Source organism: Schistocerca cancellata, chromosome 5 (assembly GCF_023864275.1).
Source record: "Schistocerca cancellata isolate TAMUIC-IGC-003103 chromosome 5, iqSchCanc2.1, whole genome shotgun sequence".
Taxonomy (NCBI): domain Eukaryota; kingdom Metazoa; phylum Arthropoda; class Insecta; order Orthoptera; family Acrididae; genus Schistocerca; species Schistocerca cancellata.
The window spans coordinates 256,271,630-256,385,577 of NC_064630.1; the positions used below are offsets into that span (position 1 = coordinate 256,271,630).

At 42.6% G+C, this 113,948-nt stretch overlaps 1 protein-coding gene across 1 annotated transcript; it reads left to right on the plus strand.

The window, feature by feature from the left end:
• The first annotated feature begins 40,851 nt into the window (after nt 1-40,851).
• Nucleotides 40,852-100,248, plus strand: LOC126187845 (phytanoyl-CoA dioxygenase domain-containing protein 1 homolog). Its single transcript, XM_049929156.1, has 5 exons — nt 40,852-40,987; nt 87,100-87,243; nt 88,766-89,030; nt 94,576-94,821; nt 99,583-100,248. The coding sequence occupies exons 1-5, from the start codon at nt 40,964-40,966 to the stop codon at nt 99,774-99,776; spliced, it is 873 nt and encodes a 290-aa protein (XP_049785113.1). The 5' UTR covers nt 40,852-40,963; the 3' UTR covers nt 99,777-100,248.
• The last annotated feature ends 13,700 nt before the right edge of the window (nt 100,249-113,948 follow it).

Consider the following 113,948-nt stretch of genomic DNA (forward strand, 5'->3'; position numbering starts at 1 on the left):
TACGTCTCGCGGTTGTTACAAATGGCTCTGAGCACTATGGGACTTAACATCTGAGGTCATCAGTCCCCTAGAACTTAGAACTACTTAAACCTAACTAACCTAAGGACATCACACACATCCATGCCCGAGGCAGCATGCGAACCTGAGACCGTAGCGGTCGCGCGGTTCCAAACTGAAGCGCCTAGAACCGCTCTGCCACGCCGGCCGGCGGTTGTTACACGCAGTGTTGTTTATTTGTTAGCACTGGCTACTTTTAGCAAACGCCGCTGCTCTCGGTTATTAAGTGAAGGTCGTCAGCCACTGCGCTGTCAGTGATGAGAGGTAATGATTGAAATTTGTTATTTGCGGTATACACTTGACACCGTGGATCTTGGAGTATTGAATTCCCTAGATATTTTTGAACCGGAATGTCCAACCACGATTCCGCGTTCAATGTCTGTTAATTCCCGTTGTGCGGCTGTATCAACTCGGAAACCTTTTCTCATGAATCACATGAGTACAAATGACAGCTCCGCCAATGCACTGCCTTTTTAACCTTGTGTAAGCGATACTACCGCCATCTTTGTACCTTACGCTATCCCATGACTTCTTGTCATCTCGGTGTATGTGTTCTACCAGAATATGCAAATATGTTCTGGGCAGGGTTAGGGTTGTAAAAGAAGGGAACTAGCTTTTCTACTTATCTGGAAACTTCAAAGATATCTAGATCAAAACATTCTTGATACATTGGCGTTTTTAATCCATACCAAAAATTTTGTTCCACGCATAAAATGTCTTAGCTGTTATATTTATGCTCTTCGCTCATATGATATTATATATTTTTACTATGGCTGGCAAATTTCTGGATTTTCGGCACAGGAACAACGAATTTAGCATATAAATGCACATGCAGTTGTGCCACCACCTTGCAGCTACAAGAGCTCTATGTGCTGGAGAAGCACAGGGTTAATTCGTAAAAAAGCGCGATGTATAGAGATGTTTAAATGTCTTTAAAGCTGCCAGATAGGTCGAAAAGATAGTTCCCTTCCTCTGCCCAGGACACATTCGCCCTTTTTATGCTGTGGTAGGAACATTTTTCATTCTGGTTCCCAACTTTTACACTACTACAATTTTGACATTACATCGCCATAGCTTGGCAACCGATGTAGCTTTTTGTTGACTCAGACGATGGCTGATCCTCTATGGAATTGTTTATTGTCTTTCCAACCGTGCTGCTTATATCGTGGCAACGGATAATACTTTCACAAAATAAAAAATGACATTAATTAAGTGTATTTTCTTACCTTCTTACAATATCTTAACCATAGAAGAGACGCCCAAAAAAACTCACGAAAAAGTGATGCTTGCATGTAAAATCCGAATCAAGCAAGATTTTTCGAAAGCGGGTCTTCAATTTCATCGTAAGAATGCAGTTTTTATTTATTTTATTCGCTTTAAACCGTTTCCGCTCATTCAGTTCACGTATGAACGAAATTTACTTGCTACACTTAGCTGTACTTTAAACCATCGTATCACGACAACGGATAAGGATTAATGGACGAAAAAAATTCGCACAAAGTTCGAAAGGATTCGTATAAGTTTAAAGTATAGAAGTGACGCACTTCAAACACCTCTCAGAAAAAGTGGTTTTTGCACATAACATTATAACGAAGCAATATTTTTTTGAAACGGTTAAAACTTATCTTAGACCAAGATTCGATACACCGATGAAAAAAAAAAAAAATGAACCATCAGTCTCGCTCCAGCCGTAGTTATTTAAGAGTCACTGTTCTTGCACGTAAAATCCGAGCGGTGTACATACAAATGGCGCCATCAGCTGAGTTTTAATTTCAGCCCTATTTAAAAGGAAATAATCGATCCGCACAATTTGCCTGGGCGCCAGCTCCGGTTCGTTGTCCAGACATTCTTAATGCACTGTAATACAGATTTTCGAATAGCTATACAAATGACCGCTGCTCCGGGCTAAACTTTTTACCTCATGTACGTATCTCAAACAGGAAACGGGCGTCAAGAATCCCCAACAGCGATTCTGCGCGTGGTCTTCCACAAACGCTTCCGCGCTGTAACGATGTAACCCAGTCTCGTATACACACAGAGTTTTAGCCCTCTTCTCTCCTTCTCGTAACATGGAAGCTATTCCTTGATGTTTTGACGCATGTCCTATCACACCCTCCCTTTATCCGGGTGTTTTCCATATGTTCCAGCCACGCCGATTCTGTGGAAAACCTCCTCATTTCTTATCATCATTTTCATAATCTTTCTGTGAAAAGTCTCACACGTGTCGACTCTTTTCCTTGCGGTTTTTCCACAGTCCACGATTCACATCCATAAATACTGTTCTCTAGAGCTACGTACAGTCCCAGAAAATTCTTCCTCAATTAAGGCCTATGATACAAGTAGAATTCTTTTGACCGGCCAGGGTAGCCGAGAGCGCTAACGCGCTGCTCCCTGGACTCGGGTAGGCGCACCGGCCCCGGATTGAAGCCGCCCGGCGGATTAACGACGACGGCCGGTGTGCCGGCCAGCCTGGATGTGGTTTTTAGGCAGTTTTCTACATCCTACTAGGTGAATACCGGGCTGGTCCCCACGCCCCGCCTCAGTTACACGACTTGCAGTCGTTTGTAACATATTCACACTAGTTCTCGATTTACACTAGACGCAGACAGATGGGGTACACTCATTCCGTCCTGGGGGGTATGGGGTGGCGGCAAGAAGGGCATCCGGCCACCCCTAAAAATTAACCATGCCAACTCCGTACTTAACCCTGTGTAACGTCCCTTAGCAAAGGACATATTTTGTAGTAGAGAGAAGGTGTTGTGCATCGTGTTCTGTTGTTGTATGGAATTATGTATTTTTTTTATTATTATTTATTTTAGATAATATCTGTGTCGGCGAGTACTGAAACCGCACAGATGATAAATATCATACAGAGATGAAAATTATCCCTAGTATAAATAATACAGAACGAACAGTAATTTCTTTGTCTTCTTCTTGGAGTTACGTGAGAAGGATAGCCTGTGACGTGATATTGTATCCTAGCGTAGCATTCTTTTGTCAAGTTTGTAAGAGGGACGCCATTAGGCAAGATTGTTAAAAAGGTGTGTACTACTCAAATTGTTTAAATGTTTGAATAGAGTTATTTAGTGAAACCTTGCATTATGATTCATGTCAAGCTTGCCTGGTATTTTATCCCATCCCTTTAAGACATTTTCAGTTGTTTAAATATTATTCGTGGTGCAGAGCGGCGCTACGAACGAGCCAGCCGCTGCCGCGGTTCATTTAAATTGCAGTACATGAAACCTATCATACCGCAAGGAAGCGGTCAGGTAACAGTGAAGTGAAAAATTATTTCTTTCAGCTTTCGAAGTTGCAGAGCAGAGCAGCAGATTTAATGATGTGTTTTACAGGCTGACGCGGGCTGCTGATAATATAGTACTAATAGTGAAAAGAGATAATTTATTTTCATCACATGAAAGAAATCTAGCTGTGCGTAGTTCTGGTCTGGCAACCTTATAGTAAAAACCTTATTTTTCTCCGATAATAGTCTCATGTTCTTGTGCTAGTCGTGGTAATTATTGGTGTTTTACGCTTAACAAAAATCCTTGCAAAATGTTAAACAATCTTTGCGAACTGTAACATCATTATTTCATAACAAAGTAATTTTCATTTTCAATAACTATAAAGTAGGGAAGATATGTTGATTTTTTATAGTGAGTTACAGTAACCAAAAATGTTCCTTCAATAGAAAGCCAGATACAGAACAATAAGAACCCAATATATTCTGTTTTGTTGAAAATTAATGATTATAAAGAAATTCTTGGCACAGCATTACTAAAAGGTATTTCGCGGCTCTTTTCGTAGTAACATATCTCATTTCGTATATGCGTTGTCACGCAAATAATAATAATCACAATAATAATAAAACAAAAACAAAATAAATAGAAAAGAGTAATTTACGAGTTACACTAGACGCAGACAGATGGGGTACACTCATTCCGTCCTGGGGGGTATGGGATGGCGGCAAGAAGGGCATCAGGCCACCCTAAAAATTAACCATGCCAGTTCCGTACTTAACCCTGCCGACCCTGCGCACAATGCGGGATAAAGGCAGTAGCAAAAGAAAGAAAGAATACAAGCAGAATTCTTTTAGAGATGAAAGCCCTCTTTGTCTGTGCGACTCTGCTTCGCATTATCCTTCATGCTTCGTCCGTCAAGCGTATTTTTTTCCCCAAGCTACCACAATTTCTTCATTTACTCTACAAAATGATCCCCAGTTTTGATGTCGGAATTGCCGCAAATCTCATTTGTGCTGCTCGCCTATACTTTCACATTTATTTGGTCTACTCTGAATCCAACATCCTGCTCACAGTACACGATTCATTCCATTCAATAGAACGTGCAGCTCTCACTCACTTTCACAGATGGTAACAATGTCATCAGAGAATCTTATCACTGATACCCTTTCACAGTAAATTTTAACTCCACTTTTGAAACTTTCTGTCAGCTTCTACGTCTCCTTAACGATATACGGGTTAAACATAGTAGGAGAACGACCGCTTCTCTATCTTCGCACTGTTTCATCCTATCATTTGAATCTTGGACTTCCATTGTGATTCTTTCCTCTCGGTTTTTGTCATATTGTATATGACGCGTCTTTCCTCCATTGCACACATATTTTTTCGAGGATTTAAAAAACTTACACAACTTTACTCTGTATAACACTTTTTCTACGGAGACAGATCCAGTGAAAGTATCTTGGCTTTTCTTAAATATTGTTTCCACTTAAAAGCCTAACACCACAACTGCCTCTCTGGTGCCTTCATCTTCCCTAAAGCCAAACTGATCGTCAGCTAACAGATCCTCAATTTTCTATTCAGTTCTTATATTTATTATTCGGAAGAGAAACTTGGATGCAAGAGCTGTCAAGCTGATTGTGCGACAGGTGTCACGTTTATCTATCTGCGGGATTATGTGGATGATATTTTTTCGATAACAGGTCTCCAGTCTCGTTCTACTGCAGCAATGTTTCGAACACTCGTTGCCGGGTTCACTTCTACGTGACGAGGCACGTCCCCCTCAAACTCGTGAGTCCATGGAAGACCACAGTCAAGCCTTCTAGTTACCAACGTACCTGTTTCTCCCAGCCGTTGTAGTCGAACCAAAATGGTATTTGATGTCACAATTACAACAGGAACTGACGACGGAGCCCTCTCCTCAGTCAGCGTCCGTACCTTGAAGCGAGAGATTTGAAACTAATCCGAACTTCCTACTTACTTTATAACAAAAGAGTACATTCCCGAACTTGCGTTCCTTATTAAAATTTTATCTACTAAATCCCCCCTACAAACGTTAGATGCCTTTAAAAAAAGAATACTGTGTATTACTGCATTTTTCTTATGTGTAATCTAAATTTCGGCTCCCACTCCATTGTCGAGTACAATGTTCTTAGACCATTAGCATCATTTTGCTGTGTATTGTCAAATCGCTACAAGCCTGTAACAGGAATTATGGAGCGCCCTGTATGCAGAAACTCTCCTTCCGACTACAATACCGTTTTCAGTTTCTTCACGTTGGCCATAACGAAATAGAATTCCAGAAGAGAATTTCACTCTGCAGCGGAGTGTGCGCTGATATGAAACTTCCTGGCAGATTAAAGCTGTGTGCCGGACTGAGACTCGAACTCGGGACCTTTGCCTTTCGCAGGCAAGTGCTCTACCAACTGAGCTACCCAAGCACGACTCATGCCCCGTCCTCACAGCTTTACTTCTGGCAGTACCTCGTCTCCTACCGTCCAAACTTTACAGAAGCTCTCCTGCGAACCTTGCAGAACTAGCAAAAAATAATGGTTCAAATGGCTCTGTGCACTATGGGACTTACCTGCTGAGGTCATCAGTCCCCTAGAACTTAGAACTACTTAAACCTAACTAACCTAAGGACATCACACACATCCATGCCCGAGGCAGGATTCGAACCTGCGACCGTAGCGGTCGCGCGGTGCCAGGCTGTAGCGCCTGGAAGTAACATAACAAATCACAAATCATACGTAACTAAATGACAGCTTTGCATAGCGTCGGAACTTAATCACGCAAAATTATATAAAGAAATCCCCCAAATCTCAATTTCTCCATACCAACTGAGAGATACAAATAATGTATTCAAGACCTCATAGATCAATCCCGACTTGTAATGTTACACGGCCCTGTAATGTTATACACTCACAGTAAAAAATTTGTATCACGTGCATGTAATCTCTACATGTCTGTATTACCTTTTGACGCTACACTCAAAAAAGTAAATAAAACTGTAACAAATACATGATTGTAGACAAGAAGTTGTCAAGCTGTAGGCATACAGTTATACCACCAGCACAGCATCACGGTGGCAATATTTTTATTGCACGAAGGGTTAGCGGAGCTATAGTGATTAACATTTACAATTTGGTTTCCGTCATACAACATTATTCTGTGCGAGGAGGGGGGGGGGGGGGGTTCTGAATCGTGAAGCTTAAGAGGGCAAATCTTACTAGCGGTGCGTCGTGTACCGGTCAATACGTTTCCGAGGAAACCGCTCATTTAGCTTTTTAACGTTACGAAGTTCACTGAAACTGTTTTACCTTTTAGAATAGGGTGGGGGGTGGGGGGGCAGGCAGGCACCGTCACGTTTACGCTTCTCGCAATGCGCTGAGCAGATTACACAAGGCCTGGAATTCGCCTATGGCTACGAAGTCTTATCCTCGTGGCTCTTTTCCAAAGTTTCAAACGCTTGTGTTCACGATACAGCTGAATATAGCCGCCAGCTCCGATTAGTAACACGACGGCTGTCCACACGAGCTATAAAACACGCTAAAGGTGGCGGTGGCATTTTTGAAAATGCATTGTAAATGGAAAAAACTTAAGACTTGCCGATGAACTCCAACGATCATTTAACATTTTTCTATCACCTAGTCCGTTTCCGTTACCATCTGCGGCAAAAAAACTGTATTTGGTAAATAACTGAGACTATAGCATATGTATGTACACTACTGGCCATTAAAATTGCTACACCACGAAGATGAAGTGCTACAGACGCGAAATTTAACCGAAAGGAAGAAGATGCTGTAATGTGCAAATGATTAGCTTTTCAGAGCATTCACACAAGGTTGGTGCCGGTGGCGACACCTACAACGTGCTGACATGAGGAAAGTTTACAAACGATTTCTCATACACAAACAGCAGTTGACCGGCGTTGCCTGGTGAAACGTTGTTGTGATACCTCGTGTAAGGAGGAGAAATGCGTACCATCACGTTTCCGACTTTGATAAAGGTCGGATTGTAGCCTATTGCGATTGCGGTTTATCGTATCGCGACATTGTGCTCGCGTTGGTCGAGATCCAATGATTGTTAGCAGAATATGGAACCGGTGGTTTCAGGGGGTAATACGGAACGCCGTACTGGATCCCAACGACCTCGTATCACTAGCAGTCGAGATGACAGGCATCTTATCCGCATGGCTGTAACGGATCGTGCAGCCACGTCTCGATCCCTGAGTCAACAAATGTGGACGTTTGCAAGACAACAACCGTCTTCACGAACAGTTCGACGTCAGCATGGACTATCAGCTCGGAGACCACGGCTGCGGTTACCCTTGACGCTGCATCACAGACAGGAGCGCCTGAGATTGTGTACTCAACGACGAACCTGGGTGCACGAATGACAAAACGTCACTTTTTCGGATGAATCCAGGTTCTGTTTACAGCATCATGATGGTCGCATCCGTCTTTGGCGACATCGCGGTGAACGCACATTGGAAGCGTGTATTCGTCATCGCCATACTGACGTATCACCCCGCGTGATGGTATGGGGTTCCATTGGTTACACGTCTCGGTCACCTCTTGTTCGCATTGACGGCACTTTGAACAGTGGACGTTACATTTCATATGTGTTACGGCCCGTGGCTCTACCCTTGATTCGATCCCTGCGAAACCCTACATTTCAGCAGGATAATGCACGACCGCATGTTGCAGGTCCTGTACGGGCCTTTCTGGATATAGAAAATGTTCGGCTGCTGCCCTGACCAGAGCATTCTCCTGATCTCTCACCAACTGAAAATATCTCGTCAATCGTGGCCGAGCATCTGTCTCGTCACAATAAGCCAGTCACTACTCTTGATGAACTGTGGTATCGTGTTGAAGCTGCATGGGCAGCTGTACCTGTACACGCCATCCAAGCTCTGTTTGTCTCAATGCCCAGGCGTATCAAGGCCAGAGGTGGTTGTTCTGGGTACTGATTTCTCAGGATCTATGCACCCAAATTGCGTGAAAATGTAATCACATGTCAGTTCTAGTATAATGTATTTGTCCCATGAATACCCGTTTATCATCTGCATTTCTTCTTGGTGTAGCAGTTTTAATGGCCAGTAGTGTATAATGCTTTCTCTTGATAATGAGTCGTGTTATTACTTCTTTAAATATCTCCTTTCCTTCTTAAATATTCCATATAAGGAAACCAACCATAATTTGTGATGATTTTCGTTACGGTCGCAGGTTCGAATCCTGCCTCGGACATGGATGCGTGTGATGTCCTTAGGTTAATTAGGTTTAAGTAGTTCTAAGTTCTAGGGACTGATGACCTCAGATGTTGAGTCCCATAGTTCCCAGAGCCATTTTTCTGTGATGATTTTACGGACTTTTTCCCAATTTGCTTGTATGTAAACAGACTTATTGAAAGCCGACGTTTACATTTTTTTTCCGTAGAATGAATGTTTGACATCTGAATAGGGTTGTTCGTCAGTTAGGTTTGGAAATCAGTTTTTGTTGTATTCGTAAATTAAGATGAACGACCCATCTCATGATCTGTCTGACACACAATATATTGGATCCAGAACCTTTATTTGTCGGACGGCAGCTGGTGGCTGCCACGCCTGGAGCACGTTGACTCCACGGAACCTGTTTGCTGTCTTTTTTTAGCTTACCTTGAGAAGGCCGCGACAGCTCACGCGTGCATGCATCCACGCACGCACACACACACACACACACACACACACACACACACACACACATACACAGGGCGTCCTCCAGATCCTACTGACGTAAATGCAGTACTAGTTCAGCAGATGCCATTACAGTCAAGAGCTGTCGCCTCTCCAAAGCAGAGTTACACGTGGCGTCACGTTGGTATCTCACCTTAAGTTCAAACGAATTACTCGGTTTTTAGTTACGCTACTCACATCCTTGAGTTTTTGTAAGTATACAGACACTTGTCAGCTCGCTGATTTCATAGTCCGTGTCATACGCTCGACGTATCACCGTGCAAACATGCTGCTCATAGCCGAGTTTGTAAATTAAATCGTTAGGTAGTGTGCATATGAGGAAAAATATCTGGCAGTCAACTTTTAGCCGGCCGGAGTGGCCGAGTGGTTCTAGGCGCTTCAGTCTGGAGCCGAGCGACCGCTACGGTCGCAGGTTCGAATCCTGCCTCTGGCATGGATGTGTGTGATGTCCTTAGGTTAGTTAGGTTTAATTAGTTCTAAGTTCTAGGCGACTGATGACCTCAGAATTTAAGTCACATAGTGCTCAGAGCCATTTGAACCATTTTTTTGAATTGTCAGATGGGGCGTTACTCCCCTAGTAAGCATGTTTCTTGCGTCCTGCGCATATAGATGGCCGGCGGATGACGAGGAGAATTATCAGCAGGAATAAGTTCTCTAGCCTAGATGACTACGCCAGTAACCAAATCCTTCTATAGACACAGCGACTGTTTGTCGCCGTTCAGTATATTTATTGAAACTCCTGTTAAATCTAACATCATCAGAGCCCTACAGCTAACTAGATTGTGCAACATAATTAAAGGGTCACTTTTTTAAAAGCTCGTGATTGTCTCCCATTGTGAGGTAGAGGTTTTAAATTTGACTCTCACGTGCCTGAAACCTTTCTCTGGAATGGTGTAAAACAATGGCGTGGCGACGCTTCAAACAGCAAGGAGTCCAGTCGATACATAATAACAATAAAAAAGTCCAGAGCTCAGAAGTTCATGTGAGTTGTAGGGTGGGCTAATTATGTCACATTGGCGCCAAATTTCGCCCAGCATTGAAATCGCTCGGTTTTCTTTTGAATGGCCGAGGAAAACATTTCACGCCGCCGCCCAGAATCGACACTAAAAGGCCACAGAAGGTGGCATAACGAGCGTCACTGAGACCACCCCTTCCTATGGGGCGTTTTCGCCAATCATTCTGCAATCGAAAACGACAGTTCGCTGTGCGATGAGCAATGACGATGTTACTGACAACGTTGAACACTCCTGACGCTCCCGCCCAGGAGATTCAACCCTTCTAAGAAGATCGTGGAGCTTCAACCCCATTGAACGTGATCTGACGTCTTTGCAGTTCAGTGCGACCGCAGTTTTTGCTCTGGTATTTGCGTGGAACAGCTAGGGACCATTGAAAATCATTCTACCAAACTTCGAACGTGATCTGACGCAGTAAAAAGTGGTTATGCTATTTCAGCCCTCGTGTTCCGCACCCTCCAGTGGCGTGATCGTGCGGCTCTGCGGCATTGACACATGCGTGAATAAAACGGCAAAGTGTCCCTCTGAGACGCCCCAGTTCGCAACACCCTCGGTGCCATCCGCGTACCTTTGCTAAGCTCTTTACAGAGGAAGGTTGTGGGCACCTTTAAGCCACAATACAAACCTCTGTGCCGCCATGGGAAACAATTACGGCGTTCCAGGAAAGTAACACTTTTAATATTGTTCTTCACCGTAACTTCTTCCCAGCAATTCCAGCCTGTAGATTCCGACTACACCCATCAGTTACTGCTTCTCACTGAGTCTAACGTCTCAGCTACTAACTACTCACTGACGCTCGGTGCTAGAACTTTGCCTCGCTTTTCTCATCAACCCCCCCCCCCCCCCCACCCGCTTTTCCTGACATGACGTAATGTCGAAGAAATTCACATCCCCTTATTGTCTGCGCTGGGGCGTTGTTCTTCACGTAGTCCTTAGTGTGAGTGGAAGAGGTAGGGCTCCTTTCGGTATATGGTCTCTCACTATGTACTATGCTCTTCATTGGCTTCTCATGACGTAGCATATTTTCTACCACGAGCCTTCTATCCCGCAGATCCAGCTCTCTGCCTCACTTTCTACCCCTTTATTGTCTACGGAACCTGCTTCATTGATTCTGTCATATCAAAACGATCACCACCCGATGGTTGTCGCGAAATTTCAATCGCCAGCTTTCTCCTCTGAACGTGAAAATATTTTGTTGTCGCCACCCTACATAGGAAGAAGAGATCATCATAATAAAGTAAGAGAAATCAGAGCTCGTACAGAACGATTTAAGTGTTCATTTTTCCAACGCGCTGTTAGAGAGTGGAACGATAGAGTAATAGTCTGAAAGTGTTTCGAAGAACCCTCTGCAGACACGTAAGTGGAAATTGCAGAATTGTCATGTAGATGTAGATCACTTACGTCTTTTCTTCCTAAGGACCTTGCCGCATTGATTCTGCCACCTTATTTATTCCTTCTTTCGTCTAAGGACCTTCCGTCATTAATTCTGGCACATCACATTTCTTTGTCGTGTAAGGAACTTCCCTCATTAATTCCATCACATTACTTATGTTACAGGTCCCCTTTGCTTTAGCTACTTTCAATATTGTTACCTGGACTTCACCTTTAATTGTAGACATGACACACTGACCTAAGTGACGGCAGAGAAGTGATGTGCTATGCCCGTCGGCTATGTAGGATCAGGGTGTGGTAGGTCGAGTCGACGTGGAGACGTGACAGAATGGAAGCAAGAAGTTAATGTGTTTGAACGAGCTCGTAACCATACTGCGAATTAAGTTACCCGATTTGCTGGAATATGGACGCGAGATGTGCAGCGTGTCTACAAGCAGTGATCGTAAGGTGGTTGTAAATAATCCTTACTGGCAGGGATGGGAAACGAGATCACGCCTTGTCAACGAAAATTAGTTTCAGACTCGACAAGAATAGCTGCTGTTAGTGAAGTTTTCGAACGAAAATTGTGAAGGGAAGTGCTAGCAATGGACAATTGGTTTCGGAAATCTCTTAGAAGGCCGTTACTCACTGCGGCGCATGAAGCTTCACGCCCTCTATAGGTTAAACAACATAGAAACTGGACAGTAGCTGAGTGTAAGTGTGTAACGTTCTCACAGAAGTCGCGATTTTGCCTCTTCTCAAATGATTCTCGATCATCGACTGCTCCAATGGCCCACTGAGGCATTTCAGTTCTCAGTATGTGGACGGTGCAGTTGAAGCCAGATATGGCTGTGTTATGTTTTGGGGTTTTTTTTGGGCCATGACTTAGACACACTCATCCAGGTTACCGTGACCAAGTGTAGCCCTTCGTTTTTCATCTGCAGTACATGTAGAATATGCTGTAGACACTCGCGTCTTTCAAGACAACAATACTCGTGTTTACGAGGCTGCACACATACGTTCCTGGTTTGACGGTCACTCGTGCACCCTGTCGTACCTAAATCCCTTCTTAACGCAACGGAATATGTCTGCGATCATTTCGAATAGTGGGTAAAACGTAGCTATCAACATTCCTGTGATTTAATAGCCCTGCGAGAACCGGACAGCAATGACTGGAGTAAGGCATACCTGAAGAAACTCTTGCACTCCCTTCCCTGCCGAACTGAGACTGGTGTCAAGGCTAGACGTGATGTTGCTAGCGTCATGCCTCCTGAGGGGTTCTAAACTTTTGTCCGGTGTTTGTCAACGTCGGTGTCTGGGATAGGGTGACCTACTGTTCCATATTTCCCGGGATTTTCCGTATTATAGACAATTTTTATAATCCTCCTGGCTCCCTTATTGACCCTGTGTTTCTCCCGTATATTTCGTCGGTGATCGCATCTGTAAATATTAATCCCGCGAAGTACTAACGATAGTTTTGACTGACGGATATCGAAAAGTTTTTGTATAATAATCAATACTATTGTCTACATAATTTTTTTTCATGCTGCCTCAAAGCAGTGTGCCTCAAAGCAGAGCGTGGAGCGGAGAAAGAATCACGTAGTCTACCCATCTAGAACGTGAGAATGAAAATGTTTACTTGTTTCTGGGTCCGTACTGGGAACCCACTCATGCTTCATACCGATCACAGTTACGGTACAAACGAGGCGCGGAAGTGACAAGAACTCACGAAGAAGGATTATAGCGTCAATTGAAAACAGAGGACAGCTAAATGTTCCGATTTGTGTGGTCTTCTTTCCTTATTCATACCTACCGTACTGTGCTCTACTATACTGTACTACGCTATACTACATTGATCAGCCAGAACATTATAACCACTTACCTAATGTTCTTGAGCACTCATAACAGCGGCGTCGCGCCGTGGCGTGGAAACAATAAGGCCTTGGTAGGTAGCTGAAGGGTGTTGGCACCACATCTACACACGCAGGTCACCTAGTTCCTGTTGTGACTTAGCAAGACAGCCAAGCCACTATGATTGGTGGCCGAAAGGCACGCGTTAAGCTCACGCAGGCTGGCGTGAGGTCTGGAACATTTAAGGAAGTTAGGCTTTAGCAAAAAGGGTCTTAGCTGTTGGAATACTTAACTTTAATCCATAATTGGTGAACATCGGTCTGACGGTACATCCATCACAAGATAAATAGCTAATGATAAAGGCGCCTTGCTAGGTCGTAGCAAATGACGTAGCTGAAGGCTATGCTAACTATCGTCTCGGCAAATGACAAAGTAATTTGTCAGGGAACCATCTCTAGCAAAGGCGGCTGTACAACTGGGGCGAGTGCTAGGAAGTCTCTCTAGACCTGCCGTGTGGCGGCGCTCGGTCTGCAATCACTGACAGTGGCGACACGCGGGTCCGTCGTATACTAGCGGACCGCGGCCGATTTAAAGGCTACCACCTAGCAAGTGTGGTGTCTGGCGGTGACATCACAGTTCCCGTAAATTCTGGGGAGGGGTGCTATGAGTTCTAATGCCACGTTCAACCACATCCCAGAATGCTCGATCGCCTTAAGATTTGGCGAGTTGGGGGGGGGGGGGGGGGCAGTACACCAATTGGAATTCACCACTGTGTTCCTCGAACCACTAAATCACACTCCTGGCCTTGTGACATGGCGCATTATCTTGCTGAAAAATGGCACTGCCGCCGGGGAACGTGATTGTCATGAAGGGGTGTATGTGGTCTGCAACCAGTGTACGATAGTTCTTGGCCGTCAAGGTGCCTTGCACGGGCTCCACTGGACCCGTGGATGCCCACAGAATATTCCCCAGAGCAGAACGATGGAGCCGCCGCCGGCTTGTCTCTGTCCCGCGATACAGGTGTCAAAGAATTGTTCACCGCGAAGACGACGGATTCGCGCCCTCCCATCGGCATGATGAAGAAGGTATCGGGATTCATCAGATCATGCAACGCTCTGCCACTGCGCCAACGTAAAGTGCCGATGCTCACCCCCCATTTCAGTCGTAGTTGCCGATGTCGTGGTGTTAACATTGGCAGATGCAAGGGTCGTCGGCTTGTAATGAGCGGTGGCCGCCCAACCCTACGACGTCTGGACATGGTTTCACCTTGGATTCGCAAAGTATTGAAGACACTCACCACAGCACCCCTCGAAAAGCCGACAAGTTTCCGAAATGCCCGTGACGAGCTCCCACGCCATCATCATCTGCTCTCGGTCAGACTCAGATAGACCGCGCGCCTTCCCCATTCTGCACACAGGTAGCACGTTCACTGATACTACATGCACCGCACGTGTGTCTGACTAGCAGTCATTCCTCGCCAGGTGACACGGCTATTGCCTGACGGGTTTATATCGATAGTAGGTCAGTGGTCATAATGTTCTGGCCGATCAGTATATCTTGAGTCTATTACACGCTTTTACACTTTAAGAGCTTTCCTTTGGTTTGTGGAGTTCACCAAAATATGACACTATACGATATAAAACAATGACCTCTGCAGTTTATAATAGTCTTGGAAAAAAGGAAATATTTGTTCCTTTGTTCGCTATTCGGAAATTTAGAGAACCAATATTCGATAAACACAATCGAGTGTAGTTAATGAATACTATTTCTCACGTAAAGACATAAGTGAGAATACAGAGGCTTACAGATATTTTTCGTATGATTTATTCTCGACGGGAACTGACAAACAAGTTACAAATAATGATCGAAACATCCGCCTCTTTCGTAATAAACTTATTTCTTCTATCATCATTTACTCTTCCTTCTCATGTACACTATAGCATGTACGCAAACATATACGTTTGTGTTACTTTACTTCAGAGCCCTAACCGGTTTCAGGTATTCATGCCCATCTTCAGACTGTTGACTTTTCCAGCCGCGCGGGATTAGCCGAGCGGTCTTAGGCGCTGCAGTCATAGACTGTGCGGCTGGTTCCGGCGGAGGTTCGAGTCCTCCCTCGGGCATGGGTGTGTGTGTTTGTCCGTAGGATAATTTAGGTTAAGTAGTGTGTAAGCTTAGGGACTGATGACCTTAGCAGTTAAGTCCCATAAGATTTCACATTCATTTGAGTTTTCCAGTTACCAAAGTGTTGTCAATAGCAGCACGTCGCAGCTAAGGCACTACACAAGCATATCTGAATATTTAGTGCCATTTTTATGTTGTTTCGACGGCTAAAAAAACGATATTATATCCAGATATCTAAATAAATGATACGTCGTTAACAACTGTATACGTTAGTAACTGTTCGTAAGACAGTTAGCCTATAAGTATTGTTTCACGAGCATCGCCACTTACCTTTGCCAAAAGACTACGCTATAATACCCATTGTTAGTCGTATGAGCAGGGTAATACGACATTAGCTATTAAAAAAGCCTTTTATTGTTTATCATACGTGTGTGTAAATATATTTTAAATTAATATAAATGAATATCAAGAGCTCAGATGGAAACCCAGTTCTAAGCAAAGAAGGGAAAGCAGAAAGGTGGAAGGAGGATATAGAGGGTCTATATAAGGGCGATGTACTTGAGGACAATATTATGGAAATGGAAGAGGATGTAGATGAAGATGAAATGGGAGATATGATACTGCGTGAAGAGTTTGACAGAGCACTGAAAGACCTGAGTCGAAACAAGTCCCCGGGAGTAGATAACATTCCATTAGAACTACTGACAGCCTTGGGAGAGCCAGTCCTGACAAAACTCTACCATCTGGTGAGCAAGATGTATGAGACAGGCGAAATACCCTCAGACTTCAAGAAGAATATAATAATTCCAATCCCAAAGAAAGCAGCTGTTGACAGATGTGAAAATTACCGAACTATTAGTTTAATAAGTCACAGCTGCAAAATACTAACGCGAATTCTTTACAAACGAATGGAAAAACTAGTTGAAGCCGACCTCGGGAAAGATCAGTTTGGATTCCGTAGAAATATTGGAACACGTGAGGCAATACTGACCCTACGACTTATCTTAGAAACTAGATTAAGGAAAGGCAAATCTACGTTTCTAGCATTTGTAGACTTGGAGAAAACTTCTGACAATGTTGATTGGAATACTCTCTTTCAAATTCTGAAGATGGCAGGGGTAAAATACAGGGAGCGAAAGGCTATTTACAATTGGCATAGAAACCAAATGGCAGTTATAACAGTCGAGGGGCATGAAAGGGAAGCAGTGGTTGGGAAGGGAGTGAGACAGGGGTATAGCCTCTCCCAGGTGTTATTCAATCTGTATATTGAGCAAGCAGTGAAGGAAACAAAAGAAAAATTCGGAGTAGGTATTAAAATCCATGGAGAAGAAATAAAAACTTTGAGGTTCGCCGATGACATTGTAATTCTGTCAGAGACAGCAAAGGACTTGGAAGAGCAGTTGAACGGAATGGATAGTGTCTCGAAAGGAGGATGTAAGATGAACATCAACAAAAGCAAAACGAGGATAATGGAATGTAGTCGAATTAAGTCGGGTGATGCTGAGAGTATTAGGTTAGGAAATGAGACACTTAAAGTAGTAAAAGAGTTTTGCTGTTTGGGGAGCAAAGTAACTGATGTTGGTCGAAGTACAGAGGATATAAAATGTAGACTGGCAATGGCAAGGAAAGCGTTTCTGAAGAAGAGAAATTTGTTAAGATCGAGTATAGATTTAATTGTCAGGAAGTCGTTTCTGTAAGTATTTGTATGGAGTGTAGCCATGTATGGAAGTGAAACATGGACGATAAATAGTTTGGACAAGAAGAGAATAGAAGCTTTCGAAATGTGGTGCTACAGAAGAATTCTAAAGATTAGATGGATAGATCACATAACTAATGAGGTGGTTTTGAATAGGATTGGGGAGAAGATAAGCTTGTGGCACAACTTGACTAGAAGAAGGGATCGATTGGTAGGACATGTTCTGAGGCATCAAGGGATCACCAATTTAGTATTGGAGGGCAGCGTGGAGGGTAAAAATCGTAGAGGGAGATCAAGCGATGAATACACCAAGCAGATTCAGAAGGATGTAGGTTGCAGTAGGTACTGGGTGATGAAGAAGCTTGCACAGGATAGAGTAGCATGGAGAGCTGCATCAAACCAGTCTCAGGACTGAAGACCACAACAACAACAACAAATGGATGATATATTGATGAACTACTGGAAATGTTCCAATATGCATTTTTTTTTTTTTTTTTACAAGCAGTGGCAGCTGTCTTGCTGTTAAGTATTGTACATACGTGTTTAACAGCGCAATTAGATGTTTGAACTAATTTAATACGGTAGTTTATTAGTTTTCTTTCATTTGTAATCTTTATGTAATTTGTTATAAATGTATGTAAAATCACAATATGTTAATGGTGGATACAGTACTACCTTGGCGCCCTATTGTAGCCGACTTCACTTACTACTACACGTAGTAGCAAGAATCAGTGCAAACGAGGTCCTGAAGCTCTAAGTTTGAATATACGACGCTTGCTATCGTTTGCATTATTTTTTCATGAAATTCAGCGTGAAATCTACTAAATAAAGACGAGCGTGCCCGTACAGTGCAGTTTCATTCCCTGGTCCCTCGCAAATAATGGGTAACAGGTGGAAGTTGAGCTGTAGCGGCACTCCTGGTCTTCTTCAGTATATGCCAAATGGCGTACTGCTATAGTATGAATATGTAGACAGCAGTACACTAGTTTCCTGAGATTTATGTAGATGTTGCGGAAATTTTATTGGAGACGAGTTATGTTGAGTATGGATGGCATGTGTTTGCATTCACCAGAAGATGCTTAAATATTTTGACATATGCTCAACTACTAAATATTTTACGGTCATATAACCATAAGATTTCCTAATGTAACCATTACACTTTTAATGTTATAAACTTTGTACTCACACTTTCTATCCTACACTGAAGAGCCAAAGAAACTGGTACACTTGCCTAATATCGTTTAGGGGTCACGCGAGCGCGCAGAAGTGCCGCAATACGACGTGCAATGGACTCGACTAATGTCTGAAGTAGTGCGGGAGGGAACTGACACCATGAATACAGCAGCACTGTCCATAAATCCGTAAGAGTACGGGGGGGGGGGGGGGAAATCTCTTCCTAACAGCACGTTGCAACGCATCCCAGGTATGCTCAATAGTGTTCTTTTTTGGGGAGTTTGATGGACATCGAAAGTGTTTAAACTCAGAAGACTGTTCCTGGAACCACTCTATAGCAATTCTGGAGGTGTGGGGTATCGCGTTCTCCTGCTGGAATTGCCCAAGTCCGTCGGAATGCACAATGGACATGAATGGATGCAGACGACCAGACAGGATGTTGACGCATGTCCACCTGGGAGAGTCGTATCTAAAGGTATCAGGGGACCCATTTCACTTCAACTGCACGTGCCCCTTACCATTACAGAGCCTTCACCATCTTGAACAGTCCGCTACTGACATGCAGGATCCATAGATTTATTAGGTTGTCTCAATACCCGTACACGTCCATCCGCTCGATACAATTTGAAACAAGACTCGTCCGACCAGGCAATATGTTTCCAGTCATCAACAGTAAAATGTCGGTGCTGAAGGGCCCAGGTGAGGCGTAAAGCTTTGTGTGGTACCGTCATCAAAGGTACACGAGTGCGCCTTCGGCTCCGAAAGCCCATATCGATGATGTTTCGTTGAATGGTTCGCACGCTGACACTTGTTAATGGCTCAGTACTGAAATCTGCAGCAATTTGTGGAAGGGTTGCACTTCTGTCACGTTGAACGATTCTCTTCAATTGTCTTTTTTCCGGCCCCAGCAATGTCGAATATTTGACGTTTTACCGGATTCCTGACATACACGGTACAATCGTGAAATGGTCGTATGGGAGTGTCCCCACTTCATCGCCACCTCGGAGATGGTATGTCCTATCACTCGTGCGCCGACTATAGCACCACGTTCAGACTCACTTAAATCTTGATAAATGCCATTGTAGCATCAGTAAGAGATCTAACAACTGCGCGAGACACTTGTTGTCTTTATAGGCGTTGCCTAATGCAGCGCCGTATTCTGCCTGTTTAAATATCTCTGCATTTGAATACGTATGCCTATACCAGTTTCTTTGGCGCTTCAATATATTTGATAACATATTAAATTGTTCTTATGTACTGGATGGTTATAATTAAAGACCAGCTACTTAGGGGGTCCAGTGTGGGGTGTAATTATCGTTTGGCAACGTAACTTGTAAGGAACAGATCTACGTTGCAAAAAATTACTTCTAGTTTTGGCCACCAGGTGCAAATCTGGTATTGCACAGCATCTCGTCGATGTATCCGGTCCTCATTTTGAAAACAAATTTTAAGCAGAGGTTAATAATAAAATCAACATTATGCCTTTCTCACTTGTTTGACCTAGCTATACATTCACAGTATCAGATTTGCAACTGGTGACCAAAACTGGAACTAATTGTTTTCAGTATGAATCGGTTCCTCATTAACCCATTAGCATATCTACCAAGTTTCTCTGCCGTACGGTAATTACAGGCTACACTGAACCTCTGTGAGTGGCTGCACTTTAATTATAGCCGCCTGGTATATTACAGTGGCCTCTTGGAAATGGCATAACGCCGAAATTGACCAATAGTGGAACAGCAAATAATTCAATGGTTTTGGCAAATATGATGTCATGTAAACAATTCTTTACTAGCGTGAAACGTAACGTAAAGAAATTAATAATAAAGAGTGGTTTCTAATGCAGATCACGGTTGATTCATTCTCTCATCTTCCTTAAAGCGAGACGGTCTTACGCCTCAAATATCGAAGTAGACAGAACTTTAATCTATAACCCATCCTTACCATGCCGGAGGTGCACTGAGAGCAGACTTTTGGATGAAATCAAAGATGGTGGCGCAGAATACCGCTATTAGGAAACGTACGCGTCACTCTGTCGCTCGAACTGAAGCGTTGAGAATTTATTGCATCCTAGATTCGAACCAGATACTTCAGCAACGAGCGCCGTTGAACTAGTCAGTGTTAATTATTTCGCTTAAGGACGCGAGCGTGTCACGAAAGTCAAAGATCTTCCTGAAACTTGGAGTAATTTATTAGCGTGATGTAGTACACCGACTGCAGCAAGCAATAATGACTCGAAGACAACATCAGGATCAGCAGAACATCTTACACGGCGAAATCAGGGTTGAATGGTAACCAATGCGAAATGAGTTTCCCATTGATGAGCCGTGTCTGACACATGCCGGATCTACAATGGCTGCGACGTCACGTCTGACTGTCCACATACACACACAAGCGTTCTTCGCTTTCCGAAATTAGTTTCGTGTGTGGGTGTGCATGTCTGGCAGCTGGGCATGGAGTTGCGCCCCGGCTATTTTGGCACCAAGTATGTTTCCCCGTGAGTCACAGAAAGCCTCACTGAGTGCATGCGTCAGTGTCAGAGCTTTTAATATCGCAGCGGTATGCGTCCAAAGTGCTATGCTACCCATAGACGAAGGTTACCAAGAATTTTTCGTTCTGATAACGCAGTTGGTTAGTTGCGATATTACCAACAAGGGAACATCACCAACTTTACCTCATATTTTAAGAAGACAGCACACTCGAAAGAAATCAGCCACAGCAATAGATAATGCTCGAAAATTTGGGCCATAATTCTAGTAGAACGCAGTTATGACCTCCTGAAAGTACAGCTTTAAAACTTTCGCGAGCACCGGTTGTTTGTCACTTGCTCTGCCCCACCACAGTCACTAATTCCCGAGCCCGAAGTATTGTGCAGCGGAATGAGTGAGAGGTTTGTCAAATATTGTTTCGGTATTGTTAACATGCTTTTCTCATAGCGTCAAAGTGCGCGGTTTCTAATCTGTAGCTGGTGCTAGAGATCTCTTTGCTCTGAATATGTTTGTGTTACGACTCACAAATGCAACGCAAATGAAAGAAACGAATTACTTTGCCATTAAAGAAGCAGCGCAGAGCAATTTAATAATTAACAAAGCTGTTGCGCGTAATTTCATGTGGATTTTAAAGCTGGCACAGGAGGTTTGCTGTCCTTCAATGTGACAGGAATAATGAAATTGTAAATCGAAAATCATTAACTTCATTTCACAATAATTCTTCAGTTCCTTGGTTTATTAATTTTGATTTTGAGGCGTATATATAGCTGTAGAATATCAATACGAAAATATTGTTAACATAATATTCAATGTATCTGTGCGTGAGGTTGACGTATATATTATGTACTCATATCGGATGGTTGTAATTAAAGTTTAGCTACTCACAGAGGTCCACTGTGGGCTGTAATTATCGTATAGCAGTGAAACTTGGTAGATATTACAGTGCGTCAATGCGAAATCTATTTACGATGGACAAAAATTAGTACCAATTTTGGCCAGTAGTGCAAATTTGGAGCTGCGAATGCGAAAAAGACATCTAGAAATGTTTCCATGAGTAATGGATTAGGAATGGGGCGTAGGCAGAACACGTCAAACAAGTGAAGAAGACATAGCCTACTGTTGATTTTATTGTTAACCACAATGTACACAATTTGTTCAGTTTGAGCACCAGAAGTGTTGACGAGATGATGTACAGCGCTAGATTTGCACCTGGTGGCCAAAATTACAAGTAAGTTTTTTCCAGTGTAAATCGATTTCACATTAACGCAATAGCATATCTATCAAGTTTCACTGCTATGCAATAATTACAGCTCACCTGGATCTCTGGCAGTAGCTGCACTTTAATTATAACCACCTCGTATTACTTACTATTTTCCGCGTAGGACAGCAAGTGTTCTCGAACAAGATTTCAAAACACATTGGGCAGATGTGTCCATTCCCCCCTCCTGTTCCCTCGCCTTCAACAACCGTCAATAGGAGGGCTCTGGTTAGCCGGCCGCTATGGCCGAGCCGTTCTAGGCGCTTCAGTCCGGAACTGCTCTGCTGCTACGGTCACAGGTTCGAATCCTGCCTCGGGCATGGATGTGTGTGGTGCCCTTAGGTTTAAGTAGTTCTAACTCTAGGGGACTGATGGCGTCAGATGTTAAGTCCCATAGTACTTAGAGCCATTTGGCTCTGGTTGTCAAAGCTGTACAGTACCTGGAGCTCGGGCATTCGCGGTTCCACTGGGGCGGTTCAAAAATGGCTCTCTGCACTATGGGAATTAACATCTTAGGTCATCAGTCGCCTAGAACTTAGAACTAATTAAACCTAACTAACCTAAGGACATCACACACATCCATGCCCGAGGTAGTATTCGAAACTGAGACCGTAGCAGTCCCGCGGTTCCGGACTGCAGCGCCTAGAACCGCACGGTCACCGCGGCCGGCACTGGGGCGGTGCAAGTGACAAACAACCGCCACGCGCGAAGTTTAAAAGCTCTGCATTCTAAAGGCCATATTTCCTCAGTATCAGAATTATGGCACAAATCTTCCCACGGGATCGATTGCTTGGAATGACATTTTGTAAATGCATTTTTCTCCTTAAAAAATGAGGTCAAATTCGTGATCTTCCGCTATAAGTTAAAGGTTCAAGGTTCGGGCCCTGGTGGATTCTATGACATTTCTTGACGCTCAACATCAGTTCAAAGTCTTGCAGTGTTTTACGTAGCAGATGGTAGTCATAAACGTTGCACTGTCACTTCGAGAAAATCAAACTGCGAGGAGGATATTTTGGGATGCCGTTGGTCCTTCTCTAAATACTCAACCAACGATGCAAGGCAGCTTTCCCGACGACTTGGTTGTAGATATCTGCAGTTTGGCTGTGCCACATCGAAAATCAGTTCAAGAGCATTCTGTGAATGCCTGACACGTAATAGTTTCTGAGGGAGGACGAAGAAGAAGTCACTGGATGCCATGTCAGGAGAATAAGGGAGCGGGGGGAGGAGGGGGGAGGGGAAAGCGGAAGTCAGTAAAATTTTATTGCGCAAAGAAGTAGCATGTCCGTCCTGTGCAAAATGAACTGGAGCATTGTCGTGGAGCAAGAGCACCCTTTAGCCCGCCGCTGTGGACGAGCGGTTCTAGGTGCTTCATTCCGGAACCACGCGGCTGCTACGGTCGTAGGTTCGAATCCTGCTCGGGCATGGATGTGTGTGATGTCCTTAGGTTAGTTAGGTTTAAGTAGTTCTAAGTCTAGGGGACTGATGACCTCAAATGTTATGTCCCATAGGGCTTAGAGCCATTTGAAACATTTTTGAAGAGCACCCTTTTGGACAGCTTCACGAGACGGTTTTTCTCGACAGCCTCCGTAAGTTCGGCAGGAGATTTCGGCAAAACGCTGCTGTGACAGCCTACCCCTTAACAAGCATACTCTATTGGCACCGTGTCATGGCAGTCTCAAAAAAAAAAAATTCAGCATTACCTTGCTCGATGATAAGCTCACTGGCCAAAAATTTAATCACTGCTAGAGAAATCATGCCGGCCGGAGTGTCCGAGCGGTTCTAGGCACTACAGTCTGGAACCGCACGACCGCTACGGTCGCAGGTTCGAATCCTGCCTCGGGCATGGATGTGTGTGATGTCCTTAGGTTAGTTAGGTTTAAGCAGTTCTAAGTTCTAGGGGACTGATGACATCAGAAGTTAAGTCACATAGTGCTCAGAGCCATTTGAACCATTTTTCAGAGAAATCATGACCAGCATAATATAATACCGTGTAATTCCATCAGTGGATTTAATAACCGCCTGGATCCGGTTAGGAAGTGAGTCCACACAGTTGTGCAGGTATGTCACATCCACGTTAAACTACTCGCTGAGGATCTTATCGCGCAATTCCTCCAAATTGCGGGGATGCTGATGTTGTTGTTTTACCCACTTTTCCTGTTTTGTACTACTTCGTACACAACGGTAGTGAGAGGTGGGCTATAGAAGCAGCTGTCGTCGTAGGGAAGGTGGACAGGACTAGACATGATTATCGAACAAGTGAATACAGTGAACAGAAGTTTTACTTGTAGCTTTCTCCAAGTGTTGTGAAGAAACTTTACAAAAGAACAAATAGCAATAACGTCAATTTATTTCAAGAAGCAAACTGATAAATAAAATGTCGTGTGAGTAGGGCCTCCTGTCGGGTATTTCAATTTGACGCCACTTCGGCGAATTGCGCGTCGATGGGGAGGAAATGATGATGATTAGGACAACTCAAAACCCAGCCCCTGAGCGGAGAAAATCTCCGACCCAGCCGGGAAGCAAACCCGGGCGCTTAGGAGTGACATTTTGTCCTGCTGACCACTTTTTTTGTACATTTTTTTGTTCGTTGTTGATCGTTGTGTTTGGTCATTGTGGACATCACATGAGATCCGTTAAAGTTCGTTTGTTGATCCTTCCACTCAGTTTTTTATTACAGAGGCCAAACAGCTCTCTGACCAAACACGCTGAGCTACTGTGCCGGCTGCCACTCAGCTACCGGAGGCAGACAAGAAACTGATGAGCGTCGTGCATTGTGAGGCTCCCAAACGAGCGAATGATCGAAGGCTGACTAAGACGGTAGACTGACGAAGATTGCCACTGAGACTGGGCCGTGTAGCTGCCGCCAGCCATCGCATATCGCGGCGGCAGTGGGCGCTCGTAAACGGAGCCGCTCACAGGCATGGTGGCTCAGTGGGCGCGTATCATTGGATCTGCGGGGTCTCCGTGCGACCGCTATCGGCGTCTCTCGGAAATGTGCGTTTCCATTGCCAGCTGTGAGACGCTGGTGAGAGTGGTAGCGATCATGATACCACAATTCCAAAACATCCCACAGATTTTCTATGGGAGCTGAAATTAGGTGTTTTTGCAGGCCAATCAATATGAAATACGTTGGAGGAATGTTAAGAAAACAAGTCACATATTCTTCCAGTCCGATGAATGTTGCTGTTGTCGTCTTGGGAAATAGGGGTATCAGTGGCTCTTGCGAGGGGACTGACTGCAAATGTTCATTGCGTGCAGTTCCCGTTGCCGTGTTCTCTCGCTGAGAACCTTCATTCACAGCATGCAACGATTCTTATTGGGTGTGGAAGCGATTTTGATTTAGAAGCCGTGAAACACCTCTCCGGCTCTTCTTGGTCAGGATCTTTGTCATACCACAATTCTGAAATCGTATTCCGTGGCCATGTGTGTTACACCACTGCCTCTAGACGTGTCGGACGGTCTGCCGCGAAACACCAACAAATCCCGCAACTTTAAACATTGTATGGCGATGAGCACGGCCGGACACAATTACCCCTTGTTGCCACTCTGTCACGTTCTTACATTTACCCACGTTTACATATAACGTCCGCTTGAGACATAAATGTCTCTGTGATCGCTACTGCCGTATGCTCACGTAGAGGCAGTGCATGCGTGGTTGAGAACGTGACTCAATCGTTGCGCCATCTGTAAAGGCTTAACGATTCATCTGCGGGTGCCCACTGGGGTGACTAAATTTTTTGTCCGGCGAGCGTAGCTGCATCTTCGCGTTTTTCGGTGGTGGTGGTAGATCCACATCTTTCTGCTGCTTGCTTTGCTCCAACACTTCCGCTGCCCCCCTGGTTCGGCATGCCTTTTGAACAGGTGCTAGCAGTCGCAAAACCCAGCGGGCGGGGCTTTTGTCGTGCTAAAAATGTCATGCAGGAGATTGAAAACTGATCCTACTGCGATTTTCTCTTTTTCCAAAAAAATGGTTCAAATGGCTCTGAGCACTATGGGACATAACTTCAGAGGTCATCAGTCCCCTAGAACTTAGAACTACGTAAATCTAACTAACCTAAGGACATCACACACATCCATGCCCGAGGCAGGATTCGAACCTGCGACCGTAGCGGTCGCGCGGTTCCAGACTGAAGCGCCTAGAACCGCTCGGCCACCAGCGGCCGGCCTCTTTTTCCACTCTTACCGCGGTTGTGATATTCCAGTCTATGGGCACCAGCGCCATCTCCGTTCTTGCGATTCCTAGCTCTTCACAGAGAGATTCTCAACCACTTCGTCCTTCATCATTCACACTTGTTTTGCCACACGGGAAGCCTCTGCATCAACTAATCACTGTGAAAGATGTTGATGCGTTGCTGCTGTACATCCCTCCCCCCTTCCCCGCAATCAATTCAGCGTGGACTGTTAGAGCGTTGCTTCCCTTCAAACGCATAAAACGAATTACCACACGATACTGGAAGAGCAGTTGAACGGAATGGACAGTGTCTTGAAAGGAGGATATAAGATGAACATCAACAAAAGCAAAACGAGGATAATGGAATGAAGTCGAATTAAGTCGGGTGATGCTGAGGGAATTAGATTAGGAAATGAGACACTTAAAGTAGTAAAGGAGTTTTGCTATTTGGGGAGCAAAATAACTGATGATGGTCGAAGTACAGAGGATATAAAATGTAGACTGGCAATGGCAAGGAAAGCGTTTCTGAAGAAGAGAAATTTGTTAACATCGAGTATAGATTTAAGTGTCAGGAAGTCATTTTTGAAAGTATTTGTATGGAGTGTAGCCATGTATGGAAGTGAAACATGGACGGTAAATAGTTTGGACAAGAAGAGATTAGATGGATAGATCACATAAGTAATGAGGAAGTATTGAATAGGATTGGGGAGAAGAGAAGTTTGTGGCACAACTTGACCAGAAGAAGGGATCGGTTGGTAGGACATGTTCTGAGGCATCAAGGGATCACCAATTTAGTATTGGAGGGCAGCGTGGAGGGTAAAAATCGTAGGGGGAGACCAAGAGATGAATACACTAAGCAGATTCAGAAGGATGTAGGTTGCAGTAGGTACTGGGAGATGAAGAAGCTTGCACAGGATAGAGTAGCATGGAGAGCTGCATCAAACCAGTCTCAGGACTGAAGACCACAACAACAACAAACTCCTCTTTATCAAAGGACTGCGCCACATCGTTTTTACTTCTCTGGCGACGAGCTGAGGTACTGTCACGCGCGGATTTCACTGTACACCATGACTGTAGACTTGTACCCGCAAATAAATATGTAGCTTCATTTTTTGAGGTGACAATTATAACTCGTACAATCTGTGGTGGCAGAACTGGGGGCGGACTGGAGCACAACGGGATTGTGCTGTTTTCTAGACTGAAGAATGGTGCGACCTACTGTAGTGACATTTAAGTACACGGTCCAGTCACATTAATGTAAACCTCTGCCTGTGTTTGACGTCAACGTGCAGTAACCACTCACAGACCGCAGGTGGCAGCACGAGCAGCGGAGGGTCTATAAAGCGTGTCGGGAGGACGCGGGAAACAGTGCAAACGTTATCGTATTGCGGAAACGGAGCGATTTATCTGACGTTCAAAAGGGAATGACGATTGGCTTTCGGGCCAGGGGTTGAAGCATTTCCGAAACGGCCAAGTTTGTAAATTGTACCGCCGTGGTTAAAGTATACAGTGCACGGCTAAGTGACGCTATCCAAAACCGGCATCGAGGCAACTGTTGCGCACCACAGGCCATAGTTGACAGGGATGAAAGACGGCTCTGGAGATGTATAAGGGCGAATAAACGTGCCACTGCTGAGCAACTGACCGCCCAGTTGAACCTAGTGGCTGCAGACAGTGTCTCTTCAATGAGAATACAGCGAGTGTTGCTGCGTATAGTGCTACTACGATGAAAAATAATATTACGACGATGTCAAACCTTATTTTCGTGATATAGAGAAGAATTGACAATATTAAAAATGTAATTATAATTTTATTATTTTAATTTTTGTGATCAGTGAATCAAAGACTTTCTAGTGCACGAAATAAACTAGCATTGTTTGTACTACGAAACTATATATGATTGTTAAGTGAGAACTGATTCTATGTAAGACATTTTGTCTGGGCGGATTTTGTTCTCGTACTGGTCGGTAGAGAAAGAAAAGTTTCTTAATCGATGTATGTAATGTGAATGTATAAAGGCTATAAAAAGGAGAGAGAGAGATAATCCTTGCGGACAATCACCATATTGTACAAGAAAAGGTAAATACAAGTTATTCAAAACAAATATCTCTAAAGTGTATCGTCTTGTGATTTCTAAAGATTGAAAATTGCGGTGTTTAATCTAAAACTGTCATGAATAACAGCGAAGAACATTTATGTCGTCATATATTTTCTTCGTTTGACCACGGTTGTGATTCGCATGTTACTTTTTGTTACGCGACGTGTTAGGAATATTTTCATTATACGCGCAAAAGTGCACACAGCTTTAATCGAACCTGCATCTTTTGGAAACGATAACTCTTAATCAGTACAATTACGCGAATACCGTCTAAATCGCAACCGTGATCACAGAAGTGTTTCCTGGACCTGATTTTTATAAATGTGTAGACTTGAAAGCGAACAGCATTGCACCATCGCTGGCTCGGAACAATTGAAAGAAAACAAAACATGGACTGAACAACTTCAAATTTTAACGCCGTCAGCGTTACGAAATCTGAACGACGTAAGTTAATTAATTAAATATTAACAGGAAGAGAATTATTAAATTTTAAAGATTAAATCATAGCAAGAATTTAAAGCATTTTAGCATAATTACGTTTCTTTGCATTAGTACTTGAGTATCAGATACCATCATATCTATCTAAAAGACAGTGCGTAAATAAAATTGCCACCTTTTATAATTATTATTATAGCAAATCATGCGTACGGGTGTTCGCAGCAGGCGCCTGTTTCATGCACCAATGCTGACTGCCGTTCATCGGTGACGAAAGCGTGAATTTGCACGCCAATACCGCAGCTGCACATCCACTGAGTGGGAACAGGTGTCCTTTTCAGATGAATCACTTTTTATGCTGCACCCGCGTGAAACGTCTGGAAGCAAACATAATGCAACAATAGTCGGAAGAGTCCACTCTGGAAGGGGGAACGTTATGGTCTCTGGAATGTTGTCGTGGCGTTCCTTGGGTGACCTCGTCGTTCTGGAAGGCACAAAGAATCAAAACAATTATGCATCTGTCCTTGAGGACCATATTGTAAGGTTCTTTTTATATTTTTGGCTCAGTCACCTTTTTATAATACATCTATAACCGTTTGCGGCCTTCAAAGGTCATCTTCAGATGCTGTGGCCGGCATTTGATGAAACAGTGTTGACAATGCATCAGTCGCTGCCCATAGCATATGATCGCAGCCTCTGAAGGCCGAAATTTGTCATGGTTGTATCATAAAAAAGTGATTAAGTGAAAATTAATAAAAAATATCATATTAGAAAGACTGATAGATACAAGTTGGATATTAAATCAATGTAGATTTCACTATCAACAGTTCTATCTTTTTAAATCGGTCTTTCCACAGTATCAGAGAAGTTTAACGTACACAAATCAACGTGGGGAAGATAGCTCCTAAATCGAAGAATAATCACTACTACAGAGTTTGCAAATCATATGCGGAATACAAAGAAGTATTCCCTGCAGACTAAAAAGTCTAGCTGATAGCATACCTGAAGTCGACGATGAAACATCTCATTGTCACATCGTTAACCTATCACTTAGCAGAAACAAATGGCTTACCACACAGATTTGACAAAGAAACTTATCTAGCTAGGCAGGACTGAATCATAGGAATTATTACGAGGCATCCTATGTTGTATGCTCGCAAACCAAAAAATATATGTGGTGCAAAAGCTATTGGAGTCAGTAAACCAAAGTTAACAGTAACTTGGTAGCAGGCATTAAAAATAATTGTACATCTTTCAAAAATGGTTCAAATGGCTCTGAGCACTATGGGACTCAACATCTCAGGTCATAAGTCCCCTAGAACTTAGAACTACTTAAACCTAACTAACCTAAGGACATCACACACACCCATGCCCGAGGCAGGATTCAAACCTGCGACGGTTGCAGTCCCGCGGTTACGGACTGCAGCGCCAGAACCGCTAGACCACCGCGGCCGGCTGTACATCTTTCAAAATGACATTAAAATATCTTCTTATTGTCGACTATTTTTTTTTAAGATTCCATATTCATTATTCTAAATTGTTCGTTAAACAACTTTTTGTCTTAGTTTAAGGTGATATTCCTAATAATTTCAACGTTTTTGCAATATTTCACAAACAAACTACATTATCCCATTCTGCCCCATTGAAAAGGGGCCATCGCTGGGGGTATATTATTACTTGAAACAGATTCTGGCAGAAGTTGCCTTCATTGAAAGTTATCTGTCTGTGGGGAAATTGTATATTCTTAGTTATAGGTGTGTTTAGGGATATTTTACTTTCTTTGACGATAAGGAGGAATTTTGCAATTAGTTTACACTTATTTTCTGTCATAGGTTCTCAGAAACCTCCTTCATCTGTATTACAGCCCTCTATGGGTGTGGATATTGAACACGCTGGTCCATGACCAGTAGAAACCGACAAGACTGCCTTCAATTATGGCAGCGTCTAACGATATTTAGGCCCTGATTGGTAATAATGCGCAACGGATTCTTTTGGAGGGATCAATGAAGGAGTTTTCCGTCATAGAACGCAGCATACCTATTGGCAGTCTGTGCCATTAATATTTATAATTGTTTAAGGGGTATCGGGTTTGTTCAAGCATAGCATACTGAAGTTATTCTGAATAAATTTGCTTTATTTAATTCATAGATGTTTCTCCTAATTTAATATAATGTTAGGTGGAGGTGAAGCCTCTTATTATTTTACACAACTGCACGCAACACGCACGTTGTTTCTGGGAAAGGTGGTATTCTTAGCAGACGGGAATGCATCTCATCAGCCACTAGTAATGTTCCCGCTACTTTAATACTGAAACACATAGGACAGGATAGACAAGAGCTCAAAATTGCACCTAGTGCACAGATTCAATACTAGCATGCAATGGAGTGAGGACAGAGATCGGCTTGGCATTAGACGATAAAGCTTTCTTTTTCGTACTCCTGTTCTGTACTGTATAGCAACTTCAGTTAGAATTTAGCCAGTATCAATGGATACTGCATGTGCACGTGGTGGCTATGACCACAAGATTTTAATCAAACGGTTGAAACTGTGTAAATGCCTGTACCGTGGGGCGGTAGCAGTTTATTTAAATAATCTATTGCTTCCACTCGAGTTTCTCTATAGGCGAGCGTATCTGCCCTGTTACTAGTTCGTCACACGTGGAGCACGTGGCACCTATTTGTAATACACAGAAAACACGCATTAAAAATCAATAAACCCTTCTAAAATTCCTAACACACACAAATAAATTGAAAGTCACACAGTTTGTTACCTAACTCTATCATATAGATGGACAATTTCACTATCCAAGCCTAACGTTGCCTACCACGTGACGTGAACACAAAGATATACATATATCACTCTCAATACACAAAAATCATACAACAGAAAATAATCAAAATAACCATGAGCGGAATCATTGGTTTGCCTATTCAACGCTGGGTTGAAAAAGAGTGGGTTAGTCACAAACATCTAGTATTCCAATACCTTTTTCCATTACCAATCGAGACGGACATGCTGAAGGCACGTCCACTCGCTTACCCTTTCTTCGCAGAACAGCCCCTTACCATGGCGGAGCTCCTGAGAGCCTCTGGTATTCGGTGGAGGGGGTAGCCTGACCAACCTCTCCCCGCTAAACCCTATGTTCTCACATTCTCCTTGACAAAGTTTTGCCTGTGGTCGATCTCTGCCACTCAAGCCCAAGGAAACGAAGTTAACACTACTACAGTCTACCAAGAGTTGTCTGCTTCCAAACTAATGGCTGACATCGCTTCAGGAAAGATGGGAATAGGTTGTAAAGGATATTTCAGGTGCGTGAACATATTAACATTAAGTAAATATTCTACAACATAATAAATCAACGTTCCATCTTACATCATGGGAGTTTCGTGGCACCCGCGGTGGGGCCGCATTACGAGAGAGAGAAAAACGGCAAGTGGCCGCACCCGTGAATATCTATCGATGGTGCTGTCCATTTAAGAAGGTACGATTGCAAAACAACGTATTTAATCAGTACCGTTTCACCATTGTTGTAGCAGAACGGGAAATATGCATGCGTTTCTTTGAAAATATGTAAAAAATACTTAACTTATAGTTTTAAGTGATTTTCATGTAAGATATAGTACTTTAATACAGGGTTATTACAAATGATTGAAGCGATTTCACAGCTCTACAATAACTTTATTATTTGAGATATTTTCACAATGCTTTGCACACACATACAAAAACTCAAAAAGTTTTTTTAGGCATTCACAAATGTTCGATATGTGCCCCTTTAGTGATTCGGCAGACATCTAGCCGATAATCAAGTTCCTCCCACACTCGGCGCAGCATGTCCCCATCAATGAGTTCGAAAGCATCGTTGATGCGAGCTCGCAGTTCTGGCACGTTTCTTGGTAGAGGAGGTTTAAACACTGAATCTTTCACATAACCCCACAGAAAGAAATCGCATGGGGTTAAGTCGGGAGAGCGTGGAGGCCATGACATGAATTGCTGATCATGATCTCCACCACGACCGATCCATCGGTTTTCCAATCTCCTGTTTAAGAAATGCCGAACATCATGATGGAAGTGCGGTGGAGCACCATCCTGTTGAAAGATGAAGTCGGCGCTGTCGATCTCCAGTTGTGGCATGAGCCAGTTTTCCAGCGTGTCCAGATACATGCGTCCTGTAACGTTTTGCACAAAACACGTTAACTTTTGGTGAATTGCGAATTTGCTGCACGAATGCGTGAGGATTCTCTACCGCCCAGATTCGCACATTGTGTCTGTTCACTTCACCATTAAGAAAAAATGTTGCTTCATCACTGAAAACAAGTTTCGCACTGAACGCATCCTCTTCCATGAGCTGTTGCAACCGCACCGAAAATTCAAAGCGTTCGACTTTATCATCGGGTGTCAGGGCTTGTAGCAATTGTAAACGGTAAGGCTTCTGCTTTAGCCTTTTCCGTAAGATTTTCCAAACCGTCGGCTGTGGTATGTTTAGCTCCCTGCTTGCTTTATTGGTCGACTTCCGCGGGCTACGCGTGAAACTTGCCCGCACGCGTTCAACCGTTTCTTCGCTCACTGCAGGCCGACCCGTTGATTTCCCCTTACAGAGGCATCCAGAAGCTTTAAACTGCGCATACCATCGCCGAATGGAGTTAGCAGTTGGTGGATCTTTGTTGAACATCGTCCTGAAGTGTCGTTGCACTGTTATGACTGACTGATGTGAGTGCATTTCAAGCACGACATACGCTTTCTCGGCTCCTGTCGCCATTTTGTCTCACTGCGCTCTCGAGCGTTGTGGCGGCAGAAACCAGAAGTGCGGCTTCAGCCGAACAAAACTTTATGAGTTTTTCTACGTATCTGTAGTGTGTCGTGACCATATGTCCATGAATGGAGCTACAGTGAATTTATGAAATCGCTTCAATCATTTGTAATATCCCTGTACAAGGTGTTTTCTTGTTTTCCCTTATTTTATGACAGTCGTTAAACATTAAGTATCCTGTTCCGCTCCGAGTCCCCTGTGTGACAAGGGTGTAGGTTGGTGTATGGTGCGAAGTCCTCTTTAAACTATAATTCAACGTCTATAGCTTGTATTACGTGAACAATTAACGAATGATTGACTAAAATATATTTTGCTCTTCTGTACTTGTTTAAATCTGTTGCTGGACACAATGATTCTCAGAAGATTCTCTATTACTATCGGCCATCAGGAGTCTAGCCGCCAGGGTTTGCCTGTAACACGGCTTGACTAGCTGAGTGAGATAATTTTCAGTTCAGAGTAAGGTGGGTGCTTCCAATTCAAATAGGATGCACTTAAACTGAATCAGTGTCTGGTTCTACTGCTTGTCTTCTTTCCGTCCTTTCTGCCTAGATCCATGTGTCTAATACCGTCTTCCGAAACAGCCTGACAGACCTCATTGATAGGTTAGCTGCCAAAACGCAGCTGTGTATTCCGTTTTAAGAGATTACTGTAGGCTGCAAGAGTGGCTAGAAATTTTAAAGATTCCGTTGGAAGGAGGAAGATTATGGTTTAACGTCCCGTCGACGATGGAGTCATTAGAACGAAGAAAAGACTCGTATTGGGAAATGATAATGACCACCAACATGCGTCGTCTGGCGGTCTAGACAACCAGATGATGTCAGTAACCATGGAAGCCATATCACGCATCAGGCATCAGCTGGTCGTAGGCTGTGTTCCAAAAATGAACAGCATAGAGACAGAAGTTATTGACACTTTCTGCAGGACCTGACCATCATTTTGCAGGACAATGCTCAAGCACGTACAGTGCAAGCTGTTACTGATTTGTTGACTGATGGGGCTGCTAAATGCTATACCACCTACTGCACTCCCATGACTTAAGCCCTCGTAAGTTCACCTCGATTTCTAAACTGAAGGAAACACTTCACGGCATTCGCTTCAGAACTGCTACAAATTCGTCGGGCAATAGACCGCGCCATTCGAACTGTCATTACAACTGGCACTGCTAAGAGTATCCTACGACTTCCCCGTCGCTGGCAACGGGTTACACAATGCTGGTGACTACTCTGAAGGTCAGTAAAACTTTGAAACACGTATCTATTTTGTACTATCTGTAAATAAATAGTTGCCACTATTAAAGTTCCAACCCTCGTATTATCCAGCTAATGTGTAAACCTTGGGCTATTCTTTACACATACGTTAAGATACTCTCTTTCGTAAGACATTTATGTACGAGAGGACTTAATTACCTCAATTTGTCTAACGTTGAATGTCAATAGGAGTGATTATCATAGTGACATACGGTAATAAAACATAACTAGGGGCCCCTATACATGTAGACCTCTATCTACATGTTACTTGAACCTTAGGGGACTCTGAGCTGTATCGGCATTTTACATCAGATTACCGCCTAATGTAACATTTACAAGCTCTCTTATCATGTTGTTAATCCTAACCTAATATATGTTATGTATAAAAAATATATGCCACGTATAAAAATATTTTTCGTTTCAAGTAAATTATGGTTCCAAGCTGGTACTGATTGCTGTGTGGGCTGGAATTATTTACAGCCTTTCTTGCTTATTAAATAAGAATAATTTTCTCAGAATTACAAGAGTTTTTTCTTATTCAATTGTACATATGTACATTTTGGATGTGTCTTTTACACACTCTTTCTTAGAATACTGGTGAAAAGTCACTACATGTTTCTCAACGGTTTCTAGAATTCTCTTAACATGGGACAAATTACTATGCAGGGCGATTTTTATTAACGTTTAAAAACCCCCAAATCGACGTGGATGACGCTGAGACAATTAATTCAATATAAGACACATGGGTCGTTAATGACGGGAAATACCCCAAAAATGGATGAGAAATATTCAATATTTGAATATATGACGTCACCAGATATTGTATCTCACCGACGTGCAGCGGTTAGGCTTGGGTGTGAAGTGATAATTGAGTTTTGCAATATTCGCACTGGAGTAAACGGTGCAAATTTCGAACACCTTTTGTAAATGAGATGTGCTGTAAACGTGGAAGATGCAAAATTGTTGTCCTCACTGTAAACAAGTCAAATCCGTTCTTAGTTTGTGTTCCTTTCCTTTTTTACCCTCTTTTTTTATTGTTTACAGACATTACTTAGTAAAAGAAACGTAGGCTATTCACTGGCAACGACGCATTTCGGAAGCTTATACACATTTGCTTGTGACGCAATATGGTAGTCTTTGTTGTACTGTACTCTGCAATAAACCAGCGGAGACCGGTATACAAAATAATAAATCTTACCTCAAAGTAAACATATAATTGTCTAAAGCAAAAAAGTACTGCCTGCCAGATCCAAAACGCGAACCCCGAGCTCCACGTGCTGAAGTCGCGCACGTGAGCCCAGAGCTACACCGAAGTGACTGCTTGACTTGGGTTGGAATGATCGGGTGCTACAGACCGATAGGCTCAACTGCCGCACCTGGTGACGTCACATGTTCAACATTGTCTACCGCTTTTGGGCTATTCCTCAACCTTTGCGGCACCATGTGTCCTATGTTGAATTACTTGTCTCAGCGTCATCTACGTCGCTTCGGATGTTTCTAAACGTTAATAAGAACCACACTGTAGATTTCATGAGAATTTTTATAGTTCAATGTGTCTGTAATCTTCTGTAATAGTAATAATAACGATCTGTAGTTCGTCAAATAATGACATGTGTAATAGAGACGTTATGTCCCTTCTAATGCACGCATTTTTGCCGCCGGATAGCACTTTTGTAACTGATTTTAATCCTACATAATTTATATGTTATCCATTCATTCAAAAAATTATTTATTACTGCACTTCGTCAAATAATCGATCAGTGGTTTCTGCTATGATCAAGACGCCCCAGCAGCGCCATTTGACAGAACAGTCTTCCTTGTAAGCCCTGACGTATGGTATCGGTTAGTCTTCTGTCTGCTACAATATGGGAACTTCCTTGTTTACAGATACAGTATGCCATGAGCAAACTATGATGTTTACGTTCGCATGTAGAGCTTACTTAGTGCGAAAGCCTCGCATAAAGGAGTCAACATTATATATTTGTTCTGGTGCCACGTCTTTAGAACAACATAGCGTGTCAGTTATGTTCATACTATGCACATGCGAAGAATGTTTGTTTCTGTTGCTACACATGGCACACGACGATCACATAAACTTGGGTAAGAATTGTAGTCTCAACTCTACTTTTGATGATGCATTCATGCACTGTATTGTATATATATCATCATGATTTAAATATGCCTTAGAGATAATTTTACATCATTGTTCCATCAGGTTTTACAACAATCAATGCTGCTTGAAGAAAATTATGATGATGTGGCCATGGTGGTCGAGCGGTTCTAAGCGCATCAGTCTGGAACCGCGCGACCGCTGCGGTCGCAGGTTCGAATCCTGCCTCGGGCATGGATGTGTGTGATGTCCTTAGGTTAGTTAGGTTTAAATAGTTCTAAGTTCTAGGGGACTGATGACCTGAGATGTTAAGTCCCATAGTGCTCAGAGCCATTTGAACCATTTGATGATGTGGCCCAACAACTGATGATGTACATTAAACAGAGAAAAATGTGATATGTCCTTTGTGATAAAACTATTTCATATTAACAGTTTACATATAATTTTTTCTTAAATATAACTTTGTATGTATTAAATATCTGAATATTGCTAATTACTGTAGACTAAGCTAGTTAACAATAAAAAAATATACTTGCGATCTTGACTAATAAAGGATTTTACACTATGTGATCAAAAGTATCAGGACACCCCCCCAAAAGATACGTTTTTCATATTAAGTGCATTGTACTGCCACCTACTGCCAGGTACTCCATATCAGCGACCTCAGTAGTCATTAGACATCGTGAGAAAGCAGAATGGGGCGCTCCGCGGAGCTCACGGACTTCGAACGTGGTCAGGTGACTGGGTGTCACTTGTGTCATACGTCTCTACGCGAGATTCCCACACTCCTAAACATCCCTAGGTCCACTGTTTCCGATGTGATAGTGAAGTGGAAATGTGAAGGGACGCGTACAGCGCAAAAGTGTACAGGCCGATCTCGTCTGTTGACTGACAGAGAGATCGCCGACAGTTGGAGAGGGTCGTAATGTATTCAAAATGGCTCTGAGCCATGTAATTGGCTGACATCTATCCAGACCATCACACAGGAATTTCAAACTGCATCTGGATCCACTGCAAGTACTATGACAGTTAGGCCGGAGGTGAGAAAACTTGGATTTCATGGTCGAGGGGCTGCTCATAAGTTACACATCACGCCAGTAAACGCCAAACGACGCCTCGTTCGATGTAAGGAGCATAAACATTGGACGACTGAAAAGTGGAAAAACTTTATGTGGAGTGACGAATCAAGGTACACAGTGTGGCGATCCGATAGCAAGGTGCGTATATGGCGAAAGCCCAGTGAACGTCGTCTGCCAGCGTGTGTAGTGCCAGCAGTAAAATTCGGAGGCGGTGGTGTTATGGTGTGGTCGTGCTTTTCATGGAGGGGGCTCGCGCCTCTTGTTGTTTTGCTTGGCACTATCACAGCATAGGCCTACATTGATGTTTTAAGTTTTAAGCACCTTCTTGCTTCCCACTGTTGAAGAGCAATTCGGGGATGGCGATTGCATCTTTCAACAAGATCGAGCACCTGTTCAAAATGTAGGCCTGTGGCGGAGTGGTTACACGACAATAACATCCCTGTAATGGGCTGGCCTGTGCAGAGTCCTGACCTGAGTCCTACAGAACACCTTTGGATTGTTTTGGAACACCAACTTCGTGCCAGGCCTCACCGACCGACATCGATTCCTCTCCTCAGTGCAGCACTCCGTAAAGAAAGGGCTGCCATTCCCCAAGAAACCTTCCAGCAGCTGATGGAAAGTATGCCTGCGAGAGTGGAAGCTGTCATCTAAGCTATGGGTGGGCCAACACCATACTGAATTCCAGCATGACCGGTGGAGGGCCCCACGAATTTGTATGTCATTTTCAGCCAGGTGTCCGGGTAGTTTTGATCACATAGTTTATCTGACTCTACAACTTCCTTCTATTATTTTACTGTGAAAAGATGGTGGGTGGGAATTAATATCATCTGTTTATGGAAAAAAGAACATTTACAAAATTGTTTCGGAAATGAAAGTAAGTGGACTCATTCCTCATCATTATAATTTATCACATGTGATCCATGCAACATGAAACTAACTTATTAACTATTTAACTAGCCAGTTCCAATGGCAGCAAAATATTAATTTTCAATGTCTCATATAATTACTGACCAAATTTAAAAACTTGAAATGCTGTCATAATCTACTCACTAAGAAGTATACTCTCATGCTGAAGGTTTAGCGGACTCAGACGAGTATTGTAGTTATAAACTGCGTGTCTTGAGGCCGCATAATTGACGAAGGCGACTATATTTGTCCTGTAGTTGAGAATAAGAGCACTTAGAGACTTCCAAAAAGTTTACGTATAATTTTAGATCTTAAAGAAACTTCTTCTCGCTGACAGCGCTGCAAAATGATGAAAGTAAGAGGAATTTTTCGCTTGCTACATTCTCGCTGTTCATGCAGTAAAACTTCAGTATCAGGCATTACCTTTTAATTTATGAGGTTTGTGAGACAAATAATGAGACTGATCTTTTTATCTACCAAAGTTTTTATTTTTTTCAAAGAGCAATTTGTCCCCTACAAATCAGTTCCCTTCAGCAGCTGTACATCGGCGGAGTTGTTGTTTCCAGTCTTCGTAGCAACGCTGAAAGGCTTTAACTGACAGGTCACATTCTTCTGTGTATTCTCCAGAGTCTCAAAATGGCGTCCTTTTCGTTTTCCAATTCTGGGAAAACAAAAGTCACAAGGAGTCAGATTGTGTGAATACGAGGGCTGTGGAACAACATGAATGCCTTTCGAGGTCAAAAATCCCGTGATAGAAGTGGCTGTGTGACCTGGGGCGTTGTCACGATGTAGCCTCCAGTTGTCTGCAATGTCTTGTTTCACTCGAAACTCCCTTTCCCTGAGCCTTCAAGGAAATTTTGTTAAACACTTGTTCGACAGTTTACCCTGAAGTAACAATCTCCCAAGAGCACGCACACATTCGATGTTATCGTCAGGATTTTTAGTTGAAGGTGTTTCTGGGCGAGGTTCATCTTCAACGTGTTCTCGGCTTTCCAAAAATGAGTTGTGCCGGCAAAGAAGTTGTTCCCCAAAGGCCTTTTTCAACTTTTGAAAGGTTACACTCGCGTATTCCCCTAGTTTAACAAATACTTGATGGCATAAGCTTGCTCTAAATTCCGCTGTTCCATTTTTGTAACAAACAATAAAAATGCAACTTCATGATGGCGCTCTCAAAAATCGCGTTATTACTGTACAGAGCTGAAACTCGGACTGAGCTTCTGGAAGGAACGGACACTCCAGTCTACACAAACATACCAGCACAGTGTTGTCAGATCACTCGAGTGTTGTCAGTCTCATTACTTTTCTCACACGCCTTATATTACTTCTTCACTACTAACTATTCGCAACAAATTTTGTAGGAAGTATCCACATATTCCACTGAATGCACTTGCAAAATAGCTATATTATTGTACGGCGTAGCTCAGTAGACGTCACTTTGCAAAAAACACTGAGAAGCGACAAAAACTAGCGTTTGAATGAAACGGAGCGCAAATTACCCTGACTATACTCGTGCACTGTTAGATAATGAAAGCACTTTGCGACTTCCAACAAACCTTAAAAATAATTTCAAATATTTTGTAAACTTTATCACTTGCTTGCTTAACATAAAATATTTAACACATTAAATCATTTGTAAGGTAATCAGAACTTGGAATCTGTTTTATACATGAGAATTCGATTGTCTAAAGAATAGGGGATTTATTATTACCACATAATATTACGAAATAGAGAAAGTAAAAAACTTGCGGATTTCTTTGTTTGGGCATCATTAAGGGCACCTTCCCGGCGGTCATACTGACACGTGCACTGAGTAGTAAGCTCCGTGAGCCAGTAGTGATTCGCCAGATGAAAAATTATGCGGAGGAAGTACGGCGAAGAGCCCTATTTTTTGCCTAGCGTCGATGAATCGTCGCTCTCAACTTCCGCGGGACGTCAGCGTTGCGAGAATGCCCCCTGGAGCTCGAGTTTCCCGAAACACCGCGGCGCGGCGCTGGGGTAGAGCGCGGCGTTAAGTTGTGTGGCAGAGCGGGCGCGCCGACTCCCGCCAGTTGCCGATGCACGACGGTTCTCAGTGGGTGCCGCAGGTTACGTCTGCCTGAGCCTTCACAATGCACGACAGCATACGGACCAAGGTAGGTGCCAAACTCATTGTTGCGTCGCGTGGCTCCTTACTTCAGCTTTCTAAGTACTTGTTTCCATCCCTGAGTGTATAACGACCCGATTTGAAAGCAACTGGATGTTATGCTGTGTCGTTAAGTTTTAATGAACAGGACACTTCGTATTTCATTCTTTCTGACCGTCAAAGTGAATTTTCGAAGATAAACGTTCTTGGATAACGCTATGTGAACAACGGCGATTTGTCGTGTCCGCTTCTGGTGGATGCCAGCACCTCTGTTGACAGAACACTGTTATGTTTTAGTGTAGACGCGTGTTACCACAATAAAATGGTTTTAAAATGAGAAAAAAATTAGTAGTTCTTTCTGCAAAGAGATATAAATTCATCTGACTCAGATTAATTACTTACGTAATAGCAAACTAATATTAGGGCACTTAACGTACACGTGCTGTGAAATATTCAATAGACAACACTATGCCATTTTGTGACACTGCCATTTGTTCTCAACGTCCTCTTCCCGAACCGAGTGTGGGATGTATGATCATTTCCGTGTCTTCAGCCGATCTGTAATTCCTGAATTTCTCATTTATAATCAGCTGAAATCTGAAACTAAGTTTCTGCAACACTGTCAGAATATCGCCAGCATTTTCGTATAGTCATCACGTCAGATAGAGATAGTAACCTCCTCTGTAACCTATTTTGGCTGTCAGAAACTGGAACAACATACCAGCACACGTCATACAAGCTTTTTGTTACAGTTATTTCCAATGATGTACTGCATGTATTCAAGCATACTACCAATGATCAGTAGACTGACAGCCTCCTGTGTTTAACTCCGTACGCTTTCTATTTTATATTTAACGTGAGCCTATTGCAACATCAGTGTAAATCACTAGAAAAAGCTATTTTGTGACTGCGACCCAAACTACATAACACAATAAATATTAGGTGTCACGTTGTTTCGACAGTTCATTGTTAGTATATCTGGAGAAATCAGATGGGTATAGCCAGATCAAGTAAGTATCATCTGTGTCCTAATACCGAGTGACACTCTCACGGGCTAGTTGAACCACGATACTTTAGATGCCCTGGGTAATTTTCTGGTTTATAGATAATTTCTTCGGCTAACCGATCCTGCCGCAACACCTCATAGACGGCGAGATTGCATGGATATCATTCGTATGATATGTCGCTTTGCGCCAGACAATCCCAAAGACTTTCAGCGCGATTCAAATCTTCTGGCTTTGCGTTTTCATAAATGATTGCTCCCGAGTGTCCCTTCGGACAAGCAGTCGTATTTACAGCCATGCGGACGAGAGAATTGTCATCTTGGAAACTAGGACTGGTGATGGTAGAGTCCTCATTAGGATGTAGAGCGTACGCCAAAACTTGGATGTCCATTTAAGCTGAAATGCCATTCATGCAACTGCAAAGTACGAGGTTTCTGTCTATTCATCGATTGTAAGTGGACACGCTAGGGTGCAGGAGTGAAAACGGTTGGCTTGCGTGTTGTTTCACTCATGCCCCTGCAATGGAAACATCTCCAGTGCGTTCAGTCGGAATCCATTCAGGGCGACAGTGACCCCTTGTAGCAATTTGTTCCTTATATCGTAGCGTTTTTAACCACGCCAAGGGGAATATGTTAGCGGACCCATTCCTAATGTAATGCTCGGAAATAAACGTTTAAAATCAGGCATTTCCCTTCTAGAATGAGGTTTGTTGTGCCCAAAGACAGTCTCATCACACTACCATTGCGCTCTATTTTACAAACGGCAATTGGTACAAACACTCTAATGTAGTAATTATGAATTAAAGATAGGTTCGCCTTTTTCCAAGTAAACATTTAATATTTTGCTTTAATATCCAAACATATTTCACCACAACTGTGGCATCATCAATGGTTTTTGTCTTTCATTTTTCATTAAGTACGTACATACAGATTTCATTTAGGTTAAGAAATATTTTACATCGGATTTTGTTGTTATCTTAATAACTAATGCATTTTAGTTTTTGTTTACATTGCGTGTGCCCTGTGGTCGCAAAACGAAATCAGCCACAGCTCTAAATTAATACACCATGTCATCTGCAAACATTAGGACCGTCAGGCTACCGACTGCACTGGATTTTCGTTTATAAACACATGCTTTAAAATACATATTCCGGTAAAACAGTGTCGTATGTCCCTTTTTAGCCTTAGTGCCACTGCTTTTGGTTTTCCTAGTGTTCCCGACAGCCGAAGCAATTGTGCCCTGCTGCACCTTGTTAACTGCACGCGTTTATAATTTGATTCATTGTTTAGCGTGTCATCGTTTGAGTATTACTATGAACAACTGGTATATTTTATTGATGCCACAAACCCAGCTGAAATTTACTACACGTTAATGATCTGTGCTTTTGGTGCAATGTTCACCACAGGCTAAAACTGTACGCCTTGCCAGGACTCGCACAGGATTCCCTGCTTTTGCGTGCTGCACTCTTCCTACTGTGCGTTTGGAAACTGCAGCAACAACATAAACAACTATCCCTCGAAATATGATCCACAGTTTTGTTTTCAGTCAGTTGCTATTAATTACTGCAGACAATTTGCTTCTAAGACTTTCATACGTATCCGCATACACTTGTAATAAAACCATCGTTCTCCACACATGGAACGAGGTGGTGAGACACTACACCCGCATTCCGAAGGGCAATTCAGATAGCCTACTGGTCATTCAGATTTAAGTTTACACTGGTTTCACTAAGGCAAAAGCAGGGGTACTATCTTTTAAAACAATAATTCCCCAATCCTTACTTCTCCACCCATTTCTCTCCATTTTGAGTTTGTCAGGTTTCATTTTTTGTTCACTCCGATATTAATCTGCAACATTCGATGTGTTCTATTTCGATACAGCGAGCCTCGGCTTCGCGCCAACTTAAGACACACTCTCCAGATATACATTAGTTTCCATTAAAATTCCGGCGCTATGAAGACGACATGCAAGAAACGTCAAACTGATATGAAGTGCACTACATGCTTGCATTTCAGCGCAACCGCACAGAGTACGTATACTAACATCATCTACATGCTGGATATAAGGAAGGATTACGCAGCAGGTTACTCATTCAGAAATCGTATTTGAATGTTGTTCCTTGGTGAGGGGATAGTGCAAAAAGGAGAACGACTGCCAAGTGTCACAGTTCGACAATGACAGTGTCTTGACCTATCTAGTGTCGTTACGCAGTATTGCTTCTCACGATGGTTGGAATTGCACGACTGTCATGCAAACAACGTAGGTCGTTTGTACAGCGAAGGGTACGCAGCGACTGGAAAAAAGCGCGGGTCATTCACGGTTTCAAGAAGGGTTGTAGGACAGATAGACCTACATCATCGACGACAGTCTGTTGTAGAATTATGGAACGATTTATGCTTATGTGCTATGACTTTTTGGAGAACGAGAATCCACTCCATAAAAATCAACGTGGATTCCGCAAACGGAGATCGTGCGAAAATCCACTCGCTCTGTTCCTCCATAAGAGCCACAGCGCCTCAGACGTCGGGGCCCAGGTTGATACCGTGTTCTTCGACTTCAGAAAGGCGTTTGAAACCGTTCCACGCTGCCTTTTAGTGAAAAAATATACAAGCTTACTGAGTACTGGACGACATTTTCGACTGGATTCAATACTTTCTTACAGATAGAACTCAAAAGATCGCTCGTAATGGAACAAAATCGACAGATGTGAAAGTATTTTCCGGAATACCCAAGGAAGCGTTAGTGGACCATTCCTGTTTACAGTTTATGTAAATGATCCAGTAGGAAGCGTCGAAAACTCTTTAACGCTATTCGCAGGCGATGCAGTTGCCTATAACGGTGGAGGAACTGGCAATTGATCCTGAACATAAACCAATGTAACATATGGTGTATGCATAGGAAAAGAATCCACTACTGTTAAATAGTCAGAAAAGCAGATGCCAGACTGAGATTCATAGGAAAAATCTTAAGGAAATGTAACTCATCCACTACAGATGTGGCTCACAAGGTGCTGTTCATCAATCTGGGACCCTTACCAAGTAGGACTGATAAAAGTGATTGAGAAGATCCAACCAAGAGTGGCATGTTTCGTCACGGGATCGTTTCGTCGGCGCGAGGACGTCACAGAGATGCTTAACGTACTCCAGTGGCTAACGGTACTAGAGATGAGTTGTGCATCATATATAGGTTTGCTATTCAAATTTCGAGAGAGTATTTCCGGGAAGAGTCGGACAACATATTATTTACTCCCATATATGTCTCGCGAAATGACCACAACGAGAAAATTCGAGAAATTAGAGCTAATACAGATGCTTGCCCACAATCATTCTTCCCACGCATCATTCGCGGATGGAACAGGAAAGCGGGGATCAGTTGGCTGTACCAAAAGTACCGTCATGTGCCTTGCTGAGTAGTCATGTAGATGTAGAATATGGAATCGATAGATTCAGGTTCGCCATACTCGACGCCATGCAAGAGCTCAACGATACCACGTGACTAGCACCCGAGAATACATACGTGTTGTTTGTTCGCCCATGCAGGATCGTACAGGCACGTCACGTACCGTTGGTCACGAAATGGGCTTTTTGTAGCGATAAAAGTTGCCACACCGACAGTTCGATGGTGTCTCGGGCACCACGAACAGTCAGCATGGCGAACATTGTTGCCACACCCCATGACAAAGCAACAGAGATGACACACCGACAGCAGTGCGCCAGACAACACTGGACCCTGGGGTGGTACCACAACCATTTTTTCAAACGAGTCTGACTGTATCATCACGATGGATGTATCCATGTGTGGAGATGCTGAGGAAAACGTTACCACATTTCATTCATCATCGTCATACGAGCTCAGCATCCAGCATAATACTTTGCGATACCATTAGGTTCCTAATACCACTTCTGGTTCGCATAGCCCCTAATTAGGACAGCATGCGTTACACTTGTCAAGGGTGGTGTCTGTGCTCTAGCTTCGAAGTCTCTGTAACGTTATCTTTCAACAAGATAACGCAAGACCACATTTTTACCCGTGTTATCCTGACCTAGTTCGAAATAGAAGACGTTCGATTATTACTCTCGCCAGCACATTCTCGAGATCTCTCGCCCACTGAAGCCGTCTGGTAATGGTTTGTTGGGCGGTTGACATGCCATTACTCGGCGATCATGACGACTAATCAAATTTGGCACAGAGTTAAAACAGCGCGGATTAAGGTACTTATGCCTGTCATCCAAGCTCAGTTCGATCCATTACCCAGCCGGGTTTTGGCCATTGTTGCTGCCAGAGGTGTCAGCCCTATGTGTTAAATCTCGCACCCTGTACACACTCAAAACACCTAAAAATTTAATCGTGTATTTTTTCTGCTATACTGTAAACACAGAATAAGTCGATATTTTAATGATTTGTAGCGCACGTAAGCGAACGTTAACTATGAGGTACTCACTGTTGAAATTTCTATTTATTTACTATAAGGAATCGATACACCATGTTCAATATTTAGTGATGTCTACCGCCTACAAAGTATTACGGAACACGTGTAGAATCAAGATGAAGACGGAATAAGAAAAGGTTAGCATATCATCGGAATGAGAATTAATAAGAAAAAGACAAAATCTATGGTGATAAGTACAAGAAAAGTAAGAACAACTATAAAGCTAGGATAAGAAGATATAGAACAATTTAGTGCTTTAAGATATAGGGAAAGCATTATTACGGAAGACATGAGATGCAGTAAAGAGGTAAGAGAGGCTTTAACAGTTGCCAAGGTAGCATTTGATGATAAGAGGAGATTTCTATGTGGGAACATGAACAGGGATCTGAGGAAGATGTTGGCAAAGTATTTTATATGGGACGTGGCATTATACGGAGCTATGACATGGACAGTGAGGAAAGAGGAAGAAAGAAGGATAGAAGTATATGAGTTGTACGTTTGGAGGAGGATTTAAAGGATAAAATGGGGAGACCAATTGAGAAATGAGGTGTTGGAAAGAGAGAGAAATTATAAAAGTAATCAGGAATACACAAATGGCTAGGACATTAGATGGGAAGAGGTTTTTTACTGATTGATGCTGTGGAAGGAACATTGAATGGAAGACGAAGAAGAGGACGCAGAAGATTTCAAATAGTGAATAGTATAAGGCTAGAAAACAATTACAAGACGACGAAGAGGATAGCAAATGACAGGACTGCATGGAAGGCTGTATCTGAAGACTTGGCTTAAGGCCGCGCGGTTAGAGGCGCTATGTCACGGATTACGCGGCCCCTCCCACCGGAGTCCTCCCACGGGCATGCGTCTGTGTGTGTTGCTCGTAGCATAAGTTAATTTAAGTAGTCTTGATATGTCAGTTGTATATTTATCTGGCAGACAACTGTTGAGTGTCTGTGCAATATAGTGTTGTTTTGGATGATTATGGAAGAGAAATGGAATAAGTCGCTGAAATCGGTGACAGCACGTAGCCTGCTCCACTTGACTAAGAATCCAGGCGGACGGTGCGACTGGCTAATCGCCATCATCAATACCATTAGTTTCTCCACCTGTGGGTCCAGAGTTTGACGTACATTCTGAAAGCTAAAACCGTTTTACATGTGCACCGTAGGCTGTCAGATTTTTTCAAACAGATGAAACTTTACTGCGTCATGTATCAGTCTTGTGTCCACGTGAAATGAATAGATATCACACATACTGTAATCGTATACAGCTGGATTTTTTTAAAGTCAAGTTTATTCAAACTGCATTGGATTCATAGATAATTAAGGCGGAGTGCGATTCACTACGTTAAGTGGAGGTGAATCTGATTTTCTCATAATTACTGCATAATGATTTTTTCACGTTACAACAGCGTCATACCGTGTATTCCAGAATGCTGCTGATTAGGATAGACAGTTTATATACTCTGAGGTCTTAACCAGTCCTGGTATTCCGCCTTACGACTCGCTCAACGTTATATTTGTTTCTGGTCAATCTGTGTCATTGAAGTTCACGTACTCCTTAATCCCATTAGACTCCCCCTCGCATAAACTACACTTCTTAACTTTATCTATGTGGATGCAAGCGTTAATACCCAGCCATACGCATTATCCAGAAAGTCATCCTTAACGGGAAACGCTGTGAAAAGCTGTTTCCCCAATGAATACACATGAGGTACTTACTGTTCAGCAGGCGATGTGTTAGTTATACAAGCGCTCCCGAGTCGTATCATCTGACGCACTTCTTATCGAGCCAAGTATAGCCTGAAGACGGACGCGAGCTGTCAAGATAAATCTCCAGGCCCTGACCCGCTGCAGTGAGTCTGTAACAACAGCTGGATTACGAGTGTCATAAAATTATTGAATGAGGCTTGTTGACCGCTCAGATGTCACGATCAACGTCTATGGTTCCATTCCTCAATAAATTGCTAATATTATCTGTTAATTTAGCTCATGGCGGGACACAGGATATTATAACACATTTAGCAGCAGGTGTAAAACCGTGCTACTAACGACAAATAGATGAAACATAGAACAGAAATAGTCAAAAGAACTCTCGATTAGCGTCAGGGCGTCATTTGCATTGCCTGGATATGATGCTAAGCTACACTCCAGCGAAATATATTCGATGATTTGGATGTCTCGTCGCGATTGCAAAATGGATCGCGCTTTTTTTTTTTTTTTTTTTTTTTTTTTTTTTTTTTTTTTTTTTTTTTTGGTGTTTGAGAATCGTAATAGCTGTCTCCCGTCTCCACTGAGACAAATCAAAGTGTTCTGATTTATTGCGCTTGTTTAGATCGGTTTGTACTCATAGTGACGCTTGGTGGATCCATATTTGTCGCCATTTATGACTGAGATGGATGAGGTCGCCAGCGATAACAAAAAACTCCACACACCGCAATCAGTGCATCCTTGGTGATATTTTTTATATGGGCTCTACGCCATGGTCTAGGCATGTTCCTGCACTTAACGTTTTTGCTCCTAATGCTGGAAACATCATCAGATGCTATAAAGACTTAGATCGTAGTTTCAAAGCCAACGACCTCGCCGCGTAGTTAAGAGCAGTTCTTGTGGGATCGTCGAAGTGGATGGGTGACCGTCCGGGTCTGCCGAGTGCTGTTGGCAAGCAGGGTACATTCAGCCCTTGTGAGACCAACTGAGGAGCTACTTCATTGAGACGCAGCGGCTCCGGTATCGAACACTAACAACGACCGGGAGAGCGGTGTGCTGACCACCTGCCGCTCTACATCCACATCAAGTGGCGCCTATCATCTGAGGATGACACGGCGGTCGGTCGATTCCATTGCGCCTTCCGAGTCTTGTTCAGAAGGAGGACTATATTCAAACTCAAATAACTGGCTGTGTCTTTATAGCCTCTGATATCTCCAACATCTGGAGACGAAACCTTAGGCAGGGAATAACGCTCATACCACAAAAATTATCAAGGGTTTACGTGCTGCCAGCGTAGTAAACTAATAGAACAAAGACTTCAAGCAAAACACTCACTGAATGCTAATACATTGTCTGTGCCCAGACGCATATACGAGTAGTCGCTGTGAGACGTAGAGGCTGTTACTTATCTTAATGTTTCTGCAACCAGTACAACCATGGCACCGCGGGTCAGTTTCAGATGCTCAGCAGTCATTCTCTCAGAGAGAAAAATTAAGTCACAACTTGTATTGTATGTTAACTGGGGACCTAGAAACAACGGAGAGGCTTCGTCCCCGCCGCAGCCACAGTGGTCCACAACCCCACGACGACTACGGCAGTCCACTTCACCCCAGGGTCTCACACCAGACGAGTGTAACCCCTATGTTTACGTGGTAGAGTAATGGTGGTGTATTCGTACGTGGAGAAGTTGTTTGCGCAGCAATCGCCGACATAGTGTAACTGAGGCGGAATAAGGGGAACCAGTCCGCATTTGCCGAGGCAGATGAAAAACCGCCTAAAAACCATCCACAGACTGGCCGGCTCACCGGACCTCGACACAAAACCGCCGGGCGGATTCGTGCCGGGGACCAGGCGCTCCTTCCCGCCTGGAAAGCCGTGGGTTAGAACGCACGGCCAACCGGGCGGGCAAGTCACAACTTACAATATACTGCAAGTCCAACAAAATGATATCCATACGATCATTTACCAGAAAACTGCAGCCCTAATTGCAGCACATGTATATTATTTCTTTCATGGTTTCCCTACATGAAGTTCATTTTGTCCGTTGAAAACGTACATTTTCACTTACGTTAGTGCCAAGCCCACCAGGGCAACGAAAGGAGTCAATACCAACGCATATTGACCGACGCAGCCTGACGAGTAATATCTAATGTACAAATTAAATACCTCTTTGGTTTAATGCCATTACAAAGTGAACTTCTTACTGGAGTTCAGAGTCGTTCAAAAAATAGCGATTTATTTCAATTACGTATTCATATAGTCTGAACTTAGTATACTATGCTAGCACCAATTGTACCAGACACAAATTCTAACCTGCACAGATAATTAGTTCCCAGTGCTGTTACGCTCGTTCGCATTCCAGGACGAACCTTTCGGGCTGTAGTGGAGTGTGCGACCTTGTGAAACTTCCTAGCACTGCGGTAAAAATATGTGCCGGTTTCGAGTCGTGTTCTGGCAGTAAGATGTAATCTGCCTGCAAGTTTCAAATTTTGCTATGATAGCTGGACTACGTTTTCGCTGATTTACAGAAAGGTGGCATTTTGTCACAAAAATAACTCTTGGGTCTTTTTTCATTATTTAATCAACTAAACAGTCTAGATCACGCTTTCATCTATGACTGATTTCAGCTGAATTAGGGAACCTTTAGGTTTACCTCTAAAATGCAGAACTGATCCTTTTCCCACTTTTCCTCTTCACTGTTGCCTTGGCAATCCTAATGGAGTGTTTTCTTCTGAACGTAGAATTTTATCTGTTGAGACTTTATTTTTGACTTTACTATGTCTGTTGGGAAAGTTTTGTAGGTTCGTTTGTTGTCGAACTGAATCACGTGTCGGAAGAAGAAAGGAAAAGCAAGATCAGGGTTTAACATCTTTTAGACGACGAGACTAAACGCAATCACGAATTGGAAAATGAAATTGGCCGTTTAGTTTAAAAAAGTAACGACCCCACCATTTGTCTTACGAAATTTAGGGGAATGACGGAAACCTTGTCACTGTGAATTTGAGATGATTACGGAATGAAATAGAATTATCGTGTGGCATTATTGGCCTGGAGATAGCGTTTGGAGTAGCCTGGTGAGAATCTTTCTAGTTGACGCAAGTGTGCACATAGTGGCGAGCTGATATACAAAAATGGAACAGAGAACTAAAAAATATAAAAAAAATTAAAAAAGAGTGAAAGAGAAAATAACTGAAAACTGATAGATGAAGACACCAATTAACTTGTTATTTCTGTGTCTGTTTCGTGTTTGCTGTATTATACTGTAATATACACGGTGACTATAATTAAAGTTAAATTTTCAAACCGCTGTAGAAATAACACCACTGGTCAGAATAACGTCAAATTGCAACGGAATATTGTCGGAGAAGGAGAGAAACGTATGAAGAAGAAAAATAAATAGTTACAAAATGTAGCAATAGATGGCGCTATAAGCGTCAGAATTTAATAGTGGTCGCCTACAAATGACAAATGAATCAAATTTTCAAACCGCTGTAGAAACATGCCTTAGGTGTGCGTTTGACGTTAAACAAACTGTGCTATTCAGTGTGCATGGGTGTACGAGAGAGAAACTGTTAGTTACGTAAGCCCATCCACAACGGCAAGGTCATATCACATTGGATGGGAAAAATCGGTTTTTAATTGTCCTGAGGCAAAAACCGCATAAAAAGCATCGATCAAAATCAAATCGGATTATTAATTTCCGTGTGACTGGCGCAAAACACGTTCAATATGCTGTCCACCGTTTTCTGCAACAAGTTGAAATCGAGAAACAGCATGTACCACAACTGATCGAAGTGTTTCCGAGGTCACGTTCAGAATGTGTCGCGCAATGCGTGCCTTCAATGCAATCTTAACACTGAACACAACGTCTTTCAGATAGCCCACCAGCCAGGATGTCACACAGATTAAGATCAGGTGATCGGTACGGCCAGGCTGTAGGGGAATGGCGGCTGATAATTCTAGCATTCCCGAAATGGCGCTTCAGCAGCTGTTTAACTGGATTTACAACGAGCGGAGGTGCGCCATCTTGCCCAAAAATGATCCCATCGACACATCCACGCTGTTGGAGAGCTGGAATGACATGGTTGCGCAAAAGACATTCATAGCGCTTACCAGTGACGGTGCAGGTAAGGAAGCACCTGTCTCTTCTAAAAAGTATGGCACTATGATAAATGATGCCGTAAACCCGCACCACACAGTGACCTTTTCAAGATGAAGTGGTACTGGTTGATTTGCGAGTGTATTTTCCGTTGCCCATATTCGACAATTCTGTGTATTGACAAATCCTGTCATATGGAAGTGGGCTTCGTCTGTCCATAAAATCTTCCACGGACATTCATTGTCCACTTCTGTGCGAGCGAGGAATTCTAAAGCAAAGGTCTCTCTTGCTGGCAGGTCAACAGGAAGCAATTCGTGTACATGGTAATTTTTGAATGGATAGCAAAGAAGGATGTTTCGTAGGATTTTACGCACCTTGCTCACGGGTATGTCCAATGTTCGTCCAATTCTCCGTGCACTACACGTTTGCACGCCACCACTCGTCTTTTCCTGCATTGCTGTGGTCACTGCTTCCATGGACGTCGAATCAATTCGTTTCTTCCCTCTACCAGGTTGCACACCAAAAGAACCCATGTTTTCGAATTCCGAATCATTTTCTCCAAACTCACAGCAGCCGTCGTACCAACGCCTTTTTTCAAACCTTTCAGTGTCCGGAACTTCCGCAGAGCGGCGTATGCACAGTCACCATTTTTGTAATACAGTTTTACAAGAAGAGCGCGATTCTACGTTGAGACAGTCATGGCGAACGTCGCAGACGCCAAAGGAGGAAAAGCCGTGTACCCGGCGTGTTTATACCAACTTCAATGGGTCGTGCGCATGACAGGTGTTTTCATTTACGTATTCTGACACATGCAACGCTATCTATTGATCAATTTTCAAACTATTTTTTTTCTTCTGCCGTACGTTTTCCCCCTTCTCTGATAATATTCCGTTGCCATTTGACGTCATCCTGACCAGCTTTCTGACAGCGTTTTGAAAGTTTAATTATAATCGCCCTGTATTATACAGTGCACTGTACGCTGAGGAAGTGGTTCATCATTGGAAATTGAAAGAACACTGACGGCAATGCGCAATGAAAACACAGATCTACGGATTGGTGTAAGGCGCGGTTTCTGGCTGTCACCAATGAAGTTGCTGTTTGGAATTTTCCATATGACATTGTCTTCTCAAATAAGCAGAACTGCGTCGGTGTTTTAAAGGTATTTTTAAGCAGTTACAACGGAAATACAGTAAGCACCGTAGCTGACTCTTTCATACTTTAACACACTGCTAAAACTAAACGCAAAACTATACGTAGCCAAGTAGCTATATGTTCTTGCACACTCGCATAACGTACACCATGTTATTCCTACTCAGTTAGGCCGTTATCTTCGGGCCGAATAGTTCTTTCCGCCTGCTTCGGCAGGCGGACTGTAATATTGGACGGAATAAGCGGGGAGCATATTGCGAAAGTTGCTATAAATACGCTACATTCTGCCTCGGGGAAACGAGGTTGACGCCCCACGGGCTTCTCAAGACGTCTGGTGGCTAGTTGATTAGTTGGTTGGGTCTTTCACTGACCATCTTCAACATACGCACTGACAGGAACATCTCGTGTGTTGGTAGAATGAAATGGTAACATCGACTGTTTTCAGATGCTAAAAGTGGCAAAATGTAAGCATTTGGAAGCAACTGTCAATAAAATTGTGCAGCACTGAAATAATATAATCGCGCAAAAGTTAAAATATTGTGAAACACAATCTATCTAATCTGTCTCACAGAAAGCAGAGGGTATTAGTTCCGTACCGACCATACAGCAACAGTCATTCAAAATTTGAAGCAATCAGACGTGGTGAACTTCAAGGTTCTATTTTAGGTCTTATGTTTGTGATATACATTAATGACCTCCATTTGAAAATTTTCCCCCTTCTGCAGAGGATACAAGTACTGAAATAAAGAAGTATTACCAGCCCCCTTTAATAAAACGGTTCTGTTATGTAAACCCTTTGTCATATTACTGTAGTAAATACAACACCCTGAGCAAGGTCACTTGCAGGCAAGTCCGAAATAACATGGCGACGCGATCACCAGCTCGGAAACGCTTTATTGGTGATGACAGACCAGTCCTCTTACTTAAAGGGTAGCTTGCGAAATATCTAAAAATATAATTGTATGGATGGCGGCAATTACATCATTACAATTCTAAATAACTCAGTACATGCGATTCACTAATTGTCATAAAACTCCACAAGCTATAAAAACAGTCTTCTCAAACATCGGAATACAAAGTGTAAAAACTGTTAACATCGTGGTCTATTTGCAGTCGCAATAAAGTAACTGGAAAATCCACTGCTGAAAAATTAATAAAGCATCTTAGTTCATCTACACCCTGAGATGGCGAAAGGGACAGCGATATGCTCTTATTCAGATGGCTGTAGTATCGAGTAATTGAGGCATAAAGGGCACTATATTGGCGGAGCTGTCACTTGTACTCAGGTGATTCATGTGAAAAGGTTTATGACGAGAATATGGCCGAGCGACGGTAACTATCAGACTTTGAACGCCGAATTGCAGATAGGGATAGACGCATGGGACAGTCCATTTCGGAAATCGTTAGCGAATTCAATGTTCCGAGATCCTCACTGTCAAGAGTGTGCCTATAATACCAAATTTCAGGCATTACCTCTCGCAACAGACAACGCAGCGGCCAACGGCCTTCACTTAACGACCGAGAGCAGCGGCGTTTGCCTAGAGTTATCAGTGTTAACATACAAGAAATACTGCGTGTAATAAGAGCAGAAATCAATACGGCACGTACGACGAACATGTCCGTTAGAGCAGAGCGGCTAAATTTGGCGTTAATCGGCTATGGCAGCAGTAAGACCGACACGAGTGGCGCGACATCGCCTGCAGCGCATATTCTGGACTCGTGACCACATCGGTTGGATCGTAGATGACTGGAAAACCGTGGGCTGGTCAGCTGACTCCCTGTTTCAGTTGGTGAGAGCTGATGGTGGCGCGGCCCACACGAAACCGTGGACCCCAGTTGTCAACAGGGCACTGGTGCGTACTGGGTACTATGGTCAAACTGTTCCCGGGTTCGATTCCCGGCGGGGTCAGGGATTTTCCCTGTCTCGTGATGACTGGGTGTTGTGTGATGTCCTTAGGTTAGTTAGGTTTAAGTAGTTCTAAGTTCTAGCGGACTGATGACCATAGATGTTAAGTCCCATAGTGCTCAGAGCCATTTGAACCTTTTTTTTTTTCAAACTGAGTGATTCATTGACTGGAAATGTTTATTTTTGGCTTCTTAGAGAATATTTGCAACCATCCAAGGACTTCATGTTCCCAAACAACGATGGATTTTTGAAGGACGACCATGCGTCATGTCACTGAGCCACAATTGTTCGCGATGTCTTGAAGAACATTCGAGCGAATGATTTGATCACCCAGATTGCCCGACAGGAATCCCGTCGAACATTTATAGGAGATCACCGACAGGTCAGTTTGTGCACAAACTCTTCCACCCGCAACACTTTCGCAATTATTAACGGCTCTAGTATCAGTATGGCTCAGTATATCTGCAGGGGTCTTCCAACGAACTGTGGAGTCCATGCCATGTCGAACTGCTGCAGTACGCTGGGCAAAAGGATTTCCATTATGATATTAGGATCTATTCCCTGAATTTCGTCACCTCAGAGCATTTTCAGCACGCATGACTGCTGCAAAATATAGACGATTTAAAAATGAAGAAACTATTTCATTCTGCATTTCTAGATTTACTAACAAGTTATGCAGATTGTATCTTCATAATACAGAAAGATGCTGCAAGAAGTAATGTCGGATTAGCTGTAGAACACACTACAGAGACCTGTTGAAAAAGCTTTGGATTTTGACAGCTAATATATGCAATGAAACTTCCAGGCAGATTAAAACTGTGTGCCGGACCGAGACTCGAACTCGGGACCTTTGCCTGTCGTGGGCAAGTGCTCTTGGAAGGTGGGAGACGAGGTACGGGCAGAATTGAAACTTTGAGGACGGGTCGTGGGTCGTGCTTGGTGCTTGGGGAGCTCAGTCGGTAGAGCACTTTCCCGCAAAAGGAGAAGGTCACGAGTTCGAGTCTCGGTCCGGCACACAGTTTTAATATGGCAGGAAGTTTCATATCAGCGCACACTCCGCTACAGAGTGAGAACCTCATTCTGGAATATATGCACTGCCTGACAAAAAGGGGAAGGGGAGGAGAAACCGTATTGAAACTTCGTGGTGAGATGGTACGTGGTGTTATTTTAGTGATTACAATTTTGAGCCAAATTTAAAAATAATTTGGCAGTATAAGCCCACTTATCAGTATGCCGCTGCACCCGCTCTGGCGTGGATGAATGCACTGATTCGTTTGGAAAAGGGTGTCGTAAATCCGTTGCCTCCTCTCCTAAACAAGCTGGCCCACAACTGTTGTAACTGGCCCTTGACAACCTGGATACTGGTCGCAAATATGTTCTATCGGAGGTAATGTGGTGGTAAGTTCTTATGGGACCAAACTGCTGAGGTCATCGGTCCCTAGGCTTACACATTACTTAACCTAACCTAAACTAACTTACGCTGACAACATACACACCCATGCCCAAGGGAGGACTCGAAACTCCGATGGGCGGAGCCCCGCGAACCGTGTCAAGGCGCCTGAGACCACGGGGCTACACCCCGTGGTCCGGAGGTAATTCTGGGGATCTTGGTGTCTCAGCATCATGCAGATAGTTCATTAAGACATGTGCCTTGTTGGTATGAGCACTGTGTTATTGAAAAGTGACATCACGATGCTGTCGCTTTAGCAGTAACACACTAGGGACCCAGCATGTGCGTGACATACCGTTCTGCCATCAGAGTTATTTCAGTCACTTCAGCCGTGGCTTGACGTCATACCCGAAGGTTCCCACACCATGACGCCACGAGTAACACCACTGAGTCTCTTCAAAACATTGAAAGAATGGGACGTCTCCCCAGGTCACCGCCATATTCGCCGACGTTGGCCATCCGTGGTGATACAGAAGTGCGACTCGTTGCTGAACACAATGTGACACCATTCATCAGCTGTCCATGTTTCTCGGTCGCGATACCGCTCTAAATGCAGCAGTTTGTGCTCTGGTATTGACGACAGCCTACACATTAGACGATTATTCCTCAGTCTGGCTGTTACAAGTCCCCAGCACAGAATGTTGCAGGGAATCCATTACTTGTTGTTGGATGGTAGGCGCATATATAAAGGAGCTACGATGTGCTTGCTGCAAAATAGCTCGATCCTCTCTTGCAATGGTCAGATGTGGTCGACCGGAACTTTGACGACGAATATTCCCATGCAGTCCAGCATCGGACTGGCTTCAGAAGAAAGAGGTCAACAACTGACCAGATATTCGCATTGCGCATGATACTTGAAAAATGTTACAAACATCAAATTAACATTCACCAACTTTATATCGACTTTCAACAAGTCTACAATAGCATCTCAAGAGTGGCATTGCGGAATGTAATGGAAGAGACTGGAATACTTAAGAAGCTCATTAGTCTTTCTATGATGACCCTCAGCGAAACCAACTGAAAAGTAAAAATACAGGGAGAAATCACCAGAGAAGTGGAAGTGAAGAAGAGACTCATTGCTATTCAACCTTTGCCTACAAAAAGTCATAAGTCAGATAGAGTTAAATAAAGGAGGAACCTTATTTAATCGTGCATTGCAGTACCTAGCCTACGCCGACGATGTGGCTTTACTCGCACGAAACACTGCTGTGCTAGGCGAGGCCTATCAACAACTGGAGAAAGGTGCAAGGGAACTTGGTCTGATAGTCAATATCGAAAAGACCAAGTATATGTCAATGACTAACCAACAAAACCTACCAAATCTTAGGATAGCCGACAGGGAGTTTGAAAAGGTGAGAGGCTTCAAGTATCTTGGGTCGACTATCACCGAGACAAATGACATTGGCAATGAGATGAAAGGCAGAATAGCAGCAGGTAACAGATGCTACTTTGCCGCATTACCCATGCTTAGGAGTTCGCTGCTATCACGAAAATCCAAAATCCTCATTTACAAAACAATTATAAGACCAGTTGTTAGCCGGCCGAAGTGGCTGTGCGGTTCTAGGCGCTGCAGTCTGGAACCGCGAGACCACTACGGTCGCAGGTTCGAATCCTGCTTCGGGCAAGGATGTGTGTGATGTCCTTAGGTTGGTTAAGTTTAACTAGTTCTAAGTTCTAGGGGACTAATGACCTCAGAAGTTGAGTCCCATAGTGCTCAGAGCCATTTGAACCATTTGAACCAGTTGTTATGTATGGTGCCGAAACGTGGACCATGACTGTAAATGAGGAAAGGATCTTCAGTATTTAGGAGAGAAAGGTGCTACGTAAAATATATGACCAAGAAGGATGGTGCATTCGTACGAATGCTGAACTACAACACCTTTATAAAGAACCTGACATTATCACTACCATTAAAATAAGAAGATTGCGGTGGGCAGGGCACGTGGACAGAATGGAAGAAGACAGAGCATGTAAGAGGATCTTTGATGGCAAGGATCCAGGCAGACGGCGGAAGGGATGCCCCAAAAAGAGATGGGTGGATGGAGTTGAAGAAACATGAAAAAGCTGGGTGTCAGAGGATGGATACGGAAAGCCATGGATCAGATAGAATGGCAGAATATTGTGATGCAGGCCAAAGCCCTTCAAGGGCCATAGAGCCGAAGAAAAAGAAAGAAAGAAAGTCCAGCATCAGATCACTTGTCACATCCGAATGCCCCACAGATCTGGATACTGCACAGCTGGTCAAATGGACGCCCCTTTCAAAGACTGCAAGGTGCTGATAACGCTGTGTCACATATGGAATCTCAGTATCCCTCAGTGATCGCTCAAGATCTGACTCTGTTCGCGCCCCTTATGTATCTTACCAGGCCTGGTAACAACATCAATCACGAACAACACCATTGCATACTGGCGACAGTTCTACCAGGCACAGGGAACTGCATCTCTAATTATGCACATACCCGCCGATGGTGTGTACGTATACGAAGTTACATTGACATCTGACCGCGTGTATCAGTTTTTTTTTCTCACGCTGTGTATATATACGGTATTCTCTTGTCATTTCCATTATTTCTCTTCTCTCGTTGTTGTTGTGGTCTTCAGTGCAGAGACTGGTTTGATGCAGCTCTTAATCTTACTCTATCCTGTGCAAGCTTCTTCATCTTCGAGTAACTACTGCAACCTACATCCTTCTGAATCTACTTAGTGTATTCATTTCTTGGTCTTCCTCCACGATTTTTAGCCTCCACGCTTCCCTCCAATATTAAATCGGTGATCCCTTGCTGCCTCAGAATGTGTCCTACCAATCGATCCCTTCTTCTAGTCAAGTTGTGCCACAAATTCCTCTTCTCCCCAATTCTTTTCAGTACCTCCTCATCAGTTACGTGATCTATCCATCTATTCTTCAGCAGTCTTCTATAGCATCACAACAGCCAGTCCCCGAGCTGATAAAATCTTCCACCCGGCCGGGAATCGAACTCGGATCCCTACATATCAGTGAACCCCGCTGATAACTCATTTACGAGGCGAAATCTTTTTCTGAGAAAATAGTGACAGGCATGAATATCACACTAGGCTCTGAAACATCTACAATTACTTTAAGCGGTTAACATTAGTACAGAAAAATGTCACATGGGTACACACGCAGTCAACATCCTGCCAGAGCATATTAAATGCCATGTAGGTAAATCAGTTGCCGTTTTAAGAATCAATTAAATTAAATGGTTCAAATGGCTCTGAGCACTACGGGACTTAACTGCCGAGGTCATCAGTCCCCTAGAACTTAGAACTACTTAAACCTAACTAACCTAAGGACATCACACACATCCATGCCCGAGGCAGGATTCGAACCTGCGACCATAGCGGTCGCGCGGTTCCAGACTGCAGCGCCTAGAACCGCTCGGCCAACCCGGCCGGCTCAATTAAATTACTTTCTATTGGACAACTCCCTCTAGTTCATTGAAGGGTTCACGGGGATTCTTAAAATTGATGTATCATTTTATTTCATAGTCAACATTACTACTGTAATGGAATGATCTTTCATATTGATAAGTCATTTCATTGAACTGAACTTTTAAAGGATGTATAACTTTTACTAATTTCTGCAGCCCAGAGGCCCCTCTGCGCAAAATCCATGTAACATGACGTAAAATAATAACGCCAGCAGTTTCTTCATTCCCGTTACGGACGAGGAAGTACTAGAGTTAAGTGAAGACAAGCGGGGATGTGTGCCTTTCGGCTTATAAGCTGGAAAGTCTGTTACCTAAAATAAGTTGTCGAGCTACCATTGAGTAGCGCACGGAACATACTTGGTATGCAGATTGTGTTGTGTTTACGCGAAGATGAAATGACACAGACCGAAACTGGTTGCATTAACGAAAACACTTCAGTTGCGGCACTGGTTGAAAATGAAATGGCTCTGAACACTATGGGACTTAACTGCTGAGATCATCAGTCCCCTAGAACTTAGAACCGCTTAAACCTAACTAACCTAACGACATCACACACATCCATGCCCGAGGCAGGGTTCGAACATGCGACCGTAGCGTTCTCGCGGTTCCAGACTGTACCGCCTAGAACCGCTCGGCCACCCCGACCGGCGCGGCACTGGTGGTTTAATTGCAAAGATTGATATAATATCTTCGGAGAAGATCTGCAGTCGTCGTAAAACAGATTTTGTTGTCCGTCTAGACTGCTTTAATTTTTTTGATTTTTTCGATGTTTCGATTCACATGAGCCATCCTCAGATCTGTAGATAAAACAAGTAATCAGCATATCCTGTACGATATACAACCTTCCTTTCATACCATACTGTCAGGTATAAAATATCGTTTACTATCAATACACTGAGAGAACAAAAATCAAGGGATCGCGATACACACTGGGTATACAGATGGCGCTAGCATTGCGAATACAAGGTATAAAAGGGACAACGCGTACACAAGTTATTTAAGGGAACTGCCTTGTCGCAGCTGTCGGTTGTACTCAGACGATTCATGTGGAAAAGTTTCCAACGTGGTTACGGGCTCACGACGGGAATTAACAGACTTTGAACGCGGAATGGTAGGTGGAGCTAGACACATGGGACATTCCATTTCGGAAATCGTTGGGGAATTCAATATTCCGAGATCCTCAGTGTCAACAGGGTGCCGAGAAGAACATATTTTAGGCATTACCTCTCACAACGGACAACGCAATGACCGACGGCCTTAACTTAACGACCTAGAGCAGCGGCGTTTGTATAGAGTTGTCACTGCTAACAGACAAGCAACACTGTGTGACATAAGGTCAGAAATCAGTGTGGGACGTACGACGAATGTATTCGTTAGGACAGTGCGGCGAATTTTGCCGTTAATGGGCTATGGCAGCAGACGACCAACACGAGTGGCTTCGCTAACAGTACGACATCGCCTGCAGGGCCTCTTCTGGACTCGTGACCATATAGGTTTGCCCCTAGACGACTGGAAAACTGTAGCTAGGTCAGATGAGTCCTGATTTCAGTTGGTAAGAAGTGATGGTAGTATTCGATAGAGATGGGCAAAACTGTTCTTTTCAGAGATTGGATCAGAACTGTTCACTCCCTGAAATGAATTAGCTCTTTTTCATGACTCACCACTCATTTACAATAGAAAATAAATGGAAGGCACATTGCCCTTTAAACTTGGTTTATTCCAGTACTATACCTGTATTTTGATCTTATTTGATCCTATTTTGAAGTAACACAGATAATGAGTAAGAATTTTGTATTGTTTATTGAAATTTCCACGATATGACAAAGTTTTTGATTATTGATTTATTTTGCACTATCGTGGTTTTTTGGGTGATCGGAAAATGTTGTAACTTGAGATTTACATTAAAAATATATTTGGATATAATGTATTAAAATTTCATTAACCTCATACAAATACATCGCAAGCCATATATTTTTAAAGTGAACGTTTCCTTCCAAAGACGCCTAAAATCGCAAAATCCGTACCAGAATAAGAAAAAAAAATATAAATTTGACTGTAAAACGAAAGTGCTGCATATAGCCTTACGCAGAATAAAACAAGGAAAATATTGGTGTATCACATTTTGCGATACGTTTATCGGTTCGCTCGTAATTAAAGCGTAAATTCGAGTGTCCATAATAAAAATCCTATAGTAAGAGGAATCATCAGGAACCTAATCTAATCAGTTTAAACAAATAAAAATAAAATAAAAACAATTGATGTATACATAACATAATAATGTAATATACATAGCGGTATTACTACGAAGAACAATATCCAGTAGGGACGAACTCCGATGCAGAGGCGCTGAGTCGAGCAGGTCGAGCCGCGAGCTGTATTACTGCGTGAGCTGAGACCGCAGAGACCAGAGTGACACCTGAGTCGCTTTGCTCAACGCTCTGGCTAGAGTCGAGACGGTGGGGTGAGCGTTGAGCGGGCGAGTTCCGAGAGTGGGGGGAGCGGTGAACTCACCCGCTCCGAGACAAATCGTCCGTTCCCTTGCGAGCAGGTTGTTGCAAGTAGTTCCTATGTTATCCGCTAGGTGGCTCTCTGTCCTGTTGCTCGCATCAACTGCCCAGAGGGCAGGACGTGCGACTGAAACGATCGCCGACAGAGTGTGATGCGAAGTTAAGCTGCGCCAGACACTGCACGCGGCAGACGACGCACAGAGACGGCACGGCATATGTGAAACACAAAATCCAATGGGGCACTGCACAATGCAGGCAGCCAAGGTAGAAGCAGGGCAGAGGCCGGCGCTGGCTGTGTTGTGTGGCGTGCACTGTGCTCTGACCAGCAGAGGCGCTGCTGGTATGCTCCGTCTCTCTCTCTCTCTCTCTCTCTCTCTCTCTCTCTCTCTGCCGTGGGGAACGTTTGGAGCTACCGTTCTTTTTTTATGAATCACTGATTGTTTACTCCTTTGAAAGATTCAACTCTATGAATTAGTTCAAGAGCGGATCCCCCATCTCTAGTATTCGAGTGTTTCGCAGGTCCCATGGAGCCATGGACCCAAGTTGTCAACAAGATATTGTGCAAGCTAGTGGCGGTTCCATAATGCTGTGGGCTGTGTCTGCATGGAATGGACTGGATCGTTTGGCCCAACTGAACCGGTGTTTGACTGGAAATGTTTATGTTCGATACTTGAAGACCATTTGCAGCCTAGTGCATCCTAAACAACGATGGATATTTTATGGATGACAACACTTAATATCACCAGGCCAAAATCGTTCGCTATTGGTTTGAAGAACCTTCTGGACAATTCGAGAACATGATTTGGCCATCCATATCGCCCTACACGAGACATAAAAAAGGTCAGTTCCTGCACAAAATCCTGCACCGGCAAGACTGCCACAATTATGGGCGGCTATCGAGGCAACAATGCTAAATATTTCCAACGACTTGTGGAGACCCTGCCACGTCGAGTTTCTGCACTACATCTACATATACATCTACATTTATACTCCGCAAGCCACCCAACGGTATGTGGCCGAGGGCACTTTACGTGCCACTGTCATTACCTCTCTTTCCTGTTCCAGTCGCGTATGGTTCGCGGGAAGAATGACTGTCAGAAAGCCTCCATGCGCACTCGAATCTCTCTAATTTTACATTCTTGATCTCCTCGGGAGGTATAATTAGGGGAAGCAATATATTCGATACCTCATCTACAAATGCACCCTCTCGAAACCTCGACAGCAGGCTACACCGCGATGCAGAGCGCCTCTCTTGCAGAGTCTGCCACTTGAGTTTGCTAAACATCTCCGAAACGCTATCACGCGTACCAAATAACCCTGTGACGAAACGCGCCGCTCTTCTTTGGATCTTCTCTATCTCCTCTGTCAACCCGACCTGGTACGGATCCCACACTGATGAGCAATACTCAAGTATAGGTCGAACGCCGGCCGTAGTGGCCGAGCGGTTAAAGACGCTACAGTCTGGAACCGCACGACCGCTACGGTCGCAGGTTCGAATCCTGCCTCGGGCATGGATGTGTGTGATGCCCTTAGGTTAGTTAGGTTTAAGTAGTTCTAAGTTCTAGGGGACTTATGACCACAGCAGTTGAGTCCCATAGTGCTCAGAGCCATTTGAACCATAGGTCGAACGAGTGTTTTGTAAGCCACCTCCTTTGTTGATGGATTACATTTTCAAAGGACTCTCCCAATAAATTAATTTTATATGATCATTCCACTTAAAATCGTTCCGTACGCATACTCCCAGATATTTTACGGAAGTAACTGCTACCAGTGTTTGTTCCGCTATCATATGATCATACAATAAAGGATCCTTCTTTCTATGTATTCGCAATACATTACATTTGTCCATGTTAAGGGTCAGTTGCCACTCCCTGCACCAAGTGCCTATCCGCTGCAGATCTTCCTGCATTTCGCTGCAATTTTCTAATGCTGCAACTTCTCTGTATACTACAGCATCATCCGCGAAAAACCGCATGGAACTTCGGACACTATCTACTACGTCATTTACATATATTGTGAAAAGCACTACGTTGGGCAAAAAAAGTCCGACACGGTATTAAAAATTATCTCATGACTTTTGTCAACTCAGTGTATATTCCCATTGATAAGCTGCTGACTGCAACTACATTCAAAATATCAATAAAGCAAGTCCATACAACAGGGTTTATCATAAAGGGCTATGGGGGCATGTCGTGAACCGTGCTTGGATAGCTGTCAGTAGAGTACTTCCCGCCGAAACGCGAGTCCTGGTTTTGCACACAGTTTTAATCTGCCAGGAAGTTTCAAATCAGCTCAGACTCCGTTGCAGAGTCAGAATTCATTTTGGAGGTTTTACCATTCTTACTACGTATTGGCGATCGTTTGGTCTCCCTTCAACAATCGCCAATCGTTCGTACTGCTATGTCTAATAGCTCCCCAGGAGAGGCGTTGGGCATCAAGATGTAGTTTACTGATACAATTCCGATAGCGTACGCACCTCGAAGAGTCAGCTAATATGGTGCTGCCGCCTACACACATTTCACGAAAAGATCGTGAATGAAAAATTAGGGACATTTGAGCTCTCAAGTATCATTCTTTCCATTCACCTTTTGCGACCGTAACAGGAAAAAGGAGGGGGGCATACACAAAGCACCCTCCGCCACATACCAAAAAGTGGCTGTCGGAATACACATTTCGTCGAAATCTGGAGAAAAATAACGGTAATCTTTAACCAACACAGAGAACATGCTAGTTTTATGGGAAGATATGATATGATGGACCACCTTACGACTGCAAACAATTTTATACACTCCTGGAAATGGAAAAAAGAACACATTGACACCGGTGTGTCAGACCCACCATACTTGCTCCGGACACTGCGAGAGGGCTGTACAAGCAATGATCACACGCACGGCACACCGGACACACCAGGAACCGCGGTGTTGGCCGTCGAATGGCGCTAGCTGCGCAGCATTTGTGCACCGCCGCCGTCAGTGTCAGCCAGTTTGCCGTGGCATACGGAGCTCCATCACAGTCTTTAACACTGGTAACATGCCGCGACAGCGTGAACGTGAACCGTATGTGCAGCTGACGGACTTCGAGCGAGGGCGTATAGTGGGCATGCGGGAGGCCGGGTGGACATACCGCCGAATTGCTCAACACGTGGGGCGTGAGGTCTCCACAGTACATCGATGTTGTCGCCAGTGGTCGGCGGAAGGTGCACGTGCCCGTCGACCTGGGACCGGACCGCAGCGACGCACGGATGCACGCCAAGGCCGTAGGATCCTACGCAGTGCCGTAGGGGACCGCACCGCCACTTCCCAGCAAATTAGGGACACTGTTGCTCCTGGGGTATCGGCGAGGACCATTCGCAACCGTCTCCATGAAGCTGGGCTACTGTCCCGCACACCGTTAGGCCGTCTTCCGCTCACGCCCCAACATCGTGCAGCCCGCCTCCAGTGGTGTCGCGACAGGCGTGAATGGAGGGACGAATGGAGACGTGTCGTCTTCAGCGATGAGAGTCGCTTCTGCCTTGGTGCCAATGATGGTCGTATGCGTGTTTGGCGCCGTGCAGGTGAGCGCCACAATCAGGACTGCATACGACCGAGGCACACAGGGCCAACACCCGGCATCATGGTGTGGGGAGCGATCTCCTACACTGGCCGTACACCACTGGTGATCGTCGAGGGGACACTGAATAGTGCACGGTACATCCAAACCGTCATCGAAGCCATCGTTCTACCATTCCTAGACCGGCAAGGGAACTTGCTGTTCCAACAGGACAATGCACGTCCGCATGTATCCCGTGCCACCCAACGTGCTCTAGAAGGTGTAAGTCAACTACCCTGGCCAGCAAGATCTCCGGATCTGTCCCCCATTGAGCATGTTTGGGACTGGATGATGCGTCGTCTCACGCGGTCTGCACGTCCAGCACGAACGCTGGTCCAACTGAGGTGCCAGGTGGAAATGGCATGGCAAGCCGTTCCACAGGACTACATCCAGCATCTCTACGATCGTCTCCATGGGAGAATAGCAGCCTGCATTGCTGCGAAAGGTGGATATACACTGTACTAGTGCCGACATTGTGCATGCTCTGTTGCCTGTGTCTATGTGCCTGTGGTTCTGTCAGTGTGATCATGTGATGTATCTGACCCCAGGAATGTGTCAATAAAGTTTCCCCTTCCTGGGACAATGAATTCACGGTGTTCTTATTTCTATTTCCAGGAGTGTAGAATGGGTGTAAACCACGAGTTCGTCTTGGGTCTATACATGTTGAGAACGTATTTGACACGGTTTCGACAAAATGTAAATCAAAGAATTGATTTCTGCGCACGTAAATTCATTAAGGATCTCCTGCAATACCGCTGCGCCTGCGCGCAGAAAATTAATACCTTTAATTTTTTTTAAAAAATAGAGAAGATAACCACACGTAATGAGATCCATTTCTTGCAGCATTTAAAGAGATTTTCAAATCGAAGAACTGCAATGAAGAGGAATATAAACATCAATGGAGAGAGAGAGAGAGAGAGAGAGAGAGAGAGAGAGAGAGAACTCCGAACACGTGCCATCGTAACTTCGATGATGTCGACTGAAGGCTCAGTGTCTCCACCTTTCTAATTCACGATAGTGCAACACCATACAAGGCTGTGAAACACCAGGATTACTTTAGTTGCAACAAGAAATGTGAGAGGAAATAAATAGGATCCTTCCACTGCAGTTATAGTGTTGTCGGAAGGCTCAAACAACTTCTAGTTGGTGTGCGCTTTACCGTAGATGAGGCAGGGCCAAAATTTGGTCCTGCTGTTGTTTCTGTGACAGGAGAGTATTCGATGCTCCTGAGATTTGTATTGTTTCCTGCAGCGCTGTGTTTATAAACACTATATAATTATGCAATAACCTGGCAAATACGTATTAGGATGGTCATTATTCTTTCTGAATTTCACTTTTCTTCACGCACCCCCCCCCCCCCCCCCCCAGTTCTTTTCCTTTCGTTCTTAGAAGAATTTTAAAACTTATTTTGTTGAAACTGAAGGCGAGGAACTCGAGCTGCAATGGCCGACAACTTGCGTCATGTCACTAGTGTTGTTTACTACTCCTTATACGTCCGCTTGACTGCTATTGGTTGTTTAAAGTCCACTGGAATCTTATATTAATTTCACTTTACGTCGTGTGATATGTCACCTTAAGATTTTTCGTAGCCTGTTTAGCATTAAGCTAGGAAATCTACTGGGAAGTTTCATATAAGCGCACATTCCACTGCAGAGTGAAAATTCCATTCTGCAGTATGATAGCTGTCAGACATACGCATTAGCAGGCTTAGTTTGCATAAAACTCATCTAGGTTCTAGAATGCGTAATATTGTAGGATGATAAACCAATGTTTCGACCGCTTTTGTAGACCCTGATAAAGCCGATTTTCAGCAGAGGTCAAAATGTTGGTGGGCAATATACACCCTGCTAAAGTTTATCTGCGATAGAGGGCGAAATAGGCCCTACTGTATCATCATTTTACGATATGACGTGGTTCACAAATAAGAATTTTATAGAAACTTCTTCAAGCCGCGAATCCCGCTAACATAACCGAGCAAAACTTTCTTATTCGAAAATAACCAAATGCACGGTAATTTAGCCTTGAACTTAAATGTTGGTACACTGATTGAACAAATAACACATGAGCCAAATAACATTTGAGCAGCAGACACCGAATAATACATCGTCTCGGCAGGACGCGAAGGAAGAAGCAGAAGAGTTGTCCACGACGAATCGCTGGCGTGGTGTCAGCAACTCATGCGCCAGGAGCCAAATGAAAGAGATAGCAGTAGCAGTGCACCGCAACGCTGGCGGCTTCGCGTTTTGCAACGATGTTGCCACGTGCCTTGGGGACCGGTCTTAGTAATCAAAGATCGTTAAAATAAAAAAAGCTACCGTTTTCCACGTTGGCTCAGCTGGTAATTTGTTAAATGATAGGCTTACACCAACATTTTCATCACTTCCTTGTACCCCGAAATGTTGACAAAATGGTACAGCTTTCGACATGATGGGAATGCATTGCTGCTAATTCGGTGATATTTATGGCTATTGTATTTAATGAATCCATTTACAAAAAACTTCCATAACGCAAGGGAAAACCAAAAAAACAACAATAAGCCATATACGTATCCAGCGACTGTGACAGAATTTGCCTACTTTCTATGGCACGTGGCTTGGTACAAATAAAAAATTATAATACGACTCCGAACACTGAATTAGTTTTAGAAAGTAGAATATCTCTGAAGCGCAGAAACGAGATGTCAGTTTAATACAATACTTTGAGACCGCGGCGCGTAATTTAGCGCTCCTTGCGGTGCCACTCTGTACTATTAAGGGCGAAAATTTTGGAATTCATTCCGTGGTACCGTAATTTTAAAAGCAAAATAGTACATGTATGAATTTGTAAGATACGCTGTTACTGAATATCTTTTCGAAATCATGCCTAACATTTGCACGTCGTATAACTGCGCACACGAAAGCAACTAAACTACGTATATATCTTTCTTTCGAGTGAGGAATGTTGAAAAAATCATCTGTTAGTGATTTTGTCCCGGTTGAACACGTCGGCTACTTGAAAGGTGCGATAAGCAATAACATCTCTGCTATTAAGTGCCTCCAGATCTGCGACGGCCTTCATTGTATCTCCTGAATAACGAACACTGCAGCAGTTCAAATGGTTCAAATGGCTCTGACCACTATGCAACTTAACTTCTGAGGTCATCAATCTCCTAGAACTTAGAACTAATTAAACCTAACTAACCTAAGGACATCGCACACATCCATTCCCGAGGCAGGATTCGAACCTGCGACCGTAGCGGTCGCTCGGTTCCAGACTGTAGCGCCTAGAACCGCAGGGCCACTCCGGCCGGCACTGCAGCAGTCATCCAACCATTACCATGTTGATTTTATATCATTCTGCTCCCGTGTAAAGTTAAGAACACATCCGCAAAACACGGACGGCTCTTGCAGAACCAACTTGCGCTCCAACGTTACTACTCAAGGTCATTTTTATATTGTCAATGGGCTTATACAACGTCTGGCGGGAACGCCTAAATCTCGTCCTATACTGTGATATCTCTGTTCGCCGTCCAATGCTGTTGCATGTGATGCTGCACGACTACTGACGCCGTCTTTCCAGAGCAGAAGGAACTTCCACGTGTTTAACTGTACGTGGACATTTGATTTAGTACATATTTTACGCAAGGTATCGTACTTCCCAAAACACGGCGGAGAGGTGTTCAGTTTGCTTCACTCTGTTCGTGGGGTTGCCTCTCTATAGTGTTCTCTCTCAATAAGTACAAGTAACGAAAATATGATAAGTAATTAGAGGCGGTTAATCCATACAGCACGTGGTAAATCGTGCCATAGGCCCCGACTCGCACAGCTGTTTTGCCACTTGATCTGCAGCGGATAGGCACTTGGTGCAAGGAGTGGCAACTGCCACTTAACATTGACAAATGTAATGTATTGCGAATACATAGAAAGAAGGACCCTTTATTGTATGATTATATGATAGCGGAACAAACACTGGTAGCAGTTACTTCTGTAAAATATCTGGGAATATGCATACGGAACGATTTTAAGTGGAATGATCAAATAAAATTAATTGTTGGTAAGGCGGGTGCCAGGTTGAGATTCATTGGGAGAGTCCTTAGAAAATGTAGTCCATCAAGATCATATAAAATTAATTGTTGGTAAGGCGGGTGCCAGGTTGAGATTCATTGGGAGAGTCCTTAGAAAATGTAGTCCTTCAACAAAGGAGGTAGCTTACAAAACATTCGTTCGGCCTATACTTGAGTATTGCTCATCAGTGTGGGATCCGTACCAGGTCGGGTCGACAGAGGAGATAGAGAAGATCCAAAGAAGAACGGCTCGTTTCGTCACAGGGTTATTTGGTAAGCATGATAGCGTTACGGAGATGTTTAGCAAACTCAAGTGGCAGACTCTGCAAGAGAGGCGCTCTGCATCGCGGTGTAGCTTGATGTCCAGGTTTCGAGAGGGTGTGTTTCTGGATGAGGTATCGAATATATTGCTTCCCCCTACCTATACCTCCCGAGGACATCACGAATGTAAAATTAGAGAGATTCGAGCGCGCACGGAGGCTTTCCGGCAGTCGTTCTTCCCGCGAACCATACGCGACTGGAACAGGAAAGGGAGATAATGACAGTGGCACGTAAAGTGCCCTCGGCCACTTACCGTTGGGTGGCTTGCGGAGTATAAATGTAGATATAGACGTAATTCAAAAGCGATGGAAATAAAATACCATCGACAAAAAATTGTGTCTATTTTCGAACACTCGTCATTCTACGTCATTTAACAACGTTTTACTTACTATAAATTGGTACAAGAGATTCATCTGTACATTCTGTTCCATTCTTGTCTGCTGTGCATTATTACAAACTTGCGATGCAGTATAGTTGACAGACTATGTGCTTTACAAAGTTAACAAACAACAGAAAAAAATCGCTTGTTGATATAGCTCGTAGTACAGTTGGCGAAAGATTATCATCGACAGCTGGCAGAGCCGTTGTTAATTTCCAACTACAAAGTCAAATGGCTTCAGTTGAAAACGATAGTCGTCTATGGGGCTACAACTCAGCGGCATTGCCCGGTTCGTGAGCGTTGCCATAGAAACATATACAAAATCGCACTGTGTGATTAGTTGAGATAGACGCTCGAAGCAAGTGCGCAAAACCCATTTCAACTGTCAGAGAGAACTTTTCTCGCCGAATTCTGTAGCACCTAACGTTGTAGGCCGCCAGGTGAAGTCGGGCAACCAGCATTCAATCACACGGAATATAATTTTGCAAGCATCGCTATCGCTACGTAATACTGGTTTCCTTCTAACCGTAGGCCTACCGGTAGGTGTTGTTGGCGACTCCCGATATGGGCCAGCAACTGCTTCTTCATTCATTTTGATAATGTTTAGCACAACTGCACAATAAAAACACGCAGAACAGCGCAAAACAATAACGAAGCAGACGACAATGGCTACCTTGTACAACACAGTCAGCTACGTAATGTTGGCAGCAGTCGAAACTGCGTGCCTACCGAAGCCTCCCGACGTTTACCGACTTCTACCGATTCAGGACTAGGGAGAGGTCTGCCATCTAGAAGTTTACACACTGTACTGCGAAAGTCTTGACAACTGTTCGTTTGGTTTAAGCTTAATGATAATCTAGCTCTCTTAGGCCTACCTCTGTTTTATGTTTCTTTCATCTACAGTGTGCCTGTATAATACATTCATCTATCATGTTTCAACGGGTCTGTTAAGTCATCTTGATTTAATGCTTAATACATTCAGATACGTCTGTGTGCTCATTCACTCCCGCTGAATGTCGTAATGTTATTAGGTTGTCAACTTCCAGCGGAAATAGACCAGGCCCACCTGACAGGTGTCTCACAAGGTTTTGCTGTGCGGCACAGCACTTAATTCGAATGATGGCAAAAACTCTGAACAGAGCTTACACTAGTCTTCCAACTCACAGAGTATGTGCCCCAAATTCGGACGACTAGGACCGAAAAAACCTAGGTATTTGACAAAACGAAGATTTGTCCTGTCTTCCAGTGATGTTGACTAATGTGCATACCATCTATTAGTGCTTAAATTGGAGAAATTAAGTTCGATGTTCCCTTCACAAAAGCGCTAGTCTAGGGCTCACTTCTGGAAAAAGGGTGGAGGGGGGGGGGGGGAATCACAGTGTGATACTGCAATCCCCCCCCCCCCTTTTCCAAATATAACTTACATTGCCATCACTTTTAACGGACCACAAACGCCAAAGATTTTAGAAATTATTTCAGTATATTATTATTGTATTAAAACATTTCGTATGATCTGTTTGCATCGGTGTTTGATACTATTAGATCAGAAGTACCCTGACACCCTTATCCAATGCGAATTGCTCGCTATATATCAGGTGAGGCGGACCCGCCAGTGCGGTAGATGAGGAGGTGGGGATTATTGTCAGTAGAGAATTTCTAACAGCGGAATGGGTCAGGTAAAAATGTTGTATCGTTTCACCGACACTCAGGAAAGATAATCTTTCCGTTATTTTATTTCTTAGGTGAGCATCTGTCCGTTTCTGTTTTGCCTTTCCTCAGCGTCCTGTGATTTACGGGCTCCACCTGTGGACCCACGATCGGTGTCATTTTTGCTGGCAGCAGATTTTGTCAACCAGTGAATGGGCATCTTGGCTGGAATGTTTTCTACAGCCAGTCAGGTCGCAAACCAGTTCACGTGGGTTAATCCTCAGGAACGAAACTGTTTTAATTCAAGTTTGTAATTTTAAAAGTTTCTAGCCGTTTTTAAGATTCTCAGTTCCCATGATACTCTGTTCTCCGTAAATTAGCTGAAAAATTTAGAAATTTATAAACTGCTGTGCAAAACTTACAGGTGAGCTATATACAGCAAAAATGGTTCAAACGGCTCTAAGCACTATGGGACTTAACATCTGAGTCGTCAGTCCACTAGACTTAGAACTACCTAAACCTAACTAACTTAAGGACATCACACACATCCATGCCCGAGGCAGGACTCGAATCTGCGACCGTAGCAGCAGCGCGGTTCCGGACTAAAGCGCTAAGAACCGCTCGTCCACAGTGGCCGGCTAAATACAACAACATAACGTATTAGCAACTCGATGGAAATAATTGGAAGTGCTGAAGCATGTTGTCAGACAGTCTCCCAATCGTGCACTGTAAACTGGACGTCACATGCCGTGAGGTCAGCCTGATTATAGCACCAAATGGGGCTGGACCCGCAACACGGCGCAGTCGAGACAACGGTAAAAAGAAACTGAGTGTCAATCAGCGAAAGCGGCGATGCACTGTCGCGGGATTCTTCATTACAACATGGTCTGGAGACAACATCTGGGTGACTTCACATAGGGGTGAATCATCGGGAAACTGGAAGAAGGACCAAGTGTGATATTTGTAGCCCAGGAGTTTGGTACTGCTCACAGCTTCGTTTCACACGCGAAGAGGTGGGCAGCCATAGTAAACTATAGAAGCAGAAGACCACTACACTGTGCAAAAGGCAAGAAGGGACACACATCGGACGGAGTGTGCAATTTGCAACTACATTTTAAAAAGACTGCAAGGCACAGAGTCTTACACTCAACAGCAATAAGGCAACTGCAATCGTCTCTTTGCTCGACTACCAGTATGTGTTCCATTGACATCTGTACATCGGCGGCACTGTTTGCAATGTTGCCAAGATCATAGGGACTGGATAAATGAGAAATGGGGCCACATGCTCTTCTCGGACGAGAGCAGATTCAGTCTCTGTAGTGACTCTGACCATAAGCTCATATGGCGAGAGGTGGAATCATGTAATGCAGCCAGGAACAGTGTCAAACATAATCATTTTGGTAGTGTAGGTGTTATGATGTGGGGAGGCATAATGTTGTATGGACGTACTGACTTCCGATCTTTGACCACAATACACTCACCATTAATGTTATTGTAACACTGTACCCCTTCCCTATGTGCATCTTTTCAGTGGTGGATTCGGCCCTGATCTCATTGTTATGGATGACAATGTGCGACCACATCGAACAGCTTAGATGGAGGAGCTCTTGGAATGACAGGGTATTCGGCGAAGGTACTGGCCTGCCTGTTCCCCCAAGTAAAATCCCATCGAACATGCGTGGGATATGTTATGGAGATGTACACTCCTGGAAATGGAAAAAAGAACACATTGACACCAGTGTGTCAGACCCACCATACTTGCTCCGGACACTGCGAGAGGGCTGTACAAGCAATGATAACACGCACGGCACAGCGGACACACCAGGAACCGCGGTGTTGGCCGTCGAATGGCGCTAGCTGCGCAGCATTTGTGCACCGCCGCCGTCAGTGTCAGCCAGTTTGCCGTGGCATACGGAGCTCCATCGCAGTCTTTAACACTGGTAGCATGCCGCGACAGCGTGGACGTGAACCGTATGTGCAGTTGACGGACTTTGAGCGAGGGCGTATAGTGGGCATGCGGGAGGCCGGGTGGACGTACCGCCGAATTGCTCAACACGTGGGGCGTGAGGTCTCCACAGTACATCGATGTTGTCGCCAGTGGTCGGCGGAAGGTGCACGTGCCCGTCGACCTGGGACCGGACCGCAGCGACGCACGGATGCACGCCAAGACCGTAGGATCCTACGCAGTGCCGTAGGGGACCGCGCCGCCACTTCCCAGCAAATTAGGGACACTGTTGCTCCTGGGGTATCGGCGAGGACCATTCGCAACCGTCTCCATGAAGCTGGGCTACGGTCCCGCACACCGTTAGGCCGTCTTCCGCTCACGCCCCAACATCGTGCAGCCCGCCTCCAGTGGTGTCGCGACAGGCGTGAATGGAGGGACGAATGGAGACGTGTCGTCTTCAGCGATGAGAGTCGCTTCTGCCTTGGTGCCAATGATGGTCGTATGCGTGTTTGGCGCCGTGCAGGTGAGCGCCACAATCAGGACTGCATACGACCGAGGCACACAGGGCCAACACCCGGCATCATGGTGTGGGGAGCGATCTCCTACACTGCCCGTACACCACTGGTGATCGTCGAGGGGACACTGAATAGTGCACGGTACATCCAAACCGTCATCGAACCCATCGTTCTACCATTCCTAGACCGGCAAGGGAACTTGCTGTTCCAACAGGACAATGCACGTCCGCATGTATCCCGTGCCACCCAACGTGCTCTAGAAGGTGTAAGTCAACTACCCTGGCCAGCAAGATCTCCGGATCTGTCCCCCATTGAGCATGTTTGGGACTGGATGAAGCGTCGTCTCACGCGGTCTGCACGTCCAGCACGAACGCTGGTCCAACTGAGGCGCCAGGTGGAAATGGCATGGCAAGCCGTTCCACAGGACTACATCCAGCATCTCTACGATCGTCTCCATGGGAGAATAGCAGCCTGCATTGCTGCGAAAGGTGGATATACACTGTACTAGTGCCGACATTGTGCATGCTCTGTTGCCTGTGTCTATGTGCCTGTGGTTCTGTCAGTGTGATCATGTGATGTATCTGACCCCAGGAATGTGTCAATAAAGTTTCCCCTTCCTGGGACAATGAATTCACGGTGTTCTTATTTCAATTTCCAGGAGTGTATTACAGCAAGTCCGCATGCACCAATGACCATCCGACAGTGGTGGTGGAGGAATGGAGTGTCTTACCACAAGAACTGTTTACCAGTCTTGTGGCCACTGTAGAAGAACTTTGCAGAGGAAGCATTGCCATTTGTGGTGAACACACATCCTATTAAGAGCCATATCCCATCTTCTGTAATGTCCGGGGGACAAACATAATCATGGTGACTTCAGAGTAATTGTTGTCCTCTTGTCCTTGAATGAAAGTGCCATTTCTGTTCGTCTCATTGTGTATTTCCTTGTTACCTTCTGTACCATGTTACAGCATTTCCTTCTACAGGGTGTCCCAAAATAATGTATACACTCTTTGAAACTGAACATCCCTTTAATGAAAGGGGCTAGAAATGCAATTTTAGTGGTGCTAGGTGTCTCATGGTCTGACTTAAGGTGGTGAAGGTTCAAACTAGTGTCCGCCCATCGCAATACACTGTCAACAATGACTTAAGACTGAGCGACGTGCCAACTTTATTGTTTCCAACGGAATAGCATCACAGGCTTGCTCAATTTGCTCTCTAAGATCATTCAGTGTGTGTGGTCTCGCAGTGTAAACTGTGTTCTTGAGAGTATCCCACCAAAAGAAGTCTAGAGGAGTCAAATCTGGAGAACGAGCGAGATACTCCACACTCCCACTTCGTCCTATCCATCTGCAAGATTTGAGAAATCCAAGTGAAAGTGAGGTGGCGCCCCATCCTGTTGAAAGTAACAATCTTCGTTTCCAAACACAACGCTAATACCAGGAGTTATCATTTCTAACATTTCCAAGTATGAGTCGCCCGTGACAGTGTTGTCAAAGAAGTACGGCCCGATTAACCCTCTAGAAGGCAGACCACACAAGACTGTTACTGCTGGTAGATCAACATGCCTTTTCTCGGTTATGTATAGATTCTCCCTGGCCCAGTACACGCAGTTGTGGCGGTTAATTGTTCCATCTTGTTTCTGCATCGCTTCATCTAACCAAAGAATTCAATCTTGGAAACTTTGCTCTTCTTCACACCTGTTACTGAACCACTCACAAAATTTGCTTCGCCTTTCAGGATCATCCCCATTATGACCATGGAGAAGTCTTAGAATGTAAGGCTTAACGTTCTGAGACCGCAAAATTCTATGAACACTGCTTCTGCAGATCCCAATCTCACGAGAGCATTGCCTCACAGGTTTCTTCGGAGATCGTGTGTATGCCTAGATTACTGCATCAACACTTTCATTGTCTGTTTAACGTCTCTTTAGTCCACTATGGTACAAATGGTTCTGAGCACTATGGCTTAACATCTGAGGTCATCAGTCCCCTAGACTTAGAACACACATCCATGCCGGAGGCAGGATTCGAACCTGCGACCGTAGCAGCAGCGCAGTTCTGGACTGAAGCGCCTAGAACCGCTCGGTCACAGCAGCCAGCCTTTCATCCACTATGTCCCTTTCTGCTATGTTCCTTCTTCATATTGTGCACCGTTCCTTCGACTTCAGACTTATCTCTGATTCTTGTAATTGTTACTCTTGTCAGTGGTGGTGTTCCAAATTAAACTTTCCAATGTCTGCGTGCCGCATTCACATTCTCTGTTTTCCAGTAACACTTTAGCACCCATTTCCATTGTTCAAATGATAACGCCATGTTTGGTGACAGTCCTGGAACAAAAGAAAGCATTGTCATGTTTTCACCGCCTTCTAAATTATTACCCATAAAAACTGTATTTCTGTTTTCTTTAATTGAAGAGATATTCTGTTTCAAAGAGTGTATACATGATTTTGGGACACACTGTATACATGGTCCAAGTTCCATCGAGCTCTGTTATTTGGCAGTGACACACAATGTGAAAGTTATTTTTGTCCATAAGTTTTGAATATCGATGTATATGTAAATATATGTATATTTAAAAAGTTTTAAGCTCAATTTAATTTGGCTTTTTTAGGTCCTTGATACTGTGATACGACAAGGTACCAATCATGCTCGACGAGAGGGTCCTTGAGAAAATTTTGTTGGGAACGCCTGGTCTAATGCATCAAGAACTTCTTTGGGGTGTCTGTCATTTGCTTCATTGTCTTTAGAGAACACTGACATATTGCCTATGGAAGCATAGCAGTTGGGGACATTAAAAGCACACTGTTGATGAAACAGTGCCACATCTGCATGGCATTTTGGAGTCCATATGGCGTTACCAAGAACTCAAAATATCGCCCAGGTGCATAAGTCTCTGGCAGTGTGCTTCCTTGCAATCAATGATGGAAAACACAGTAGCCCCTACTAGTTTGTGGGTAAAGTCCAGAATGCTTGGTACTGGGTAGAAATCATGCACAGTTCAGGTATTAATGTACAATAAACACTGCACATGTGTACTGAACCACTTTTATTTGCAAAGCTCACAGGCTGTCAGATTGTTGAAGAACACCATACGACATCATTTGATTGACTGCTTTTGCAGCATTGAGTTTTTGAGGATCTAGTCTACATGCCTTGTGTCTTACTGCAGGTTCTGTTGTAATGCTAATCCTATGAACAGTTCAATTCCATATGGTACACAAGTACACTATTGAGGGGACAATGGTGCCAGACAGGGAAGCATGTGAGGCAGAGTGAAAAATACATACCTGAGTTGACTTGTCTGCTCAGCGTGGCTAGGAGGTGGTCCTGGCGCAGTCGACAAGGAGGATTAAGTCCTACAGATCGGTGTGTGCACTGCTGTTTGATTACATCAATTGTAGTGTGGGCCATGTTGAGCTCCGATATAAGTGACTGAAGTTGGTGCAATGAGTGGCTTTCTTGATGCGCATCCAGGAGCTGTAAGTGGTTTGTAGTCAGCTTATCCAATGCAGCAAATGTTTCTTGCATTAGTTGGTATTGATGTGGGGGATGGGCAATATATCCCAATGTTGTATTATCATTAGGTGCAGCCCTGATGAGAGCATGTGAATCGTGGTGGTACCATGCAGACCATTGCAAGTCAGGGGAAAGTTTGAAGTGTCACAAGAAGTCAACCCCAAGAATTATTTGCATTACATCGGCTATGTAGAAAGTCCAAGTGCGTTGTACTCCATTGCTGAAAGTCACTGTTCTCATCTTGGTGCTGCATACCCATATAGGAACGCCATTGGTGGCCAGGATGTACAGAGCTACCAAAGTGGATGGCACTAAGGTGAGGTGCTGTGGGAGTATACTGATGTCAGATGCTGTGCCAGTCAGGAAGTGGGTGTTGTCTAAAACGTCTGTGACAAAACTGCGTCTACCTCCTGTTGGGGTAGTCCTGGTCAGAAGGTAACTTGTAACACGGTGGGCGAGTGTGTCTACTCCTGCCCACAGACAGAATTTGGACACCGGTACAGAGATCAGCATTTTTGTGCCTTGTGCATCATATGTTCAGCGGTACCACCATGCAGCATCAGCATTGTCCAATTCAGCCATGGTTGTTTGTTGTCACAGCTGAACATTGATAGTGCTGGGATGATTTAGCCATCATGCTGTAGCAGTTGTGGTGAACTGATGTTGTGGTGTGACATGTTTCATGTGGCAGACCATCTCGCTGGTGGTTGTCATGATACACTTGGGCATATATTCTGTCGGCTAATGTGAGTCTGTCTTCGGCTGGTTGCTGCTCATGGGCTATCAGTGCTGTCTGGACCAGAGTTGGCAGTTGTATGAGTCAGGTAGCCCACAAAGTGTGAGCATTAATGACCTCTGTGTGAGTCAAGTACTGAAGGTGGCACCATAGCTTTAATGGAGTGCTATCGCCAAGGCATGCTTCATACAGTGCTTGAGACAGTTTTTGTTCCAGTGGGTGTGTGTCTTCTCCAAATTACTCGTTTCAGTGTCTCATGTGTATTTCAGGATGGTGGTGACAGGATGACATCACTTGCTAATTTGGTGTGCTGACCTCAGTGACACAGCAGAGCGATGAATTTTTCTGAATTATCTGTAATGTCTTGGTGTGCAAAAAAAGTTCAGCTGCAGCAAACCATAACATCATGTCATCTGTGCAGAACGGTGGGAACGTATGTTTGGCCTTGTGAGGAGGCATGGTGTGCTCACACCTTACATGCATGTCGCATGTTGTGGTATGTAGTTGCTGTGCTGTCCGCCAGACAGTGGCTGTGGTGTGATGGCAACATGGTGCCATGACTGTTTGTCAGTTGCTGCTGTTCTGTCTTGATATGAAATGCTGCCTAAGGTGAGTCCGTGGAAGCTTGAAATGCATGATAAGAAGCATGGTTGACTGGTGAAATTATGCCGTTGAGGACAGCGCTAGAGGTAATCGCCATCGGATGGATGGCGATTGACAATGTGGGAGTGGAAACCTGTTGTTGTGCATCAGCAGTGTAATGGTCGGTCAATGTTTTGTCCCTTGAAATTTTCAATACAGTGGTAACTTGCATTGATGTATACATGGAGCACTGATGTATTGTTCCTTCTGTCAAACCTGTAGAGTAACTATTGTTGAAAATTGTCATTATCAACACACAAGATGCACTAGTAACTTGAAGTTGATCAAAATTTTCACTCTGTCACAAGCCAATGTTGCTTCATACATCCGTGGTGCCCGCACCAGTGTATGTCGAATGTTTGGCAAGACGAAGTTGTAGTAAGCATCTCACGGACGCGGATGATCATGATCACGAACATGACTCACATATTCATGACTCAGGGTATCAGAGTGATGCATTTTCACATTATAGATGATACATTAATGAATTATTACCAACCTGCAATCTGTACACACAGTTTTATTTCCACTTGGTAAACTACATAGTATCTGTTTGATATGAAAGCACAGAGTGTATTAACTATAGCTCAAGCAGAGAATGTATACATTGTCCATCAGTGATATTATTGTTCAAAGTCCCCACAAGTCAATAGGGAGAGAAAATATGCTGAATAACTCAACAATCTTTTCTTTATGTCAGAGAGATATTTATAAGAGCGAAACATAATTGTGAGGGTCTGCTGATAAAAATAATACCTCCAAACTTTTTATGTGAACACCCTTAAAGTGTGAAACTTCCTGACAGATAAAAACTGTGTGCCCGACCGAGACTCGAACTTGGGACCTTTGCCTTTCGCGGGCAAGTGCTCTACCATCTGAGCTACCGAAGCACGACTCATGCCCGGTACTCACAGCTTTACTTCTGCCAGTATCTCATCTCCTACCTTCCAAACTTTACAGAAGCTCTCCTGCGAACCTTGCAGAACTAGCACTCCTGAAAGAAAGGATATAGCAGAGACATGGCTTAGCCACAGCCTGGGGGATGTTTCCAGAATGAGATATTCACTCTGCAGCGGAGTGTGCGTTGACATGAAACTTCCAGGCAGATTAAAACTGTGTGCCCGACCAAGACTCAAACTCGGGACCTTTGCCTTTCGCGGGCAAGTGCTCTACCATCTGAGCTACCGAAGCACGACTCATGCCCGGTACTCACAGCTTTACTTCTGCCAGTATCTCGTCTCCTACCTTCCAAACTTTACAGAAGCTCTCCTGCGAACCTTGCAGAACTAGCACTCCTGAAAGAAAGGATATAGCGGAGACATGGCTTAGCCACAGCCTGGGGGATGTTTCCAGAATGAGATACTCACTCTGCAGCGGAGTGTGCGTTGACATGAAACTTCCAGGCAGATTAAAACTGTGTGCCCGACCAAGACTCAAACTCGGGACCTTTGCCTTTCGCGGGCAAGTGCTCTACCATCTGAGCTACCGAAGCACGACTCACGCCCGGTACTCACAGCTTTACTTCTGCCAGTATCTCGTCTCCTACCTTCCAAACTTTACAGAAGCTCTCCTGCGAACCTTGCAGAACTAGCACTCCTGAAAGAAAGGATATAGCGGAGACATGGCTTAGCCACAGCCTGGGGGATGTTTCCAGAATGAGATACTCACTCTGCAGCGGAGTGTGCGTTGACATGAAACTTCCAGGCAGATTAAAACTGTGTGCCCGACCAAGACTCAAACTCGGGACCTTTGCCTTTCGCGGGCAAGTGCTCTACCATCTGAGCTACCGAAGCACGACTCACGCCCGGTACTCACAGCTTTACTTCTGCCAGTATCTCATCTCCTACCTTCCAAACTTTACAGAAGCTCTCCTGCGAACCTTGCAGAACTAGCACTCCTGAAAGAAAGGATATAGCAGAGACATGGCTTAGCCACAGCCTGGGGGATGTTTCCAGAATGAGATATTCACTCTGCAGCGGAGTGTGCGCTGACATGAAACTTCCTGGCAGATTAAAACTGTGTGCCCGACCGAGACTCGAACTCGGGACCTTTGCCTTTCGCGGGCAAGTGCTCTACCATCTGAGCTACCGAAGCACGACTCACGCCCGGTACTCAAAGCTTTACTTCTGCCAGTATCTCGTCTCCTACCTTCCAAACTTTACAGAAGCTCTCCTGCGAACCTTGCAGAACTAGCACTCCTGAAAGAAAGGATATAGCGGAGACATGGCTTAGCCACAGCCTGGGGGATGTTTCCAGAATGAGATACTCACTCTGCAGCGGAGTGTGCGTTGACATGAAACTTCCAGGCAGATTAAAACTGTGTGCCCGACCGAGACTCGAACTCGGGACCTTTGCCTTTCGCGGGCAAGTGCTCTACCACCTGAGCTACCGAAGCACGACTCACGCCCGGTACTCACAGCTTTACTTCTGCCAGTATCTCGTCTCCTACCTTCCAAACTTTACAGAAGCTCTCCTGCGAACCTTGCAGAACTAGCACTCCTGAAAGAAAGGATATAGCAGAAACATGGCTTAGCCACAGCCTGGGGGATGTTTCCAGAATGAGATATTCACTCTGCAGCGGAGTGTGCGCTGACATGAAACTTCCTGGCAGATTAAAACTGTGTGCCCGACCGAGACTCGAACTCAGGACCTTTGCCTTTCGCGGGCAAGTGCTCTACCATCTGAGCTACCGAAGCACAACTCACGCCCGGTACTCAAAGCTTTACTTCTGCCAGTATCTCGTCTCCTACCTTCCAAACTTTACAGAAGCTCTCCTGCGAACCTTGCAGAACTAGCACTCCTGAAAGAAAGGATATAGCGGAGACATGGCTTAGCCACAGCCTGGGGGATGTTTCCAGAATGAGATACTCACTCTGCAGCGGAGTGTGCGTTGACATGAAACTTCCAGGCAGATTAAAACTGTGTGCCCGACCAAGACTCGAACTCGGGACCTTTGCCTTTCGCGGGCAAGTGCTCTACCATCTGAGCTACCGAAGCACGACTCACGCCCGGTACTCACAGCTTTACTTCTGCCAGTATCTCATCTCCTACCTTCCAAACTTTACAGAAGCTCTCCTACGAACCTTGCAGAACTAGCACTCCTGAAAGAAAGGATATAGCAGAGACATGGCTTAGCCACAGCCTGGGGGATGTTTCCAGAATGAGATATTCACTCTGCAGCGGAGTGTGCGCTGACATGAAACTTCCTGGCAGATTAAAACTGTGTGCCCGACCGAGACTCGAACTCGGGACCTTTGCCTTTCGCGGGCAAGTGCTCTACCATCTGAGCTACCGAAGCACGACTCACGCCCGGTACTCAAAGCTTTACTTCTGCCAGTATCTCGTCTCCTACCTTCCAAACTTTACAGAAGCTCTCCTGCGAACCTTGCAGAACTAGCACTCCTGAAAGAAAGGATATAGCGGAGACATGGCTTAGCCACAGCCTGGGGGATGTTTCCAGAATGAGATACTCACTCTGCAGCGGAGTGTGCGTTGACATGAAACTTCCAGGCAGATTAAAACTGTGTGCCCGACCGAGACTCGAACTCGGGACCTTTGCCTTTCGCGGGCAAGTGCTCTACCACCTGAGCTACCGAAGCACGACTCACGCCCGGTACTCACAGCATTACTTCTGCCAGTATCTCGTCTCCTACCTTCCAAACTTTACAGAAGCTCTCCTGCGAACCTTGCAGAACTAGCACTCCTGAAAGAAAGGATATAGCAGAAACATGGCTTAGCCACAGCCTGGGGGATGTTTCCAGAATGAGATATTCACTCTGCAGCGGAGTGTGCGCTGACATGAAACTTCCTGGCAGATTAAAACTGTGTGCCCGACCGAGACTCGAACTCAGGACCTTTGCCTTTCGCGGGCAAGTGCTCTACCATCTGAGCTACCGAAGCACGACTCACGCCCGGTACTCACAGGCTGTGGCTAAGCCATGTCTTCGCTATATCCTTTCTTTCAGGAGTGCTAGTTCTGCAAGGTTCGCAGGAGAGCTTCTGTAAAGTTTGGAAGGTAGGAGACGAGATACTGGCAGAAGTAAAGCTGTGAGTACCGGGCGTGAGTCATGCTTCGGTAGCTCAGATGGTAGAGCACTTGCCTGCGAAAGGCAAAGGTCCCGAGTTCGAGTCTCGGTCGGGCACACAGTTTTAATCTGCCAGGAAGTTTCATGTCAGCGCACACTCGGCTGCAGAGTGAGTATCTCATTCTGGACCCATAAAGTATTTTTACATAAAACAAACTTCATTAACATTCTACATCTTTATTCTTCCTGTCTACAGATTTACTTGTCAACATAGTCCTCCTTGCAAGAAACACATTTCTTGCATCAAGAGACATTTTTTGATACCATTACTGTACAATGTTTGACCTTGTTGAGAGCCATAGCATCACCTCTGCTTGCACAGCCTCATCGCTAGCAAAGTGAAGTCTTTGCAGGTGTTCATGTTTCAGAAACAGATGAAAACCAGATGGAGTCAAATAAGGCTTATGATCAATGACAGTGAACCCTGGGCATCAACTTGTTGCAGATGTCACAGCACTCATGTGTGGTCTGGCATTGTCATGTTGATGGACAGGGTGCTCCGTGTATGGTTGAACTCTTTGAATTTGTGCTTTCAGTGTTCTGACAATCTCTCATGCACCAACATATTTTACACACCACCACATTACACGCTACAATTTGGAGCCCTCTAGTGGCAGACAGTTGCAGTATGTGTCCGTAAAGCAGTATAGGCGACTCAGTAATATTCATGATATATAATACCTCATCTGATATTGAGAACAGAATAAAAATGATGAAGGCATTACTTTTCAGCACACCCTCATAGTTTATCTGTATGTTGACTGTGTTTTAACTCAGTAATTGGCTGAACTCCAAGAAATTTTACATCTTGTGTTTTGGTCAAAGTGGAATTAGTAGAAAACTCTAAAATAAGGAAATATTATGATAATTATCCATAGGCATGTGCAAGAGGAGGACACTTGTGCTTCCCCCCCCCCCCCTCCCCCCATGAATCTGGACTACAGAGTTTTTAATCATATACTGCAGGGATGACTACCAAATGTCTGGTATATAACAAGTTTTTTGTGTCACTTACAAAATTTTATTCTTATGGCATGACATGTTTCAAAACTGACAGACTCATTTATATAAAAAATGCTCATGCACTTATCAGACCTGCAATGTAATAGTTTCAAATACACTGAAGTATTTTTGATTTTGATTCGCTGCACGTGTCCTTGAGGAATAAAGCCCTGATTAACTGGAGCAGTGACCAGATATTATAAGAATCAGTCATCTTCTTTGCGAGCAGATATTGTCCCAGCTCTTTACAGTATTTTGTTTCTCTTTGTCAAGAGACGGAAAATGTCACAATGTGACATGGCAGAAAACTGTAACACTTGCTGCTTTTGGGCACATCCAAAATTATTAGATCGGTAACAAACACTACTCATATAACAGAGGGGATGAAATATGCACAAAACAACACAATAAAATTCTCTCTTATAGTCTTCTAATGCGACAAAAGAATCACTCAATGTTTCATTTCTGTTGCCTTTGAGAACATATTGTCCCTATCAATAGAAAACTGGCTTGCAAAACATCCAAATGGACTAGTGAAAAAGCTTAAGACAGCTTCCATTTTCAGAGAAGCCTGTAAACAGGTAGTAACAACTTGGAATGCTGTCTGCAGCCTTTTCAAGACTCAAACTGTAGTGTTCAATACACAAATATACATGGACAATGATTTTCTGTGTCTTCAGCATGAAGAAACACTATCAATGATAGAAAATAAACAACAAAATAGGAAATTTTATAGGAAGAAATTTCTAAACCAGGAAGCTCTTGTCACAGTGATTGCTCGAAGTCATCTGTTGTTACGACTTTTTTTTAAGCAGCCATAAAAAAGTCTCAGTTCCAACCATGTTAAAAACCTGTGTAATGCTGATATTTAAATAGTTTTCTTGGAAGAAATACACCTAACTACACTATGTTTTTTCCTTCTCCTGAGAGCTGTGGAGGTCCCCCCTTGCCCCCAGGCTTGGGTGCCTTCCATGCCTTACTAAGATTATGAAGATGCAAGACACAAAAAGAAAATTTTGCTGTGGAGATGGCAGCAACTACAAGAAATAAGAAATCTATTCCACAACATAAAACCATACACTCATAGACTCTTTTTAAATTAAGGTTAACTCTTCAAAAACAAAAAAACACTAAGATTGACTGAGTGACACAAGACTTTAAATTTGTTCATTTTATCATAGGAAGTATTTACAACATTGTCACCTATTTCATAAAAATAATTACTATCTGGACCAGATAGTAAAATCTGGATAACCATTCTTCTGATTTTTCAGTGTCTCATTGCTAGAAACTCAAAGCTAAAATCATTCTCGATTTCATGTATTGACCAACACCTCCAAGCAGTGACATCTAAGAACAAGCAGCCCCCAGCAGGTGGACACACTAAACTTGTCATTCCTTCTTGCAGATTTACTGTGCCATAATAATAAACTATCTGTCTGACAGTTTGTTGTCTGAAACTTAACTACCAATAAAACTGTTTATTAAAGGTTACAAACATCTTTCATAATTTAGAAGAACCAAGGGCATAACCTACAATTACCTACAATTTAGACTCTGTGCCAATATTCTTATTTCCGTGGTATAAAAAAATTTCATTTTATTTACCTTTTCTATAAAATGTGTTGAATTTTGTTTTCTTATGAACACGTGTATGCACACATGCATGTGCACACACACATGCATGTGCATGCGCGTGCATGCCCACCCAGCCACACACACACACACACACACACACACACACACACACACACACACACACACACTCTCTCTCTCTCTCTCTCTCTCTCTCTCTCTCTCTCTCTCTCTCTTTACAATAGATATGTGATCTCCCTCTCTCTCTCTCTCTCTCCCTCTCTCTCTCTCTTTACAATAGATATGTGATAATTTGGTTAAATGTTAACACATACCACATCAAAATATTTATCATTTATATTATCACTGAAATATGTAAACTAACAAGCTATTAATTAAATTTTTTAAATACATCTGTGTGCAATTTGCAGTTATTACGAGATGGATACGTCATCCTGGATGATTTCTTGTCTGATGCTGAAGTGAAGGAACTCAAAACTGCGGGAGAAGAGCTTACTGATGATTTACCAGAGGAATCTTCTCGAACAGTTTTCAGTACAACACAACCAAAGCAGGTTAGCAGGTACTTTTGTTTTTCGTATTTTCTTACACTTTTTGTTATGGAATTGAGAGTATGATTTACTGTGTATCCAACATTATTAATATTTAACTTTGAAAACTAGTGTTAAGTCAAGTGTAAACATGGCTATTAGAAACGTCATTTCAAATACAGAAAAATCTTTAAACAGTCACTTTCTCACAATCATCTAAATGTTTCAGAGAATTATATCTTCACAATATGGTACATTTACATAAAAATTATTTTTAAATGACTTGCTCTTAATCCAGTTGATGATGAAGACATATTCACCTTTCAAGTTCAAATAACATTTAGTGTGGTACCAGAATGCAAGTGGATACCTTCCAAAGAAAGATTGAGGTTTTTGGCACAATCTTTCAGAACAGCCACTTTTAAGTGGTAATGAATGACAATGAAAACTGCTGCATGTTGCATGCATCAGGTGTTATCATTGATTTTAGTGTAATATCAAAGAGAGAGCCCTTTCGAGAGTTTGTTTGTTAAGCAAGAGAGCCTACAAGAAAGATGCATAGGAAGTATATGGAAAGAAAAAGTCTGGAATGGCAAAGATGTGACACAGGTGATGAACTGCAGCTATCAGAGACTGAACACATAGATGCAAACTGCAGGGCATTAATAATGAACTGCATGTGTTCTAGATAGAAACTAAAAACTAAAAACTGATGAGGTGTATGAGAAAATGAGAGGGGAAAAATTGTAAAAATTATGAAGGACTTGGATGAGAAAACTTGTCCAGAAAATATTAACTCCTAAAGTAGCCCAAGTGTACACAAAGAAAAAGTAATCTAAAACAGAAACAGAGAAGGATGCTGGAAAGAATAAAAGGAGAGGAAAAAATATTATCTGGCAATTGTTAGAGAAAATTACATTTTGGAGACCATATCTATTTATTTAGTTTTTAAATTTCTATTTCTTTCTGTATGTAGTCATCAAATGATTTTTACAAAGATATAGTACATATCATATTTGCATACAAAGGTTTAATGCATAAAATATGTAACTAAAAAGGTTAACATGTAATTTACACATAATTATTTAAGTGAATATAGACATTTATTTACAAGAAAAAATTTTAATTTTGTTTCAAATGGATCTCCAGTATATGCTCTTACTGATTGTACAACAATGAGCCGCTGATACATAGACTGCACTCTGTTACATTTAATTATGTTCTTTGTCTGTCAGGTCTCTCTTATCCCAAATTACGTATCAGGCAGTACTGTAGCACCAGTATTCTCTTCAACTGCACATCAGCAGCACAACCCCACAGCTCAATTCCATAACTTATAAATGGGATAACTGTTCCATATAGTAGATCAAATGCTTAGTAGTAGATCAAATGCTTACTGTAATTCTCCACACAAATATGAACATCAAAATGGCAAACAGCTGAAAGCTGTATAAAAGTGTGTTATTTAATATATGTTCTAAACACTTAAGGAATTATATATTCTAAAATTAACTATAGAATGAAAGTATTTGTTTATCTGTTTCAGAATAAAGATAAGTACTTCCTAGAAAGTTCTGATAAAGTGAGTTATTTCTTTGAAAATGGGGCTGTTGATGAGTCTGGAAAACTGCTAGTGGATGCAAAAGTGTCCCTGAATAAAGTTGGACATGCTCTCCATTTACTGCATCCAACATTTGAGAAGTACACTTTCAGCAATAAAGTGAAAGAAACATGTTGGCAGCTAGGTTTTTCAGAACCTGTTATTGTGCAAAGTATGTACATTTATAAGAACCCTGGTGTTGGTAGTGAAGGTGAGTTGAAAAAAAATAATTTAAATCTTGTTTCACTTCAGTAAATTTGAAAAATCAGAAATGATTTCAAATGTTTATCTCCTCAGCTGTACACCACAAAAGCAAATTCAACATTCCTCCATTTCCAGCAATGTAATGAGAAATCACTGAACAAAAGTTCTCATTCACTAACAAATTTTAAAAATATAAAATCTGATTAACAGCTGCATGCAAACTAATGAATGGAAAGACTTAATTTCACAAACTATCAAAACTCCTGCAGTTAAACATTCTTTACTAGAGATTGCTTATCAGTAACAGCCAACAAATCTTTGTAGATTTGTAAAGAGATGTATGAAATGATAAAGTCTATGAAATACGAAAGAAAAATGAAGTGAAAATAGTTACAATGACACCAAAAGATGGTAGAAAACCCTAACATACACTGAACAAAGGGCAATGATAAAATGAGAGGGAAAATTAGCAAGAGGTACTTTGCATTTGAGACTAACCTTCATACGAGAAAACTTATGGTAGGAGGATAACAGAAAAAGGGCATGAAAAGAGAAGGGTGGGGAATGCGAAATGAAGCATATAACAACAGGTAGTTTGAATAAGTAAATGTTCAACCCTTATTTTGCAGAAAACAACTCCGTTGAGGAAATAATGGTTCCCACATACAACATACCTAAATACATTGGTACTCATACTGGTAACTGGCATGCCCACAACTACATTAACATTTACATCTCACAAGACTGTCATATGTACTTGTGTAGTACAGTCACATGTGACAGTTGTGTTTGCATGAGAAAGCTTAAAGTGTGAAAATCTTTTTGTTGTGCCTATCTGCCACTCAGCATCTCCGCTATATGGTGAGTAGCAACTTTCCTTCTCATAATATTGTCATATGTACTTCTGTATTTTTATTGTTGTAATGCCATGTGTGCCCAGTGAAAATATTATATAGTTTTTCCAGTGTATGCAGTGTACCATCTACTGCATTCTCACTGCAAATTTTGTTTCCCTATACCACCAAATGAAAGCCCTCTTACTATGGCAATGCTTTTGCACTGTGAAGACTGTAGGGCACGAAAGCAAGCATTTAATATGGAGAGGTAAAGTACTTGATATGGAAGTAGGGAGGCCTTTGTGGAAGATTATTTTACATAACAGTAAAATCATGTAGATCATGTGTGACTCTCATACAGAGTAACAGCACTAAAGAAGCAGCTTGACTGCTATCACAGCAAATAAGAAAATACAAACCCTCTGTAAATAGCTGTTAAGCAAATGAATTTCATTTTCATCAGCTGTGAGACTGTTCAAGAGATGAATCTGATGGCTTAGAAAATTTTACATATATACAAAAAGCTGCAATAGATTTCAAGATCATATAAAATATCCTTTAAAAGTGTTCTATTTACAGAAGTTCAAAATAGGGAACTTATAATTTTAATCTGGGTGTGATCAAACAATTCGAGTCACATAATTTACAAGTGTAGATAGTTTTTAAAATGTAACTTCAGTAGGCAGCAGTTAAATGAAGTTATTTTTGAGAGAATTGAGCAATACAGTCAGAAAGAAAGAGAAAAGAAAGATTGGAAAGTAAACAGAGGAAAGAACAATACTTAAAAAGTTAGGAGTGAGACTGATGCAAGGTATACATGTGATATGACACACAGCATTGAGAGACTGCACTCATTTCTTTCCTTTTAAATTATATGAAATTTAACTTTCATCAGAGGAATAAGTTGATTTTCTTTTCTCTTGCAGTGCCACAGCTAAGTTCTTAAGTACACACTAGAAAGATTTTGTTTTCTACGAGTCTGGAAATAGTAAATACACAACAAAAAATGACAAATGACCTTAATGGAGCAAATGATGATCAGTTGTTTTAAAACATTCAGAACTGCTTGTGGCAGTATTTCAAGATTTTCTGATTTAATTTTTGGTTAACTTTAGGTACAGCTTTCTTCACTTCTTTGCATATAGCATGCCCCGAATATTCACCTGACTTTTTCTATGTAAGTTTGGCGAATAATTCTCTTATGTTAGAGTACTGGAGCACAGTTTATCAACAATTTGACATTAAAAAATATTATCTGTGTGTAACAAGGGACGATAAAAGAGGCTGGACTAAAACAGAATTCCTAATCTACAAGTATTACTTTCACTCTTCAGAGGCAGATAACACTATAAAGTAAATATGAGATATGCCATGTTGTTGTTGTGGTCTTCAGTCAAGAAACTGGTTTGATGCAGCTCTCCATGCTACTCTATCCTGTGCAAGCTTCTTCATCTCCCAGTACTTATTGCAACCTATATCCTTCTGAATCTATTTAGTGTATTCATCTCTTGGTCTCCCTCTACGATTTTTACCCTCCACATTGCCCTCCAATACTAAATTGGTGATCCCTTGATGCCTCAGAATATGCCCTACCAACCGATCCCTTCTTCTAGTCAAGTTGCACCACAAATTTCTCTTCTCTCCAATTCTATTCAATACCTCCTCATTAGTTATGTGATCTACCAATCTAATCTTGAGCATTCTTCTGTAGCATCACATTTTGAAAGCTTCTATTCTCTTCTTGTCCAAACTATTTATCGTCCATATTTCACTTCTGTACATGGCTACACTCCATACAAATACTTCCAGAAACAACTTCCTGACACTTAAATCTATGCTCAATCTTAACAAATTTTTCTTCTTCAGAAACGCTTTCCTTGCCATTGCCAGTCTACATTTTATATCCTCTCTACTATATTCCATATATCACAAAATAATAGTTAAGGTTAACAAGCACAAATGTTATACAACTAGATTCAAAGGGTCAAATTAAAAAAATACAAGTTAATTCTTCAAAACAGGAAAGAATCACTTGTTCAGTAACAACTATAACAGCATGAGCCAGAGCTACACTAAAAATAGCAGTGGACAGTTCCCATTGTCGATTTCATTTGTTACCAGCATATTGACTTGTTTAACAATTAAAATCAGGTTTTCCTGCCCTTCTAAAACTTTCTTTGTCTTTGTATGTTGTCTTTGTATGTAGGAAATTCTACCCAGTGCAATCTTTTCATATCTGCACCGCTGCTGTAAATATTCCAGATTACATCCACATGAGCATACTTACTGTATTATGTATCATTCAGATTTTACTTCTGTATGAGACTGCACTACACATAAATATTTTTACAAAAGACTTAAATTCATATTACATGTTAAAACAGTTATCCTTTCTAGAACTGCTTTTCATGCTACAGCCACAGTCTAAATTTAAAATTTTCTCTGCTTCAGCCATCATCAGTTATTTTGCTATGACAATACCAAAACTTGAAGGAGAGCTTCTGTGAAGTTTGGAAGGTAGGAAATGAGGGACTGGTGGAAGAAAAGCTGTGAGGACAGGTCATGAGTCATGCTTGGGCAGCTCAGTCAGCAGCACACTAGACTCCAAAAGGCAAAGGTTCAAAAAATTCAAATGTGTGTGAAATCTGATGGGACTGCTAAGGTCATCAGTCCCTAACTTACACACTACTTAACCTAAATTATCCTAAAGACAAACACAAACACCCATGCCCAAGGGAGGACTCGAACCTCCGCTGCAGTCCATGACTGCAGAGCCTTAGACCGCTTGGCTAATCCCGCGTGGCAAAAGGCAAAGGTCATGAGTTCAAATCTCATTCCAGCACACGGTTTTTATCTTCCAGGTAGTTTCATATCAGTGGATACTCTGCTGCAGAGTGAAGATTTCATTCTTTAGTAGCAAACCTCATCTACTGTTAGTGTCTCATTTTCTAACATAATTTCCTCAGTATCATGGGATTTAAGATGATTACAGAATTTTACTTTACATTTACTTTTGCTGTCTTTTCAGTGATTTGATTCAACTGATCTTAAAACTCCTTGGCCTTCTCTGACAGAATTATGAATTCATCTGCTAACTTCTAAGTTTTTATTTCTTGTTCCTGAAATTAAGTTCCCTTTACAAACTTCTTTTCAGTTCCCTTTACTGCTTGCTGAATGTACAGATTGAGTAACATGGAGGGTTAGGCTACAAACCTGTCTCACTCAATTTTCAACTGTTGTCTCCCTCCTATGTTCTTTGACTCATATTACTGCAGTCTGGTTTCTGTTAAAGTTGAAGACAGTCTTTTGACAACAGTACTACTACTTTCAGAAATTCAGAGAGTGTGTTCCAGTCAATACATGCAATTAAAGTACAAAAAAATCAGAATAGGTATCCATGAGAAACATATCTCCTTCAACACCAAATTAATCAACATCTATATGACTAGCCTTTCCTAGTGTTTCCTCTGTCATAACTACCGGTACTTAATCTACATATGCATAAAAATCCCCCTACCCTCAATCAACATAGCACCTGCTTAAAAGAGTCACACACAACCCCTTTGTCACTGGAAACCATTCAGACCTTGGTCACCTCAACCAATTACTCCACCACAGATCCAACTTCCTCAGACAAGCTCTGAAATGAGATTACCTCTCTCCATTATACTGCCCGTATAATTCACTGTCACCTTCCACCACCCTCCAAACCTTCAAAACACCCTTGTATAGCCATATAACATTCCAGAGCACTGAATCTACCTCAAGTTTCCTAACACTGCAACTGTACCCGTCGTATGAGTTGTCTCGCACACCTGCCTACTACTACCTACTTCAACCATACCATAAGTGAAAACAAACAACGTTAAAAGTAGGGCAGCATACAACATTACTCATATAATTTGCCAGAAAATATATGTTCATTACACACCATTTTATATGCTGGTGACTGCCATCAAAGTGGCAGGACATGTGATTGGACAAAAATATACTATATATACTATTTGTTTTGAGGATGTCCATTCTACAGTCGCTGAGCCCTCTCCATAGTCTGACATAAGACCATGAATCCTAGATACATTACACAGACATTTGGATCTTCTGACCTGAACTCCAGACATGGGAATTTGATTTGCTCATTCCCTCTTCTCCTCTATAGGTGCTTCGCCTGCTTTCATTTTTTTCTTCATTTCTTTTATATTTTTTCCCCTTCTTGTTCATATTGTCAGCTTCATTTTTAAAACTTTTTATCATAAAATTGCATAATTCTTTTCACTTGGTATTCTTTTGTTCTTCCTCTAATCCATCTTCCCCTCTTGTTGTCAACCTCTGTTTGCTATCTCATAACTGAAGATGACAGCTTAGTTACTAATGTACTATCTTTGACCTCCTACTCTCTTTGAGATCTTTACCTTCATCTCTGATATTTTTATGCATATCTGTCAGCATTACTGAATGTTAAACCTCCTGAAGGTAATGATTTAGACATTTCATGAATTGAATTCATATTTGTCTATCATTCATTTAAGTTTCTGAACATTTTAAATTTCAAGATTTATTTTTGTTTCTATTTGTATTTGTGTTAGCTCTGAACCACAATTACTAGTTACTAAGAGTTATTGTACTTCATTCAAATAATTGCTAGTGAATTAAATGAAAAATTCTTATGCAATTGTTATGTCATGTTTCCAGCTAAGAATTTTTTTTTTCTTTAAGTTGTAGCACACCAGGATGCAACATTCCTTCACACTGAACCTACTGAGCTTGTGGGGTTTTGGTTTGCTCTTGATGATGCTACAGTGGAAAATGGTTGTCTGTGGTTTGCACCTGGAACACATCACAGTGGAGTACACAGACGTCTCATACGAAATCCTGATCCAAATTCAGATGAGCTGTTAATTTTCACAGCACCAGCTCCCCTGTACCAGTCATCAATGTTTCAACCTGTACCAGTCCGTAAAGGTATGGTTCTGTAGTTACCAGTTTGGTCTACTCACTTTTTAAATATCCTAATAACCTTCCACAGCCTCTTTCCCTCAGATGAAGCAATTTTTAACATAAAATTTCCGGAAACTAATTATAAACCATTATTCCTAGAAAATATGATATAATTATGTCAAAGCAAAGACCAAACTTGTACTATGGTAATTTAAATAAAAGTAAGCTAACCTGACATTTCATAAATGGGAAAGAAGAAAATGTGGAGTATGATTCTATTCATTCTTATAAGCAGAGGAATGAAACAATAAATACACAAAAACCATACACCCAGTTGTTAGTCACATGCATTCCAAGGATGAGGCTCAGGTCTCACTTTAAATCTGTATGCTTACCTCAGAAATATCAAACTCTCTCAATAGTTGTTTGATAACACCCATGACGAACTTCCAGGCATCCTTATGCAAAGCAAAGTCTTGCTTGAGTTACTTCTTGGATACTTCAAATGTCTACATAGTAGAATGTTAAAGGTAATTATTGTATACCATAGGGTTTTGACTGATAAATCATCTGTCTTACTGATTTATATGCAAATTACGTTACTACAATGCAAGTATGTCTTATTTCGCAAGGAAAAAGATAATATTCAGTAGTATCCTATCTACATTTCTGTTCACCATACAGCAGTTACTCTTTCTGTTTTTAGTTGTTGTGGCCTTCAATCTGAAGACTGATGCAGCTCCCTATGCTAGTTGGTCCTGTGCAAGCCTGTTCATCTCTACATAACTACTACAGCCTACATTGTTTGATTGTGCTTACTGGCCCCATGTCCTGGACTCCCTCTATAATTTTTACCTATCACACTTCCTTTTTTTTTATCAAACTGATGATTTCTTGAGTACCCTGTTGACCAATCCCTTCTTTTAGTCAAGCTGTGCCATAAATTTCTGTCTTCCCCAATTTGATTCGGTACATCCTGATTATTACTTAATATGCCCATTTAAACTTCTGCATTCTTCTCTAGCACCACATCTCAGAAGCTCAACAACATCTGGTTCTTTCAGTTTATCCAGGTCCCATTTCCTTAAATTTCTGCCTTTTTGCAGTTTCTTCAGTTTTAATCTAAAGTTCATAACCAATAAATTGTGCTCAGAGTCCACGTCTGCCCCTGGAAATGTCTTACTATTTAAAATCTGGTTCATAAATCTCTATCTAACCATTATGTAATCAATCTGAAACATTCCAGTGTCTCCAGGTCTCCTCCACATATACAATCTTCACTAATGATTCTTAAACCAAGTGTTAGCTATGATTGAATTATGCTCTGTGCAAAATTCTACCAGGTTGCTTCCTCTTTATTCCATTCCCCCAGTTCATATTCACCTACTACTTTTCCTTCTCTTCCTTTTCCCCCCCTCCCCCAGACAATCAAGTTTTTGGTTCCATTAACTATCTGAATAATTTATTTTATCTCATCATCATACATTTCCTCAATCTCCTCATCTGTAGAGCTAGTTGGCATATAAACTTCTACTATTGTGGTGGGTGTGGCTTCTTGTGTGTCTTGGCAACAATAATGCGTTCACTATGCTGTTCATAGTAGCTTATCCACATTCCTATTTTTTTTACTCATTATTAAACCAACTCCTGTGTTACCCCTATTTGATTTCATATTTATAACCCTGCATACATCTGACCAGAAGTTCTGTTCCTCCTCCCACCAAACTTCACAAATTCCCACTATATCTAACTTTAACCTATCCATTTCCCTTTTTAAATTTTCTAAACTACCTGCCCAATTAAAGGATCTGATATTCCACACTCAGATCTGTAGAATGCCAGTTTTGTTTCTCCTGATGACATCCTCCTGATTAGTCCCTACCTGGAGATCCAAATGGGGGACTATTTTACCTCTGGAATATTTTACCTAAGAGGATGACATCATCATTTAACATACAGTAGAGCAGCATGACCTCAGGAAAAATTACGGTTGCAGTTTCCCCTTGTTTTCAGTTGTTCGCAGTACCAGCACAGCAAGGCCGTCTTGGTTGATGTTACAAGGCCAGATCAGTCAATCATCCAGACTGTTGCTCCTGTAACTACTGAAAATGCTGCTGCCCCTCTTTAGAAACCATACGTTTGTCTGGCCTCTCAATAGATACCCCTCCATTGTGGTGCACCTATGGTACAGTTACCTGTATCGCTGAGGCACGCCAGCCTCCCCACTGATGGCAAGGTCCACAGTTCATGGCGGTGACATGTTACATACTTAAATAATTATATATGAAGAGCATAGTTGCTACTCACCTTATAGTGGAGATGCTGAGTCACAGAAAGGCACAACAAAAAGACTGTTGGAAAGTTAGTTTTCCGACAGTCTTTTTGTTGTGCCTTTCTGCGACTCAGCACGTCCACTATATGATGAGTAGCAACCATCTTTTTCACATATTGTTATATTCCATCCTGGATTTTCCATTGTTTGATACATGTGTAATTAACACAGTCACTGAATAAAGTTCTTAAATAATTTCCTTTGGCATCTAACAGTCATATCAATATGAAAACGAAGCTACGAAACTGATGTTAATTATTTTTTTACCAAATTTTCATAAATTACAATGAAAGATTTGCACTTCTGAGTAATTGAATAGCAGAGGCAGATTCATTTATAAAAATGACTTTCTTGTCTTTAATAATTTCTATTGAACTAAGATGGTTAGCTTACCTAAATACGGGAATCTATTTAAGTAACAATGTTTTAACTAAGGATCTTAATTATTATGAAATTAAATGAATGCAGGTGTTGCTAACTTATTTTCATTGTTGGTTGCATTGAGTCCTTATTTATATGCCTTTCTCATCTATGTAATCAAGAAGATTGTGATCAAGTATATGTTTACATATGAACAAGATAATGAAATCTAAAATCACTGATATTTCGTAATTGACTCACATATGGATTCTAAGAATGCAAAAGAAAGTAATAGACAATAAAATTAATATGCCATATAAATGACAGTATTCAAGATAATCAAACAACAGAAACTCCAGGTAGGAATATCAACAATGTACGAAAAGACAGATTGCTACTTACCATAAAGAAGACATGTCAAGTTGCAGACAGGAACAACTAAAAGATACTTACGTGAAGCTTTTGGGTACAGCCTTCAGCAGTAAAACACACACACACACACACACACACACACACAACTTGCACACATACAATCGCTAACTCCAGTATCTTGGGCCAGAATGCACTCCGGCCTGAAATGCTAGTTAGCAGTCGTGTATGTGTGTTTTTCTACTGATGAAGACTGTGAACAGAAGCTTTATGGTTCAAATGGCTCTAAGCACTATGGGACTTACCATCTGAAGTCATCAGTCCCCTAGACTTAGAACTACTTAAAGCTAACTAATCTAAGGACAGCACACACATCCAGAAGCTTTATGTAAGTGTCTTTTAATTGTGCCTGTCTGCAACTTGATGTGTCTTCTTTACAGTAAGTAGCAATCTGTCTTTTCCTACAATGTTTTGAAAAAAAAAAAATATTAATAATTTGGGGAGGGGGGCAACATAACAACTGGGAAGATCCACCTGCTTTGTTGCAGTTTCCACAAAACGTATGAAAAATTATAATACAGTAAATGATGCACATTTACAGGAGGTAAAAGTTCTCATTACAACACATATTACATTTCACTTACATTTTTAGATGGCCCCAGACTGATATTGATTATTTTTGACTAATTGTAAGGGTATGTATACCTTTCTTATTATTTTAAGTATGTACATAAACTTCATGGTGATTGGTCTCTATAACAATTTTATGTTAACATCCAGTTTTATTTAAGAAGATGTTTCATTCTTGAACAGAATCATATGAAAAGGTTACATGGAAACATGCAGCAGCATTGCTGTGTCGGCAGTGGTCCATTGGCTTCCTCAAACCTGTGAATCAGTCTATGCAGACAGTAATAGAGATACTTATTGTTTAATATGGGTTATGAAAAAACTGCATTTCTCACACATAGAAAGCATTACCAGAAATAAAAGCTATGGTTAGTCCCAGAAAATTTTAATTACAGGGTGGGATCTGGAACATGGATCTGTCAATGTTTAGTCTAGAACCATTAAGTCACATTCAGTAATTTTATGTTGTAAAGAATCCACAAATGAAAATAGCACAACAAAAAATGTACTGTGGTCATTGGCTGCAGCATTACTTTGACAGCAAAGACAGCTAAATTTAGTTTTTTGTGATGGATTTTGAAAGCTTATCTTTTTGTTCCTGTTTAACCTTGATTAGACTATTTCTGTCAAAGTTCATAAACAACTTCACATGTAATAAAGCTAAGATTGATATGTGTCTGTATCTAAGATGTCTAGGAGATGAACAGTGTCAAACATCACATAGTATTCCTATTACACCATTTTTTTAAAAATATTTAAACGATGATTTGTCCTCTAAAATTGTGCCAAAGCATTAGCAAATGGAATTTTCTCAGGACTCTATCTTCAAGTGGATAACAAAATAAAGAGAAAAAAAAGTTCGCAGTTTGATAAGCATTACCTCCAATTTAATGTCTCATGAGTGCATATATTTTGGCTTTCAAGATCTATTCTAGTTAATAGCAGACATTCAGTACTAATTTGGTCACTTTTACTGTGCATGCAGAGAATCCACTCATGAAAATCAACTTGATAAAATATTGTCAACAGTTTCCTCTGTTCTGCCTTCATTTCATATCATATGTGTACAATGGATATTGTCCTTCTTTTCACAGGAACATGTGTGCTGATCCATGGACAGGTTGTTCACAAAAGTGAGCACAACAAATCTCAGCATCCTCGCCATGCGTATACATTCCACGTATTTGACCAAAAAAGAGCAAAATATTCACCTGAGAACTGGCTGCAATTGAAAGAAGGATATAACTTCCCTGCCTTATACAAAAGTGCACCAGTCTCGGATGTCTAGACACTGGTTGAAGGTTGATGACACTTACTGTGACAAAAGAAGTCTCCTGAGCACAATCCACGTATTGTGCTCATTTCTCCCACCAGCAAGAACTGTTCTTCATAGAAATTGTGGATGTTGTAAAATGAGAACCAGGTGTAATAATTTTGTTTTGGGCTTTGCTATTAGTCATCTTTTTAATGGACGCAAATAACTTTGTGTAATTATTTTGTAGACACAATGGAACTCCGATGTTGTTGTTATAGTCGATGAATGCTGATGATCCAGAGCAATACCTTATGTTTGTCTGTCTATGTAAAGAAAGGAATTAATGCAAGACATGCCATCTGGTATGACTCAACAATTACATGCAAAATTCCATTTGATATGAATGGCTGTGTATCCTTCATCTGTGAAAGTGATCTCAGGTGCAAACTTTTCTCTATATTTGTTATTTAACAAACTTTTATTTTAATAAAGAATTAAGATCTGAGTGGTTTTTAATGTACTATAATTATGTGCTGTATCTCTATTTCTTCACTGTGTGTTCTCTCATTTTTTTAAATTCCGGAACTAAGATAACTGATAATTGTATCAATTCAGAAAAATTATCAGGATGAACAAGCAGAAACTGCAGAACAATTTAGATTTATCATAGGACATATTTACTATTATTTCTAAGGCCCAAGTGATATGGTGCAGTAGTAAAAACAAAGGAGTCACATTCGAGAGGAGTGAGACTCAAATTCTCAACTGATATTCCTTATATGTATTGGCTATAGTTTCTTTAAGTCATTTCAAATTGATGTTGAGATTATTTATTCAACTTGTTTTTGATCTCTTTTCTTCATCGTCCTTGTACAGTATTGATTTGCGCTGTGTTTCTCATTTGTCAATGAGACTTAACACCCAATTCTTCTTCCTTTTCTCCTCCTCATTACACAATAATGTGAGACATATCTGGCCTGAATATCTGTAACTACTCATTCAGCACATGTGAAGAAACTTCAATATCATCTGATGTCTCCCAAGGTATGGAAAGCCCGAACACAGTTTTTCATAGTGCCATTAGTTTCAAACAATTACGTTTTTGCTTGTGGGGGTACAATTATCCATGGCACCATTTATTACATATGTTTTAACAAATATTCTGTCAAGACTTTTATGGTAGGTCCTGACGGCAATTTCATCAGGCAGATGCATTTCTCAATTTCACAGTGTCTCTTTGCATTTTATTAAGGAATGTAAATGCTGACAATAAATGGAAAAATTCCAAGAGTATTGTAAAAAACACCGTAGATGCTATGTGAGGAGTGTGTAAGATCAGCAATGAGTTGACAACCACATTAGAAAACTATTCTAAACAAAAATAGTGCCTCACCTCAGAATTAAACATATTCAAAGATTCAAAAACAACAAAAACTGAATTAGAAAAAAATTAACATCATGATAGCCACACGTGAAGCGTGCAATGAATCAAAAACTTGTGGTAACTACCCTATTAGTTGCAGGGATCATACCTAAATGAAGGTGACACATTGATATGACAGTACTGATTTATTGTTCATCATCCAACATACAACACATCCTCATGGTACAAGGTTCTAGAGCGAACTGACTTCTTCGGAGCCCACCCAGATGTTGCAGTCAGCTGCATCTGTTCCCTGGTCAGAGGTGCTACTTGTGCTGGTGTCCCCTCAGAGCCTCCCTCCCAACACTCACACACCTCACCTCCTCCTGTAGAGTAGAGCACTGGGGTGCAGAGGGGCGGGGGAGTGCTGGTCGGTGAGCATCGTCAAGCAGATGGGTCATACAGAGCAGGACACAGGCGGATCATTTCTCGACGATGATCCAACCTGATGAAAATGACCAACCATGTCATGGCCAGTTACAAAGCAGAACACAGTTGGTCCAACTCTCATTGTGGACTGGCCTGCAGCAGTAGTGCTGTACAGATGATACTGTGCCAAAGTTCGAGGAGTTCAGTGATGGTGACTGCACTGAGATTCGCTTGGCACAGGCAGGAATGGGGGCTGAGGTGTCTGAGATGGTGCATCAGGAGGAGGATCTGAAGGTGTCAGTGATGTAGTGAGTATCAGCTGTTGTTGTCATTCCATAGGGTCTGTAATAGTGAGTGCTCCATCTGCTGACAAATGAGAAGACATAGCATTGTAATCTACATTCCTAGGTAACTGTAATGTGAGTGTGAGTTGTCAAGCTATCTGTCAAGGCAGGCATCCACTACTGGATCACTGTGTACAAGTTTCACATGGACGTTCTCTGTAAGAGTATCTCATGTTCCATTTGATGACGACTGGCTCCTCAGAGTCTGAAATAGCTGTCTGCATATCAAGGGGTAATTAACAACATGGGTCATCGTCTGTTCCTTCTGGGTCCTTATCATATGCAGTTGGGTGTTTGTGCAGAGTCCAGGCTCATTTTAGGATGTTTAATGAGACCATTGTTGCTTTTCCATTGAGCAGGATTTCAAACATAACCGAGCGAGGTGGCGCAATGGTTCGACACTGGACTCGCATTCGGAAGGACGACGGTTCAATCCCGCGTCCAGCCATCCTGATTTAGGTTTTCCGTGATTTCCCTAAATCACTCCAGGCAAATGCCGGGATGGTTCCTCTGAAAGGGCACGGCCGACTTCCTTCCCCATCCTTCCCTAATCCGATGAGACCGATGACCACGCTGTCTGGTCTCCTTCCCCAAACCAACCAACCAACCAATCAAACATATGAGAGTTCATTTTAAATTGTTACACGAGCCTGTGTAGGATGGCTGTAAAGATGGCTGGATCATATCATCATATAACTCACAGTTACTCAGTTCCTTATGCACAAAAACTTTCGGATTGGTATCCAAGGTAAGAGATGGTAACTTGCAGGGCACGTGAGTGATTTTCCTTATAAGATTTCATGTAGGTCTTTCTCGAATACCATACAAACACTTGGTAGTACCCATGGCAAGGCTTCCATCCACAGTCACACTTGGAACATGAGTCAGGTTTTTAGGGTTCTGTGCTACCATTCCATAAGCCTGTTACTCTGAGTGTGCTGTCATAAGATTACATGAACAGCACAGAGGTTGCAGAGTGCCTCGAATAGAGGAGACTCATATTGTCTTCTCTGGTCTGTCATAATGATTTCAGCTGTTGACTGTGCTGTAATGTCTTTACTTGGAACAGCTTCTACCCAACAAGAAACTCTGTCAGTAACTGATAGTAAGTATCTGTAAGCTTCCAATTTAAGAAGGGGGCCAACCAAGACTAGGCAAACATGGCAAAACCCTGCTTGTGGTATATCAAAGTGCCTGATTTGATGTTGTGTATGACGGCCAACTTTGCTGTGCCAGCAAGCCAAGCAAGCTTGTGCTCAGCCTCGACAGTCACTTTTAATGTTCAGCCAAACAAAATGTTCAGTAATGAGTGGTACTGTTGGCCTAAGCCCCAGGTGCACTCCAGGTGTTTAACTGTCCACAAATTGTGCACCATGTGGATGTGAGGACTAGTGGCCAATTTTTGTTTTGAGACCATCGCATTGTATTTGGACGTTAGTACCAGGATGAAATGTGGCAATGTGCTGTGCACGAATGACCACACTTCAGATACGCAATAGTTTTAAGAACTTCATGTGATACCTAAGATTATAAGATGGTTTCAAAAAGAAACCCTGTTGTTGCCAACCAGAGGCTGCCGAAGGGTAAAAAAAGTGGTTTGTTTGAAAAAACTTTAAATTAAAGCAGAGGACCAGAGTAAAATTTGCAGAAGAGTGTAAATCAAAAGTGTATTTTCACAGAAAGCAAGAGGGACAGTATAAGGTAACATGTGTCTATTTTAAGGGCAGATATAGTGGCTGACGTCACAAGCGGTTTGGGGAGGGGGATAGGCAGTGGTGACCATTGTGTTAGAGCACAAGTGCACATGAACACCCTAACTTTTAATATCTCAGCAATTTTTGTAATGCTGTTGAACATAATGTAGATGCGGTAATCTCATACACACAGCACAAAATCTACCCCTCTCTGCTGTATTGCTACTCATTTATGAGACTCCTTCATAAGTACACCTTCAGTTGTGCCCATTTTAAGAAGCTTTTGTGCATGCCCAACTGGCATGACATATTGCCTCAAATACACATGGCTGCCGAAGGGCAAAAAAGTAGTTTGTTTCAAAAAACTTTAAATTAAAGAATAGGGTCAGAGTAAAATTTGCAGAGGAGTGTAAATCAAAAGTGTATTTCTGCAGAAAGCAACAGGGAAAGTAAAAGATAAAATGTGTCTGTTTTAAGGTCAGAGATAGTGGCTGACATCACAAGCAATTTAGTGGGGGAGAAGGAACACACAGCTCGCCATTGTTGAGAACTAGCGGTTAGACTGGGCAGCCGTACGGATGGCTGGCTGTTGTGCTCCCGCAAGATTATCAATTAAGCTTTGCTTTTTGACTAAATCTGCATAAGACTGTGACAAAGTAATGTTCACGTAGGTGGTGAAGTTATTTTGACTGTGAATGAATGTTTACCTTAATATGTGACAATTACTGAGGTATAGATACAAATGGTTAATTGAGCAAAGCTCAGTGCACACAACACCATGACAGTCATTGAACACAGTAAGTCAGCTGCTGTGCTTGCTCCTGCTGTTGCAATTCAAATGGTTCAAATGGAGCACTATGGGACTCAACTGCTGTGGTCGTAAGTCACCTAGAACTTAGAACTACTTAAACCTAACTAACCTAAGGACAGCACACAACACCCAGCCATCACGAGGCAGAGAAAATCCCTGACCCCGCCGGGAATCGAACCCGGGAACCCGGGCGTGGGAAGCGAGAACGCTACCGCACGACCACGAGATGCGGGCTGTTGCAATTCTGTTTTTATCTTCTGCCAATGATCATTACGACCAATTGGTTACAATCCTGCTTATTTTTATGTGGGGTATCAAGTGTAAGTAGAGACTGAGTTCCATGGCATCCGCTAATACAAGTTCCTGGCTTTGTGAGCTAAAAGACCTACGTAGCAGCTGAGTGAATGATATTAAAACGATCATAATTGGGATTAGCGTTATTGAGACAACAAACAAAGGTAATTGGTATATGACAGTGGTCTTAAACCCACTTAGAGGGGCATAGCTGTCTGACTGCTATCCGGCGTGCAAACTGTGATTTTGCAACTTGTTTGTAATAAACTGTATCAAAGGTTTTTGAGGTGAATGAGGCTCTAGAATATAATTACTTTTATCAGAGCTGCATTGCATTATTTAGTAGCAATGAAATTCCTCTGCAAAACCTTAGTTCTATGTATTTACAAAGTACAGAATCCACAGGGTGCTGAATAACGTATGAGGGGCTGAACTGCAGATAAGGGCAGGTAAGATTACAGGTCGAGGAAGTGCAGAGGCTGACTATGCTGCCACCACACAGGTAAATCACAAAGAGGATGTGCCACACACCCCTGTAAATCTACCACTTACCATACCAGACAGTCCAAGGGGTCCAGTGTGTTATAAGTTAGGGTTTGCCATTACGCAGAGGGGATGTTACAATGGCCTGTCAGCCTTTCTATACAGAGGCTGGTGGAATCACTGTTAAGTGAGTCCGTAATGGTCATAGTTATAGTTCTGGCTCTTCTGAAAGTTTGTTGTAATCTAGTTGTCAAGAAAAATATTGATCAACAACTCAAAACCTGTGACTATGCCATCAGCAGCATGTAAATGATGGACATCTGTCGTATGTTGCACAAGGTCAAGATGACGGAAGTGATGAGGACTAAAATCTTTTGAGAGGTGCCATATGTTATCTGTGAGTGGCTTGTGATCTGTATAAATAATTATGTACCTTCCTCCAATATCTTCTATGCATTGGGTGAGAGAGCACCAGTGAATGGGCTTGTATCACAGCCACATGTGCCTGTGGCAGGAGATACCAATAAAAATTTACAATGCCTAGAAAGTGTCATAGGTCATGGTAATTCTGGTAGTAACTGCTTCTTGAGTTCTGTTCTTTCTGAGGTGGGTTTGATCCATTTTGCACTTTGTACGTGTCCAAGACAAGTAACTTCAGGTTATCCTCATTTATGACCACAACTGTGTGCTGCAGGACAGCTAGAACTAGTTCAAGATGCTATTCACATGGGGTTCCATAAAATACCGGGATATCATCCAGGAAAGTATAACTAAAGTCAAATCTGAAGGGACCTCCATCAGCGAACCACTGTCCAGTCTGAGCTGCATGCTTTGGTCCACAAGGCATGAATAGAAAATGAAAAAGTCCAAGCAGTGTGATTACTGTGGTCTTAGAGACATTGTCTTAGTTTATAGGTATTTGGAGGTAAGCTTTTCTGCAATCAATGATGCTGAAAATAGTGGTGTCCACTCGAGTGTGTAAAGTCTTTAATATTTTGAATTGGATAACTGTTGTGTATCATTCAAGCAATGAGAGTTGTGTAATCACCTCAGAGTCTCATTGAACTGTCCTTTTTCTGAACAAGTATTATTGGGAAAGCCCATGGCGTGTCCAAAGAGTGGAGTATCCCTGGTGGTATCAGTACATTGACTGCCAATTTTGCAGCTCAAAAGAGTGCAGGTGCCAGCCAGCATTCTTTGTAGCAGAATGGTGGACCAGGGGTTGTGAGAAGGTGCATCATACCATTATTGATGGCACATGCTTTAACTTTCATTTGCACCTGGTTGGGTGATGGGATCGTTCACTCATTTGATTCCCTGAGAGATGAGACAGTGTGTGCCATACTGAACTGTGTTCATTGTGGTGTGCTTGTGGTCATTGACTGTGTAGCTGTGGGTTTTAGCAGCAGTGAGACATGGTTTGCCAGAGTGGGCACAGGGGATGTAGTGGTGACTATGGCTGAGTGAAGTGTGAGCAAAAGATTCTCGCACTGCTTGCATGAATGCATTAGTGAAGCATACACATTGGTTCTGTGATACTCTGCACTAATGTAGCACTGCACTGTCAGTGTGGAGTGCATCCAGTGATTTGTGGGTGTCCAGATAAAGCTGGTTTGTTGTCATTAGGTTCTTCATCATTGTAATGTGCTTCTTTGGTGTGTTAGAGTACATGTCATCATCATGCTGATGCCCAACAGGCCATGAAGTAGTTTCTGATGGACAAGGGGCATCAGGCTGAAGGACACTGGGATGAATTGTCCTATGTCATGATAATGTGGCACTGCATTTTTTAATTCCGGTGAAACGTGAAAGTGCTGTAGGAAGTGGACTCCTACCACCTGTTCACTCATTTCAGTAATTCAGAAAGTCCAATGAAATTGTTGATGATTTGAGCTTAGTTCCAAAGTACAGTTAGTGGTTCAGTGTATGGTGATATGTGAGTCATTTGTGGTGCAAAGCTGTAGCGATGTTGTGCCAGATAGTGCTGCATTTGTGTCCTTCAGTAACATACTGGTGTCTGATCTCACATCAGTGAGGAAGTATTTATACATGCTTCAGTCAAATATATAGAGCCGTCCACCAGACAATGGATTGGTGAGGAGAGAGGATGGCTCATGTGTTGTGAGCACTGGTGGCTTGACGTCCACAGCATGCCAGTGCACCTACTTTGACACATGTTTGGAGTGTAGGTAGTTGCAGGGAGACCAGCAGATATTGGAAATATCACCACACTGGACGTAGCATCAACAATTTGATGGCCTTGAGGTGGTGGTCGCATTTGGTGCATCACTGCCTACTGGAAGAGCAGTGGTGTATGTGTCGTGCAGGTCAGTGTCCTGTTTGGGGGTGCCGACATTACTGTCGTGCACTTTCAACACATCAGAGTGGTTCAGCGTGGATGATGTTCAACTGACATCCAGCGCTGAGTGGTATGTTATTCTCCTCAGCATTGATGGCTTTTTATGCTGTGGCACAAAGAACATTCTGTTCACAAGGTGATAGCTGTGGCAGAAGCTTGACAATCCATGAAGTTCATAATGCAGTGTGTAGCATGGGGTTCAGGTCAAGTAGTGTCTATAGCGGGTGAGACAGCATCTGGCAGTGAGTCGTTCATCACTGTTTCTCTGTTTCAGTTGTTGTTCTGGGCTGTGTAAGGCATGTGCAAGGCATATTTTACCACTTCATATTTGTTTTATTTATGTGGAACAAAGATGACTATGTGCCCATGGATCCGGCTAGAAAGATGACAACTTGGGTTGTGTGTGGAGTCTATAAACTGAAGTATGACCAAGTTGTGTTTGTGCTCATGCTATTTTGAAAAATGGTATAACTGTTGAAGTATTGTGGAGCACTTGTGGCACCTTTGTGAATCTGGTATTAGCACTCTGGGCAGTGCATGGGCTGTTGCACTCGACCATAAATGGTGACTGTATTTCCTAATGGATTTTGCAATGTGGTTGGCACAGGACACCTGTCCTGCTGAATCATGAACTGATGCACTTGGTGCCAAACTTGCACAAATTCCAGCAATAGATTGTTGTATAATGGCCATCTTTGTGCCATACTGGAGCATGAATTGTTTTGTGAAGCAACATCCATGGTAGAATTTGAGCACTGGTGTAGAGTTATTACACTGATGATGCACATCACTCGTGCTAATCTGTGAGTCATTATGGTTGGGGGAAAAGGGAGGGGGGGGGGGGGTAGCTGCATTGTTACATCATATTATCACGATAGGGAACAGGACATCTCTCCATTATGTTAAGCGGTTATCGCACTTGTCACTACTCACCAATGTGGTAGTTTTCCCTTTTAGACGCAGAGGTCATATCAATAGTGGAGATAAAACATTGATATGCCAGTACTGCTTTATTGCCCATCAACTGACATATAAGACATCCACACCCTACAAGGTTCTAAACCAAACTGACTTCTTTGGAGTCCACATGGATATCGCAGTCAGTCGTATGTGTTCTCTGGTCTGAAGCATTACTCGTGCTGGTGTCCCTGCAAACTATAATGCTGTTTACTGACCTTACATAAAATTTTATGACATTCAGCCTTATGTTAAATCAGTAAATGCATAAAAGTCATATGTCCAGACACTCAGTGACCACAATACCACTGAAACAAGCCATGACAGAGAGAAGGCTGAAATACTAAATTCCTTTTCCCAAAATTGTAAAATTATGAGACAGAATCAGTAGGTGAAAATGTCAGTACTGCCAAAAGACACATATGAAAATGCGTACACTATCCTAGCCTTCAGAACTAATAGTTCTCTCTCTCTCTCTCACTCACTCACACACACACACACACACACACACACACACACACACACTTTTTTTAAAAAAAAGGGTAAACCACCATTTGACTGTGTATTACTATACTTCTATACTTATTTTCTATATTATCTAGATTTTGGCTTTTACCTTTTATGCCATTACCAAGTACAAAGTTGTTAGACCATTATTATGTCATATCTGTTAAGGCACTCAGAAGCCAGAAAACATGTTGCTTCCTCAGGGAGGACAGAGGGGTGGGTTGGTGAAGGTAAAAAAAAATAAGGGAAGCTCCCTCAGACACCAGGACAAGAGGAACCCCTCTGTCATGAGGATGACCATATAAAACTAATAATAGGAAAAACAGGATGCCAGACTGAGATCAAAGAAATCTCAGGAATAGTAGTGTGCCCATGAAGGAGGTAGCTTGTTTGACTGTTATTTGAGTACTGATTGTTGGTCTTGGACCCTTTCCAGATAGGACTGACAGAGGAAGTAGAGAAGATTAAATGAAGAGCAGGATATTCATTAAAGATTTATCCAGTAAGCATGAAAGCATTATGCAGATGCTCATCCAACTACACCAGCAAATATTACAAGAGTGGTGTTATGCATCATATTGTGGTTTACTATTGAAACCCCAGAAGCATACATTCCTAGAAGAACCAACTAATACCTGTATACCGTTTCCTCCTACAATAATTTTCTAAAACCCCATGAAGTTAAAATTGGAGAGATTCATGCTCACACTGACGCTTGAAAACAGTTGTTCTTGCCAAGCATCATTTGCAACTGGAACATGAAAGAGAAAATGTAGCAGTGGCACAAAAGTACTCTCCACCATGCACCATAAGGTGGTTTATAGAGTATGGATGTAGATGTAAGAAGTCAAGTTTTCCATATGTTGGTTAACACTGTAAGCTATGTTCTGTTATTTGTCTCTTTTTTCCCTTGTTTTCTCATACTGGGAAGCAGACAGAAATCACATGCTGCCTAAACCTACCAGTAGAGTTATCAGCACAACATAAAATACAGGGAACGAAAATCATTGTTTAGGAGGGGACAAACCAATCTTTTGTTATGCTATGTAAAGTAATAAAGTGGGGCACTATTGTACAGACTCTGAATTGTGTTTTGCAGCCAATCTACTGCAATATTTTGTGCAGAACATCCTTTGCCTGGACTGGAAAAGAAGATTCATTACAGAACAAGCTGAAAGCCGTGGATCAGGGCTGTCAGATAAATGCCATATTTCTTGATTTCTATAAAGGATATGACTCAATACCACATCTATGCTCATATGGTGTATCGAGCAAAATTTGTTACTGGATTGATTATCATTTGGTTAGAAGGATACAGCACACTATCTTGGATTGGGGGGAGGGTGGCATTGTTAAATGTAGAAGTAACTAAGGATGTTCTCCAGGGCACAGTGTTGGGATCCTTTCTGTTCGTGAATGACCTCGCAGACAACACAGCAAACTCAGACTTTCGACAGATTATGCAATTATCTATAAATAAATACTGTCTAAAAATATTCAGTCAGATCTTGATAAGATTTCAAAGTTGTGCAAATATTGACAACATTAAATAGTCAAACAAGCAAAATTTCTGCACTTCACAAAATGAAAAAAATGTAGTATCCTGTGACTACAGTATCAATGATTCACAGCTGGGAATCGTCAACTCATACAAGTACTTGTGTATAACACCTTGTACAGATATTAAAAGGAGGAATCATATGGGCTCAGTAATGGGTAAAGCAGCTGGCAGATTTCAAACAATGGGAAGTCTAATATGGAATAACTACAATATTATGAAGAGGATAGATTGCTAGTCACAATTTAGAGAAGATGGTGAGTCACAGACAAGCTCAATCTTCTCTTTCTTCTCCTTCTCTCATTTTTCTCCTTCATTTTCCTATATACAAATGTCCACAGAAATCACAGCAGTCAAACATAGCTATCAGAAGAGAAATCAGCACAAGATGTACAGAGAATGCAAATCAGTGTCTAAGAGGTAAGGAAACAATTTTTATTGTGCTATGTAAAGTGATAAAATGGGGCGTCAATGCGCAGGCCATGATTGTGTTCTGTAGAATACTAGGAAAATGTAATCAGCCCACAAAGGAGACTGCTATTTACAAAGAAAGCCTTTTTACAAAGTTTCAAGAATCAGTTTTCAATGTTAATTCTAGGAATATACTGCAACCCCCCACATATTGCTCCCTAAAGGGATGTGAGGAAAATATTAGCTTAATTACAGCTTGCACAGATCCATGTAAACAGTCATTCTTTCCACACTCCATATGTTAATAGAATGTGAAGAAGCCCTAATAATTGGTAGAATGGGAAATACTCTCTGTCATGCACCTCACTGCAGTGTGTGGCTGAAGATGTAGGATTTCAAAAGTACTCAATAGGCAATAAAAACAGCAGGAGCTATGGTTGTATAATTCTGTGGTAGCTAATAAATGCTGTCAAATTTAGGGTTGTCAGTGCCCTTACCAAAAATTTTGAGCTAAATGTGATTAAAACATTTGTAAATTACATTCTAAGAGTGCAAATCTCTGATTGAAGTCTCATTCACTCTGACTCACATTCACGCATTCACCAACAGAAAAACACAATACATAAAACTTGTAGCGTAGTCATTGTATAAAATAAACTGTTCAAATAAAAGTAAAATGGCTACGCAGTAGATACAATCATAAAAGTGGCGCTGGTAATTGGCTAACCACTGAGAGGGGTGAAGGGAGGTGAACTGGGTCTGTCACAATGACAGTATTTTAACGTGGTGCCTATTAATGTAAAGGGAAAAAAATCAAACATAATACCAAATATTAAGACACATACTGAATTATTTTGTCATTAGATAAGAAAAAGGACAATTTATCTGCTAATCAAGTTGTCATACTATGTAAAACATATTCTGTTAAAATACAGCATGCCAAAATTTGCCACAGGCATCACACATGGTTGGGTGTTCTGACCAAAGGAGAATCTCACACAATGTAGGACATTATCCTATCTGCATGAACATTAATATTACTTCCTCTCATTCCAGTGACCAAAAGGAGAAATGCCACAGCTAAATCATTAGCTTAAATGACCACAGCTTCTTCCTCAAGACAGTGTGTGATCCCATGTCTCAACAGCAAGGCGTCTATGCTTAGTGTGGTGCCACAATATGGAAAATTTTAGCCTTCATGAATGTGCATGTAGATGCTTCATCTGCAAAATTATTTCATTGTCACCCAATAGAATGACATTCCTTTCTCTGTTTCTGCAGATTAAGAAGGGAGTTCTGAGTGCTCCAGACTTGTTTTTCTAATGTATACATGCAATAGGTTGTCTGGTGGGTGTTGCAGGTGGGTAACCTGCAGGTTATTGGCATTGTGCAAATATTAGTATAAAGATACAATGCTGCACTGTGCACAGGACAAACTAAAGTCTGAAGCAGGGTTGTGAACAGCAAGTGGTCGGATAGACCAGAGGATGATCCAAGATGAGTGAGCTGAAGGCAGGTGTCAGGAACTGAAGAGTAAAGAAGGATAGAGGTTCCATTTTCAGGAAAACAAGAACCAAACTTCTAGCAGACAGGTGAAACAGGGCTTCCAGTAGTTTGTCGATCAGTTGCATTTTTCCAAACTGCTAGTGAAATGATACAATAGGGCTTGCAGTAGTTTGTCAATCTGTCACAATTTGCTAGTGATGGGGAGGGATTTGTTTTTCTTCTTCTCTTTTTTTTTTGAGGGGGGGGGGGGGGGGGGGATGTCTGAAGTATCACTCTGTTAGCCCAATACTGAACAAACGACATAGCCGCCTAGGCTAATTATTGATATTCTAGTTGGTGACTCATCACTGGATCAAGAGGATTTCCCTTAATCCCCAAATGTGGGTACATGTGAGTGGAAGCAATACCAATTTGTGCCTGCTTGTGAGGGGAAATGGCTGGCTGGAGCTGGGTCCCACGACAACTTCATTTTTTTAGTTGGCTTCTATGCGGACCAGCTGTGGCAGTGGAATGTTGAATTCTGTCAGCCTTCATGACTCACAGGAAAGCACACTTAAGAGGTGACAATGATATTTTGTTTCCCCTTCCACACTCATTACCAAGTATAAGATCACTTAATAACATAAGTTAAGGTAAAGAATAAAGTACTCTATACTAGGGTGTAAAATATCCAATAGAAAATTTCCACATAACAGATCCAATCTGAATATAAATATAACTTAAAGTCTGATTTCTATGCAGTTTTGCATAGAATTCAAGAGAGTGCAAGGTAGCTACACTTGGAATTCCTCCTAAAGGCATGAGGAGAAGTGACCAAGCCAGCAGCAGGAACATTGACACTGGCAAAAGGTGTATCACTGGAGGGACGTAGACATGGATTGCTTGAACTTCTAGAAGGTTGGCATATGGATACTCTTCTGGCAAAACCAAAAACTAAGATGCAGTTTGAGTGGGCTCAGGACAATGGACCTATCCGCATCCCTGACGTCATAAAGTGGGAGAGACATGTACACAACAGTCCGGCAGTAAAAGTACTGTCTGGATAATAAATATATGAACTAAAATTCTTGTAATAGATGATCCAATTGGGTGTAAGTGGTCATCACAGTTGGTGTTAATAAAGGTTTTATAATTAAGTTTGCAGTGAAAATTGATGTACCTGGAGATACAGGGAGGGTATTGTTTATCAGTAAGGGTAGTTGTCCCTTGTTTGAAAAAGATCATGATGAGGGTTGGCTGAGTGCAGAACATGTCACTGGTGGTGGTCAAATCTCAGTGGAGCAATAAGCTGACCTTAATAGATGTTGCCAAGCGGAATAAGTACAATTGAGTAGAAAGTTACTTTGACTGGTGAACAAAAGTCTATTTTGAATGGTGGCAATAATTACTTTTTACGACATGGTTAAATCAAATGGACAAAGCTTATGCCAGTCCATTGTAATGGTAAGTAGTGCTATGCTAACTGTCCTGCTGCAAATATTCTGAGTGC

Bases quoted from the DNA above. Each gene is read 5' to 3' on its own strand.
- LOC126187845 (XM_049929156.1), top strand. From the start codon at position 40,964: ATGCACGACAGCATACGGACCAAG. The intron at 89,031-94,575 runs GTGAGTTGAAAA...TTTTTCTTTAAG, and splicing joins CCCTGGTGTTGGTAGTGAAG to TTGTAGCACACCAGGATGCA. The intron at 94,822-99,582 runs GTATGGTTCTGT...TTCTTTTCACAG, and splicing joins ACCTGTACCAGTCCGTAAAG to GAACATGTGTGCTGATCCAT.